This window comes from Rissa tridactyla, chromosome 4 (genome assembly GCF_028500815.1).
Source record: "Rissa tridactyla isolate bRisTri1 chromosome 4, bRisTri1.patW.cur.20221130, whole genome shotgun sequence".
Classification (NCBI taxonomy): Eukaryota; Metazoa; Chordata; class Aves; order Charadriiformes; family Laridae; genus Rissa; species Rissa tridactyla.
In genome coordinates this window covers 14449370-14576654 of record NC_071469.1, presented here as the reverse complement: position 1 = coordinate 14576654, position 127285 = coordinate 14449370, and the positions used below count along the sequence as shown (strand labels likewise).

Sequence of the window (127285 nt, the reverse complement as noted above, 5' to 3'; positions counted from 1 at the left end):
CTTCAATGTACTCCAAGTGGGAGAACAATTCTGCAGCCACAACGTAGGCAGTGTTGATAACTATACTGCACAAGATGATCTGGTGTGCACTGACTTTATGCAGCAGAAATTTAGCATTGTCTCTATTCAGTGGTATTCAGCATCTCTCTCCAAATGTTCCTTGCCTGTAACTAGACTTGACCAGAGCTTGCGGCGAAGTCATGGATCTTTCTGCATTTGTTCTTGTGATCCCTCCTTAAGCATCATCATCGTGCTTCTGATACAAGATCATTCTATTTTCTAGTAATGTTGCAGAAGTTATAAAATTGTAATCCTGAAAAGAATTCAGTTGATTTACATTCATTTCATACACTCACACTACAATCTATTAATTTCACAGAGTATTTTTTTGACCTCCCATGGGCCCGATCCAATATCAATAGAAGGAAGGTCTTTCCTTCTGGACTCTGGCCTTTTTGGACGTGTCCAAATATAAATTCAGATGTCTATGAGCCAATAACACTGAAAACGGGCATAAGATGAGGGAAATCTATATTGAAAAGCTGTAATGCTAAAACAGCTTGGGATTCATAGTGGGTTCTTAGTTAAACATGAACTTTAACTGTGCAGCCAAAAGATCTTGTACTGATAAAATATTGAGTGAGTATACAGAAGCTATATATGTATTTGGAGCTGGCACAAGCATTCCTTGAATACTGTGTCCTGTTCTGTGGTCTATAACTGAAGAAGCATTTAAAAAAATGGTTAGTGTTCCTATAAAGCTGTAAAAATGACTAAGAATATGTTTATGCTATACGTTGTGGATTGCTGCAAGGTACTTCTGATTTATGAGCTGACCAAATAGTATGCCATCATATCAGGGCAGTACCATGTCCAAGCTAATATGCTTCCATTTCAGAATGATTTATTATTTCAGACTTGGTGACACTCTGGCACTGTTAGAAAGTTTTCGGATAAGTTGGAAGCTCAAGCATGTCTCCAGAATATACACCACAGAAACGTACTGTAGAACATACTGGCTAGTGACACGTTGGAGACAATTCATTTGCTTGGTTTAACAAACGCATGATTAAATGACTTGATTACAGTCTACAGCTACCTAAACAGAGAACAAAAGGTTGATAAAAGATCTCTTCAGTAAGTAGACAAGAATATAAATAGAAGTCAAGGTGACATATCTTTAAACTAGGAACCAGGTGAATACTTTGAACAGCTTTAGGTGAAGAATCAAGGATATAACTAGCAGTGAGGACAGGCAGTCCTGGATTGTTACAGAAATTTTAAAATCACTTATCAGACCTTTCTCCTGTGCTCTGGTTCTAATTTGCACTGTCTTCAGCATGAGAAGTAAATGACATAAGGTTACAGTAGTCCCTCCTGGCTCAATCATCAGCTTATAAAATTTACTGTTCTCTCTGAACTCCAAACTTCTGCCAGCTATTCAAGTGTTAAAGCAGCCTGAGCTCACATAATAAGCACATTTTTTCTTGATTTAGTATGTTGTTCTGCTACACAATTAGATTCTGAATCTAATGCTGATAGTGAAAATAAACTATTAATCTGCATTTTTTTTTTAGCTTGAATTGAGCCTAATGGTTTCTACAAGCACTAGTGAGTAGATGAGGTAGATTATGTTGTCGTTAAAATAGCACATTCACCTAAAAAGTAGAAAATTCAGAGAGAACACAATAAAAGACAGTCAAATCACTTTGCAAAAGGAGTGAAAATAGTATTATGTAAATTTTGCAACAATGCATTGAATGGGAAAATATAAGGATCAAGGATAAACGGGGGAAAAAAAATCACAATGGTGAAGATGCCAGATCAGAATTTATCTTTGGGTGAGATTGATGGAATGATGAAAACACAAGATAACACAGCCAAGTACAGTGGACTATTCAGTAAGAGTCTGAAAGGTAAACTCAGTATAAATTGGTCTGTGAAGGTACAGACATGCACTTTCCTAGCAGCTACATGTCTGAGGTGGTTTTTTGGCATTTGGGCCTCATAATTCAAACCCTTTGTCTAATCAAGATCAAATTAAGCTTCTGTTCTGGAAATATTATGCCTTATTCTGTTCCTTTCATACAATACAATTTGAGGATCAGCAGATTCTTCCATTTCTAGATTATCCCTTTAGATATTTTTGAAGGCTGTCAGCTATCTTGATGTCAATGTGATTAGAATTAGGCAGAACCCATACTCAGAGCTGTCATTTCTTAGGAAGACTGCCAGACTGCAGGAGACATTACGTTTGTTACGTTCTTCTGAATAAGTAACATTCCAAATAGATTAAATCCATTAAAATAATGGAGCATATCAAGAATGTGCGATCTAATCCAATAGTTTACTATTACCGCAGCAGATGGCTGCTTGCCTAAAATTTTGCATATGATACATACCAGCCTATAGTAATATACCAGAAAACAGAATAAACTTACTATTTATTCCCTTGCTGGTTTCATGTGCTGACTTCCTTTTCTACGCTCATACTAAAAAAATCTTAAAATAAATATTTTTAATTTGTATAAGCGATGATTTATCAGAAGCATGAAAAAAATATTACATCTAAACAAAAGACCTTCTTACATTACAGTTAATTTTTTAGTTTTTTAATTTAGACATTAGTCCCACCATTAACATCTAGACAACAAGGTCCATGCTGTGTGCCCCAGGGACACTCTTATACCCTCACTAAAACGAGGGAATAAAGGATGGCTCAACTGTTGTTCAGGTCCTTCAGTAATACAGGTAATCCAGCTAGGGTTTTATACCAAGGAGGAATGAAAATTAGGTAATAGAATCGATATGGATAAAACCTCTTAAAGAATTCGAGTTGAGATTCTCAGGTAATTAAGTTTTCTTTTTCCACACGTGTCTCTGTTTAAGGAGTCCAACTGCCCTTTTAGTTCTCTTCAACTTGCACAATAAGCTCAGTTAAAATAATAATGTTGGTGAACATGCCTAACTTTTCCAGGAAAAACATAGGTACTCATGCCCCTTCCGTGCCTATATATGTTAGGAAGTTAATTCAATTGCTCTTTTTGGAAGCATAAAAGTTGCTCTTTAAAGCCCCTTCAAGGCATCTTCAGATCTTGTTCCACTGTATTTTATATCACATAAAGACATACTGTTTCTCTTTCAAAGAATATACAGTCTAAACTGTCATAGTATAGAGGGAAATGCAACATACCTTAATATCGCGTTTACTTCATCACAAGTTGTAGATAGTCTATAGAATATTCAAGTTCTTCGTGTCATAAGAAATGTTATGATTATATATTTGAAAAGAAATTATAGGAATAATTCATTGTTGATTGCAATGAAACTCAGTGCCAAGGGCTAAAATTTATCTAAAACCCCCACTTGCTTAAACTAATCCTCTTTGTAAGCATCCAACACCTCCCAATGTCTTAAGTACACACTTTCTTAAGATCTAGAGAGGACCATATAGCTTGACAAATATTTAAAAAAAACCAAGCTTTAGCAAACTAACTTTGGACAATCATATTTTTTAAAAACATTTTGGCTACTGCATTTCCATTTATTAGTAAGCTGACAACTAGACAGAATCTTAATTCTTGTCTGTTTTTTGTTATGTTGTTTTTTGTTGTCTGTTGCTTGTCTGTTTTTTCAAAAGGATTCCAGATCTCTCCCTCAACACTAAGTCCGGTGGGAGATGTATTACCAGTTAAATAATCAGTAACTGAAAAGCTTTTAATATTCACTGAAGTAGAGATTCAGTTGACACATCCAGTTCCTGTTGTTTGAATGTTATTATTTGACTATTTTCTATCATTGTGCACCTTTTCTTATTGGTATTTAAAGTGATCCGTATCAGATCTCATCTCTAGTACTAGTATGTAAAAATAGGTCCAGAAAGGATCTCAGTAAGTTATACAGTTCACTCATCTGACCCAATAATATGTTTTTCTGAAACCTGTTTTTTGGACTTTTTTTTTATTTTTAAAGACTTCCCTAATAGTCCAAGGCAATCTATTTCAGTGAGTCACAGCCCTCTCAGTCCGTAGACAATTAGCCTTGTTGAGCCCGAATCTTCCGTCTTGCAATCTAAAGCTGTTACTTGTCCTAAACACAATTAACACCGAAAACATTATTCTGATTACTTTGCTCTTTGAAGGAGCCTTACTAAGCATTTAAAATCTTAGAATATCTCACTTAAGTCTCTTTTTCTCTAGTGTCAGAAACATCTCGAATTAATTTAATCTTTCTTCTTCTCTTTAGGCCATGTCTTCCACATTTCTGGTCAGTCTACTGTTCTGTACTGGAATTCTGCAATCTATCTAATGGACAGATACTTTTCCTGGGGTGTGACATCTGAAATTAGAAACAGTATTTTGGTAATGCTGTATTTATGATGAATAGAACAAAATGATTACAAACCCATTCTCAAAGATAAATAGGAGGGCCTCTTCATTCACTTCTCTGACTGAGAGAAAGCTTAGTTATATATGAGTCAGATAAATTGGCAGTACCACAGAGATTAATAAATTCTAGTAGGATGAATGTCATGAGAAAGAGGGGTATATTAAGTTTATTTGAATGACCGCATATAGGAGCAAGTTTTCACATCTCACTGGCACAGGTGACAAAGTCTGCAGTCTGCTCCCCATGTGCAATTAGTAACGTCAAGTTTACCCTTTGGATTTTTGGTATAATACTTGCATTTTAAGCTAAGCATTAGTCTTTGGTTTATATGCGAGTAAAATGACAAGTCTTTGATTTCATTCAAGGTGCTAAGGGTTCTGCTGATCTGGAGAGATGAGTCAGAAGTGACTCATCACCTGTTTTTTGGCAAGATATTTAGAACACGGACAAATCACAAGGTGAACGGTAGGAATCATTTGAAACACTACAATCTTTCACCATTATTTAAAAGCTCTATTGGTTTGATGTTACATATTTCTATTTTTCTGAAACCTCACAGATAAACCAAAAGGCAGAAGGTTTCTCCTCTGTATAACACTTTTACTCTCTTTACTTAGATTTCACAGATTGTAACATTCTGCCAGGTAATACAGCCTGCATAGTAGAATTTATCATAGACACCAGTTGCTATCACCTGTGATCTCTTGACTTACAGAAATCAGAAGATGACTCATGGTGTACAGATTCCAAAAGAAACCTTCCAGTCAAATATTTCTGATTGTGTTGTGCCCTTTTTGAAGGGTGCCTGTAGTGTCACATAAAACCAAGTAAGTGTCAATCACTTAAATACATTAAACATCCATTATTCAGTATCCTGACTGTATCGCAACAATAGCATTTAAAGTCAGCCAATTTCTGGACAGATGTTTCAATCTCAGTACCAAAGGAAAACAGTTTCTTCTTTACTAGAACCACTTTCTATCGCTTAACCTATAATTAACAAAACAAGCAATTGCTAGTTACTCTATTTGGGTTCTTTTGTTGTATTGCAGAGAAGAGAAGTGAGACTAACCAGAAGTATAATTTCAAGTCTAAACCAGAAATGGCTTAGGTACAGGAGAGTAAAAAGAGGACAACAAAACCATTGAGACGGATTGCTCAGTTCAGAGTTATGTACCTATTGGCTTGATTCATAAGGATGTGGGGGATGTACACTATGCCAGGAGAGTCACTGCCAACTAGAAACTCAAGTGCACTGGAATGTTTATCCTAGAGCAGCTTAGTCCATAAGCTTTCTTTCCTGGTTCCTCTGAAATATAAGACATTATTCTTCCTCCTTTAGCAGAGGACAAAAGTACTAATTGCTTATGTCCCTATTAAATTAAGATCAGTAAACAGTTGTGTTGTTTGGCCAGCTTCATCTCAGAGAACCTGCAGTATGATTCTTATGGCTTACTTCAGAAGATATGGAAAGGAAAATTCTTCATTCCAAAAATGAAAGCAATTCATTATCGCATTTGCCTTAACACAGACATGAAGAAGCAAGTTGTCCAGAAACACAATTCTGAAGAAAGCTGGAGGAAAAAGAAAAAAAAAAAACTGTCTTGGTCATACTTTTTGTACCTCATTTAATCAACTTCCTATATTTATTTTCTCTCATCTAATCTTTATTGGCCACAGAAAAATCAATTTTCTTAAACTTGCATCAAACTTAAGTTATGGTAATTGTATTGTTATTAGCAGTACAACTTATTTTTAATTTCTATTTTAATTTAATTTCTAACTATCCAAATATTCTGATTTACCAAAGATACCTTGTTTCCATATTCTTTTGAAGACAATGAACTGGCTTGAAACAATAAACAGTGTCTCTCTCCTGAATAAGAGCATATCTTTTGTGTGTGTGTGTGTGCCATTCCTACTTCTCCTTTCTAATTCTCATCACCTAAGCCAATGCCATCCTTTTACTCCAGAATGTGTCTCACAGATTGGGATTCCTGATCTCACACTCACCAGCGTATGAGACACTTCCAATTCTGCACCTCTCACACCTTCTCAAGTGTTTTTTGGACAAAAGGGAAAGTAGTGCCCTGCAAATGTTAGTGCCACACACTAGATTAGATTACCTCAAATTCTGTGTATACTTTTAGTGGAACCAGAAGCCCAGCCTCAACTATGCCTGCCCAGGAGGAAGGACCAGAGCTAAAAGTGGGCTCTTGCCAACTCCTTGTGCTGATTCACCTGCCACTGGTTCTGGTTAAAACTGAATGCAAGAACTACAGAGAAGAAATGGTTCTATGCACAGAACAAATGAGGTCGTGTGCAAACATTGTTAATTTGGACTTACCTTAAGTAATGTTACACTAGTCCTTTCATTTTGCATCTTAGACTTGCTGTCTAACTTTGTCATGGAGGAAGAACTCACGGGAAGAGGATCCAAGTGGTTCCTTTTGACTAGTTTAGCACCACCGTAACATCCAGAGGTCTCCAGAGGCATGAAGGGAATTGGGTCCTTACAGGAAACTTTGTAGTCTCATTCTGTATGCACTGTATGCATAGGAGCAAGTAATCCAACATACATTGTAAAAGAAGGCAACGACGAGACGTGAGACTCTTGACAGGAAAGGGGTTAAAAACTTTACTTAAATCTGAGAATATTATCCATAAAAGGTACGCCTACTGTAGCAGCATAAACCCCAGTATAGCCTAATTTGGCCTCATTCTTCACAAAAAAAAGTGGTGAGTGTTGCTTTAGAACGTATTTTAAATGCCTTCTTTTGTGTGCTTTCTGTGCTCCTATCATCCCTTGGTAGCTGTGAACTGAACTGTGACCACAGATTTCAATTGGTTGTAATTTCTCAGTGGGTTGTTACCAGAATAAGAGTGATATGCCTTATATGGAGATATATTATTGTTGACAACAGCTCAATCGACATTCAGATGACCCTCAATCACCATGTTTGAAAGATCAAGACACCTTTGATTACAGTTACATCCAATTCTGCAAACATGCCCTGAACCAACCTTTGATGACATTTGTATATTCTTTTACTCTTACTCTTGGAGTAACAATGTCACATATTATGTATACATAAATAACAGACATTTTAAGGTGGATTTTGAATACATTCATAATTAATCATATCTTGGAAGCAAGCTATTGTAACTTGAAAATATCTTATTGGAAATACATATTAGCATCATAGGTTATTAAACACTAAGGTCTGTTACTTGTTTCAGAATTAAAAAAATGCTTCAGTATTTCTCAAAGAGTTTAAGGGAAACCTGAGATAAAAAAAGTTGCTAGCAATGTTGTCACCAGATATAAATGCTGCCGATGTTTTAGTAAACGATAAAATGTTATTTTTACCTTCTTATTCTCTCTTTACATTATTTTTAATAATAATTTTTTAAAGGAAATTAAATGGAAAACTGTAATATAAAATAATACCACAGTAACTTTAGACAAACTCATCTGCATCCTTTTTTAAGTCAAAGAAAAAATCAAACCAAACAGTATTAAAGTCATATTTTTACGTACAAACACATAGGCTAAACAGGAAATGCTGAGAATACAGCATACTGAAACAAGCATAATTTCTGTAGTCTTCAAATTATCTGTTAGGAAAATATATGAACAACAAATGTAAAATACAAGTGAATGATCAGTAAGTGCCAGCTTCAATAGTGCAACATTTTATTAATGACAGAAATATCTGGTTTTAACACTGCTCATGTTACAAAAAATGCAGTGATAGTAATAATGGCAGCAAAGGGGAATTTGGCACTGAATATATAAAATAGCAAAAGCATTTCTCAGTGGTCTTCTAAATGGGTCAACAAAAAGCTTATTAGTGGAAAATAAAAAAATAATTCCTTTCAGTTATTTAAACTGGCCAATCAAAGAGCAAAATAAAAATTTGTTTGTGTAAAATAGCACAATATGATTTACACAAGGTTATCTTAGGAATGTTAACTTTTTTCAAAGTCAACTGATGTAAATGTAAACACAAATATGCTAAGATACATTTAGCAACATGCACATGTGTGCATTTGTTTTTATTCAATTCAACTGCACAGCATATAAATGTTTAGTACTAAAAGGTGCACTTTTAAATTTAGCTTTATTTTTGGCCTGCTTACATACCTGTGGCCGAATTTATGCTTGCTTTTTTTTTTTTTTTCAATTAGACCTACAATGGTGGTGTTCCTAAAAATACACTGGTGTGGAATCTCTAAGTCCCTTATTTAAAAACTCAACAATCTAAAAATGTAATATAGTACGGTGATATTTATCTTACTATTAGGGTTTACACAAAGTTTTCATATTTTGCTTTCCATATGTATATTTCAGGATGTACATCAAACTTGAAGTCAATATAAGCTCTGTCTGCGATAGGAGAAAACATACGGGCACGTAAAAATACACTAGCCATTTTGAAACAGTAGCTCATGTCTTTTTCTTTTTTTTTTTTAACTCTTTAATGCTCCTGAAGTTTTACATACAAAGAATAAATGAAACGCAATTTTATTTCCTTAAAATTTAATACCGGAAATTGGTGTAAGATAAAAACCTATGTTATGGTTGACTTGTTTTTAAACAGGAACCTGAGTAAGGGCAGGAAATATAGCATTATGACTAAAAGAATAAGATTCCTCAATAATTTAAGTAGCTGAACAGGTTTTTAATGTTCTACCATAAAACAGCAAGGTGAAAGATGAAAATGGCCTTGTACTCAATGAATTATCATGAACACCCACTGCAAACCTGAATATTTTCTGCAAAAATAAAACATCAGATTATGCACAATAATAAAAAGCATCAGAAATAGATGCACCTGGATTTTTTTTCTTTTTTTAAACCACAAATATCAGAATTCAGCATTGTGTCACAGTCCTTGAACAGTTGCTCCGAGATGACTACATTAAGCACACTACTGCACTAAGTAGACACCCCACAACAGGCTTGCACTGCAACAGTAACATAGTTTTCATATAGGCACAGGCTTTTTCTTATTCATGTTCAAAAATAACATGAAATAAAGAACTAAAGACAATATTAGGATTCATCCCACATTTCCTTGTTAGCAAAAGTTCTTGCCACTTTGGTAACTGAAGTCACTGAATGTTTTTTAAAAATTGCAGGTACCTCAAGGAAAAGAAGAGTTCCATTTCAGCAAGGCAGCATTATATCAGGATATTTTATACCAACTAAGGCATAAAGAACTTTGCATCAGGGTATACAATACTCAATCTTTGAATAAAGTTTCATATTCTGTGTGGCGAAAGTGCATAGGAGTGGGATTCCACTAGAGTAGAAAGAATCCTCTCACAGTATTAAGGCCTTTCAATTTTATGTGAATTGTGTCAGGCGAAAGTCAGCACAGTGAAAAAAAGTAGGCTATCATCATACTGGACACCACTGAAGTTTTCTTAGCATGTCTTGTCTTCTCCTACTTGTCGCTCATCTTCTTCATCAGCTTCCTCAATAACCTGAATTTCATCTGCTTGAGGTAAAGATGAGATCTCAGTCAGCAGTTTAGCTCCTTCAGCTTTATTTTTTTCTTCCTCTTCAATCATTTTCTTCCATATTTTGTGATTTTCACTGAGATGGTGTATTAGCTGGCAAAATATTCGTCTACCTTTTTTTCTTCGAGCTTCTGTAAAATTATAAGCATATTTGATTGTTCGAGATTCAAAGTAATTATATTTTACACATACAAAACCAATGGCACATTGCAAGAGAGATGCAAATTTGAGCAAAAACCATGGATGCTTAATCAGAATATTTAAATAGCAACATGGCAAAGGATAACAATGAGTTTCCATTCAAATTCTCCTGGTAAGAACAAAAATTTTATTAAAAGAGTAAAATTTATGAAGCAGCATAATTGCACAATCTGTAATATTTGTACTACACAATTTCAACCATCATTGCTATGTCTGAATCCATGACAACCATATGTGCCAACCGAAATACAGAAACTTACTTAAAATGAGATCATCTTCCATTTCTTCATCATCACTCTCTAACTGTGCTCCATCATCATCTTCAATACTATCTGCGTCCTCCTCCTCTTCATCAACCCACTGCCCTGGAAGCAACCCAGCTGCATTATAGGAATTACAAAGGGGTCCAACTATGTGAGTGATGAAAGATTCTTGCAGTTTTGCAAGCTGTGGAGAAGAACGATCCATGAAGGGGCTTATAGGTAATCCAAGACTTGCTTCTTCATCACCCTGAAAAACAAATGGAAAAAATTATCAAAATTTCTCACAAAATTAACTTTGAATTTTTATTCTAAAGATTACTTTCAAGGAAGCAAGTAAACATCACATGGATTGTATCTTTTTACTAGAGGCAATAATAGTATAGACTAAGTGAATTAAAATGTAATTAGGCCAATTTAAAATAAAGACACATTATGGCTCAGACTTGCATAGCCCATAATCCTTCCTTCAGCTTTGCTGCAAGATACCCTCGTGCATGGATGGAGACCTAGTTCTACTGGAGCTCCTGTTACAGGACGGCTTCACAGCAGGCAAAGATTTGACTTCAATTGCTGAGCTGATGAACAGAGAAAATGGGGAAGTAATCAGCCAGAGTAAGGCATTCTGGTTAACAGCTTCCCCCAAAAGTCATAGAATGAACTGAACTGTAACATCCAAAATAAAGTGGTTTGGTTTGGGGCTTTTTCCCACTTTATAAATTGAAGAAGAAAAAAAAATGTAACAGTTGCTCATACACAACTGAGTTATAATCATTTATCTCAGCACATTTGTGGACCTGATTGCTTTATGAAAAAAGCTTTTCCGAAAGGAGAAACTTAGAATACTAAGGTCTTATGGTAAGGTTCTTCTTCAGATTATTATTGTTATTGCTTAAATCTTCCAAGTGATTTTTTTGTTTACGTTTATCTTCCTAGTTTGAAAAATATTTTTCAGTCCTTGCCTCATAAATAGCTACCTACTCAGAAAACTGCCTACAGAAAAAAAAATAGAGTAGAAATGTAGAATATATTTTGGGGTACTTACAGAAGTAGTAAATGTTAAAATAGCCAACAAATTTTCAGACTTTTTTCTAGTTAACAACGTTCCACTGTAAAAATCTTATTTACATTTTAATACTGTTAGTTACTAATGTATATTTTATATATTTAAATTTGAAAGTTTTGAAATATCTTCTGTCTTTGCACTAAGAGTTAGCTGAATATACATTTCCAGTCTTGTGGATTCTATCCATATTCTTTGGCCTACAAACATTCCAGTGAACTTAAGTTCCCAAAGCAGAAGAAGTTATTTTGGTTTATCAGCATCATCCTAAGAAAAAAAAAGCCAAAAGAAAATAAACGGGTATCTGAAAAATGGACAACACTGGCAGGGAGCTTGTTTTCAAGCTTCTAACACAATTGATAGGAAGTAAAAGATTATGTTAGTATGCTACCTATAAAAATAAATTTTCGGTATTCAGAAAGAGAAGATGGAAATACCTTACCTGAAGATTTAACACAAGGAATAATGTTTAATGCAGTTATACATTTGATACTGCAAAGAATTTATCATCTACCTGTCATGAAAAAAAATAGTAAATTACATTTTCCATACCCACCTGTTCATAAAATTCATTGACAATGCCTTCTGTCCATTTCAGATGTAGCTCTCTCACTTTTGCTGGGCCATTAATATCCGCCAGTTTGATGCATATTTGACAGGCCAGTAGGCGATCATTTTCATTGCTCCATTCTATGCCATGACTGTTGATATCATTGACCTGGGTTGAGCATGTACATTTTTAAAAATTAAGTTAAAACTATTCATCAATGTTATTTTTTTTCAGGCTTTCAACAACAGACACTTGCATTTAAAAAAAAAAAAAAAAGTGTCATTTACTATCTTTCAGAAAATGAAAAAGTGAGATATGCTTTAGGTCTCCTCTGGGCCTCCATGTCACATCTGCTAGGCAATCTACAAAACAATCTAGAATTGGTTTGTAAAAAGGAAATACTGTACTTGCATTTTTTTCAGTAACTTAATTTAAATAATATAAAACTTCAAATGCAAATTATTAATACTAAAAACAACTGAGTAGCAACATTAACATCAGCGTATCACGACCAGCTCAGTGCAGACACCAAAATGTAACAAACCTTGGCATTAAATTCTGCAAGGAAATCAAAATGCTTCTTGAGATCTGTGGCAAGGATTGCTTCAATCACTAAGAAACGAAAACGCTTGAATTCTACATGATCAAGATTTGATAAAAAGTTGTATTCTGGTTGTGATAAGAAAAGATTCCAGGCAGAAGCAGCATGGTGATTTTCTAAGACTGATCTGTCATTGTAGAGAACAGCCTACAAAAACAAAAAAAAAAAAGACAGAAAAAAAAAAAGAAAGAGAATCATAAATGACAGAGTAAAGATTTAAATTCATAATTAAATATTCTGAAGCTTACAGGATAGTCCGAAACAAGTCTTTAAAACAAAACAAAACAACTATTGGAAATAATGTTTTGCCTTCTAGTTTTGAGGGTTAAAGTGGAACAAAAAAGGCAGATGAGAAAAAAAAATAGCAGTTTTTTTCTGTCCTTAATGATGTCTTAGTGACATTTACATTCACACTGTAGCCGGACATACACAAATCGCTTAAAACGCAGACTTTCCACTTCTGGCAGTATGTGTGGATTATGCACACTGACATAAAAAAACCCAACAACAAAAAATCAAAACAACAAACAGACAAACCCCCAGATCTGCATATATGCTTTTAATTCCACTTAATTCCAGTATTGTTTAAAAAAAAGCCCCACAAACCAAAAACTAAAGACCAAAAAACAATTCATGAAAAGAACTCCAAAGCATATAAAAACTGTGGTTAATGCAAAATGGTGTGGAGTATCACTAGTTTTCACCGTGCTGTGTTTAATGCTGATGAATACATTTTAACTGCAAATGAGTTAATTAAAATAATAAAATAATAGTAGATTTTACTCACAACTCCTGTGTTTATACAAACATCCTAGAAAATAATTAATTGAATATAGATTAAATAGGACCTGAAAAAAATTCCTTGGGAAGCTGCAAAAATCATCTTTATGTTTTGAAGAAAGAAAGAGATTATTAACAAAACGGATGTATTTATTTTTGAAAATTGGAGATGAATGTCTGCATTGCTTGTTTTTATTCTCCCTTGTATACTGTTTTCAGCAGAAATGCATAACTGCCTACATCCTAAACTTTTTTTGCATTAAGGAATTGTGGAAAACTGTCTGGAAAGTTCATTTTTAATATCTCCGCCTCCTGACAAGTTGCATTGGTTTGTGATATAGGGATATAGAAGAGAAAAAATGTAATTATTCTGATTTCAGACACAGACAAATAATTTTCCAGTTAACAAATTTCTTACCTGAGGTGCATTTGTAGCCACTAGAAAAGCATTTGTACGACCAGGATGATCATAATCATGCATGGCAGCTGCTACGTATAATGCCATCAATTCCAAAGCAGGAATGTTTGATGCCAGACAACCATAACTGTCATCAGCAATAGAACAACTTTTTGAAGAAATGTAGCTGACTTGAACAGGGGCGATACCACTGGCTTCATCTAAGAAAATAAAATATTTTTTAGAGCATTATTTCATTCCTATTTTTAATACATTTTAAATGACTTAGCCATATACTATTATGAACATAACCTTAATACAGTTGTCCTTGTAATTGTGGAGCTGAATAATTGGCAAAGAAAGAGTTATACTTTTTAAAAAAAGACATGCTATTGTTTATAGATAAACCAGCAATTCTGAAGAAAAGTTGAAATGCCAGTAAGTTGTAAATTTGTCGTGACCTCATGGGTTGACCAAAAGGGTAGATGCAGTCTTACAAATACATAAAAAGCTTCAGCTGTTTCTTCACATTACTCAAGGAGGGCAAAATCCTATAGGACATTGCAGAGTCTGCAAGAAGTTCCCCAAAACTGGAAAGTGGAACATTCCTGTTCTAAACCCAATTCTTCACCTATGACTACATACAGATATATCTCAGGATCCCGGTTTTCAGACAAGATTTCCCTTTGCAATGCTGAGGGATAACTATCATTCACACAAACAACGGAGATTTCAGAAGAGCTTTGAACAGCCATGATCAGGAAAAACAAATATTTTTAATTCACCACACTCAGAGATCACTCTTGCCACAAAATTTTAGAAAAAGAAATGTAAATTTTACACTTTTGGCAATATGTGTGGGGCTCATATCCACGCTTACTGCCCATCAAAATCAGAGAGGAAAGAAGAAAAGATTTGTCTTGGTCCTTGAAACTGTATGGGGACTTAGAAGACATAAAAGAGAGAAAGTCACTCTCTTTGCAGCTACAGTTCACTCGTGCTGTAGAAGGCTGGTTCAGAGGAACGTTCCAGCAAGCACAGAAGGCAATCTAGTGGAACAAGGGACACTGGCCACCTAGTATATGTCTTAATTGCAGTAAAGTTGTCATTTAGATTAGAAAGCGACCGTAACCATCTAAGCTTCTAATTATTAAAATGCACTTGTAGGTATGTGTTCCATGGAAGGGAATGAAGAAAAGGAAGAAAAACTAGCAAAAATGTACATCTCAGAGTCCAAACTACAGATCTTGGAAAATCCACATGGATGCCAGTGGTTACACCGTACTGTTAAGGTCTTTGTCACTTCTTTGCCTTCCCCTTATTGTCGTGCTGTGAAAGACTTCCTGCTGTTAGGCACACCTGGAATTTCATTCCCTTCTTAAAATGACAGCACTAAAAGAGCATTCTACAATTTCTCTGCAACCTCAACAAGGCCAAGAACGGATCAGTCAGCAACTCCCTTAATATTTCTATAATTTGCCCATTTCTTGAACTTGCAGACCTATAGGAAAAGCTCGGGGGAAAGTGGAAACTACTGCAAAAGGAATTAAACCCACTAAGTTAGAAATATTTGCATGATAAGGAGATTCACAGTTTTATTCTCCTCTTTCCCCTGGACCAAGTCACTACCTATTAAAAAGAGAAAAAAAAAAAAGGCAATAGTACTTATTTCATCACTGCATAATAAAAAAGGTCTCTTTTGCCTTAATAGAATCACCAAGCATTAAAAATCCTCATAACATTTATACTGGAAGAGTTCCAAAGCAGAAAGACCATAATTTCTTATTTTAATTTTACTTTTTTGTTAAGGGAAACAAAAGGATTTTTATCATTTCTCTTTCCTCCAGTCAAGTCTCCAGTCTCAACCCTTTTAACACTTAGAGAAAGAAAATGCAATAGGATGCAATCCGTGGAGATGGGCAAACTTGGAAAAAAAGAGAAAGATGACAGCAGAGGGTCTAATTATTAAGGAAGAAATAACATATATTGTATGATGTTCAATACAGTTCCCAAATTACTTCTTAAAATTACAGCCCTTTAAAAGCCACGTGACTTGCATCTTGGTTTTTTTTTTTACTTCACATATAAAACAGTTCCTAGAGAGTGCTTGATTTTATTTTTGTTAAATACATTCATTTAAGTATAAAAGTGTATATTTAGAATAATTATACTTTGCTTACAGTAGGTATTTTAGTAAAAAACTATAAACGTAAATTTAAAAGTTAATTCCACAAAAGCAAGCTTCATTAAATCTAATGTCATACAAAATTTGAATTTGAAATCTTTATTTCTCTTTCAGGGATGCTCTTATGCAGTTATTGGTAGGGTAGTCAGTTCAATGCCTGAATGTCTGCATGTGATATCTAATACAGAATTCCGCAATACTCATTTTTACACTAAAACCATTGAAGACTTCAATTAAGTTAAATACTTTGACTTTGGTATTTTTTTCTTTGATCTATTTAATTTCCCAATAAAGTTAAGAAATATCACTCTAATGGATTTCAAATGCTAAAAATACGCTGACTATAGCAGTATCCAGAGGTTTCATTGAGTACAGAATATTTATTAAGTGAACCTGTATTCTTGGCTAACAGACTAACCACTACTCATCTAGTCATTTTTCTAAAAATCTACTGCATGATATTTCTGAAACATGTGTACTAACATTGTGATATTTCTACTGCCTTATATTAAATGATAAAAAAAAATTGAATAATAATAATTAGATTATTTCTTCTAGAGTAATTTGCTTTAACTATTGTAGTTTCATAAAAAACATTCTTACAGCAAAAGAAAAAAATAACCCATGTGAATACACACCCATATCACTTTCCATTATATGCTCATTATGCATTTGCTGAAATCCAGGAATGGGCCGTGTTGTCAGATACCATACTGCATGAAGAACATCTGTGGCATGTATACGATTGTGATCTGAAAATTATCAAAATATAATCAAAAATATTATCTGAAATACAATCAAAAGGTACAAAAAGAAAAAAAAGAAATGTAATATGGCAATTTTACTCTAAGGGAGATTTTGATTAAATATAAAGGAAAAATTTATTTAAAATTGTTAGTAGAGGCTATATCACCAAACGTTTTCAAGAAACAAGTTAGACAAATATCAAACATCCTCTAAGCATACTTCATCCTGCCCGAGAGTCAGGAAGGGATTAAGTAGCCTTCTAAATCAGTGACGGTGAGCAACTAGCATTGCTTCCAATGCGATACCTACAAGCACCTGGGTTGGTGCACACATTCATGACACAGAGAGTGGGTGGGTGTGGGGAGGGGTGGGGAGCTGGTTTTTTGTTTTGTTTTCCAATAAATTTGGCTGCCCTAAACAGCAAGATGAATAATTACTGTCAAAATTCTATATTTTCTTATTATTCTGCTATGGGCCTAAACCAAATTTCTATTAAATCAACAAATATTCTCCCATTGACTTCCAAATGTTTGAGTCAAATATCATTAAAATTCTTCAAGATTATATTCAACCTACATGTTAACAAATTCAGTTTTGGAGTCCACTAATTCTTTGCTGCAATTCATTAATTAATACGCTTATCAGAATTTAGGACTGATTTAAAAATATACTAAGTTCAGACATTGTATACCTCTGTATTAGACATTAAACTACTATAAACACTAAAGGAGGTACACTAATATAAAAGAAAACATATCTAATTGGATAGTACTTACAGGGAATATCTCGGTAGCCATTTTCTAGTGCACGGAAGTAATTCATGAATTCTTGAGTTGGGATTTTGAAAATTTCAAACAAACCAGTGTCTTGAAACAAGGTATAAATTACCTAAATGCATATTAAAATAAATTTTAGTCTGAAAAATATACCTAAGCATATTCTGCTTTTTCAACTTTAAAAATATCCCTATTTTTATATTTTTACTTGCTCATAGAGATGGAAATTACTAATTCCATTAAAGAGTATCTGAAAACTATTGTCATAGACACGTTTAATGACTTTAACACAAAAATGTGGATTTTTATCATCCTGTCAAATACACAATAATAAAAGATTTTATTTCTTTACTGATAAATTCTGTTCACAACTGATTATTTTTAATAATATTCTCTGAATTTTTCATAATGTTAAAGAACTCATGCTTTATTCCATTAGTGACCTAAAAGGAAGAAATCGGTATTCTTATTATTACTTGAGCAACCTGGTCTAGTGGGAGGTGTCCCTGCCCATGGCATAGGGGGTTGGAACTAGATGATCTTTAAGGTACCTTCCAACCCAAACCACTCTATGATTCAAAAATTCAAATTACTTAACTATAGTAGCAGAGACATGAATATAACGAAACCCAAAACCTAACATTGTATCCTTTTCTGAGACTTTGGCAAAGAAATAATATTTCTTTTATTCATTATGACTTATCTTGCGTTCTGCATTCAAAAATGCAGTCAGAACATCCATGCATGTGTATACTGTGCAAATACATTATAGTTTACAAGTAGAACTTAGTGTCTACAAAGACCTAATCCCCCTCAAGACTGCAAATATTACGAAAGCTTCTCAAAACAAGTCACCGCTACTCATTTTTGTCACTTCTTCCCAGACACTTGAGAGAAAGAGTAAGTTCTGAAGCGTGGGAACATGAGAGCAAAATGAGGGGACGTCCCTCCTTCCACCTGTCCCAACCATTCCCCTTACACATACCCAATTTGAGAACCTTACAGCTGGTGATGGTAAAATACAGTTTTTAATTGGCTCTTAAGTAAGATATGCGCTGTAAGCATATATCTTACTTAGGCAAGATAAGTAAAATATCTGACTTATATTTTATGCATCAGCTTACAGCACAATGGACAAAAGGACTGGAGCGGGAGGAGAAGGACAAGTGGTACATGCAGATACAATATCAGCAAGAACCGATACAGAAATTCTGGTAGAGTTAAGTAGAAACCTGCACACTTAAGTACTTACAGGTTTGAACTAACCCCTAGATTGCACACAAACGAAACACAAGCCAATGTGGATCACAGAATACTAGCATACTACAGAAAGAACACCACTCAGAAGTCGATTGTGGCATCCTAGTCTGTACATTAACAGTTGTCACTAACTGAGGTGACAAAAGACCTGAAAACATTTGATCAAACAAGACTAACTGAAGATTTAAAACAATACCCAGAATATTGTGTATTGTGAAAGAAAAGACAGTGCCTAACAACAAAAATTAAATTATCCCCATTGTTTTTTCCTGCCTTCAGTAGAGGTGCAGGCCTATGCTTCCAACTCCACCTGAGTGCTTCTGGTATGTCTCCTTCCCTCCAGCTGATTGTTCCTAACACTACTCTTGAACAAGAGTAACATGCGTTCTGCTCCAGGGTAGGAAACTAAGATATTGGCAATACAAATATTTTGTGGTCAGATCAGAAGCAAATCCATCTCATACTATAGCTCCACAATTGCTAAATCCAGTATAAAGAAAAAGACAGAAGCTTCCAGATGACATTGATGAATGGGAGAGGCTGGGAAAGAGCAAACAGGATCATTCTTTTGCACCTGCCAGTAGATTGGCTTCCGCACAACATGAGACTGCATGAAAGAGCTTAGTAATAAGTCAGAAAGAGATAAAAGGGATACTACATGCAGAAAGCAGCATGGAAAAAAAATCCCATTGTTTGTAGGATCAAGAGGCAAAAGACTGCCTAAAAGATCACTTCTCTTCCCCAACAGGTGTAGCTCTGGCAGAAATATTTTACTGAAATAAAGAAAAAAGATATGGTTGACAAACAAGGTAGTAATTCTGAAAGCAGGAGACAATTTTTCATAGGAAATGGCATATTACTGCAAAACCTAATCAGTGTGAAGCGAACCTATTTTTACATTGAGAATAAAATTCAGAAAATTTGGAGCAAGATGTCTATAGATAAATCACTTCTTATGATTTACAATGAAATGGAGTACATGAGAAATTATATTTCTACTTTTCAAGTTAGCATTCATATATATATATGTGTGTTGACTGCAAAACTTCTTCATGGTTTAAATAAAATATATAAGCAAAACAGCTTTACACACCCTCCCTCATATAATCAAAGACAACAAACCTGGCTAAGGATCCTTCCAGATTGGTCTCCCATTTCTTGTACGAGGTCAAAAATTTGAAAATTCCAATTGCTCATCTTCTCAATTAGGGAATGATGGTCTAATAACATTGTTTCTAATGTAGGACTCTGCTCCACCTGTGCGAGAGTAAAATACTCTATCATCTCTAAAATAACAATGAAAACTATTTGTCAGTTGTATTGGCAAAAAAAGCCAAGAAAATGATAAATTATTACTGAACTTATTGAATGGTGCTGTGAGTACGGCTATGAGTAGATCATAAATCAATAGTACAAATAGCACAGTTAAGGGCTTAACATGTCACATTTTGGGACAGCAGATTCCAGGGCTTTCTGAGATAATGTTAAATTTTCATTCTTATTTCTTTTTAAACAAGATGAGTTAATAAAACAAAGCAAAAATATGCATAGGCTAACAAAAACATTTACTGACCTTTAACAGTTCACTAACTGAACAAGCTTTAAAAAAATTGATGTATAAACCCAAAATGTTAGTAAAGCTTAAACCGTTTGTCTCCCTGCACTTCCAATATACTGCACTGTACGAACGTTCATTTGTAAGTCTCACTGAAACTGCCATATCTTTCATAAACTTCCAAGAGAAAATACTAGTCAATCAGTGTTTGAGCATACTATCAACATTACATCTACAGAAATTAATTTTGATCAACAAAAAATTAATGCAATCACCATCTTTCTTGTCATTTGCTAGTGAAATTTACACAAGCTGGAAATATACAAATTGTCAAATGAAAATTTGAATTCCGGTGATGCACCATTTCCCTTCAGAAATTACAGTTCTTAGCAATGCAAAGACCTCTTTATAGCCTGTTAGAAATGATGAAAAAAATACTGTACTGACAAAAGTTATTGCAAGGGTTTTTTTGCAATTACATGCTTACAAGCAGATTATTTTGTGTTTGATCGATCATTTCCTTCCTTTCATCTTTTTTCTTCTCTGTATGGTGGTCTTTTGAAATACTAGCACTTCCAATTTCACCTTAAAGAAAATACATAGATAAATATATCAATAATTTGTAAATTACTACTGTCTAATAATTCTTGAACTGATCATACAGATTCTTCACAGAAATATAAGTAATAACTTGTTTCTAAACCATTTTTATTTAAGAATTTAACAACAACAAAGTTGTAAAGGACAAAATTTATTAGACAAAGCCTATTTGAAGATTGAGAAAAGATAGAAGCATAACTTTTCACTTGTAAAAATTGGTTCAGTGATTAGTTTAGCTGAGATGGCAGAGAACTTGTTTGATATATGGAGTAGAGAACTATAAAGCTATGAGTAGAAGTCTATTATAAAAGCCTTACTCTGAAGCAGGCAATATTTTAGATTATCTTGATTATCCTGAGTCACAAACTAAAATAAAATATATGCATATGAGTTACTTAAAGTATAGGAAAAATTTCATGTAGAAATATAAAAATTTTAATTTAATTGTCTTTTAAAAAAAAAAAGAAAGTTGGTATCAAATATTTGTCTATTTTGAAATCCCACCTGATTTTCTGTCTTTACATTCTGCAAATTCTGGTTCTGGTGTTGGAACAGGCTTCAGTATCTGACGTCCACAGCTTATAGAATACATGAAAAATATTTACAACATTTAGTAATTTTCTTCTTTTCCTACTGCTGTGTTGTACTGAAAAATATCTGCAAATTACTTTTCTTAAAAATGCATGCTTTTGAAGGTTCCTCCACCAAATGACCTTAGCATTTTTCTCCTAAATTTGGCACATACAGATTTAGCCTGTACTTACAAAATAATCAAACATTGCCTCCCCTGGACTCACCTCCATGAATTAATAAGTAGAGCTAATTATTTAGAAAGAATTCAGAAATACAGAATTCAATTCCCAGGTAGGAAGACCTCCTTTTCTAAAAATCTGTAAAATATTGTTACTCTGCAATAACTGCTGGTTTCAAGGACGAGCCATTTCAAATCAATGGCATACATACAGCATTCTGTAGCCTCCCCTGGATAAATAGTTACAGATTATTATGCGATCATATGCCTTTTTTTCAATACCAGTAGATGTATAGGTTTGGTTATATTTTTTCATTTTAATTGTATTCTTTTTGACGCATATGAAGTTACTAAAAATTTAACAGATTTTACGGTACCTGCTACACACATAACCTAGAGGTGCTTTAACTTGCTGCTGAAAATCTGGAGAGCTAAGAGTGTATCCTGGAGGCTTATATATATTAATGCTTGGTTTTGTAAGAAAATCAGCAGTATCAGGAAATTCTACAGGTGACCAGCTGCTGAAAGCCCCGCTGGAGACAGATCCATGACTAGGTGAACCCGCAGGACTCAGGCCAGGAGAAGCACCTTCCAAAACAAACATGACACGGGGTTCAGATTACAATAAAAACATTACTGTTTAGGAAGACTGAAATTAAACAAGAAGAATCTTTATCAATTGTAAAGAGAGCGCAAGTTTTCAAAACACAGTGTGTAGTTCACACTGTTAAAGACATATAAAGTAGCTAGATCTATTCCAAGTTTTGAGATCGACAACTATGCAGCAGTTTAGGCTACACATCTGAAGGGACAAGCTATGTAACGTGTTATAACATCTGGCTTTCAAAGGTTTGGTTTGGTTTTAGCTTTGGCAAAATTTAATCAGTACCTGAAACTTTCCATATTCCTTTCTGACTCAGGATTGCTTTTTTAAATTTTCCAGAAAAAAAAATAATCAAAACCAATTCAGTATTGATAACCGACCTAGACAAAAATCTTTCACCTCATTGTTTTGCAGTAAAGAAAAAATATGCTTCAGACATTTTTTAAAACAAAGTATAAAAACAAAATGCTGTAATATTTTTGAAGCGAGGGATTAAAGTGGGCAGATACTGTCCTTTTTTGATAGTGATGTACTTTTTTTTTATTGGCGTGATAATCTAAATCTGCCTAATAAGTCATCGGGAAAAAAAATGTCTAAAGTTTGCTTATGGGTAATTAGAGATAAAAAACAAACAAACAAACAACAAACACCTCCATCTTTCTTAGGTCCATGAAATTCCCTGTTCCCGTTCAAACAGTAAGCTAGGGTTTACTTCAGGATCCTGTCTGTGAAATCTGGGAAAGCAAGCTGGTAAGTCTGGACTTTGGCTACCCTGCGCCTAACATGAATTTATAAAAAAATTTTGCATCAAGCCAAAACATCATTTCTTTCGCTTGTCAAAAGACAGCTTATCTACAAGTGCCCAAGGTAAGTTACAGCCATAGTAAACATATTTTGGCCAAAAAGAAGAAAGTGCCCATGAGCAAAATAACTAGGTATTCTGTGGACTTTCCAACACTGAATCACTTATTCTGCTGCAAGCTATGAAGCAAAAGCTCCATCATAAGTCTTATGACTATACAGTTCCTGATAACAAATTAATAAAAGAATATACAGTAATGCCCTTAAATAAGGAATGCATAGATTATACACTTCCAACAGTGTCATAAGCTACACTGACTTGCCTCGCACACCCTAAGAGTAATACGTAATTACATTTTGTTACAGTAAAGATAAGATTTTTCAAAGTCTACATTGCTAGGTGCAGAGACAGAAGTTTTAGAAAGCAAATGTAACTTCAATGCTGCAAAGAAAGATCCGGAAAGTTGAGAAGCAACTTGTAAACTCACATCTGGAACTAAAACAGTTTGATACTCTATTGTTGGTTACTTAATTTCATCCTTTTTACATGTACTCATCCAGCAGGTTTTCATGCATATCATTACACCCTGTATTTTCCGCAAGATTCAAAGTAGAGAAGTGCAGAAGGCAGCCCAGCTTTTTATGAAGACAGAACCATTGAGAATGTGCAACAATGTGTTTACAGGAGGATCTGTCCTGAGTTTGGTCGTCTCTTGGTGTTTGGAAGAGTGCAAGGGAAAGAACCAAACCATCGGTAAGTAATACAGAGAAAACTGGGGAGGTTTGGGGTTTAAAAAAACCTGCCAAAACAAACAAAACTAAAAAGTGCATTCATCCCACTCAATCCAACCTGCATATTAAAACTTTTATAAAACAAAATTATTGCACAGGTTGTTACTTTAAATCATGCTAAAATGGACAGGCATAAATGTCAAACAAAGTAGTTTTCAAGTTTTCACTTAATATGGGCAAATAGACGATTTATAATCTCTGAAATACTGATATACACACTACTTCAGCACTGCTAGTTTATTATACTCACAGTGTTAGAATAAAATCTACTCCAACTCCTTCCAAAATTTGTTTAAATATTTATCTCAGATGGCTCTAAGGTATTTAGGACTCAATAGGTATGAACCATACTGAGCATCACAACATTTTGCAGCTACATAGCATTAGGTGAAGAGTTGAGATTTCTACAAAGTTGACGTCAACTGTAATTTTGAGTTTTCTTAGAAGCAGATTAAAAATAAAATATTTTTAAATATATGCAACACACTGATGTTACTTTATTACTACATTTGCATGAAAAAAACCCAAGTCTAATATGTGATGTACTAACTACTACCTTGACACCCTACCACTAAGCTATACAAATTGCACGATCTTACCTGCTCGTCTGGAACCTATATGATGAGTCAATGTCATAGAAGATGATCTTTGTTTTGGTATTGTCAGCAAGCTTGCACCAAAAGACCCATTTGAATGAGATCCTTGGCTGAAAATAAAACAGTAAGAATTTTTTTCTTTCCTACCTTGTCTTCCATTTTTATTTAATAAAATGCTTATAAAATGGCCAGACTGCTCAGTTACCGGTCCACTACCGTTCAAGAAAAAGAGAGTACTAGAAAGAAGTTGAATTCAAGATCAGCTAGAAAATATATTTCAGTTATATGAAATAAAAACTGCTGGGTACTGGGTGAAAGCAACAGAAAACTTTATGCAGTCCTAAAATGACACAATGAGTATATTCAGACCACGTGCCATAGGTTTTACTTTCTAACATGGTATTTACTTTTCTCGAACGTTTTAACAAAGCAGGCTATTTCCTAACAGATCTGAGAACGTTTAAAAGATTGGTTACTTTGGAAATACCATGAAAATCTTATACAGGCATGGCTTGCTTTTCAAATCAATTTAGCATATTTAATTAATCATTTTATTTATTATAATTTTAAAACTAAAGCTGTTTTTGACATAAAGTCATACTGTACTTCAGTAGCTAAATTGTTAAACTCGATTGTTGAATTATGCCATCTGCTGTTCTAGGCATGAAATTGCACTCCAAAATTCCAATATATATTTCATTTAGCAAAAAAAATGTGATATGCAATTAAATATACCTGTATAGATGTACTTTAAAGTGAAAATAGTCTATATAAAACTAATCATTTCATTTCACTATGGGAAAACAGTATTAACCAAAACAGATTTAATCTTGTTTAATCAGATTTCAAACAAAGTCACATGCAGAAATAATACTTTATCTATCTCCCATCATTTGTTTAATTATATAAATATAAAAAATGAGTTAAAACATAAACACAGATTTATTCTTATGAAGTCTGATGCTGACATTTTAGTCAACTTCAAAAAATGTTTGGGTTGATAACTGCTACAGATTGAACTTTTCACTATTTGGACGCTTTAGCTACCATAGCTTATGTGTATTTTTTTTAAAGCATGTAAAAATGCTCCAACAGTATTTAGTGTAGGAAGACTATATATTAAGCAAGGTCACTTCGTCTTGAACTAGTGTTTGAATGAGCAACCAAATCAAGAATTTCCATGCAAATAAAATAACAGCTCTCAAGAGTTGCTTTTGAGCCACTATGTGGACGGAAATGAAAAAAAAATTTGGAACATGAGATCAAATTTTGTAGCAATATTAATTTATTTTACCACTATGCAATATCTTAACTTTCTCAAATCAGCTAGAATTCAGTTGAAAGCAGTCATTGTATGTAAAAAAAAAATTTAGATTTTTTTATAAGCTTTCCTCCTGGTGAACAGTTTGCCATTTTACTCTCCCTTTTTACTATTAGCCTTAGACTACCCCGCCTTGCTTCTCTTCTAACATTCACTGGGTCCTTTATGGGGCTGAATCATCTCCCCAAGGTAGGAAAACCCATCTTTTTATTGTTATTTTTCTAACAATTTAAGGGGCTGACTCAAGAGCCACAGGCAATAGCACAAAGTGCTTTAGGAATGCAGGACCGCCTCTTTTGGCAGCAGGACCATCTGTGCCAGTTCAGCTATTTCATCTAACCTTATCTGTAAGGTAAGCAGTCATGAGGGATTTTGAGATGATATTAGAAGGTGAAGGTAAACCGATAAGAACGACGACTGGAAGATCCAAGGAGACCAGGACAGTGCAAGTGTTGGTAAGAACTCTGAAAGGCAGGACACAAACCACGAAAGAGTGCACACATATTCTAAGGCTGTATGTGGGTGGACGGGAGCGGGGTAGGGGAACATGACTAACTAGAAGTGCTAGTCATCAGGGTCAAGAGATAATTTAAAAGTGATGGAGTACGAGCAAGGGTTTTTTCTATATTGCTACTTTTAATCGGTAGGTAGCTTGAGGTAGGTAGCTTGAGTAGGTTCTTTGGTTGGTAGGAGCTGCAAGGAAATCCTCTGTAAACGTACACTGCATCTACACCAGAAGTGCTGAGCCTCAAACTGAAGTCCCATCAGTTGTAAGTTTAAAACAATTTCTCTGGTTATTTACAGTGGATGTAACCGGGGAGATTCTCTCAAACACTGATAACCAAGTCAGCATGAAAATACAGTCTTTAAGCTACTACTACTGCTACTACTAGCATCTTCAATTATATTTTATACACAAACAACAATTAAGTTTTACTAGGTAAAAACCTGAAGAGCTTATTTTGTTCAAGGGGAAAAAGACACTGACAAGGGCCAAATTATTTAAATGGTTCACTTTAAATATAATATTGATAAATAAATTCTTGGACATGTATATATGAACTTTCATCCACTACTAGTAATTATCAGTTATCAGCATAACTCATATTTTCTTTACAAAAATGCATCCATTATACTTTTTTTATGATCTATGTAAAACTATTAAAGTCTTAAGAGATACCGAGTACTAAAAAAATAGTAAAACCACACACATTTTTATGGATTTAAGCTGTAACAAAATTTCAACCATCTGTGTACTTTTCTTACATGATACTGAGCAAAGCCATACATATTTACACATTTAAATAAAACTAAATGTGTAAAGTTTCACTCATATACACATTAAATAAAAAGGAAAAAAAATGTACATTTATTTTAATCCTAATTCAAAACGTAATCTTAATTCTGGAAGTAAGAGATTTACTTGCACCATATTGACTAACAAGTAGAGAAGAGATGACTTTCTTAATCCACCTTACTGCTTGCTTCATGACCATAGGAATAATAAATGTTGCAATACCTACAACAGTGTCTACCAAATGGAAGAAAGTTATACCATCTTTTTAATTAGAAAACAAACTTTTGTGTACGTGGAAGTTAGAAAGTGATACATATTTTAAGTAAAAAGGAGAAGGAGGAAGTCAGTAAAGGTTTAGAGGTTAAACAACTTTGTTTTGCAATCATCATGTATGTTGGACTTTTTTTTTTTTCATTTCCTACTAAAACTGATATGCGGGCCTACTTATTATAACAGAGCATGCCATTCAACCTCAGAATGACCTGATTTCTATTTGAAATCAGAGTTACAAAGCATATAATTAACTTGAAACATTTTTCAGTTTATGCTGACTTAATTCACAAGATTTTACATTAAATACTTCCACTGCCAAGTTCTAACTTTACAGACACGAACATTTTAGAAAGGCTACATTTATTATTGCCCTTAAAATGTGGTTAAGTGCTTACCTGGATGTGCTATATTCCTGATGAGATCTCTTGCTGTTACTCCGCTCCCATCTAGATGATGTTGATTCTATAGGTGGAATGCCAGAAACTCCTGAAGTTCGTCTCAGCTGTGATGTTGGCAGGCTATTCCTGCTATTTAATCCCTATTGAGTAATTTAACCATGGTTAAAATCTATATAATTAAAAACAGATATTAAAATTTTATTTATTGTTTGTGAAGACTATTTATTGTTAATTTTTTATAGTGAAACAGTAAGTATGGTATCTTACATTCACTCTTATTGCTCAAGAAAATAAAAAACATGCAATCAAATTCTTTTTCTTACTAGGAATAATTATTTTTCATACCTCTGTTTTTTTTCCCCAAAATTAAAATATGTAAAGATAATTGCACTCTGAAATCCATGTGGTCCAACAATTACTCTTCAGAGCTTTTAAAAACTGAGATCTTCTAGAGATAGTCAGTTGCTGTAAGATTACAGATTCTTTTTCTACTCCTCCCTATCATACGACTACACAGTCAGCTCTCTGCTCTCAGGATAGCCTGAGATTTCGGTAACTCCGATGCTAAATATTGACAGTGTGAGTATTGTGGAACTCGTGGAAAGGGGTGATGCACGGAGTCGGAGTCTGTCTGGTCCGTCAAGGCTCCCTCTCTGCAACCACACCTGCCCCACAGCACCCGGGAGGCTTCCCAGGCACCTCACCCCTTCCAGCCTGGAAGCCGTTAGCCCAAATGCCGGGAATCGACACTGTAGTTGAACACAAAGGCCTCTGCAAAGCAGGGCAAAGGCACTCAAACAGTCCTGTATGGAAATAACTCAGAACTTATTAGCTCTGCCTTACTGAAATACCCCCAGAAAAGTACATCCATGTCTAAATAGCAACTAGGAGAACCTAACTAATAGAAAGGAGAGGATCACTGAACTGAAACTGCAAAGCCAGCTCTGGCATATCTGCATCCATTGCACAGTTAACCTATATATTGTATTTTAAACAAATTAATAAAAAAATATATGTGTGTCTCTCACTGCATTCAGTCCACAATCCACTTACTACCTCATCCCTAGATTTGGCCATTCAGTGGGGGGAGGAGGGGTGAGATTCTTCTGCATAATATAGATGTGTGTAATCAGACCTTGCAAAGTAAAAAAGATGCCAAGAAAAAATGTTTAAAACAAAAAATCCAAAGCAATATTTGCAGTATTGAGTAAGGTCTGCAGGGTCATGTGTAAGGACAGGTGACCCTTGGATACTACCACTTCAAAAGTGGCAGATATAACGACTTTAAAATTTTAAGCTTCGTCAGGTGGTCAAAGATCATACTTAACTCACAAAGCTATTACATATTTTAAAAAAATGAAATTGTTGACACAAAAGAGTACAGTCTTTTACCCTGAAAAGTCAGACTGCATTGAGCCCTTGATATGGGATGTACCTTGACTCTGTTTGTTTTGCTGCAAAGCTGTAGTCACAGCCAGAAAGGTGGAATTGGATGGGAATAAGACCACCATATCGCCCACAGAATAAGACCACCATATCGCCCACAGAATAAGACCACCACATCGCCCACAGAATAAGACCACCACATCGCCCACAGAAACACACAGCAGCCCTTAACCAGTCCTACCAGAAAGAGAACTGGAGGAGTATATTCTGTGTGCTATCATACAACGGTAGATTCAGGCTCGAAGGGACTTGTATGTCAGCGGACCACATCAATCTAACCTGCATGCTGTCTACGTGGGGAACACAGCTGAAAATCCCCAATATTGGAGGAGGAAGGTTCACTCTCTGAAACAAGAGCATGTTAGCACAATATGGAAAGATGGCCCCAGCACCTGCACTTACTTTTTCTTCTTCCTGGCTACTCTAAGAATAAGGGAACACCAGGGATATGACAAATCTCCAGAACTTTCTCCTACGACATAAAGAAGCAGAGAATAAACAAAACAAGGGTAGCAAAGGACTAAGGAACTCCAGATCACTCTATGCTAGCAAAGTTACTGGTAAAAAGTTGCTCTGGAAACAAAATTTAGACTGTCAGAAATCAAAGCTATTATGAGCAGATCCTCCTGGAAACTCCGCTAAGGCACACAGAAAGTAAGGAGGTGATTGGTGACGGCCTTACACTAAGAGTAAATTGTGCCTGACAAATTTGGTGGCCTTCTACAACAGGGTTACAGCATTGATGGATAAGGGAAGAGCAACTGACATCATCTACCTGGACTTGTACAAAGCATTTGACACTGTCCCACATGACATCCTGGTCTCTAAATTGGAGAGACATGGATTTGACGAATGGACCACTCTGTGGGCAAAGAATTGGCTGGATGGCTGCACTCAGAGTTGTGGTCAATAGCTCAATGTCCAAGTGGCAACCAGTGATGGCGCTGTTTAACATCTTTATCAGCAACATGGACAGTGGGATTGAGCGCACCCTCAACAAGTTGCCAATGACACCAAGCTGTATGGAGCAGCTGACACACTGGAGGGAAGGGATACCATCCAGAGGGACCTGGACAGGCTTGAGAGGTAGGCTTATGTGAACCTCATGAAGTTCAACATGGCCAAGTGCAAGGTCCTGCACGTGGGCCACAGCAATCCCAAGCGCAAATACAGGCTGGGTGGAGAATGGATTGAGCACAGCCCTGGGCTGCATCAAAAGAAGCGTGGCCAGCAGTCAAGCCCCTCTACTCTGCTCTCATGGGATCCCACGTGGAGTACTACATCCAGCTCTGTGGCCCCCAACACAAGAAGGACATGGACCTGTTGCATTGAGTCCAGAGGAGGATGCTGAGAGGGCTGGAGCATCTCTCCTATGAAGACAGGCTGAGAGAGTTGGGGTTGTTCAGCCCGGAGAAAAGGCGGCTCTGGGGAGACCTTATAACAGCCTTCCAGCCAAAGGAAGACCCCTTGTTTGGGGAGGGACTCCGTATATGTTTTTATAGGTGTACTGATAGGACAAGGGGTAACAGTTTTGAACTGAAAGAGGGTAGATTTGGATTGGGTATCAGGAAGAAATTCTTTACTAGGAGGGTGGTGAGGCACTGGCACAGGTTGCCCTGAGAAGTTGTGGATGCCCCATCCCCCTGGAAGTGTTCAAGGCCAGGCTGGATGGGGCTTTGAGCAACCTGGTCTAGTGGGAGGTGTCCCTGCCCATAGCAGGAGGGTTGGAACTAGATGATCTTTAAGGTCCTTTCCAACCCAAACCATTCTGTGATTCTATGAAAAAACTTTCAGTTACCAGCAATAACAAGGCCAGGAGACAAGGGATGTGGATACTCAAGTGCTTGCCTAGACAACTTTTTCTTGTCTAAAGTGTGAGAATTGTTAAAATCATGATCGTTGATAACACGAGAAATCCACCAAGCTGGCAAGCAGTCTACTGTCATACACTAGGAAATCTGGGCACAGTTCTGTCATGATCGAAGTGAAAAGTCTTTCTATTGCAGAGTGGCCCCAAGATGTTTTTTGTCTAACTAAGATTAATTTTTCTTTTTCAGGAATTTAAAGAGACTGATCAGTGAATAGCACCAAATGGGCAGTTTACACTTTCCAAGTTGTTGACTACCCAAAAACTCAAGAGTGAAGAGTTAGTATGAGATAACCAGTTATTGCTAGCCAGACATGTGAAGTTCAGTTTCAGTTTCTTTCTTGTACGTAATCCTCAGCAAAGAAACAACTTGTTTGAAATATGGAGGAGACCTTTTCTATTCCAAGGCAGGGAAAGAGAGAATGGGAACCTTTCAATATAGTCTGAAAGGTCCCATTTTGAAGAAATACTATCTTATGATTTTCTGTGGTGTGTCATAATCTGCAGCTTGTGCTGACTCACCTGGCTTTTGACAGAAAGAGAAATCTTTTTCTTTCTTGCAGTAACATACATAGGGGTAGATCTTTTGGCTTACCTCTAAACATATACCAAAGTAAAGCATTCATTGAATAATAGTGACAAGCACTATTTCATCCACCAGGTAAATTAATATGCAGAAAAAAACCCCAAACTTAAAGGAAGTCACTTTTAGGAAAGAGGAAAAGAGAATAGCTGTGAAAAAAACATAACCTTTCAATCTCACATAATCTTTATAACCAGTCTTGAGCAGTGAACAATTTCATTTCAAACAATTCCGACTAGCTATATAAAAATTTTAAAAATCGTATGTTATATTTTCATATTCACATAAATTATATGGGTATACCAAGCCTTAGCAGTTTTCAAAAAAATCCACAAAGAAAAACATATGCTGAATGATTATGATCTCTACCTAACTGATTTCTGCAGATATCCATGTGAAATTCCAAAGAATTTCATACTGCAATGATCCTGCAGTATCCTGATGGTTCCCAACAGACATTTCACAGCCTGAATCTGGCTCAAGGCAGTTTATCTGGCTCCAAAATACTAAGCCAACAAGTTGATCAATTTGGGCCAAGCTGTCCACTGCCTGGATATGGAAGCAACTACAGGGCAAGGACATCCCACACCAGCCTCCACAATAAACAGCTTCAAGGTGTCAATACCAGGCTACCTTAGAATTAATAACTCTGGTGCACTATGGATGAATTTCTATATTTGAATGTTTTTCCACAACATTCCTTAACATGTCACAGAGTAACTACATTCTTGCTTTCACTTATTTACCCTAGATAATGGAGAAGTGACAGTAGATTTACACACTGGTCCCATAACATGATGTGCTGCACAGAAAGACAAGATATTTTTCCTTTTACGTGGTTGATTTGCTTCTGTTTGATGGCTAGTTTGATGTTCACAAGAGTAAATTTCTTCAGGAAAAGAGGTCATTGAAAAAGCCACACTAACGGCAATTGTCATGCTAAGAACGTGGGAGAATCAAGAACAGCCCTCGTTGTGCCATATGATGAGAATAATACATCTTCATTTTATATTTGCTTTCAGTTTTCCTAATCCTGTGTTTATTTCAAGGAATCATGTGTTCAGAGTGCAGGCCAGTGCTTTTACCTGTCTATCAACCTCTTGAATTTGCATTTTGGTGCCTATCTACATATCACTCAATGTGTTTTCACAGCTGCTCTCTTTTGACCTTAAACATAGTTCAGAGGAACTCAAGTAAAGAAGCTACTATCCATACAGTAAGTATCATTCTTTCCAGATGAATTTTCCTTGACAGTTTTTCTTTTTAAATTGCAACACAAACATAAATGAAAATTATTGATTTGACCTTGAGCAACTTTCGATCTCCTTTTTCAGCAGGATCCTCTATTTCAGGACAGGGGAAGAAACCAGGAAATGGAGTGAACGGACTAGCCTTTGGCCTGCATGTGCCTGGGAAAGCACCAATCAAACTATTAATGCTTCGAAGGGAAGAAATCACTTGTGGTGGAAGGGATGGGTCAGTCAGGAGGTCTGTTAGCATGCTCCGAGCCTCATTTAGTACTGAAAGATCAACTCCATTTCCACTGCCAGCATTCTAGAACAGATGGAAATGATGCAAACTATTAACATGTCAAAACATTTCACAGCATTCTAAGTTTTAAATAAGCACTTTATCCATTGCAAATTAAATAAATAAATAAATAAATTATTGCAATGTATTTTTCTTTTAAAGAAAATATATGCACATAGACATATTCAGACACGAAGTTTTGCAGGGTTTTTTCACACAATAAAAAAAAAATATTTCAGAATTCAACATTAGCTTTCAGCAGACATTGCTGGGGAATCACATCCTAACCTTATGCTAATAAGTATTTTCAAAAAGCCACTCCCACCTTAGTTGGTGGGAGCTAGAGCTAGAATTTACTAGGACAACTTAGGTAAATAAAACATCAACAGGAAAATGGAAATCTGACAGTTTACAGCAAACTCCTTATTCAATCACATTTCACAAAAGAATAATTAGATTCATAATACACTGACCTGATAATAGGGTTTGTACCATTGCTTCAAATCCCAATCCCAAAGTATCATCTGTAAAGAAAAAAAAAAGGAAAAAAAGAAGAGTAATAAGTGATATGTTAATGCTGAAAAACAACAATTGAATAAATCTTGATTATGTGACATAATATAAAATGCTTCTCCATCCATGTATACGTAACTTAGGCCATTTTCTCAGTTAACGTTACCCCAGTAAACGTGATAAAGAAGATTTTGAAAAAATTGCATGCAACAGAATTATCTTGATGACAGAATAATTATATGGCCCTATTTCAATATTTCTGAATTGTTTATAAATCATTTAACGTACACTAAGTTAGGTAGTGAAAGTGCTTTCCTGCTATACATCTCAACTTACTTATAAAAGATCTATCCTGAAACTTCCAATATATTTTATAATCTTTTCTTTCCAGAACTGTTCAAACAGTAGCAATTTTGTAAATATAGTGCAAAAAGCACTACATTAAGATCATTTATTTTTTAAAAAGGCAAAAAGCTCCCCAATATCTCAGGTTAAAAATTGATAATTTTAAAAGCATCTTCTTGCAGAAGGCTTTGTTAGTTTTTCCTTGAATATGGTTACAAATCTACATGTTCTGAATAACTTCACAAAACCCACCAAACCCACAAAAGAACGTCAGCAACAAAATCTGAAGATACTATCAGCTTCAAGTACGTCAACAGCACTCATTTAATTTTTCTTCTATACTGACAAAAAAAAAACCGACGACACACAAGAAATGAAATTCAGATGTCTGTTTTGTTTCAAAAGTATTCAGTCCTTGCGGCTTCTTGACACGTTCTAATTATTCTCTGATAAATGAATTCATTTGCACAACATGCATGCACAAATTAAACAAATATAAAGATAAACCATTTTTTCCTTCTTTTCTGTAGCTACAGAGCACAAATAAAGTGCCAATACCCAAATACTACCTGGTAGTTCATATTCTGCAGTCCTGTAAGTTTTTCTAGTTATTTTTATAGGTGAGAACTATGTTTGGTTTCGTTCCTCTAAGACTAACAGCTCTTTCACGGTGAAAACACTATGTTCCAGGCTGGCACTTGTCCAGCAGAAGGTGCAGAAAGTGTCCATAAAGAAACACAGGCTGATGTGTCAGCAGTACCCAGGCAAGGGAAGCACTTAAAGGCTCTTTTTCTCTTCTGATATCTTCATAGAGATACCTTTAAACCATGTTTAAAGTTAATAGTTATGACATCCATTTGCTATGAAAAGTGAAGAGGTCTACTATTAAGCATGTGCTTAAACTGGAAGTAAGTTATGCTATATCAGAAAGTCACATTGTGTAAAGCAAGCGAGTGGATCTAAATCAAGAACTAAGAATTTAAGAATTTGAGGGTTTTGGTTTTTTAAGTAATTAATCTAGCTACCATCTCCTCATTAATTTTTTTTTTTTTTTTTTTTCAAAAAAACCCAAAACCCTAAGCATAGGAGATGACTCTTAGCCTGTCAGTGACAGGCATTAAGATAATGACCAACATTATCTGGCCATAACCATTCTGTGTGATACATTTGGTTTTTTGTTTTTAGCATGATCATTGTAAAGACGAAGGGGGTTTTCTTCCAAACTAGAATGAGTTGTCCATCTGGGCAGGTTGGGTGTTCTTGTTTTTCTTTATTCTTAGGTTTCTCTTTCCACATCAACTTTTCTTTTTTTTTTTTTTTTTTTTTTTTTACTGTATATATCAAACATAGGTAAATCTTTTGGCTTCATTCTGTCCTCCTAAACTCAGACATAGAGACTACATTAATCTGCTTCATTGACTTTTGACTCAACCAGCTACAAAGATCAGATATCCACATGAGTTTTGTTAGTTGTATTAGCAACCTTTGATACTAATGGTCCACAAAGTTGCGTCAGCTTGCTTGCAATCTTGCAACCTCCATTGGCAGGCACAAAAGAGGTTTCCCTCCCCCCAGCTCTTCTAATATTTTATTTTTCTTTTAAATATGAGGTATGTAAGCTAACTTTATTTATTTGTCATAAATGAGATCTTAATGAAATACCTGTGTTCTTGCCAACTTCAGAACATTTCTGTACCAAACCTTTAACTGCAACTACTTTTACTGATGCAACCTCCTTTAACCCATTGGGAGCTTTTGAGTACATCTATGTACACACACGTGCACTCACATAAGCTATACTGTTATAATTTTGGGGGTCAATCTATACGACTAAAAAAGTTCAAAACCTTGCTTTTGGCTTTAGCCCTGCTATAGTAAAAAAATAGGCTCAAAGTTGCAGAGGCAGAAAATATTCAATGGAAAGTGTTACCGCTATGTCTTGTGTCCCATACTCACCTAGTATACACAAGGTAAAACAATACGCACAGCTCATGCAAAATCTACTCCCAATGCAAATAACGGTTTGATATTTTAAATGGCAGGGCACCATGTCATACACAATTGTATTTAATCACAGCTCGGATTCATGATAGAAAACTTTCTATTGTCATTTAAACCAGAAGATTTAAGCTTCTCCACTGATACCGATTTTACAGCAAAGAAACTAAACCAGTTTTGAAATAAACAGAACTCCAGTTTACCTGTATGCTGCCAACAGATCATTTTTTTTTTTTAATTCACTATACATCACCATTAATTAGAAGTCATACTTCCTGAGAGAAGACAGGTGTAGTATATTAACACAGCTAGCAGGCTATCACAGCCTATTTTGTAAAATTTTCAGGGCTCACTCCATGTGCCACACGTTGAGGTAATTAAAATGAGATGGTGAAAAATTTAGGCACAAAGTAGCACTCTCTTCTACTAAGCACAATGGAAAAAATGCAGGTCACTATACAATGAATGTTTTTCTATAGTAAATACAACTTGGTACATCTCTATACTAATCAAATATTTTTTTCTTTACAGGTTAAAAATGAAGGGGGGTCATTACCTTGTCTTAGATGCTTACAACACACCACAAGATGGCACTCAAATCCAGTAAGGCTCCCTCACAAAAACGAGTTCGGGAGAAAGGAACGGAATCCGGCAGCATATTCCTTAACAGAACTTCTGCAGAATTTGAATGGTCTGAGGGACAAGGGGGGGTGACAGCTTTAAAGGCTGACGGCTGATAAATTCTGCTTCTTTACAAAAACGCCTCTGCTTAAAGAAGAATTTACTCCTTACCATTCTATTCAGAAACTAACTGTAAGGAAACTGTACTTTGTTTCTCACTACTTACCAGACTTAGTTTAATTAGCCTAACTCCATGCCTTGCAAGTTAAATCTGGAATACTAAAAAAGCAGCATTTTTTGCATTAATTTTGTTGAGAGTTTGGCAGTCAAAGCTTTAATTAATTACTGTGGATCATAACAAAAGAAACAAAGTATTCCCAGAGTTGCATTCATCTAACAACAGGAATAAAAAGGATATAGTTTATTTTGACTTAAAGTGAACAGACCAACAGACCTTAAAATAGGTCTTAGGCAGAGCAATTTTTGATTTTGCAACCGTAAGACTTGTTGCAGAAAGATCTGTACTCTGTAATACTAAGATTTTGTAATCCATTGCACATAACGTTCTTCCTCACCTCCTCCAACAAGAAACACCTGATCTAGGAGGGATTTAAGTCATAAATGTTCCAAGCTACATCTTAAACCTCCACTTAGCAAGTCACACGCTATAGCTTTTGAGCATCCATTGCCAGTGACAACATCACAGCAATCACACATCTGGGAGGCCCTCTGAAAATAAAACTGCAGTGGGCTCTGATGTTGCAGATGAACTTCTGAAAGGTGAGAAATGTATACCCTCCCTTCATAAATATGTATACCAAATTACCAGTCAGCTTGGAGGAGAAGTTCTCATATCAGCCTGACTCTAACCCCAGAGTCTCCCAGTCCATCCACAGAGCAATGATCACACTTTCCTGGTTTTATATAACTGCCTGTCAAGCTGATCAGGGTTTTAAAGGACAGTTAATGAAAAACAAAACAAAACCCCACAAAGTACTACGCCTTGTTCTTTAACAGTCAAGGACTGTATTATATTTGACTATAATAATTGAATCTATTTAGCCTATGAAATAATTTTCAACACAGTTAAAAGAAGACAAGCCAGCTTACAAAAACCCTTTAGCTACAAGTGACCTTTTCCAATTTTGCCACCATCAACTAGTGATGGTTTTAGGTCAAACTGAAACATGCCATTCAAAACAGGCTAAAAGCATCAACAGAGGGAATTTACATCACTGGAAATACATTTATTTTAAGGCTAAAAAGTTGTTAAAGCTCAACAAATTATCCACAGTATTGCTATTCTGAAGAATGAACACTATATTCAGTTCTATGGATGTCTAGTCAAATTGAAGGAGATTTTAAACACATATAATTTACTGGAAATATGCAGGAAAATTGACAATAGGCATCAGGTATTACACTTTGTTTATATTTTCTCAAACAATGAAAATAGTATTTCCATATACTCCAGGGGAATTGCCATGCAATTTGAACACAAGAATTTTAGAATCAACTTATCTGACACTATTTGTAAGCCATCTATTCACGGGGGGGGGGGGGGGGGAAGGAAAAAAAAAAAAAAAAAAGAAAAAAAGAAAAGAGATGAAGGCCCTGATTGTTGAATATCAACCCAAGAATTACCAAACCTTAGGGATGGCACTTTTGCAAAGCACATGTTGTTAGCAACATCAGAAACATTTGTTTAAAAAAGTACACAAAGTAACAGTCTTCCCTAACACAGCTTATAGTTCAAACAGCAACAGGAACAAACAATATTAATTTTTACAAAGAAAAAGGGAAAAAAAGTGCTCCTCCGAGAAGCTTATAGTCTAAATAACCTGAAAATAGATGAGAAATGGGAGAAGACAGTCAGTGAAAACCAACAGAGCTTCAGGGGGGTTTTTTTGTTTGCTTTTAATGATTTTTCTATATAGAAAGTTATCTTTCCTATCACTGCGCAGCCAGTGTTTCCAGGGCCTGTAACAGATGTGTCTTTCAGAACCAAGTTGATGCCGCGGAGGGTGGAGTTCTTTTGGATCTTCTCTGCATGAATGCCACAGCTCCATTTGACTGAAGTCATGCTCGAGGAGTACTTTAAACTTCTAAAGGTTTAAGTGCAATAAAAGCCTATGAGTTTTGCTTTTCTCATGTTATAAACCACTAAAATTACTATAAAAGTACACTAAGCATTTTTAAACAGTTTCTTAAAAAAACTTTTAATGCTCAGCTCAAGCTGTATTTGGCTGGATAACAGTGTAATGCTATTTTCAGAATAATTTAACTTATAGAATACAAAATGATATCATCTCAGCTACTCAACAATTACTTGTGCTTGTGCAAAGTTATACTAAGGACAATATTTATACTTAGGCAGAGATCTGAAATACACTGTTACAAAAAAAAAATATGTTTCAGAGCTTAGAAATCTAAAAATCAATTTTAAAACTAGAATATAACTAATACATACACTGCATACCCTAAGCTGAAATGTGCAAACCGTCTAAGGCTAGGCACAATGTTAAGATCTGTAACACTGTTGTTTGATTTCCTAAACTAGGTAAGTGGGAAGTTTTAGTTTCAATGACGGTACTATTCAGGAGATTCAGGGTGTGCTTTAATGCTTGTTAAGAAAAGAAAACTTGTCCTACTTGACGCCACCCATTCACATTACATGCTCCAAAATTTTAATGGAGAAAAAATGAGTACAAAAATGAGTTTCTACTTCTTACTGAGTCTTTCATTGATCAAATATAAAAGATTCCTAGTTGCTAGTAGCATCTGTTTGACACCACTAGGCATTAGCTCCGTAAATAAGTATTTCCATAGCAACCAAGCATAGAATTAACTAAACAATGAAGCCAACACCATAGCAACTTGATTCAGAAATCAACTCTGTAAAAAATCACCTCATTCAAAAGCAAAATTCTACAACTAGATGAGAAACTAATTTATTGTAAAATATGAAAAAGCTTAAAGCTTACATTACATATCCATTTCTTTTCGTGACTGCTTTTCAAACAAGACTGATACTAGACCCATTGCTTTTATTTCTAAATTAGTCTTTTGTAACAGCTTACAATCAATTAGCTTTTTAAACTCATGTAATTTAATGATACAAAGCCAAACACAGCAGTATACAACCTACAAGTCTTGTTTTATTTATTTATTTATTAGGATTTTTTTCTCCCTGTGTGGAAAAGGTAGATTTTGAAAAACAGTATGTTATTAAGTTGTATTCAGTATGAGACTAAAGGTGATGCAACCAAAGAATGACTCTGTCAAAGCAGAGGCAGCATTATTTAGACAACACAGACAACATTCTGTTGTGAAATCTTTCAGGCCGAAACAACAGCCACTTGAGTAGATTATTATAATCAAGACAAAATACAGCACTTGGAAAAGCATTCAATATGATACTTAAGGCATTTAGAGTCATGACGATGCTTCTCCATCCACTAACCCTTCCCATGAAAGTAAATGGGACAGGAAAAAATTAGGATGTTTTTGGAATCCTAATATTTATCGGTTCCTGACTCTATACAATTTATTTATCCAAGGTTGTAAAACGGCTAATAGGTTGTGAAGTCTGCAGATAGCCACGATCTTTAAACAGAAATTGGGTGTGCTTTCATGGTTCTCAGGTTTGGATACATGTACTGAAGGAAAGAGTCATATCCCCTGTCCTAGACTCTGTCGTTGACTCCACTGAACTCTTTCATAAAAGACATTATCTTCACTTTTTTAATAAATCTAAAATCTTCCTTCAATGGAAAGATACTTGCTTCTCCTTAATTGCTTTAGTAAATACTATTGTATTCATTGAATAGTGCCTGCAACCTACTTGGCTGAACACATAAGAACAACACTGAAACATACAGGTGTCTGGCCATAACATTTTCACCAGACTCCACAATACTATGATCTTCCCTGCAAATACAAATCTTCGACAAAAGCTGCACCTAACTAAACTTTAACAAGTCACTTTAGAGCCTTCACGTCTCTAGTTACTGTATTCAGTAACTTTGTCCTCAGCACAGATACAAAACGAGAGCAAAAATGCTCCACTGTTATGCTGAAGTTTCAAATAAGCCTTCAGCAGGTTTATTCTTAAAGTTTATATTACACCCTACAAGTGGAAAAATATTTTTTTGTTTGCTTGGGTTTTTGTTTCTTTTTATGTGTTTGTTTTTAAAAAGATATGCTACTTCTGCTTTTGTAACAAGGAGTATCAGAAGGTCAGCTTCTACTTTGTCTGCTGTAGAAAGTTTTCAGTTTTCTTATTGCCTGTTATGTTTGCTCCAATCTTCCTTTTAATATGTTTTAAGATCTTCAAATGTTTCAAAAAAGGTTTTAAAAGGTGTTTTGTCTATCAAGTGAAAGTAGGGTGTTTTTTTTCTTCTTATGTAGGTAATGAAAGAAACTGGCTAAAACCACACTTAGGTCATTTCCTGTTCCTTCTAGGTTTTGTTAGACTTGCACGTCAGAGTAAAGGCCAACCAGTAATTTATGGCAACTGGGGGAGGGAGGGCAGAGGGAAAAAGCCTGCTATGTGCAGATCCTTTAATTGCCCATTATAAGCATTTTCCTTTTGAGCATGTGGTTCTAATCACCATCAAAGAAAAGAAATAGCGCTAGGTGGATTACTGCTCTGATCCGGTACAGTTGCTTCGGTGTTCTGGCATTCTGTACTTCTTTTACTGTCATCCAAAACCTAACCCCCTTTTTTAACGTTATGTTTATTTTACAAAAAGCAAAATCTAGAAATTGCTCCCAAAACATCCTTTTCACATTTACCTATTGGCATTATCTTACAATTATACATAGTAAAGGCCTTTACTGCTGTGTTGACACACTGTTAATGTATCCTGTTGGAACAGACGAGGAGAGTAACCTTAAATTTTATCTTTCTGCAATAGAAGGATGTGCACAAATTTATGCTGAAGCATTTTACTGTATGCTGATATATTCTTAATGCGGTAACTAAAAACACTTCCTAGAGATTTCCCCCTCTATTGACTTAAATTTTTTTATCAAGTGGGTTTTTTTCCACCTATTACACTAGAGTTATAGGAATGAATCTCTGATATTTTTATTTTCAGCAAACAAAGAGAAACTATTTCATATGACCACAAGTTGGGGTTTTTTTCAGCACTGAGCTAAAGAAAAGGAGATACCGAATTTTTCACAAAGATTTTTATCACAACTTTCTCTTTAAAATCTCATAAAAACACGTTTCTCCTCTCTCCCCAAGTTGCTCTCTAAAACAAGCAGCATAAAATTAAGCTGTACAACTCTCTCAGCCAAAAATTAACGTGAATGTGAGAACGGTTCCCATCAAATGAATTAGACCAAATGATCACCTAGTCCAGTATCTTGCCACTGACAACAGCAGCTACCTCAAGATAAGAATATTCTTAAGTACGCAGTGCTAATTCTCAGAATATTCTTTCAGCCTCAGCAACACAGCTCAAGGAGCCTGACGTTGTATGCCTTTGTATATTACAAAGGTCAATAGATTTTTCACCTTTGCATTTCTCTTGATCATCTTTTCAGAATCCACAGTAAGGTGGATAGATAACTGGCTGAAAGACAGAGCTCAGAGGGTAGTGATTAGGGGCACAGGGTCTAGTTGGAGGTCAGTGACGAGTGGTGTTCCCCAGGGGTCAGTACTGGGTCCAGTCCTCTTCAACATATTCATCAGTGACCTGGATGAGGGGATAGAGTGCACCCTCAGCGAGTTTGCTGATGACACAAAGCTGGGGGGGGTGGCTGACACACCAGAAGGCTGTGTGGCCTTACAGGGAGACCTGGACAGGTTGGAGATCTGGGCAGAGAGGAACCTTATGAAATCCAATAAGGGCAAGTGTAGGGTGATGCACCTGGGGAGGAATAACCCCATGCACCCCAGTACAGGTTGGGGGCTGACCTGCTGGAGAGCACCTCTGTGGAAAGAGACCTGGGAGTCCTGGTGGACAACAGGATGACCATGAGCCAGCAATGTGCCCTTGTGGCCAAAAAGGCCAACGGCATCCTGGGGTGCATCAAGAAGAGTGTGGCCAGCAGGTCAAGGGAGGTCATCCTCCCCCTCTACTCTGCCTGGGTGAGGCCGCACCTGGAGTACTGTGTCCAGTTCTGGGCTCCCTGGTTCAAGAAGGACAGGGAACTGCTGGAGAGGGTGCAGCAGAGAGCTACCAAGATGATTAGGGGATTGGAACACCTCTCTTATGAAGAAAGGCTGAGGGATTTGGGTCTCTTCAGTCTGGAAAAAAGACAGCTGGGGGGGATCTTACCAACACTTATAAATACTTAAAGGGTGGGTGTCAGGAGGATGGGGCCAGGCTCTTTTCAGGCTCCAGAGGTCCCTTCCAACCCTATGATGCTATGATTCTAATCCATGTAAATTGCTGACAGGCCCATTATCATACACAAAGGCATTTCACAAGTTAAATACAGATTATGCAAATTTCCCTTTCATTCTGAATCTGTCAACGCCAAACTCGTACAGTGAGGAAGGAAACTATCAGCAACACTTTAATGCAGTCTACCCACTGAACTACTTGTTTTCGCAAAAGCTTATAGTTGTTCTCCAGCTAACTTCAGGCACAAGACAATTTTTTTCAGACTATAAGGCTGTGTTTTCAAATCCCCCAGGCTAGTTCATTCAGAAACACAGCACCTCTAGAGCAGCAAAACCTCTAATTCACTAAGCACCACCGCTTTTTTACTTGATTGCATTAATTGTTGTCTTAAGGATTTTTATTTACAAAATTGCCACAAGGTACAAGCTTTACACAAATCAGTGCTGTCTTCTTTCAATAACTTGATGATGATGAAAAAGAAACATTACAGGGACTGAAGTTAGAAAAGTAAGCTGAAAGAAAATGGTCAAGAAGCCAAAGAAGATATTATGTCATAAAGGAAAGCAAATATTGCTGCAGTCCTGTGGTTGGAAGTTATACATGGGGATTGAACTGACTAAATTCACAGTTGCTTGAGCTAAAGAATTAACAGCCATAATTTTAAAACAGATGAGAGAATATAATTATGAGTCTGATTACAAGAGCAATTGTGTTAGCAAAAGTTAAATCAGTATTTAAAAAAATATCTCTTAATGGACAAGTTTCTGGTTGAAGTGCCAGGAAATACAAGATGAGATCTCTTGGGGGAAAAAATACTGAAACTCTGAAGAACGTAATACAGATTGCTGTCAGAAACAGAGAAGAACAAGGGAATGCAAATTGCTGCATTCTACAGAAAGTGCCAATTTACTTTTCTCTAATGTGTTCATGTTAAGTAGTACTTTAGTTGGCAGCATCGTAAGCAGATGAGAAAAATCTCAAACCGCAGCAGATTTGAAAAAACATAGAAAATTTTTTTCCATGTAGTAATGTTGTGATGCTGTTCTATATAAAAAAGGAAGAACAATGATGCCTCCCCACTTGTTGTAACATTAGATGATGCCTAGATTAAATAAAACTACTCGGGGACATCTCCTTCGTCCCCCAAATGGCAAGTCTCACATAGGTAACTATTTATGTCAGGCTTATCTTTTACGTTCAAAGTGAACAAAGTAATCACCACTAGCAGTACGGGAAGGGCCACATACACTGTTCCACCTTGCCTCATGATAAACTCATCCGCCTAGGAAGAGAGTATGCAGTCAAACACCTCTAGTAGTTGTTACCAGTTACTAATCTTGTCGTGAAAAAATTCTCTATGAAAAGATTGAGGGATGAACAAGCTCAGATTTCAGTTAAGAGGAAAAAAGAATCCCCAACACCCTAAAACTCCAGAAGTCATTGTGAAATGCTATGGCTTTTTATAACATTTAATAGCACATCCTCCTGAAATTGATTCACTTTATGTAGACTTAAGCCAAATTTCACACTCTGCTAATACAGTAACTGCCAGGAAAGACAAATCATCTTTGTCCCACAATCAACATTGCCATAAATACAGGTTCTTTTCTTCATTGGCCTTTTCATAAACTATGTTCCATTTGCTGTTCAAACTGTCACAGGACTCTCCCACATTTGAAGATACAACTGTATAATCTAACATATACAAAGGTAATGGAAAATCATATCCAAAAGCCTGCTTTCACTCCAGTGTTTTCACTTACTCTCTAAGCCACTTCACTATCCTGTTCATTAGAGCACAAGTTACAGTAACGTACAACATTCTTCTGGCAAAGTTTTCTGAATACAGGCATATGAAATTCTAGCACAAAAAAGAATTGTGAAAAATAGCAAAGTTGACTTGTTCCTTATTCTAAGTAACCTACTGACTTTTGTTTCTATAATAGATTTTCCTACGATTTTTATGAGTGAAATTAATATGCCAAAAAAAAAAAAATAATCAAACGTTGTGATATATCAGGTTGCGTTGACCTTAAAAATACCCAGACTTAACACAATTATTTTTTTCTTTCATTTTGATAGCATGTCTCAGGTGGAGAAACTAATATGAAAGAAGGAGGTCAAGATGGGTCAAGTGTCTGCCAGCGAATGTAAGGTCTCCAGCTTTTTCTATACAAGCAGAAAAGTATTGGGATGTTCTTTTAAACCGCCATACATTTTTAGCAAAATCATCACAATAGTGAAACTTACATAAATGCCTACGGAGAACAACATTGGCAGTGAGAATATCATTGGCCATTTGGGACAAGTATTATTTACAATGAAGTTGCAGTGTAGCATAGCATGCCCAATAAATGCATCAAATATTATCAGTGCATGCAAAGTAACTTTTCCTTGGGGAACCCACTAATTTTTTCATTTCTCATCCTTTTTCTAATGGCCTCTAATGTGTTTGCTAAGAAGTCTCTATCAGACTGTGTTTTCAAAATAGCTATTAATGAGATGAATGTCATTTTTTTGTTCGGTTTTTTTTGGGGGGGGTGTTGCGTTTGTTTGTTTTGTTGTTTTTTTTTTTTTTAAATGAAAGCTTTACATATACCATATGCTTTAAAACCAAAGGGCTTTTCCATTACAGAAAGTATAGATCTCATTCTAAAATTAATACTTATAGCAATATCTTATACAGCATTTAATTAAATTCTTTACACTGAAATATAGCAATTAGAATTTTTTCTCTATTTGAGTATTTTTAATGTATCAGTTAACTTATGGCATTCAAAATGTATACATTAATCAAATACCCTTGTAAAGCAGATATAAACTAAACTAGAAGATAGACTGGCCAAAATAAATAATCAAATATTTAATCATGCCTGATCCAACACATAAAAGATAAGACTTTATTATAGTAACCTTCAAAGGAGTAAAATCTGTACAATGTGGTATAAGCAATCACAAGTTTTGTCTTATACCATAGCACTAGAAACCAGCAGTTATAACATCAGCTTTTGAAGGGATCCAGAAGAATGTGGGAAAACTGTCAGAGGAAATGGACAAAAACTTGGGGGGGGACCCCACAAAATGAATTTATAGATGCACCATTTAAATGAAACATTGACAAAAATCAGTAGGATTTTCGTACATGGATACTACGCCCAACAAAACTCCTGGACTCCTTTGAAACAGACTGCACATACCAATAAGACTGAACCAGTTAGCCAGTGTACTTCGATTCAAGACAAAACAAAACAAACAAACAAACACCCCCACCCACCCCACCCCCCAAATTTAACACAGTGTCCTCTTGATGCTCCTGAAGAATCACATTTACAAGGGAATATAGGGATGGCTTTCTGTGGATTAGCAATTTGATAAAACATAGAGAGTAAAGAATAAGAGTAGAAAGTTCACAAGAAGAAAAGAATTGCCAATAGAGACTTCCTCAAAGATTCAAGCTGGGATCTATCTTAATCAACCCACTCAAAATGAATTGAAAAGGCAATAGAAGTCTGCAGTGTCAACATGCACTGATGACACAGAATTCCTGATGACAGTCAGAAATAGAGCCGATGATTGTGAAAAAGCATCAAAAAATCTTAATATAGAAAGTAAATAGGGAATAAGGTATTACTGAAATTCAGTACTAATGAGTAAACGCTGAGAACAAAAATAAATTTTGAACTATTTGTATAGAAAGCTGGGCTCATATTACATCAATAGTAACAAGGAAAGAGATCTTGATTTGCATCAACCCAATTCTCAAATATGTTCAATGAAATATTAGAAAAGGAAGAACAAACAATACAGAAAAAAAACCAGCATCACTGCATAAATCCATGCTACACCCACAGTCTGAGTACTGCATGTAGATACAGAAGTACAGAAGAAATAAATAAGGACAGGATAGTAAGAGAAATCAAAGATATGGAACAGCTTCTACTGTGAGGAACTACACAGACTGGGATCCCTCAAGTGTGAGGAAAACTGAGGGTTATAACAATGCTCTATAGTTACCAATGTTATGGAGAAGGTAAATATGAAATGGTTAGTCAGTACTGTTCACAAGCACGTGAATGAGGGCCATCTAATTAGATCATCTGGCAGCAGGCTTAAAACAAGCCAAAGAAGGTATTTCTCATACACTACATAATTGAATTACTGCAGGCATTGCTGCAGGTTTTTACAGAAGCTAAATGTAACCAAAGATGTTAAAAAAAGTTCAGAGACTGATCAATCCCTGGCTACTCACCACAGCCCAGACATATCCTCTAGCTAAGGATGGCCTAAACTGCAATCTGACAAAACATGGCAGAGAACCCCAGAGGGGAAAAAACCCAATTCTGAACAAACACTACTGCTGACTATTATTAAAGATAAAAAGCCTGGTCTGGGTGGACCCATTTGATATCATCTCCAATTAACATAAAATGAGTAATTATAAAAATGGACCCATCTTAGCAATTTTTATAGTTGCAGCAAACTCTACTATCCTTTTGTATCCTTGGGAAGTTTCCTTCTGAGGCCTGGTTATGGAGTTGCTCCTCTCATCCATCTCTGTCTTTGAACTACAGGTGTCCAGCTCCTTTCTGTAAATCTCATTTTTCCTCCACTCTTGTAGTCTGGAGGCTTTTCCTCTTCCCCCCACTCAATATGCTCCCAAGGGCAGCAGCAGTCTCCTACTCCCTCCAGAGAGTTCCACATGACCCAGTCATTCCCTTTAAGAGAAATACAGCTAAGAAGAAAAATACTATCCACCAGATTTGTTTATATTCCAGCAAATATGACTTAATCCATTTGTTCCTTTTGGTGGACAATTGACATTTGTGATCTAGCCCTCCTCCACTAATAGCTAAGTATGTACCTTCTTCAAAACTTAAACACAAGACAGATCAACGAGCTTGGAAAACCTCTATTACATTTCCTTTTCAGACTTTTTATATACTTATATATGTATGTATATGTATATACAAGTTTATACACACAAACATGCACACAAACTCTACAGAAATGGGTATATAAAGTACGTAATCACATTATGAATGTTTCTTAAAACATATTACACTAACAGTATTATCACCTCTGTCATACTACAGCATCAGCAAACTAAGTAACACAACAAAATAAATGACGAAACACACTAAAATATCGTCTTGCATAGTGCTCAGAAAATCCATTGAAAAAGTAAGCTGCAAAATTTTTGCTTTTTCTTTTAGTGCATCTCAACTTTATTTCTCTTTACACTTTCAAATTGTGAATATCAGGCTGGTAACTAAAAATAATCAGGAGGGTTCAACAGTGACAAATCAGGAGAAGAGCAACACTTCCAGCAGCACAGATCTCCAAGTAACAGAAAGCAACACAAAATATTAAAATAAACACAAAACTGAACCAACCTGCAGACAGCAAGGCCATGAACCTGAGAACTTGCTTACAATTATACTTAAGTAAAAAAACACATGGATGAATCTATTATCAGCACATCCCAATACAACCTACTTCTTGAAGATTGGAGTGAATTGCAAGTTTAATCTGAAGATGACAGGCCCTGTCACAACCATAACTGTACCTGCTTTAAAAGGCAAAAGGTATACACCTCTAAACAGAACATTATATCACCAAACAGCTTAAAAGAAACCAAATTCAGAAAAGATGTGTAAGAATTCTTGAGGAGATTAGCACTTTCCTTAAAACTGGCTAGTGACCTACGGAAGCTGTATTTGAAATTTTAAATTAAAAGGTGTTTGTTACTAATTAGAGTCCTAAATAAAATTAAGTTCAGTTCTTTCCCCATTATTTATCCTCCAGTAATTTTACTATTACCGCTTGGAGAGAAACTAGATGAACAGCAGCCTGAGGGAGAGGAAAAGAGAAATACGGAAGGACTAATACTCAGGTGAGATTCTAAATTACCATTCATTAACTTGAGTTTTTCTTTCAATAGGATTAGTTAGTATTTCAAATACATTTTACAGACTGCTCAGATTGTCAGACAAAGGTCCATGATCTTTTATTCTTTTCAGCCATGCTAGATTTCTTCATGTCTATCACTACAGCATTTTCTTTGCCCAACTGCAAATAGCATAACGTAACGTTAAAATTTAATTCTCATACTCAGGAGGGAATGTTTTGAAGTAAGGATAACCAAAATAATCAAGTAGTAGCGGTAAGTAGATAGAGAATGTTTGTCTCTTCACTCCAACTATATTATAGCAAATAATCTGTATTTAAGACAGAAATAAACAAATTTTATATAGAAAAAAAGTTCTATATGCTAGTGGAATTGGAAAGAAAATCACTGACATGTAAGTTTATCTGTTATGGATGCTATTGAAAATACACTTTACAGATCAAATGTTTCAAATGAAAGCTTAAAGTCAGGGAGATATAAACTCGGAAATGCAAAAACAGATTGACAGAACCTTGTCTGAAATATATGGAAAGAAGGAATGATTTCTTCTATTTCTTCTTTTTTGCCTTTCCTTTTTTTTTTTTATTCTCCTTTTTTCAATCTGTCAGTTCATACTGCCTAACTTTTTTGCATTTGTTTCTGCCAAGGATGGGCAGCTGGCCTATAAGGGCAATTAGATCAGCAAGACACAGGCTAATTGACATACATATTACCAGGGATTCTGACCCAGAGATCAGTAAGTAGGAAGTAGATGACAGGAAAAACGAACAAACCAAAAATCTCTCTCAAATTTTGAGGAAGATAGACTTAAAAAAAGCAACCAAGCAACCAAAAAACAATGCCAACTCGCCTGAAAATTGCCAGCAGCCTTTGCTGTTTTTTTCCTGCTTTCACATTTTTACAAGAAAAAAAACCACAAAAACAACGCATGCAACAGTTTGCCTTTATTTCAATCCCCCCTCTCTTTCAGAACATTATGATTTTAATCCTTCCGGGTCTACCTGTGCATTGGTGCTTTCTTGGTCAGTGAAGACAGTTATGCAGGTCAGAAATAGACAGACAGTTATCAGTCAGAAACAGTAACACTCATTAAAGACCTATTACTAACTCCGGGTTAATATAAACAGGCAGGATACACTTCTTTGGAGCTCTGTGATGGCAGTTGCCTGTGTTTCCTGTACTTCAATTTTGCCACTGATTGCTGTAAGTATCTTTTAACACTGAAGAAGTAAGAGCCCCCAAGAAAAGCTTTAACAGCAGAAGATAAAACAGAGCACACTCAAAATTATGAAATATTAGGCACAAAGGGACTATTTTATTCTTTACTTACATAGGACAGAACAGATTGTAGTAATTTCTGCACCCATCCCATAACTACCGAATGGTTTACTCTGGAGCCTATTCTTTATGAGTATGTCTGGTTCTTTCCAAAGAAGCTAATTTTAGTTGAAAGAGAGTATGTGTGAATTAATGTTTTAAATACTTGCTCTAGATTATGTCATATGCAACCTAACTAGGAGTGCTCTAAATCACCTCATCTCTATGGACTATGTGGGAGCACAGAAAACCCATCCTCCCAAAATTAACGTCATTTTTAAAAATAACTCTGATTTGAACACTTACAGCAAAAGATAGTTCATATCTATCTTCAGATTCCAACTTCCTTCTCTCATTGAAAAGAATATGCACAAACCTACAGTATCTTTTACACATACAAAGAGGAATTCTATAACAAGTTTAGCAGAGCAGGAAGACCACCATTGTATTTCATCTCAGTAGTAAAATGAACAAATCTGGCATTTCAAGAAAATGAAAAATACTGGGGGCAGGGGGAATCAACAGACACCTGTCATATAACCACAAAAGCGACACTATTTCAATGTTTTAACAACTAAAAAGCAATTTATAAGTAACTGCATGATAAAGACGGACAGACTTTGGTTCTGTGGCCAGTTTATAAGTAGACCTGTTCCCAAGTACTTCTTCACAGTTAGGCAAGAAGGCAATGAAACACAGAGATTTAACAGTAGTCCACGTATGAAGGCAGCTTAGACCAATATTGTAGATGAGCAGCTCTGACACAGCTCAGCTGAAGAGGATTGTTTCCCTGGGGAAGAAGGAAAAACTATTTTCTCCAAGCTAAATTTGGTTAGAGACCAATTCTTTTTCAGAACCAATTTTTCCCTCCTTTATAACATACCCTAAACTGGGCCTGAATTAGATTTAGAAACCTTCCCCACTTGCCACCAGAGCACGAAAGCTTAGAACTTCACTAGAGGAAATTATTCATGATCCCTCTAATAATCCTTTATTTCCTGGAGTATGAGTCTTAATAAAACATCACATTTCTCAAATGCATGCCTTATTGCAAAGATGTACACAGAGACATGAATTTCAGAAGCAGTCTCTGTAGTAAAAATGGTTCTTAAAACCCACTGGAGAATTGCAGGCATGATCAACAGTAAAGAATAATCTTCAAGGCACAAAATAGAAAAGACCAAAAGTAATTGCTTTAACAAAATACAGCAGTACAGGAACAAAAGAACAGGCAGCAAAAGCAGTAAACTGCTCTGGTTTAAAACCGCTATGTAGTTTCAAGAAAGGACAATTCTAGGATGAGATTTTTGGTTTATGCTGATGTGAAGACACAGAGAAAGGCAAGGTTTGTGCGTGTGTGTCCATGGATCCTGCTCATGCAAGAAATTTTCCAGCTTCCAAAGCAGTAGCATGCATACACCTACGGAATGAACATATGGATGGAGAAGCACAATCGAATTCTTAACTACAAAGAAACTGCACAAGTCTCATACTACTCCTTAGAAGTAGTTTTCTAGAAGTCCAGCTATTAAACTTCTATATGGGAACTGTGAGCATGAAGTCCAGAAGAAAAATGTTACACACAAATATGTCTAAAACACTTGAGTAGCCCATTGAAGTTTTCCTACCATACACTATTCCATGTCCTCTCTAGCTACTGCCCCTAAAAATGCTCTTACTCTCATTATATAAGGGTATTAAGTCTCTTTCCTCTTTCTGATCTGAATTCCTTTTTCAGAACCTTCTTTCATATAGAAAACAACACCAATGGTTCTTAATATAATTTAACATTTTCATGATGACTACATTGTGGTCATCATGCCTGTAATGCCCTAAAAAACCTTTAAAAAATAGAGATGACTGCGAAACGTGCTATGTAGACACTTACAACAAAGTTTAGCAGGGTGTGCAAAAATCACTTTGAAACATCATCTCATCAGGTTCTCTCTCACAGAATGGTTTGAAAAAAGTAGCAATGCCCTAATTTATGGGTGCTTCTCTTACAAGCCATCTGCCTCAAGCAAAACAGCTGCCAGTGATGCAAGCTGGGAAAGTAGCCAATCTGGCTCGCATGCAACTATATACCCAAGAGAGCAATTAATAAGTCACAAAACAGTACCCAATTATGCAAGCATTTTTGAATCTTGGGGCTCAGAACAGGGCTGAGAGAGTATGAGACAGCCTGAAGGAACTCTCAGCATTCAACTACAGTGTATGGATGCTGCAGCACCACCTGATCTTTCCTTCTTACCAGCTTTTACACAAGATAAAGTGGGAAATTAAATTTCACCTAAAAGCTAGCAAGCTTTTTTTTTTTTTTTTTTTTTTTTTTTTTTTTTACAAACATGAAACCAAATGACAATATTTAAATTGCAGGAAGATATCTTAAATAATTGCTTAAGTCCCAAGGCTCATGCAATGCTACCTTTCATTCGAAAAGCACAGGGTACTTATTCAATAAAAGAGAGTTGATAATTATTTACACAAGTGACATTATTTTACCCTACTTATGTAGGGGAATTAAACCAAAGATTCTTTCTATTGTCTTGTTTCAGATATTACCATCTGAGGTTCATATATTTTTTTTTATTTTAAAAAAAATGCATAATGTAAGAATGTAATAAAGAAATCCTCTCCAGCCATGAACTGAAAAGCAGCCAGGGTTATTTTTTTGGCAGATAGCTGAGCACATCTGAGTAAGTTTTGACAGTTGTATCAGACCAAATTAATTTTTTCAATGCTCTTTTGTTCACAGCAAGTTTTCACTAATTGTCAAAATATATGAAAATTAACATCTGCACGTTTCAATCTCTGGGGAGCCTTCTATTCACCAGGAAAAAGTCAGGCTATGCTAGAGCTAAAAACATGAGCCCGCGCTTTGTGTTTTGACAGATTAACTGAAGAATTGTGTATTAGGAGACTATCTCTAGGTTTATAAGGCAATACACACTAGTCCACATGCATAATAGAAAAAGCAGAACAGAGGCATTATTAAACATGTAAATATGCCTTATTTGGTGGTGGTTTTCTCTTTGGTTTCCTAACATACCAGGAATAGTTGTTTGCCAAAATATTATTACAGTATCACTGCTTGGCAACTGTCACTACAGAAGAAGATATTCTAAAATGAATACAACTATACTTCTGTTACAAGCCCTAACCCAACATTACTTCCCTAAGTAAGTGCACAAAAGTTACGTTTTGGTTTCAAAACTAGAAAAACCGAGGAGACCCCTAAATCAGTCATCTCTCCACCTTCTTACTTTGTCCCTCCCCTGCAAAATAGATAAAATTATTCATAAAGCCTTGTAATTCGTCCACACTTGTAGCAAAAATAAAAACCTTTATTATAACTACGTTTAATACAGTACTATATTAGAAATCATACGACCAAAATTAGTTTGGTAAATTCTAATTCCAGAAATGTGAACAACTTCAAAGAGGCACATAACAGTCATACACTTACTCAAACAAGATACTTCGTTGAGTTTAGAATAGAAAAGAAGCAGCTGGAGTAAGACAGAGCCATAAACAGCTCCACATCTTTAGAAACATCAGGATAACAAGGCAAAAGGGAAACTCCTGCTTGACTACCTGGTACCTGCAATGTAGTTAAAGATTTACAGAAAGGAACTCTGCTCCTCATAATTTTAGCAAATCTTTTGGAAAGGGCTCACTATTAAAGTGAGAAAGTTAAAAACCAAAAATTCAGTATGAATGTTACAAAATTCATTCAATGACATATTGTACGGTAAAAAAGCAAAAGGGAAGAGTCAAAAAAATACACTAAAAATTTAAATTGAAACTGAAATTTCCATGCGCTTAAAATGTGTGTGAGGTCTTTCTCCCACAGGTAACCTCTATCAGGTAGTAGAGCTCACACAGAAGCTTACAACGAAATCCTTAATACCTACAAACCCAAAACTTAGAGGAACTGCATCATCAGTAAAATAACTACTCCTCTACTATTTTTTTTTAGATGACGCAACAGGTTCAAAAGCTAGCAGGCAAGAGGGGACAGACGTACGGCAAATACAGATAGCACAAACACTCTTCTGCACCTTTCTGCCTGCAAGGCAGAATCATATAAGCTTCGCTTCTGCTGGAAACTGAGCTAAAATATGTATTATATATTATACCTCCAATACTATTTACTGAATAAACATACTTCTTCCTCTACTTGAATTGTTCTTTCTGCTCTACTAATTTCTAAAAAATGAAAGCGCATGAAACTAGAATGTCAACATTGTCAATGACACGATAAAGTGTCAGGCAATTCCCCCAGGAACATGTGAGAGATATAAAGGAGCTGCAGTCTCTCTCCTGCCACTGCACCATCTTTCTATTCCCATATCACACAGAAATGCTGAGGCCACACAGTTACCCCTCGGATTCAGATAAGGACAATAGCTATCTCTGACTTTGGCCAGCTTTATTACTTGTACCATCCTAAATTTAGCTTTGTAAGCCTTAATATGTTTTGATACAAGGTGCACTGTCAATACTTTCAAGTGCATTTGCCACCTTTGAGTAATGAAACAAAAACAATCAAAAGCTTTTAAAAATACTTAGATAGATAATAACCCTACAAAATTTTATGACACAAGATATACCTACCTAATAACTCACTTCAGAAAAACCTCCTATAGGCATGCTATTACTTCATTATTTATACAGATAGTACAAACACTTGCCAGGAACAGCAAGTGAACCTGACAGAACAGAAATGCATATATTGAGGCCTGCCATTTACTTAAACCGGAGTAATACGATCACGAAGTATAAGCTGAGGAGTGACCATTTTAGACCATCTAACAAACAAGGAGTCATTTGTCAGACACTAATATTTTAGTCAGCCATATCAGGGCACAGCTATGAAACTTTCCATTCTACTTCACAGTACTTCTGATCTTATGGGCCATTTAAACCCACAAATGATCATTTTGTTTAATGACTAAAGAAAATAAAATGCATTTTTATACGATATGAATGTGGTTTGTATACTCTGTAAAAAGAGTAAGGTAGCAGTTTTTGTAATGAAATCCATTCGAGCAAGGATCAAGTTTAACTCAAAAAGTGAAAAGCAAGTTACACGATTCACATGTAACAATACAACTTAAGTGTATAAAATGACTAAGGAATTATTTTTTATCTGTAATATTAGTAAGCACTTTTTTTTTTAAACACCCCACCCCTCCATTGAGTACTTCTGTGTTTAAAGAAGTTAAAAAAAACAAAGACATTTGCAGGAAAATCAAAGTGCTACAAACTGAGGGAGGTCAAAAGTATTAAATGAGAAATGAACTTTATTCTACAGTGACACACTTTAAGCCTTTCCATCACATTTCAACACAAACCAGCTGAATAAATTTTATCAGTTAGTTTTTCAATGTAATAACCAATGTATTTTAAAAAAATCTACAAGTTTAGCCATATCTTTTGTACATTTTGTGTTGCACAATCTTCCTAAAATAGAGCAACAACAATAACAAATTATTGATTCTTAAAATTAAGATTGAAAATACTTAGTATTTTGGCTAGTTTTTCTCATTATGTTATGTTTGATCTTCATAAGAAATAATGAACACAATAAAATCTTTAGTCTATTATACAAAAATACACAACAGGAATAGCTTTCCTATTATTATTTTTCCCAGACAAAAAGCTACATTCAGTTCAGGCTGTCATTTGCTACCTGGACGTGGTCCTGGGCAACTGGCTCTAAGTGACCCTGCCTGAGGAGCGGAGATGAGCAGATGACCTCCAGAGGTCCTGTCAGACCTCAACCATTGTGTGGTTCTACGAACTGCACAATTAAAATTTGTGCACAACAAGTCTGCAGTCCCAGATGAGATCTAGCAGATTTTTAAACTTCTGAGTAAGTTCCAATATTTTGTCCTTCATCATATCATTTTGTGGAAACGCTATAATAATTTGCTTTATGTCCAACACCTGAACACGTTGAACAACTTCAGAATTATGACAGAAATTGATTTCTTAGTTATGATCTTTTGGCGGGATAGTGACACACCACTTAAGAGGTCACACCACTGAGATACACATGTATCTACACATATACACATATGTGTTGCTTGAATAGGAAGTTTTTGCCTTGTTTGCTTTTCTATACCAGGTATTACGTTTTGAAATAAAAAAGGAAGTATATAAATACTTGCTATTAAAACACAAAACAAATGCAACCAATAGATATTTCCAGTGGTATGAAAATAGATATAAAAGGCCTTCAGGCTCATTTCTCCATCAATTTCTTAATTGTAATAAAAAATTCCAATACCTCCTTCCATCATTCCTCTTCCACTATTTGTTGCACTGATCCAAAATAGTTTAATAAAAAAAATAGTAAATTACTTAATGGCTTATAGTTATTAGATCCACATGGTTCACACTATGGCTTTCTCATCATTGAATGAACCTTTTTGGAAGCAGGCTAATAATGCCCTTCCCAAAGTAGTTCCTGAAAAGCTTTCCTACTTCAATACAGTCAGAGCTTCTGATATTACTAAGGATAGTGCCACAGTGTAATATCCATGCTGGTCATAACCTCATACGCGACTATGGAACACTAACACCAAGCAGCGTAATCATTTGGAACTTCTAAAGGTCTAAGGATGCAACCTATTTTCAAGCTACCATTCTGACAAATTATTTGAGCTACCAGAAATTAAATATCTCAAGTAGCTTAATGCTCTCTCTGGACTCATCAGTACTGTGCTAAGGCTACTGCACTGGGCAGATGATGCCCACAGGAAGCTAATGCTTCTCCTGCCTTTAATCCAGCTCAGATAACAGCAGATTATGAACCATTCCTCATAAACTGCAGCAGAAAAGCCTAAACACGTTTAAAACCTTTTACCACAACTCTCATTTCAGATGTATCACCATGGCCATTAGGTAATTTAAAAGTAATTTAAGTTTCACAAATTTATATAGCACCACAGTTTTATGCTGAACAGTAACGTGAAAAGCCTTGAATTTGGAAACTGGTAAATCCCATACCCAAACCATAATTCAAACCTGTGGGAATCTGTCAGGAAGCATGAGGACGCAATGCTTGGTTTATTCATCAGCAGATAGCTAAAAGCTGATGATCTCACTCCTCAAACACATATTCAGTGATTCCTCTTTATGGCATTATTCTAGACTGATTATGTATAATGACTGTCAAATATAAAATATTTGTTCAGTGAAATTACAACATTGGTCAGTAATTATAGGAAAAGTTTACGTACTCCATCATTTTGACATCTTGGATATAGAAGAAAAATAACTGCTGTATACATAAAAAAAAAGAGACTATTTTGACTAGAAAATACTTTCTAGAAAGCACCAACCACCATGTCCCTCGGCTGTAGTGTTCTTCGTGGCCATAATATAAACTTTTTGTCCTCTTGAGTTGCTAAATTTTTTTTAAGGCAACCTGTGCCGTCTTCCTGAAGAGCTTCCATTCCCAAGATAGTTTCCTTAAAATCCAGTAATAAAGTAAGAAACTGCAAAAAAGAATCACATAAGCACCACCCTTTTTGGAACTTGCAGACAGGCTTCCTTTTTTTTTTCTCCACTCAGAGGCAATTTGTGAGTTGCATTTTATAATATTATGATAACAGAAACTACTTAAGTGGACAGATTGACAGATAAGAGAAAACAAAAATATTTTTTCTTTGAGAAGACACCAGTCTGCACTTGGACAATACTGAAAGCCACTGCCAAGTAGAAACAAGTTTAGAGGTCAAAAACAAGTGCCAGTAGTCCTATCTTGAACAATAATCACTGTTTCCAAAGAATGCTTCTGCTGATGCATTAATATTTTTTCTGTGATGAGGGAAAAATGCAGACTGAAACTCATAGGATTGCCAGATGTCCTGTATAATTAAGATGTTATGTTCTAGTGGTCAAATCCAATGCCTTTTGAAAAGCATATAGGGTGTAGCTTTTCCTGTATTTCTGGGGTAACAGTTGTTTTTCCAAACATGCAGAAATCAAGGCTTCGGGGCATCCAGAAAAAATGGTTATTATGCAGATAAACTGTACTTTCCATGCACAGTTAATCTGTGTATGCACAGTTTAGTTCTCTGTCATTGTCCCAGATTTTAGCATCTAAACTCTGGCAACCCTAAAACACTGCCAAATTTCTACAGACAAAGGAAGAGCTTGTTTCAGCTCCAGATGTGATTGTGACTAAGGAGCTACTTCTGACCTCCCTCCTCTCTCCCACTGACCTTGGCAAAATACTTGTAAAATAGGACTATTTATATTAATGAGTTGCCCTCTCATAGCTGGTTCATTACTGCATCATCAGTCTGTATAGAAAACGATTACTGGTGGTAAAAGATGCAAATTTGACTTTTTTATACTATTAACATGCAAATGCTTGAATCAAATTGCTGCAGGATGGTGGGAAAGGAAAAGAAGTTAAAGTGCTGAGAAATCAGCATACTATATAGTGAGCAGATAAAATCTGCCATTTTGAACAATATGTTTACACCAATATAGGCAGTGAAAGGCTGAGAAGACAGTTTTTTCACTCACAGTTTAGAAAAACTTGAATGCCGCTGGAGTAAATGACAGAAATTGCTGCCACAGCACTGGAGCCAGCTCTCCAACTAGATATTCATTGGACTTCAGAAATTTTAACCTAAATCTTCAGAATATATGTAAAATGGTGAATTATTCCAAAGAAAAAAGCAGCTCAAGAGACTTTTATCATCAGTTTAAAACTATCAGTCAGCATATGAAACTATTAGGTCAAATCAAGACAGAAATGATGTCAAATGAACCTGTACTCAAAACAAAGATAAATGCTGGGATGCTTAATATTAATGTTGTAATAAAATAAATCAACCCATTTAACATTCTTACATGTGCTGCGCAAGCCGTGGCCCAAATGTCTTTGTAGTATTCTAAATAAAGTGCAAAGTATACTCTTGGAAGTTATGAATAAAGTATTAAAAGCACTAAAATTATTATAACCTTTTGAAGCAACCCAATAAATCCCAAACTCTTAATATATACGTCTCTCAACTCCAGGAAATGTGAATTACCTGGTTTCTCAACTGGTAGAAATAGATTGATAATGTATGACTCAAGATACGAGAACTCCTGAATACGAGTTTCATGCAGAGTTGAATCTACCCCAGTTAAGTGTGACATTTTTCTAACCATTAGGTGCCCTCAGACCCATCCATTAGGCAATTAGTGTGGTGCAAGCTGCTACTTTTCAGCTGCTCCATCTGAAGCCTTTTACTGTTTTTAAAAAACCAAAATACTTCAAGTTATCACCCCTCAGAGAAAATACAATGGGAATATATTACTACACTGGAAATAAAAGCAAATCCATTGGCAGTTACTACAGGACAGCTGATGTATCATCAACTAGCCAAGCCATAGTAACATACCCGCCCACATGTGTAAATGATTACGGGATAAAAGGTTAACTTAGACCATTTTAAGTAAAGAAACAATTCAATATTTCTTTCTATTCCACGCATTTAGTGTGACCTCATATGTTCTTTCTCATAAACCTTCCAAACGGAATAGAATACAAATCCATTTTCTAATGGGTTTTCTATAATGTTATTAAAATAATAACAACTTCTCCATCTTCTCCAAGACAGATGAAAGCATTATGATAAATATTTTAAAGACAGACCAAGACCGAAAGTTGAAATAGACTGGTTATCAGCATAACACCACTGTATCAGACAAAGATTCTTTGTCATTCAGCTATTACAACCATAAAATGATCCTTTCTCCCTGAATACTGTCAACCCTGAAACAAAATAAGACATTGCTCTTAAAAAGTCTTATCAACTATAGAATTTATTGAATATCTCTAATTATCTACACTGATTATTTTCTCTGAACATATTCAGCCTGTACCTGAAGAAAAGATAAATGATTGCTGGAAAAGGAAAGACTATCATAATCTTCTACAACAGAAGAAAGTTGAGGGCTATTAGTATTGTAACATTTCAAGCAAAACTGCAAAGCATAAATGCAGGTTTCTTAAAAGCATCACAGTGCTTAACTGTACATAAAATTCCAATATTTGAATTGAAATATACAAAAATCTGCTATACAGTAATGTATAGTATAATATACATACATGTATTTGTAATAGAGTTGTATGATATATAAGCACCACTCACAGAGTTCTAGGCATTAAAAAATATTGTGGTTAACGTTTTAGAATCACAGTACCACTGCCAACGTGCTGATGTATCACAAACAGAAGTTTCAATTCATGACTGACAGAACTTGTTCTATTGCAGCAGAACAATTAATTAGCCGTCACATTCTTTTTTGGTGATGGATGTAAGTAGTTCGTCATCCCTTACTCATGTGAATGGAGAGCATTTTTCAATATATTAAGAAGACAGTTTTAAGGGATTTACAGATTGGTAAACGAGATGATAGAAATTTTGTCTGTCAACAAGGAACATAGCAAGTGTGAGTTGCCACATTTGGAAGGCAACGGATCAGGTCCACAGAAAGAGCACAGTACTCTGCCACTTTATTATTCAGTGTATTGCCCCATACTTGCTGAATGCGGCTCAAAACCACTCAACAATTTATTTTATTTTATTTTTTTTTTACTTCCTCTGGCTTTGGTATAGTGCTTACCATGGTAACACCTGAATAGTCAAACACATTCTTAGAAAATAAATTAGAAAATGCTTGTAAAATATGGATGTACTTTACTGATTAGTAACTCAGATTAAACAAAAAAAATCTTGCTAAATTTGGATGTCTAACAATATTCAGTTTCTTTCACCTCTTACATAGATTTTATGCATTTGAAGTACAGTTGATAGTCTTTGGTTACAGCAAAGAATGGTTACCATTACTGCAAATCAGCTCCATAGTCCCAGGGGAAGGGGGAAGAATAAACCAAAAAACACACATACAATTAGTAACCACTTGGGAAAAGTTAGATTTTAGTGACTTACCAAGGATCTCACACACACAAAGAAATTTCAATGAAAAAGTCAGAATAAATCTCAGTCCTCCAATGTAATGTTCAACTGCCTCAAGCCTAAGCCCATCTCTCTATCTTCTGACCTGTGACTGACTCATTCTTTACACTTATTTGGGGGCATGGAGAACTGGGAACTACAGTGAGAAAACAAAACAAAAAAATCTCTCATTATTCACTGTGATGCACCACAAATTTCAGGATTTGGGGAGCTCGGGGAGAGAGGAGAGATGTATGGAATTATATAATTAGAACTTGCAAAATCATAGGCTCTTCTATTTCCAGAATTATTTAAATTTTTTAATTCCTTCAGAAATACTGCCCATTTTAGCTTTTTTATTGCTACTGTCTAATTGTTCTTAACAAGGCAAACCAAAACTTCCAAATTCCGTCATATGTCATCACGCTGATGGAGTGGCAAGCTACCAAAGATCTGTCCCATTGGAGCAAGCAATGGTAGAAGTCAGGTTAGTATCTTTTAGTTAGTCAGGTTAGTATCTGAGAGCCTTTCTCAGGTGTTTGCTTGCAGCAGAAGGAAATGGTGTCATTCAGGCTCCTGATTGCAATGTTCCTCAGCTGGCACAAAGTTCTGTTTGTTCTTTCAAATCCAAGATTTACAGCTTTGTCCCTTCCAGCATTAATCCAGATGCATCCCTTATCTCCTTATTCCAGCTTCATTCTTCAGGTATCTCCAGTTATGTTTACTTGTCAAGCTTCTCATCATAACCTCCTTGTCTAGCATGTCAATCTCATTGCTCCAGACATAAAATTATCCCATTATCATTCAAGTTCAAACTACCATTTGAACCTCCTCTCCTTCAGCCCCAACTTCTTCCCTTCTGCTTACCAAAATATTTTAACTTATTTTCTTCCCCACACCTACTGTTCTTATCCCTACTGCAATTAAATCAGGCAAGACAAGGCAAGGAAGAGACAAAGCACAGAAGAAACCATCCTCCTGTTCAGTTCTGGGGCATAGCCCAAGCTCAGAGATGAAACTATAGGCCAAGGCCACTTCAGATAGGATCATAGAATCTCCATGGTTGGAAAGGACCTTTGAGATCATTGAGTCCAACCATACACACAAACACACAAAAAACCCCAAACAAACAAAAAACCAAACAAAAATACCCCCAACAACCTACAATCTCTGCCCTTCAGAGCATGCCCTGAAGTGTCACATCTAGACGTTTCTTAAATACTTCTAGGGATGGTGACTCAACCATCTCCCTGGGCAGGCGGTTCCAGTGCCTGACCACTCTTTCAGTAAAGTAATTCTTCCTAATGTCTAATCTAAACCACCCCTGCCACAACTTCAGACCATTTCCTCTGGTCCTGTCATTATTCACCTGGGAGAAGAGGCCAACACCCACCTCTCTCCAACCTCCTTTCAGGTAGTTGTAGAGGGCAATGAGGTCTCCCTTCAGCCTCCTCTTCTCCAAGCTAAACATGCCCAGCTCCCTCAGCCTCTCCTCATATGACCTGGTCTCCAGACCCCTCACCAGCCTCATAGCTCTCCTCTGGAAACGCTCCAGCACTTCAATGTCCCTCTTGTACAGAGGGGCCCAGAACTGAACACAGTACTCGAGGTGAGGCCTCACCAGTGCCCAGTAAAGAGGCACGATCACTTCCCTACTCCTGCTGGCCACACTATTCTGGATACAAGCCAGAATGCTGTTGGCCTTCTTGGCCACCTGGGCACACTGCTGGCTCCTGTTAAGGTGGCCGTCCACCAGCACCCCCAGGTCCTTCTCTGCCGGGCAGCTTTCCAGCCACTCTTCCCCAAGCCTGTAGCATCGCTTGGGGTTGTTGTGACCGAAATGCAGGACACGGCACTTGGCCTTATTAAACCTCATACAGTTGGCCTTGGCCCATCGATCCCGCCTGTCCAGGTCCCTCTGTAGAGCCTTCCTACCCTCAAGCAGATCAACACTCCCACCTAGTTTGGTGTCATCTGCAAACTTACTGAGGGTGCACTCAATCCCCTCATCCAGATCATCGATAAAGATATTAAACAAAACTGGCCCCAAAACTGAGCCCTGAGGGACACCACTGGTGACCGGCCGCCAAGAGGATTTCACCCCATTAATCACAACTCTCTGGGCACGGCCATCCACCCAGTTTTTAACCCAGCAAAGAGTACACTTGTCTATGCCATGATTCACCAGCTTCTCCAGGAGAATGCTGTGGGGGACGGTGTCAAAAGCCTTACCAAAGTCCAGATAGACAACGTCCACAGCCTTCCTCACATCCAGAAGGCGGGTCACATGGTCATAGAAAGAGATCAGGTTGGTTAAGCAGGACCTCTCTTTCTTAAACCCATGCTGGCTGGCCCTGATTCCATGGCTGCCCTGCACTTGCCGTGAGAGCTCACTCAAGATGATCCTCTCCATGATCTTTCCTGGTACCGAGGTCAGGCTGACAGGCCTGTAGTTCCCTGGATCCTCCTTACGACCCTTCTTGTAGATGGGTGTCACATTAGCCACCCTCCAGTCATTTGGTAACTCCCCTGTTGACCAAGACTGTTGATAAATGATGGAGAGACGCTTGGTGAGCTCTCCCACCAGCTCCCTGAGTACTCTTGGGTGAATCCCATCCGGCCCCATAGACTTATGTGTGTCTCGGTGCAGAAGCAGATCATTGACTACTTCCTCCTGGATTATGGGTGGGTTGTTCTGCTCTCCATCCTTATCTTCCGGCTCAGGAGGCTGAACACCCTGGAGATAGCTGGTGTGACTATTGAAGACGGAGGCAAAGAAGGCATTAAGTATCTCAGCCTTCTCCTTGTCCTTGGTTGCAACTTTCCCCCCCGCATTCAGTAAGGGATGGAGATTCTCCCTGGCTCTCTTTTTGTTGATGTATTTATAAAAACTTTTTTTGTTGTCCTTTATGTTAGTGGCCAAGTTGAGCTCCAGCTGGGCTTTTGCCTTCCTAATTTTCTCTCTGTATAACCTAACGAGATCTCTGTACTGCTCCTGAGTTGCCTGTCCCTTCTTCCAAAGGTGGTAAACCCTCCTTTTATTCCTAAGTCCCATCAGAAGTTCCTTATTCATCCAGATTGGCCATTTTCCCTGCCCTTTAGACTTGCGACATTTGGGGACAGCCTGCTCCTGGGCCTTTGAGATTTCCTTCTTGAAGAGCGTCCAGCCTTCCTGGACCCCTTTGCCCTTCAGGACTATCTCCCAAGGGACTCTCTCAACCAGTGTCCTGAACAGGCCAAAGTCCGCCCTCCAGAAGTCCAAGGTGGCGGTTTTGCTAACCCCCATCCTTACATCACTACGAATTGAAAACTTGACCATTTCATGATCACTAAACCCAAGATGACCTCTGACCACCACATCTCCCACTAGTCCTTCTCTGTTTGTGAACAGTAGGTCTAGCGAGGCACCTCCCCTGGTAGGCTCCCCTACCAGTTGTGTCAGGAAGTTATCCTCCATGCACTCGAGGAACCTCCTAGCCTGCCTGCCCTCTGCTGTGTTATGTTTCTAGCAGATACCTGGCAGGTTGAAGTCCCCAACCAGAACAAGGGCTGGCGATTGCGAGACTTCAGCCAGCCGCTTATAGAATACTTCATCTGTCTCCTCATCCTGGTCAGGTGGTCTATAGCATACTCCCAGCACAAGATCTCCCTTATTTGCCTTCCCCTTCATCGTTACCCATAAACACTCGACTTTATCATCACTGGAATCTAGCTCTATACAATCAAAACATTCCCTAATGTACAGAGCCACACCCCCGCCTCTCCTTCCTTGCCTGTCCCTTCTGAAGAGCTTATAGCCATTCATCGCAGCATTCCAGTCATGACAGTCATCCCATCACATTTCTGCGATGGCAACTATATCATAGCTGTCCTGCTGCACAATGGCTTCCAGATCATCCCGTTTGTTGCCCATGCTACGTGCATTCGTGTAGATGCACTTGAGCTGGGCTACCAACTTCACCCCCATCCTTGGCCCTTTATCCCTAGCCTCATTACTAGTGGGCCTGGTTTTATCCCCTTCCCTCTTCATTTCTAGTTTAAAGCCCTGTCCATGAGTCTTGCTAACTCTTGGCCTAGTACCCTTTTCCCCTTTTGGGATAGGGTTTTCCCATTCTTAGCAAGGAGGCCCGGTGTCCTGCAGATCAAACTATGATCACAGAACCCAAAGCCCTGCTTGTAGCACCAGTTTTGGAGCCAGGTGTTGATCTGTCCGATTTTCTTGTTTACCCATTTGTCAGTCCCCAAAACTGGAAGGGCAGAGGAGAACACAATTTGTGCTCCTGAACCCTTGACAAGCCATCCCAAGGCCCTGAAATCTTTCTTCATTGCCCTCAGACTTCTACTCGCCAGCTCATCACTGTCTGCCTGTAAGATCAAAAGAGATCGTACACATTATGGTGGAATCTTCAGATACTGTGCTATAAAGATAAAATAAGTTTTGTTGAGCAGATGCAAAATACAATAAAAAAGAAAAAATATAGCTCATCTGAGAGCAGATTTTCCCCAAAGATACCAATACACACATCCTTGCCATAAAGGCCATTTCTCTTCAATTTCCAGTCTTGTCCTACAACAGAGGAGGACAACATTGGTCTTAAACCAATGAAAGAAAAAGGAAAGAAAGAATAACATAAGTTTAGTCTATGGGCCAATTTAGTAGTTTTCATTTTGGAAAAGGGCGGCAAAGATAAGTTACGTTATAATTTAGAAATCAATTTACTAATCAGTTTTGGCTGGACAGGCTTAACAGAAGTTTGACTTCACTTCAGAACCCTAAATCTAACCTAACAAATGTTCTCCTCCTATGTGCAAAGCTAAAAAAATAAACTATACAAATTTCTACTCAAATATGTCTATATTCAGTCCAGGTTTTACATTTTCATGACCTATAGCACTATATAAAAATGAGCTTTACATACTTGTAATTTGAGTTCCTCAAGAGGGACTCCATGCATTCATGCTAACAAAATAGATCAAATAAAAGCAACCCCTGTATCAATACTTGCCGTCACATACACCAGCTGCCCCTGCCCTTGGCATTCCAATCAAATCAGATTCTTCCAGTTCCTCAAACTCCTAATAACTGGTAATTCAGGTGACAAAGTGGAAGCTGCACAAACAGTATAAACTGATATAATTATAAACAGTATAAAAGATCTCAGAATCAATTTCTGAGAACTCTAACTGGAAGAAAGTAACTGTAATTTTTCCCTAAAAGTTCTTCACGGTTCGGGTTATGTAAAGATTGTAAACCAATACAAAAGAAAAAACATGATTAAATATTGAAAGGAGGAGCACTTGTCAAAATTAAACATGTAGATCTAGAACTCGGATCTACAGAATAATATTTCGTAAAAGTATTAACAGAATTCTGTAGCAAATTTGCAGTAACAGGTAACTGTGTAGCCTACTTTTGAATTCAAGATTGCTCTGAGATAAAAGTTAGTTATTAATCATTAGGGATACAAACCAAAAGATTCTTTATAATTATGTTAAAATAAGGTAAGTTTATATTGGGAATTTGACTACTGTTATTTTCATTCATGTAAGTTGAAAAAAACATAATTAGGGTTATTAACATTAAAATCTCTGATTAAATAATTAAAAAAAAAAACCCAAAAAACTAAAAACCAAACAACAAAAAACCCCAACGGATTATGACTTTAAAACTTAATTTACCTGTGCTTTCTCCCTCCTCTTCTGTATGCAATTGCAACCAAGAATACCCACTTAAATTAAAAAAGTAACAAACATTGTCCTACTGGTTTAAATAAGAATATAAACCCTATGAAACATTGCCTGTAAACTTAGAGCATAGGAATTTTCTTTTCTTGCTGTGGCCCCATCTTATATTGAAACTCCTATTTCAGAGAACTTACCAATCCTACAGGCATTCTGGGAGCCTTCAAGCTTCTAATGTATTTGTATAAATATTATTAATAACTTTTTATATTTTCTACATGTTGCTCTTCAGATTTTTTTTATCTGCCTTGGACTATTATATTTAACCTGTCAGTTCTAGATACAAGCTCAACTTTTTTCAAGAATGCTTACTTTGTCCTATGAGCCTTTTTTACCATCCTGTTTAATCATGGCATCTTTCTTTTTCTATCTTGTTTTGATGAACGGCATGCATTTGTCTCAAGTTTCCAGTATGACGTCTTCAAATGGTCTCTAGGCCACCTGCAGAGATTCTACTTTATTTACCTTCTCTTTTTATTTTAGCAATTTTTCTGAGCATTAAGTGTATCAGATCTTTTGGTTTCCATTGCTCCAACATGAATTCTGAATGATCACTGACATTGCAATCATCATTACAGAGATGCTCCCTGATTGCTATTTTGAAGCAGACCCTAAATATTCCTCAGGAAGAAGTTAACAGTCACTTTTCCTTTTCTGGTTTCTGATTGGATGCTTCAATAAAGAACCACTGATGGTATCTAAAGATTTAATATGAGCACCCCACTTTCATGCAAAATCTAAACAATTACATAAAGATACATTTCATTAATATAGTCTTAAAGTTCTTAATGTGCCACAAAATGCAAGATCTATGAAGGGAGAAAAAGTCTTGTTGAAACATTTAAAAAAATTCTTTGCTCTTTATCTGATTCCTTAGCCGACAGCAGAGGAACAGACAAATGCCTGCAAGAGTTTCCATAACTATTCATATGCATGCTGAGTTGAAGACATATTCACATTATCTGCACAAAACATTTATTGTTTTAACTCACATAAGACATCTCCTTCAATATTTGGTAATAACTCTTGACAGCATTGACATTGCACAGTACAGCTTCATGAAGAGCTTTAGCTTCCAAGATTATTTTTTTTTTTAACTGTCATGATACATAACTCATTCTTTATCTAGTAGCTAAAATTAATATTGATGTTAACTCCAACTCACTCAATATTCAACAATTCACAATTAGCTGGACTCTTTAGCCTTGTGAGATTTTTCACTAATCTCAATTAAACATATAGATGACAACTTGTAAAAAACAATACTGTTCTTTATTTTCCCAGACTGGTTTGTAAGATAGTTTTTGCAAAATTTTCTACTGTGTTATTTCTACCCATAATACCACTGTTAATTTCTAACGTTCTTGATAATCCTGGTGTAAGGGGCTACCCATTTTTAAAGTCCTAGAACATAAACCCAGCATACTACCTATGCAATGGGGAATTCTTGTAGACCTTAGAAGCACATTTTTCTGTTGCAGAATGTTTAGTAGTGATTTCTTAGTGGTCCAGTCCATCAAACAGCTACTTCAACCCTTACAATAGTTAATGAAGCTATTAACAAGCTTCAAAATCAAAGCCTCAAGAGACTGCAGGAGCTCAATCTAACGGAGGAGGAGAGTGACATCTAGCAGGGCCTTACCAGAGAGTAACCTGTTTAAGCACTGAAATCTCAGCTTGCTGTGGGATACAGCACCTTTCCTACTCCAGGGTTGCTCTGCTGCATGGTTCTTCACTCACAAAATACCCCCAAGATTCACTAATTAATTGGGTAAACATACATCAAATCTTTCTTCAGGAGCAGGTCTACAGAGGGGTTTCAGAATTATTTCTTTAGCTCAAGTCTTAGCAGTTAAACTAAAGATCAGTGGGTTCAAAATCTAGCTGTAATCCATTTATGGAAGACAAGAAAATTTGATATGATTCACAAATTGAAAATTTTAAAATATATTTTGTTCTTACAGAGTAAAACAGTTTAAAAAGTCTAATGTGAATCACATATGTAGTTTATTCTTTCTATATTACATACATTGCTGATGTATGTAATGCTGATCTACTGCAGGACAAGAATCATATGGTATCATGTCTTTCCCCAGATTAAAAGGTGGAAATTTCTGATAATTCCCCCGTACAGAACACAGTTCTTTAAAGGAAGATATAAACCAATGCTTTTAAGCAAAATGTACTTGTGAGCTGTTGAGGGGTCTGGAGGCCAGGTCATATGAGGAGAGGCTGAGGGAGTTGGGCATGTTTAGCTTGGAGAAGAGGAGGCTGAGGGGAGACCTCATTGTCCTCTACAACTACCTGAAAGGAGGCTGGAGAGAGGTGGGTGTTGGCCTCTTCTCCCAGGTGAATAATGACAGGACCAGAGGAAATGGTCTGAAGTTGTGGCAGGGGAGGTTTAGATTAGATATGAGGAAGAATTACTTTACTGAAAGAGTGGTCAGGCACTGGAACCGCCTGCCCAGGGAGGTGGTTGAGTCACCATCCCTAGAGATGTTTAAGAAATGTCTAGATGTGGCACTTCAGGGCATGCTCTAGTGGCAGAGATTGTAGCTTGTTTGGTTGGACTCGATGATCTTAAAGGTCCTTTCCAACCATGAAGATTCTGTGATTCTGTGATACTTCAAAGCTCATTCTATCATTAATTACTTCAGCAGCATCCAAAACCAACAAAGGTTTCACACCAGTGTGGGGACAAGAGAACTAAATTAAAAATACCAACAAGAGGTTTTAATTTTTGAAGAGTTCAATCACTGGCATTAAAGGCAACTAATGCTGCAGTCAGAGAGCACTGCAACATATATTTAAAGCATGTGAACCCTTTCCTACAAAACTCACAAGATTTAACCCAAATGCAAACTTAAACATCAGTGCAACTTAAGATTTATATCACATTAGCAGAATTTTTCAGGTTTCAATGCTATTTAAAGTCATAATATGATTTCAACACACAGTTGATATAACTGCTGTGCTATACAATGAGAACATGTTACAGGCATCTAAAATGCATGTTTCAGAACACTAAACATCTAGTCTGCTCCAAGCACCTTTTGAAACATAGATTTAATACATACTGATAAGTTTACGTTAACACAGTAAGCTAACAGACTGTTTGAGGTACTGATTATAGTAATGAGGATCTCTCTTTTTTTGCAAGTTTAAATCCCAACAAAAGAAAGATAGGACATATAAAGTTGCATGGGCTATTTCTACAATGACAGAAGAGTTATGAGTAGTAGTCAAAGGTACCGAGATGTTTCTCGTTCATTCATACAAGCTACCAAGGAGCATGTTAGAAGACTCCTAGAGAACTACAAGCTAAAAAACTTCAGTAGTACTAGCTCAGTAGCCACAGTGGCTGGAGTTCAACATTGACTCAGTACTTAAATATTTGCTCAGCTCCTTTCCCAGGATTCACAGCCCGAGAAGAATTACATGCTACTGTAAACATGCCCTCAGCAGTACCTGAGCTAGTTAGCTATGTCTACACAAAATTTCACACCACCAGGTACATAGTCTTCTAGGATAATTCCATTTGAAAGGACCTCAAGAGGTCATAGAGTCATAATATGTCAATAGTAGATGTTTTCTATGAAAGAACAGATATTATCCTGTATCCCAATATTACCTTTATACCAAAAGGAGTTGTTGCCAATTTCCCTTGTTGTGATAATTTCCATCTCAAGCCTCATTTCTGCTAGGGTTAGAACTCCAAATATTAACAAGTGGTTAAGTTTTTACATCAGGGATGGAACTCCCCTTCCAACTGCTGTAACCCAAAGTGGGTTGAGCCATCCCAAGAAGTTTTAGGACCACTTCTGTACAGCACATAAGAGAACCAATTATTTGGCCAAAAAGAATGGACAGTTTCTGAAATAAGACAATGAGGCAAAGCTACCAAAAGCAGAAAGAGAACAACTTATATTTCACAAAATATGCTATGAATTCACTCTAGGAACAACACATTAAAGTGGTTGCCTCCAAAAAAGAACAACACAAAAGGAAATCACAAAATAATGCCTATATGGCCAAATTGCCCCCAGAGACTACATTAGGCATTACCATATTTGAGTTGAAACTAATTCTTTCAGATATGCCTAGTTTATCTACAAACCTTTCCTTTTTTTGGCAGCCATATGTGAGCTATCCCTCACAGAAGTGTTTACTGTGGGCTACAGAGACAAAAAGCAGCTTCGCCACTTTCACAGAAATATATTTGATTTGTAACTTTATAAATGCACCTTATCAGCCAACTTTCCTAATTGCTGTATAACACATGCTAACCAAAATCAAGCTATATATGTTGAAGTGTCCTAGCTTTTCAGGATATTTCCAAAGACACTAGCTTTATACTTGTTTAACTTTATATCTGGAATAAAAGCAAAAGTCAAATGAAAACTAATAAGAAGAAATTTACAGGATCAAAGTTAGATCAAATTTACATTTTCATTATCTTTGTATAAACAATGAGCAAAACAACAAAATCTTACTGTTAGCCAATTATCAGTGAAAGATTATTCCATTTCCAGCATCTCATACTAACATCACACCTCTTCCCAATTTATTCCATTTCCTTATTAAAACTTAATTTTCCTATGTAAATGAGCAAAAATGTTCTGAAACTTCCGTTCAGTCCACATTGTGTTTCAGAATTTTAAAATTGTGGTTGCCAATTTAAGATGTTTTGAAAACCTATGAAAAAAACCTAGATGATAAAATAGTTGCCAATCTAAGATGTTTTGAAAACCTATGAAGAAAACCTAGATGATAAAATAACGCAGCTTTAATATATTATAATACTGCACTGAAAACAACTTTTTTAATAGTAACATTGGACTGCTAAAAATAATCTAGCAAATAACTTATCAAAAAGTTATAAAGAACCAGCATGGATATTTCTTGCAAGTCTAGAGAGAAATGTTTTTCAGTTTGTCTGTTATAAATTTAAAGAGAGTTGGTTTTGGATCAGAGCCAAATTACAGTTTCACAAACTAATAGAACATACAGGATGGTAACTAAGAAACCTGAGACAAGAATGGTTGCTACAGGTTGTACTGCAATTAGGAAATCTAATAAAAGCTTGTTGCTTTGTCTCAATTTAAGATAATTATGGTTAACCCACAGGTGTTCTTGAAAATTTCATTTTAATATTTTATACCCTTAATTAAAGGAGAGATTATAGTAACTGTTCAAACTGTTTAACAGATTTTTTTATTAATTTAAATTAATTTAAAAATTTCATTTCTAAAAAAAAATCATTATAGAAATTAAATGTATTTTGTATAGTATCTCAGAGCAACAGCTTTTAAAATTTAGACTAGGACTGTTATAAGATCATAAGTCATAAACAATGAGCTACTTTTTAGGAAGTTATTTAATTATTGTTATTTTCACTGTTAACACATGACCTAACGAGGAAAGAGAAACCTTTTCTCTATCTATAAAACTGTATCTGGGATCTCTGCTGTGGCTGCCTTTTGAAGTCAGTGACACTAAAGGATAATTTTTTGAATAATCCATTTATTTACAAAAAAACCACAAAGTTTGCTCTCTGTGAACAAGAGCAGAACCTGTAAAACAAATACTTGAAAATACCCAAATGACATGTCCAAGATGCAGCCATTTCTCTGTAAAGCATGCAAACACAGTTATAGTAATTCCAACTGATCTCACACAACACAGAATCAACAAATTTCCCCTGTAAAAAAAAAAAAGAATGTAATAGCATGGTATCATTTCTCAGTGAACAGATTTTTCTGCTGTTCATTTATCTCCGGGTGTTTTGCACAAGAACATGTGCTATTGTTGGACAGAACTTTGAGTGGCATAATCCTACAACAAAAAATCCTAATGGCAGACTGTTATCAACCTCCAGGAAACAGCAAAACTATATATTACTGCAATATATTCAGTCTAAGAATATACAAAGTCATGAACTTTGACATCTCAAGCTGGTCTCTAAAATCACCTTAAAATAATTTTTAAACGAGTTAGTTATTGTCACTCCTAGATGTCATGTATACTGCTACACTGAACTCATGATTGTAAATTCTGCCCAAGGAATTGGTCTGTAGAAAGTTAAATTCAATAGACTAGTTTTTTACACCGCAAGAACCAGAAGCCATTAGAAAGAGCTAGGACAAGCCAGGTCCAAAACAGAAAGAGGCAGTTCTTGACTAACAGGTAGTAAATAACCTGCCTTATCAAAGGAAGTTGTGGATGTAAGAAGTTTAAATAACTTCAAGGGGAAACTGGTCAAAGGAGGAAGTACTCATAAATTGAAGAGGAGACTAAACAGGCACTTGTAACTAAATAGCTAAACCACATTAAGAAGTCCCCTGAGCTGAAAACAGGTGGAAGATGGGAGAGTGTAGGAAGGTGGTATGAGGAAAAAAAAAAAAGTCTCATATATTATCATATTTTTATCCTTCTATTGTCTTCTGATTATGGCTACTTTCTTTCCACCACCCCGTTATCTTTAATGCATTTAATTGCACATTAGCCCTTGTAATTGACAGGAAGATGATAAGCAGCAACTTACAATTACTGTTTTTATTGATTTTTCCCTTGGTGTGCTGCTTCTGGAGACACTGCAATAACAGGCAGATGCATAGGATAGATAGAGAAAATTCTAACCATCTTTTGGCCCCAAGAAACTGTTTAATATAACATTTTCAAGTCAATGACGTAAAATATATTTAACTGATAAGAACAGATGTTAAACTTGACAAAGATCAGAGATTAGAGACACAATGTTAAGCTAAATGAACTCTCTATCTGAGCCATTTTTATGCTTTTATACTAATGAAACTCAGAAGTAACTTTTACTCGCAAGTAAACATTTGCTTAAGAACAGTTTACTGAATTAAATGTCATTTCCTAACTCTACCTTTGCTATATTGAAAGCTGGAGAAAAGATTCTTATAATAAGACAATATGGTTAAAGGGAATGACAATTAAATAAAGATCTAGAAGAGCAGCAGTAAGGGCAAATGAGTAATAGCACCTGCAGCTATTTAAATTTTATTAACCTGAATTAAAACACGCTATGTTCTTCTGAACAGTGAAATTTTACAAGAATACTTACAGATGATACCAAACTGGGGGAACTGGACAGTACATGCAGGGGCAGGGCTGCCATCCGGAGGGACCTAGACAAGCTGAAGGAATGAGTGAACAGGAGTCTATGAAATTCAATAACGACATACACAAAGCCCCGCACCTGGGAAGGAAGAGTCCCCTGCAACGATACGGCTGAGAGCTGCTCTTCTGAGAAGGATGAAAGGCCAAACGTAAGACCACAGTGTGCAGCACTGGCGGCAAAGGCAGCCAACAGTATTCTGGTCTATATTCACAGGAGCACAGCCATTCGGCCAGATTGCCCCCTCTGCTCAGCTCTTGTGAAACCATACCTAGAACAGCACACCCAGTTTGGGGCTCCTCAATACAAGACAGACATCGATAAAATGGAGCAAGTTCAGCAGAGGACCACCAAGATGACTACAGGACTGGAGAACCTACCCTGTGAGGAATGGCCGGGGAGCTGGGCTTGTCCAGTCTGGAGAAGCGATGGCTTTTGGGGGGACCCAGCAGCAGCCTGCTAGTGTCTAATAGGAGGCTATCAAGACAACAAAGCTGGGCTGTACCCTGTGGTGCATACTGGGAAGGTGAGAGGCAAAGTTGAAATGAGAAGTTCAGACTAGACATAGGAAAAATTTTCTCACTATCAGGACGCACAAGCAGTGGGAAACAGAGTGCCCAGAGAGGCTGTGCAGCCTCCATCCTTGAAGGTTTTCAAGGTCAGACTGGATAGTACCATGTAACAGTACAGGAAACGTAAAAAGATTGATGTGGACTTCAAGACCAGTAAGACCGTCACAAGAGCCACACCAAAGTGGACCTTATTTAGCTTGACCTTTTCAACTTTATGCTTGCTAATGTCATCCTATGTCCCACACACATTTTCTTTATTTTTAATTTAATTTAAATTTATTTGGAGGAATTGTTCTCAGCTTTTATATCGTTCTGAAAGTCACTGCTTCTGTTCTTCAACCTGAAGAAAAGATTCTATGCTTGTCATTTTTTTTTCCTGCCTTATTAAACAACCCTGTACTAGTACTTCCTATAAACGTTGTAGCTTCACTCTTTGGCCTACCATGACTGCAATCCCAGTACTATTTCCTTTACTTTTGTAAAAAAATTTTCACACAAAGAGTTTTTGCTCCAGGTAATTTTTATTCAGTGTGGGTGTGCTGCAAGTATAATCAAGGACAAAATAAAATCACAAAGGCCATTAAGCCAGCTACACTCCAACTCTGACACAAAGGCATGCAGTAAAATATTCCAAAATAAAATCTCTAAGTAAATATGTTTCGCTTGAACTGGAAATTGTATGCCTGCTTTCATTTCTAATGGTCCTATTTCTAACATTAAGGTCAGGTATGTGAAAGCTTTATGCTATGACACATAGTCCTTTTAAATTCTCATTCTAACTATGCTATAGAAAAGACGAAAAAAGGCTACCCCTTTAAAGCAATAGCAAAGAGAATATATACTCCTCCTTATCACCTCCTGCAAACTAGATACTGTAGCATATGCAACAGAAGATATAACTGGTAATCAAAATAAAATACAGAAAAAATAAAGTATGACATTGCAAATAGTATGTATGCTTATTTAAAGCAGCGATCTCTTTGGCCTAATCTAGTTACATACTTTCGTCTTTTCTAAGAGTCTGCCCACAGCAGATAAACACACAAACCTTCTTGTGCTGCACCAACTGACGTCAGCAGTCGCTTAGGAACAGCGTTTGGTGCAAAAGTGGTAGTACCGAAACTATGTTTACAATTGAAAAAGAATGACAGTATGCAGGGCTCACCATAGCTTCAGAAAAGAGTTACAAATTTATAAATAAAAACAAAAGATCTTTTCTAAAACTTCACAGGATTTTCAAAGAATGTTTATTTTCTTAAATATCTTGCAGTGAATACCTAGAGTAATAGATTTATTTTTCTATATTTTAAATGGCACAATTACCACTCTGACCACACCCCCAACCCCCCCCCCCAAAAAAAAAAAAAAGTCATCAGTTTTGGAATGCAAGCTTTGAGCTTCTTTCACTTCTGTTTAATCTGTAAACAAAAATTCCAATCCAGTAACAACTTCATTGGGTAACTGTTTACAGGGACAAAGCCCTGTTGTTCCCACAGCAGGAAAACAAAAGGTCTCACAAAACAACCTGCACCAGTAGAAATAATCATCCCATCACTATTTTCTAAATAGTCAAATGTTTAGAAAGCCTAGCATATAAGGAATTTAGAAGTGCTTGTCTTTAAATAACTCAATAGAAAAATTATTCTGAATCACAGAATCACAGAATCTTCATGGTTGGAAAGGACCCTTAAGATCACCGAGTCCAACCAAACAACCTACAATCTCTGCCCTTCACAGCATGCCCTGAAGTGCCAAATCTAGACGTTTCTTAAATACCTCTAGGGATGGTGACTCAACCACCTCCCTGGGCAGGCTGTTCCAGTGCCTGACCACTCTTTCAGTAAAGCAATTCTTCCTAATATCTAATCTAAACCTCCCCTGCCACAACTTCAGACCATTTCCTCTGGTCCTGTCATTATTCACCTGGGAGAAGAGGCTAACACCCACCTCTCTCCAACCTCCTTTCAGGTAGTTGTAGAGGGCAATGAGGTCTCCCCTCAGCCTCCTCTTCTCCAAGCTAAACATGCCCAGCTCCCTCAGCCTCTCCTCATATGACCTGGTCTCCAGACCCCTCACCAGCCTCATAGCTCTCCTCTGGAAACGCTCCAGCACTTCAATGTCCCTCTTGTACAGAGGGGCCCAGAACTGAACACAGTACTCGAGGTGAGGCCTCACCAGTGCCCAGTAAAGAGGCACGATCACTTCCCTACTCCTGCTGGCCACACTATTCTGGATACAAGCCAGAATGCTGTTGGCCTTCTTGGCCACCTGGGCACACTGCTGGCTCCTGTTAAGGTGGCCGTCCACCAGCACCCCCAGGTCCTTCTCTGCCGGGCAGCTTTCCAGCCACTCTTCCCCAAGCCTGTAGCATCGCTTGGGGTTGTTGTGACCGAAATGCAGGACACGGCACTTGGCCTTATTAAACCTCATACAGTTGGCCTTGGCCCATCGATCCAGCCTGTCCAGGACCCTCTGTAGAGCCTTCCTACCCTCAAGCAGATCAACCCTCCCACCTAGTTTCGTGTCGTCTGCAGACTTACTGAGGGTGCACTCAATCCCCTCATCCAGATCATCGATAAAGATATTAAACAAAACTGGCCCCAAAACTGAGCCCTGAGGGACACCACTGGTGACCGGCCGCCAAGAGGATTTCACCCCATTAATCACAACTCTCTGGGCATGGCCATCCACCTAGTTTTTAACCCAGCAAAGAGTACTCTTGTCTATGCCATGATTCGCCAGCTTCTCCAGGAGAATGCTGTGGAGGACGGTGTCAAAGGCCTTACCAAAGTCCAGACAGACATTGTCCACAGCCTTCCTCACATCCAGAAGGCAGGTCACATGGTCATAGAAAGAGATCAGGTTGGTTAAGCAGGACCTCCCCTTCCTAAACCCATGCTGGCTGGCCCATCCCTTGGCTGCCCTGTAAGACCCCCAAGAACAAACAACATAAAACTATACAGCTGCAAAGCTGCTGGAGACAGCTTCCCAAATAAACTTAAATTTTACAGTTACAGAATTTTAATTTAGATAGAATGCATGTGAAAACCTTATGTACAAGTTTATTTATTGGCCTAGAGTAAATTACAAATAAAGCCCAAATTTTGAGTAGCCTAATAATTTCCATTCTGTAACAACATACTATAACGTTTCTAACCACTTGTACACTTTTGGAAATCTATTAAAGAAGAAGAAAAAAAAATCGTGTAGTCTGCACAAGTTCAAAAATCGTTATTTAAAGTTAAGTGCTAGATTTATTTATTACACCTCTAGTAGGCATTCTCCAGCTTCAGGCTATGGAAATTAAGCAGTTTTCTCATCAGACCTGGGCCTAATAGTAATGCACTGCAACGTTAGACGTTGTAACAGAAAGTCTGTACCTTGTGTGCTCACATTCCTCCTGCTGGCTCTGAGAAAACATGAAGGAAGAAGCTAAAACTAGAATGGCAAAAAAAGGACACTGCAGAGAAGAAAACTGAGTAATATGAGTCAATGTTACAAAAACCAGAATGCTTATTTTCATATTCTTTTAACATATTTCCAATATGAAACCTCATGTTCAACAGTCACTCTCAACCCCTGAACTATAATTAGTTACTCAGACATGAGAAGGTGTGTATGCATTTATCACAGTTTTTTGCTGTACACATCTCCAATCAAGAAATTGTATGGAAAAAGAACACAATCTGCCTCTTCCTTTAAACTAACATAAGAATTACTATAAATTTGGGAGGGCGAACTGGAACATATGCTATATCAAATAGAAGCGATCAAAATCAGGAACATTCCCCGTTCACCGCATCAAAAGAAACCCACCATCCATATGCAAAGTGGAAAAACTATATAAAAGAGAGTCAACAGGGATAATCCGTTTTTCTAAAATATTAACTTCCTGACATGCAAACAGTTTTACACAATTCATCCCCAAATTCTTTAAAACCAAGACAAGGAAAAGGAGCAAGTAACATCAATTTGATCTGAAGCAGATAATACGTGGTTTCATTCATCTCGGTATTTTTTCAGTCTGCTACCAGGAGTGGGAGAAACCTGTTTAGTGATTTCAATACACCCCTAAAGAATATTGTCTCTGGACAATGTCCAGAAGTAACTTGGGCCAAGAATAGCTATTTGATCCCAAACTGAAACATTCTGACACCAGCCAAAGGTCTATGTAGTTTATCTGGAAGCCAAGGAGAGAGATCTGAAGAAAAAATTGGCTCTACTAAACTCAGCAAAGCCTTCCTTGTTGACTCTGTTAAGTTCAGAAATTGCTTCAGCTTGCTTTCTGATTTATATTCCTGTACGTGGACTGTAAGTCAACTTTTCCAGTATTCTGAATTTACTTCCCATCACACCTCCCACCATGACAGCTAAGAACTGACTTGCCAGTTTTATAATACCCTTGGGAAATAAAGCATCATTTTTCTGCTGCTGTATCTGGAAACAACCAAGGTGCTGAAGGGAACAACTAGCTGTTCAGAGTGCTATACTTTGAGAATTTTTGAGGGGCTAGAACACAGTTTAACCATGCTTCCAACAGACAGCACCAGCAGGAGACTCTGTTGTCCAAAGCTCACTGCTGGTAAGCCTCCCATACAGAGACAATCAGAAGCCACCTGGATAATCTTTAAATATAACTTGTAATAGGAAGCAAAGACCCAGAAGCAAATGTACAGCTGTTACCAAAAATGCAGCCAATGCACTAAGCACACACTTGGAGAATTCTAGTTGAATTATGCTCCTACAAAGCCAGCTTTATATCCTATAAAGAGGCAAGACTTACTGGGAGATCAATTTTGTTGTTGTTCTAATAACTGATCTTGGAAAAGGCCAAGTTTTAAATAAGCGTCTTTTTTCCTTCTTCACCCTCTCCTTCATGAATGTTAGCTAGTTAATTTAGGAAAAATATCCCCTCACTGCTGAAAGAGACAACACATACATATACACAATACAGTAACAATACACATACAAACCACCTTATGTGCAAACAAAACCTGAACTTGGAGATACAATGAGAAACATACTTCACTCACACATAAGTTACTTTTCTTAGGTGGGAAAAAAAACAAACTCGCAGCATCACAAAAGACTGTGAGGAAAATGAATCAATGTTAATAAAACTTTAGACTTTCTGTTCATTCTGAGAAAAGAAATTCTATGAAAACTCATCTTTTCCCTGAAAAGCCAGCTTGTTTGCTACATTCTTTTATCTGCTGTCCATTTTACTATTCACGGCTCCACAAGAATAGACTGTGACCTATTCTTCTACTTCTGAATAGGTACAACACAAAATAAAAATACCAGTGAGACAACTTGCTTTCACATCCCAGCAACAGCAGTGAAGCATGGCCTCATGCTAAGTCAAAACTTGTTCAAGTGCCTCTTTCAAAGAATGGCCATGGCAGTAGTCTGTTACGAACAAAAAAAGTTATAGTCTACTGCAAGAAAGAGCATAAATAAATCAGCCAATAAATGAGACAGCTTGTCATTTATCTTGGAGCTGTCATCGCTAGACAGCTTGTTTCTGTAACTGGTAAAGGCTGAAGAACAGTAAATTAAGCCCTATAACATGACAAGAAATACACTGTCATGTTTCACTACACAGAAGACCATCTTCCCAAAACCTGAATGAAACATCTCAACAAGGAATATCAGAACAGTAAACACACTTTTTCAGAAAAGGGGGTAAGTAGCTCTATGAGGAGCACAAATGATGAAATCCTTGGAGCTTTTGTCTTATGACTAGATTACTGGGCAGCTTGGAGTTGCAAGCTCTAAATGCCCCATTTTCCTGTAGAGTACTTGTTCCATCTGTCTTTTATGGCTTCCTCATTCTTTTTCATAACAGGCTCCCTTCTCTTGCTGGCTACTGATTTGCATGAAATTTACAGGAAATTTATTATTCAAAATTATTATTGTCTGTCAAATTTAACTGAAATAAGCCAATGAATTCAAAGATACTAAGGATGAATGATTGCATGACGAAAAGGTACTTGAATTAAACTGTCTATGATGTGTGCACACATACACATGTACACGCACATACATAAATTTGTGCACATTTACAAAATGTAAAAGTCATAATTTAATACTGGATTATATTGCCAATACATTGACCTATAGAAGTACACCTAAAATGAAGGTCAAAATTGGCACTCTGGAGATGACCTGGAAAACTGACATTTGTGGTAAGGGAATAAAAATCCCCCAGCAAGTCCAGATATTTGACAGCACAGGACAGTGTCTTTTATCAGTATTTAACACGAAGACAAAATAGGAGATAGGAAATTATTTCTTAAACACTTTTTGTCTTGTAACGTAATCTTTAGGGATACATTTACACAGCTAAAAGATGCATTAGCTTCTTGTAAGGACTATGAAGTAGTGCAAGTTTGGGACTAAAGCTTTAACAATGAAAGATGTCTAGAGGACACAATTTGGAGCTCAAAAATTATTTGGTTAAGACTAGAAAAAGCTACTTATAAAAGAAAAGCTGATTCATTTGTAGAATGAAACAGTTCAATTGATTTAGTCTTCAATGACAAAAATATTCATATTAGTGCTTTAAAAAAAAAACCACTATGTGGAAACTTGTTATTACAAACACCATAAGACTGACTCACACTATTATGTTTAAACAATGTTAACTCTCACTATCACACTTAAACAGTTTTAATTAATTGCCTCGGGATACAGAAAATGAGCTACTACTTTGCAAACTAGAAAATGCAGTTTGTCAGTATGTATAAATGGTTACTAAAATGACTACAGCTGCTTAAACAAAAGCATACCGTACAGTTCATATAGGTTATGAAACTAGTCAGAATACTAAGCAACATGTTTTAAATGTCAAAATGCAATGGCTTTATAAGTGTTCCAAAAAAAGAGAATAAAGCTCTATTTTATATAATGAAATCTAATAAATACAAAAGCATTACAGCTTTTTTAGCATTCTAACACAGCAACAAAATCTATAATCTTATTGTTTATCAAGCTATATTAAATACCAATACAATCAAACACTTAAGAGATTCTGAAATCAATTCTGTTTGATGCATGTTCCTGACCAACAGATAAAAGGGTAATCTTTAATTTTCCTCAACCCATACATGACTGTAACCAAGCTAATTAATTAATTAAATCAGCACACAGTACATTTGCATTGAGAACAAAGCCTTTAATATATAAGAAAGATAAGGTTTTGACTGGAGACCCACAGATAGCGCGGCATAGAAAATAAGGCAGGGAAATCGGATTAGAATTGCCTAGTCTGGCCTTGGGTTATATCCATGTCAGCATTGACCATTTACAGAAAATATTGGCCAAATTTCACAGAACATTGAACTTCTGACAGTTCATCAGCCACAACAAGGAGTTTTGGCAAAATATTTAAGCCTTGTGGGCTACTTTTCCAAATGTTCCATTAATAAAAAAGATTAATGGCAGAATGGAATTCAACACAAAATATCCACCCATGTTAACTCAATTTCCTGAGCAGGTTTCACAGTAAGCTGCAGATTGTCTCAGCTGTACTGTTAGCAGCATTAGAAATAGAAGTTTTAAAGCCACCACAAACAGCAGTCACTAACCCTTTTCTTGAGATGTTGTACGGTCATTATACCTTTTTGCAGTCCTTAGAGTGGATGACTGCTAAGGGCCACTCTTACACTCTCCAGAAGTGCTTGCCAAACTGTCTCAGTCATGAGTAATCCCCCTCAACTATTTCTTACAATATATTTCTAATAATGTTTTCAGTTGAAAAGTCTTTGTACAGTTTTAGCTCTTCAGTATGTTTCTGACAACTAGCCATACTTATTAAAGATCTTACAGACCATATTCTGGGAATTCCAGCAACAGAGGACCCTGCACATCCTTCATACTTCACACAGCATTGTCTGGAACAGATTATCTTGTGCAATCACTAGCAAATAGATAAAACCCTAAGAATTGCTAAATCCTTAGTTTGACATAATAAAAAAAGTGTTCTAACTCCATCTTCTGGCTACGAATAATTGGTATGGAAGATCAAAAAAATTACCAGGCGAATTCAGCTTGACATCAGGCTTTACTTACAAACTTTATGCTTCTATAGTCTTGTTTCTTCCATATGTGATTATAGTTTTCAGTTTATTATTCCTTTCGCTTCCCTCTCACTTCTCCTGGGTTTGAGTTCTATCAAATATCTGTCTATCTAAATTGTAAAACTGATAGAACTTTGAAGCTGGCGGGAACAAACACATGGGACCTATTTGTCCCATGGAGTTCAGGATGGGCTTGAACTACTAGTAAGAAACGGTCATTTTGATCACATTTTCCTCTTACTTGCTGTCACATATGTGAACTTTTAGCAACACAAAAATTGAACGCCAAGGAAAGTTACTGCAAAGAGCTGGATTGAAGCTTCCTTACTTTAACAACTTTTTTTATTGGAAATTTCAGGTACCCACAAAAGGGGAGCAGAAAAATCATCAAAATACCTAAAAGCATCAAAGAGGGACAGATGAATTCCTGACTCAGCATGAGAGGACTTCCACTTCTACATTCTAAGGTAATAGCTTTTCTCCACTACCATATTACATATTCAGCCCTGTAGATGGAAGCATGATGGATTGATTAGAGTCCAAGACTCATAAGTGACTCACAAAAGTGTTGTTACAGTTTTATAATGTTTTCATTTTATTTCACTCTGAAAATAATGAAGAATTTTCACATAAACACAACAGTATTAAAGTACGGTTTTAAAAAAGTGCCAAATACTCAGGTATTAGGAAGAATCTGATTCATGTATGTCCTTTCCCAGTTCATTCTGTTCTCGCATATGAATGCGGTATGATTCTGTCTGTTACCATAGAATCTTAAATTGTTTTTCAAAAGAACCCTCTGCCCCATTAACTGTACAAGACTAACAGATATTTAAATTGCACCTTTCCCTTCAAGGTCTTTGTGAAAACTTTGTGTATAATGTTCTATGTTGCAAGTGTGATACCACACCTGAGTGCAATTGCTTAAGTACCTGTTTGCCATATTTAGCTATCCAATGTTGAAGCATTCTGTTCCTTTTACTTCAAGTAGACAAATGCAGAATATACAGTTCACTCAAGACATAGAAAAAATATAAAGGCTTTTGAGCATGAGGGGATGCTATTTGCTATTGGGAAGTTCTAACACATCCATTCTTTACACTGCAGTCCCATTAGTTCTCTTAAATCAGCACAACATGGCATTGCCACAATAAAGGAGCAGTCTGGCCCTCCCTCAACTGCTCATTCCCATCCCTGTGTCACTCCCTCTCTTGTGCAGCAATAGCATTCATGCAGACACGTGGCAAGGAACTACAAAAAGAACTGATTAGTTTTAACATGGATTAGTTCCCCAATTTAGTTCACTATGTAGTCTCATGAACGCTTGTGTCAGCACAAGGGGGATGGTGCCAAGGCAAGAACAAGCAGACAGTGCTGGGAAGGACCACTCCTTTCAGTGGAAGCACCACAAAGCACTCAGGGAATCGGAACATTTGCATAGAGGTGTTCAGATTAGAATGGATATGTCCAAAGGTGAAAAAAAAAAAAAAAAAAATCCTTTTTTGAAACGACATACAAATTAATCTAAATTGGACATAGTTCTTAGCATCAGAAAAATCTCATGCTCTGACTCCAGAACTCAAAATTTTAATCAAGACTTGCACTGCAATTATACCTCCCAGCCAACAAAAACTGCTGTTGCACCATGCATTTTAATTAGTATTTGGTATTATCAGCAAAAAGAGAGGCAACACGCCCCCACCCCCACCCCCAAACCAAAACCCACCACAATGTGAAGGAACAACGAGGAAGGCTGGGGAAAAAAAAAAGAAACGATATCAGAGACAAATACAAAAGTTCAGCATTCCAAAATTTAAAAAAAAAAAAAAAAAGAAAGAAAGAAAAAAAAGGGAGGTATATAAAAGATATCGTTACATCACTTGATCACTCGACCTTAGAAGACACTGAAGTCTCGGCCTCCAGTGTGCATCTTAGCAAAAATATTTCCTCTAAATAGCTATGGTACACAGAGGACAAGATTTTATGTCAGAAATGTTTATAAAACTACTATCCCAGAAAAAAACTGTAGTGGGATACAGAGACTGAGAAAAGTCACCTGCAACTGTCATCTAAAGCAATGAAAAGGAGAAACAAGCTTTCCATTCCACAAGATTTTAGGGAACTGTTACATTCTGTTGATTAATTAAAGGACTCAAATTCTATGTAGATACCAAATACATCGAGGGAAAGCCTGATATTGAAGAAACTGGAAACAAGTTACTTACTCGGACACAGACAATAAATAAATGGTGAAAATCACAAAATAGCAAAGGAAAATCACAAAATAGTAAAGGACATGCCAGGAAAATTGAGAGATGGCTAAGGCATGCCTCTCTGTAATTCCCCCTAGCTTTTATCCTCTGAAAAGCCAAAACAAACAAAGAAGCCCAATGACAGGTTTACTGCAGGCTGAAGTAGTGATGTCCTAGGGTGGAGCTGTAGAGAAACTTCCTACTCAGAGGAAAGAGAGAGATTTTAATATCAGGAGAAAGGGGCTGGTGAACAAAAGTAAGTCTAAATCATTTCTTCTATTGATCTTAATGATTACATGGAAACAAAAAAACATTTCTGGCAAAGATGCTTTGAAAACAAAAAGACCTGGAGGAAAGTTATTCAAATTAGATAATGAGAAGAAGAAGAATATTTTTAAAAATCCTGCCCATCTTAGGCAATTCTAACGATCATTTAGAAACATAACCATGCGATGAGAAAACAAAACAAAGAAAAAACCCTTTGTGTCACTCAGAAATACATAACATATTCCTGATGCACAAAACTATCCATGCGAGGTGATCTGACTACTGTACATTTTAGCTACATAGATAAAAGAAACGATGGACTGTCAATCACTTTCTTGATATTTTCAGTGGAATTTTCTACAAAATACTTCATAGTATAAACATTGTAAAAAACATTTTACTGATTTATTTTCCTCTGTAAAAATCACAATCAGGAGATGGAAGAGACCTTAATCCCTTTTCTCTTTCATAGCACCCACCTATTTGACTGGTTCTAGAAGTTACAGAACATACAGTATTAGACAAGTTGACTTACAAAGTCAACTTTATATCTGATTATGGCAGATATAAAATAAATGTTTCCCTAGAAATCATACGAAACTTCAAAGACTTTGCTGAAAAAAAAAATGCAGTCCCTTACTGTAATGCATGAAATATTAAACAGACAAGTAGTGTCCTACTAAGTTGCAGTTCCATCTGTTATTACAGACTTATCTTTTGAAACATGCATGTATACCAAACAGTCTGGCTGAGAATATGACATTCAGGAAACAACAACTGAATGTTGTCAGCTCATACAAGCACTTTGAAAATAGTTAACAAGTGCTGGAAAGAAGATTAAACTCAGATAATTAAACGTTATTAAAAGTTAGGCAGGAAAATAAGTATGTGATCACGTAACTCCTATCTCCTTCGTTGAAGGAAGACTGACAAGGCTTACAGAGCTAAAATACTAAATGAGGATAAAACAAAACATTCAATATGTTTGATATATTGCATAACTTGCAGGCATTGCCCTAAATAAATGGTAAAGTTACTGAACATACGCTCATGGAACCCAACGGTGATCTGATGACACCATAACCTCCATTTTACTGTCCAGAATTGAAGGGATAAAGAATATTAAGGACAAAATTCACAATTCAAATTTGAGCTTTCCAAATCTTGCTTTGTTAACATCTACATTATCTGTTCATTAATCATACAGACTTAAATCCCAAAACTCATTCACTTCAATAGTAAAACTTCATAAATTGCAATTGAGCTAATATGAATACATACCAAATAAAGCACATACAAAGCAGTGGCCACATGCAACATGTGTTAGTGAGGTTGGACAAGTCAGTCAAACACTTCTGAACTAGCAGCAAAACCAGTTGTTCTTCCTTTAGAATGGCATCCCAGTGCTTTAGCCACTTCCACCCCCACACAAAATGTTTTCTGTTGCTTTTTTTTGTTTCTTTTTAATATTTTTTGGTAATAAAATAAAATTGAAGAGAATCGCATACGAAGATCCCAGGCCAGGTAGACAGTGATCCCTGTTTGGAATGCAACTCCAGTGACCAGCTAACCATAGATTGCACTGGCCTACAGTGTGAAAAACGCCCAGAAAATATGGGCTGGTAGACTATTAAAGCCAAGCTAATCTATCATAAATGTGCAGAAACAGAGATACTCAATCTTTCTAAGCCTTATATTCAAGGGTTCGGGGGGGGGGAAGAGCTGGGTTTGGAGTTTGTTTTTTTTCATGGTTGGGTGGAGTTTTTGTTTGGGTGGTTTTTGGGGGGGTTAGGGAGGTTTGGTTAGTTGGGTTTCTTTCCCCCCCAAGAGCTTTGTTTATGGACTTCATATACTAACACAGCTCTGATGATCTGTCAAAGTTATTCTTTTCAAAAGGAAGAAAAGGTGAGGTGTTATATGGAAGAATTCTTCCAAAATAATTTGAAAAGTCCTAGTATTCAAACACTTAAAATATTTTAACTTTTTAAGCTTCACACAAACACAGGAACAGAAGTGTATTCTGTATTAACCTCAACATTTTAACAAGTTAAGCCTTTAACTATGTACTACAATACTTGTTTGTTAAAATCTAAGTTCATTTGTGTGTTTGCCTATGTAACAAAAAAAAAAAAAGTAAAAACACAGTGACAACCACTCTTGGTTTAACCTGGCAGTCACTACATGATTTTTCCCTAAAAAAATAACTAGCCATAGCTAGTTATATAAAGCAATACCCATACCAACAACATACACCAATATGAAATCAGTTACTGTGAATTTGTTTACAGTTTTTAACTGAAATGCAAAAGACATGATGATTTTCTGAGATAAAATACACACTGCTTTCAACACGAACTGGTTTGCTTTAGTGGCTAGGTCACCACTGGAAATTACTGAATTTTAATCAACACAGGAAAAAAGTATTTGGAAAAAAAATTCCTTGCTTTAGAGGTTAAACCTCAGGTAACATTAATTTTGAAAACTACATTTTAATATGTAGCACACAAGAACACTTCAGTATAATTGCTAGAAAAGGTGGTGAAAGCTGAAACACTGGTTAAACTCGCATCGTACTTAATTTTGGTAACTAGGGAAGATCATTTTCATACAGATCACAAAAATTTGACTGTACATCTTTCAGAATCAAGCACAACTACAATGTTCTTTGGAGATGTAGGCTGGAGAGTTTAAATAATTTTTGAATTTATCCGAAGTAGCACTTTGTAAATTTTCATGAGCGCCATAGCCTCAGTCACAACCGAACAGTTTGAGATGAAGCCAGTCTTTTCCTTTGTAACCGTCGAGTTCAGCTTGCAACACTATCAAAAAATAAAAGAACTGTAAGCTAATTGCTGGCAAGTATGACGCAAGCGGTTTCCTAGGTAACAGCCCAAGTTGCTCAAGTGCCTGATCCAGCATTTCCTCATCTGTTTGCACTCACACCAGCAGTCTGACAATGTAGTCACTGCATCCTGTTTCACTCAGCAGCCAGCGAAACACACTCAGCTTAACCCTTCACTAACATCTCTGAAGTTAACCTATCCTACCTAGAAATTAACTTTTACAGCAAGGTTTTGTGCATGCATTTTTAGTTTTCTCACACCTTTTCAATAGCTGTCTACACTGCATTTTCTTTTTAATTGAGAAGGAAAACATGAGAAAGAAAACTTCATCTAAAATAAAACAAATAAGTAAAACATCTTTTAATTTGCATTTGCATTACTGAAAGTTTCTGCCACAAATTAAGTTTAAAAAAGTTAGTCACCTGCATATTTTACATAAAACATTGCATTATCTGTATCTCTGATTTTAACTGTATGTTCTAGAATTTTCCTGATTTTATACTGTATCTAATTTACGTTGGGTATAAACATCATGACGATCTATCAAACTACTCACTTCAAATAGATGTGTATTCATATATAAGTAGGAAGCATGTTTTAAAAATGTGTCACAAAACAGTTACTGGATACACCAAGGAAAACAAAAATCACATTTTGATCTAAAAAAATGTAGAGAGCACGGATCTCACCAGTGAGCTATCTTTCAAGGGAGCCGCAGATTCTAGAGCAAATTTAAAAAAAACAAACAAACCAACCCATTAATAAAAAAGAAAAGGTGAGTATTGGCCTCTCTTGACAATGTCTTGTGCACACACACACACACACACACACAAAGGTAATTTTAGCGCTTATTTTCAAATTTGAATTTGGTCATTTCAGGACACGAATAAACATGAAACAAACTATTCCAACACAGAGCTTTTAATGTGCTGATATCAGTGCTTATATGGTGGTTTTCTGTACTATGGAATAGTTATGGGACACAAAGAAAGCAAAAAGGCTAGATAAAATAATATTTTTGGTTAAAAATTCAGGGCAATTCTTCACCAAGGAAAAACACACATGAAATTTACTGCTGAAAAAAAGTCTCCCATGTTCACTGACTGATCTACCCAGTGCAATTTTAAGTGGGAAATCCCCTAAAGCATTCTGAAATAGCCAGATGACAGACAGACAGAACAACCTGTCACAGCAGCTTCCTGACCACTAAAGAGAACTAGGTATCGAAAATGCGAAGGTGCAAGGAGGAGGCAACGTTAGGGACTTTTCACTATTTCTTTCACAAAAGCTTCCTCACGCAGGAGGGTAGGTTCATATCAAGTTAGAACTGCCCTAAAAGAAGTTCTAAAACAGTCCTGATTTTCCAGTAACTAGAAGTCTCATTCTTTCAAATACATCATGGATTCTGCAGTTTCTTGGGAGGCCTTATTGCTAAAATCTAGTATCATAACTTATCCATATCCCAAAACACAAAATGTGAAGTGTTAGGCCAAAAAGCCCAGGGGTACAGACAAACAAGTGGTCTGAAATAAAACTCTGAAGAACAGTATGCAGGTACACACTGGCAACTGCATTTATCTAGAAAATAAGAAACAAAAAAGGGCTACTGTGTTTACATGATATGATCAATGTTCCAGCTTAGTCAACAATTAACTACTTGTTAGCATCTCAGAGATGTGTTTCTCTAAATGCCGATGTTTCCATCAGCAAGCTTCTACTCTATTAGTATGGTTTCTTCTGCATCACTTCTTAGCTTCTTCCCATACACCTGCATTGTGCTCTGTTCTGATGTTGCCGTACCCACATAGTCGGTAGGAAGGCAGAAAACAACAAAAAAAAAAAGAAATGCTTTCTTCAACAATAGAAAATTTTCTGCAACTGAATGGAAAGCCAGCTCAGAAAAAATTAAAGGAAGTAGTCTGGTTTGCGATTATGGAAATTCCTGAAAGAGATCAAGAAGTTTTGGGGATGAAGAGGCAATGACAGGCAGAAAACCTGTGATGACACAAGGCATGTTGAGGAGCCTGAATATCCCCGTAGGGAAGGGAAGCAAACCAGCACCAACTCGTGAAACTATTGTTGCAGCATTATGCTGGGATACAAAAGATTCCCACACTGACCCTATTAAACAATGGACCGGGGAGCCTTGAGAAAAATCATGAGCCACATGACAGCTTTAGGTTATGGCATTCAAGGTTCAGACAGCTTCTCCAAAATTAAAACATACAGTGGTTGCTGAAGACATCTTTGATAAAATGAGTTTTCAGATGCCTGGATTAGAACCAAACGGAGGAACACCCACATACAAGTTCAGTCAGAGGACACTAAAAAATACCTGTATCTAAACATGAACATAAGCATCAAAGTACTTAACCATTTTGGTTATGTAATTGATATATAACAAAAAGCATCCTGCATCAAAGGTTAGCCTCCATAATGCTTGAAAGTCTAGCTAAATACTAACGATTTAGTACTTTTGTAATACTCAGAATTGTTATCTGCCTAATAACAATCCACCAACTATGGAATCCACCATCATGATATACAGTTTTTCTCCAGCTCTGTGTCCTGCTATACTCTGAGACACAAGAAGAAAAATACAGCTCTGTCAACCAGGCTAGATAACCTCCCAAATGACGCTCATGACAAGACAGATGTAGGGAACTCACTGTTCTTTTTTACTCTGGCTTTTCTTGGCTTACCCCTTTTCCTGAAATCTGCAGGGGTACCACTGCAGAACCTCTCAGAAAGTGAAGCAGAGCTGATGGGAAGAAAAAGACAGACCTGGGACACAGCTGGGAATCTAACAGACATGCTGAGCCAAAGTATTACTCAGAAATTGGAAATAAAGTTCAAAATTTCCTTAAAAAAAAAAAGTTCTGCAAGAGTCCAGTGAAATTTGCTTGCCCTGTGAAGGCAACTAAAGCTCAAGACATCAGGACAGAGAATATTCTTGTGCTTCTACTGACCCTGTCACAATTGAAGCTGTAATCAGAATGAAATACCTCAATTAAATTCTTATATGAACGTCAGTGTTATAAAGATCAGGCAAATCTTTCTTATAGCTCTCATACACTGAAGGTACATTGACAAATACAAATCTAATTCTTTCCCTCCATTTTGAATGGAGGAGAAGTGAAGGGAGGAAGATGTTCAATATTTATTTTTTGAGGGACAGTTCATTCCCTATGATTACTCAGCCAACTACTCTTTCTACAACTACAGCACTTGAGCCAGCACTACTCCTGTTTCTCCCTCCTCACTTGCTTACAATAGGAAAGAGTTAGGCAAAACATAAACAAGATGGCTAAAGGCTTAGTCTTCTCAAAAAAAAAAAAAAAAAAAAAAAAAAAAAAGAAGAAAACAAACCAACCTAGAAAACCTTTGTCCCCTCTTTCCAGGAAGTAAACAGAGGATTGTTTTCAGCTTTGAAACTACTGAAGACATACCGATTCTCTTTGGGCAGCAAAGAATAAGTTCGTAACTATAAAAGCCTACATATTAAGAGCTAAGATCTTATAAATAAATTTACAGTTATGCTTACTGAGAATGAAACAGGTGAGTAAGCACGTTGCATCTAACTTGCAGAACTAAAAAAAAATACGAAAAAACAAAGAACTTTACAGTATTGTACAGTATCAAGGTAAAGGATGAGATATGTATGAGTATGTCAAAAATAAAATAAATGTACACACTTTTTCAAATGCAGTCTACTTATGTATCATTTTTAAATAATGAACATTTACATGGTACTGAAATAAAGGATTCTAGAAATATTTTTATGCTGTAAATGCAAAGAAATATTTAATTCTTCTATTTTATAAATTATATGTTACCAAATGTTCTATACGTTTCTTTAAACAATAATTTGATTACTAGGTTTCTAAAAAAGAAAAATGTTTTCAGTCAGAACACTTTTATGTCTTTGCTGAAAGATACTTGTAATTTTGGACCAAATTACATTACTGATCTTGTAACATGTAGTGAGAGAAAGAACACATTGGGAGGAAGAGGTGTTCAAATTATTGTAAAATTAAGAACAGATAAGGACAGGGAAAGAGAAAGAAAAATGACATTTCAAAAAATACAAGACATGCAAGTAAGCAATTTACTATTGAAGATTAATCTCCTGGGAAATTATTTTTCTTGTACTTTCAAGGCCCAAATAATTAAAAATAAAAATGCACCATGCTCAGCAACTTCGCCGCTGACAACAAGCTGTGTGGTGCTGTTGACATGCTAGAGGGGAGTGGTATCATCCAGAGGGACCTGAACAGGCTTGAGAGGTGGGCCTGTGCAAATTTCATGAGGTTCAACAGGGCCAAGTGCAAGGTCCTCCACATGGGTCAGGACAATCCCAAGCACAGATACAGGCAGGGTGGAGAATGGATTGAGAGCAGCCCTGAGGAGAAGGACTTGGGGGTATTGATTGACGAGAGAAGCTGAACATGACCCGGCAATGCAAGCTCACAGCCCAGAAAGCCAACTGCATCCTGGGCTGCATCAAAAGAAGCGTGGCCAGCAGGTCAAGGGAGGTGGTTCTCCCCCTCTGCTCTGCTCTGGTGAGACTCCACCTGGAGTACTGTGTCCAGCTTTGGAGTCCTCAGCACAAGAAGGACATGGACCTGTTGGAGCAAGTCCAGAGGAGGGCCATGAAGATGATTAGAGGGCTGGAGCACCTATACTATGAAGACAGGCTGAGAGAGTTGGGGTTGTTCAGCCTGGAGAAGGGAAGGCTCCAGGAAGACCTTATAGAAGCCTTCCAGCACCTAAGAGGGGCCTGCAAGAAAGCTGGAGAGGGACTTTTTACAAGGGCATGTAGCGGTAGGACAAGGGGTAATGGCTTTAAACTGAAAGAGGATAGATTTACATTAGATATCAGGAAGAAATTCTTTACTGTGAGGCTCGTGAGACACTGGCACAGGTTGCCCAGAGAAGCTGTGAATGCCCCCTCCCTGGAATTGATCAAGGCCAGGTTGCTTTGAGCAGCCTGGTCTAGTGGGAGGTGTCCCTGCCCATGGCAGGGGTGTTGGAACTAGAGGATCTTTAAGGTCTCTTCCAACCCAAACCATTCTATGAATCCTTTCCATCAGACAGGTGAAAGGAACGTAGCTTTAAGAATGTATTCATTTGAGATTGTTCACACTTGCTACTAGAGAGATAAAGTTATAAATTGCTTGCACTTGCTACTTGAGAGATAAAGTTATATATTACATTAAACCCTGTGAATTTTTAAACTAGTAAGGAGTATAATCTCAATCCTTAAACACCGTAAAACACATATTCTTTTCCACTTGAAAGCTTAAGTGCTCTGCTGACTCTACTGACTATAGGGAGCTTCCTACCAGAATAAGTCTTAAGGCAAGTATAGAAGACTTACAAATCTTTAGCAATGAGATTTTAACAGCAACTAGTCTCATACAAGAAAAATGACAAAAGACTAACTGTATACCTTTATAGGTCCATTTTTAAAGCTGTATTGACTTTTGCAGTAAATCCTGAAATGGCATCTCTATTATATGAAACACAGTTTGAATCTTTTCTGAAGTTGTAAGATACTTTCCTGAACAAGATATCAACTTCATATTTACAGATATAGCATCAGTTTCTAAATTAATTTGTCCTGAAATTTTATCCTTAATGATCTTAATAATTGGTTATGCAAATTTCATACATAACCACAGAATTTTACTCAGTTTTAACAAGATTGTTTGAAGCTTAGAGTCTTTTAACTAGTTTTGATTTTTACTCTTCACAAAAAATTGTTACCCTTTGCACATAGACTGAAGTACTACTTTCTTCTTCAGAACATTTTGCAGATGTCTCTGATATGACAGCCATTGTCTCGGAAGATTTGAAAACAGGCCACCCTTTAGAGCAATAGGCAGCATCTGCCTCTGCTCATCTGCTCCCATTTTCTTATTTTCATCTTGACATCATAGAAAAATCACTTGCAAACCTATTATTTTCAACCTTCTTTAAAATTCTTTGGCATCTAACAAACAGGCTTCCAGTTATGAAAAATAAATTCATTAAAAGCAATGATAAAAAAGACTGATCATTAACACAAGAGCTCTTCCAGACTCTTCTTTCTTAATCAAACTTGCTCAACCAGAAACCCCAAATAGAAAGAAAAATTAGATTTTCAGTATTACCATGGCATGGAAACATTCTGCTATGGTGAATAAAAAGTAGCAAGAAACTTTAATACACATTCTAATTAATGCCTTTCTTTAACTACTTAAAAATAAGCTAACAGATACTTGTAATCAAAATACTTTCAACTGTGCTCTGCCGTAACAGCACAAAGCTGTTATTTACATCATTTTAACTTCAGATAGACATATTACATTTCTTTAATTGCTGGAAAGATCCAGTGTAACATTCCTCAGCATTTTGCTATAAAAAGTCCCAAAACTAGAAGATGGCTACTTGAACGTCTATGTGCATAATCAATTGAGATTCTCTCATTGCAAGTTCCATTTGAAATTTGCTTTGTAAGCATGCTTCGGTGATCCCCAAATGGATATTATGCTGCCCCAAAAATGCGGTTAGATGAAACAAGGACAGAAAGTGGGTAGTTATAGGGTGGACTATACTATACGAGCATAAACAAGCTCGTTTATGTTTTCTAGTTAAGATATGAAATATACTGCTCTATCCTATACTAACATGTTAGGAAGAACAAAGCCCCTGTCATCATTATTGTATTTACCCCAGTCTATAAGCAGCAATACACAGTAGGTACATCCATGTTTCAGTGCACATTTGCATGGAAAATCTCAATGGAAGCAGTATAACCTAGATCAACATTCATCTTTCCCTGAACAAAATAAAGCCTGCTCCTTGCAGAGACAGCTAGTCAAGAGTAAAACTGCTAGTATGCTTTTACTTCTCCCAGTCTGAGCCAATTCCTTCAGGGCAGTGCCAGAGCAGATGGCATTTCATAGGATCAAAACTTTTTCAGTCTGCTAATCACACCTCCAGGTTTCAACACCAATTTCCCACCCCTACTACCCACACACTATAATCGCTTGTATCTACAAAAACACAGTTTAAATTAACTGAAATTTAATTTCATACTATATAATGAGAATAATTCTAGGGGAGCGAGAATGTGTAAGATACTGTGGAATTGCAAGAAGGGGTATCAAAGAGCCTGTGAGTGTATTTACACATTACACTGTCTAGGCTGCAAACCAAATGAAATGAAGGCTAGTGTGGACATTAATCAAGACAATAATCACTTAAGACTTCTCTCAAATACAGTGCTTTATTTTTAAAGTTACCATCATTAAGCTACACTCATGACATTGAATTTTATTAACTACTAATGATGTCCTTTAAATACAGGGATTAATCCCTGCCTCAGAGAAAGCTCACAAAAAATCTGTTCATATCTATCCCTTCCAAAGTTACAAGCCCAGCTAAGAGTCCATCCACTTCTGTAAAGCATACACACTGTAAGGTTCCTTGACCGCTATACATCTCTCACACAGAAGATAAAAAGATATCTGAGGATTAGTGTTTATCGGTCATCAAATGTCGAAAAACAGTAGATGTATCAGCAATTTGTGTGTGTTCTGGAGAGCCAAAAGTACTAGAAAAACTCACTGATACCTGTTCTTAAAAAACCCTGTACTTCTTATCCTGTATTAGTAACTTAGAGTACCCAGAAGTTTAGAATTCCTGTAAGAGAATCTACTAAACAGAAGGAAGAGAACTATATTCCTGAAGTGGTAAACAAGTATCAAACAACAGTATTTAGGAAAAACAAACAAATAAAAAAAAACCAACAAAGAACACCCACAAAACTGGAAAATAAGTTATTATTGTATCTGTAATATTAAACTGACTCTATGAAAAATAAAAAGACCCTAAATATAAATACAGGTCTTTAATTTTAGGTCACTTTGGAACAAAAATCATGCTAAAGATGCAGACAGTGAGCCTAGTATAAGAATGCCTTTTTTAGTCTTTAGTTTCGCTCCTGTCCTGTTAAAAGGGTTTAATCTAATCAAAAAGAAAATGTAACACGACCAATAATGAAGGCTGAGACACTCTAATACCATGATGCCTCTGCAGGGAGTCATAGCTAAGCTGTTATTTCAATAAAACTGATAAAACTTCCCTTGGCAAACCTTAAGTTTCAGACACTTTCAGAAGAGTTTATTCTATACTATGAATTTTGCTGATAATAGATACAAACTGACAGTACTGACAATAGATATAAACAGGCAGGTGTGACACAGGCCTGCTGTATCACCAGGTAGCAGTGGTACAGTTCTTCTGGGGTTGGGGAGCAGCACTGGCTGTACTGAAAGTACTTACCCCAAATTAAACCCCATGTATATTCCTCAATTACTATTACCAGCATGGATATAGCTAAACCAATGTACTTACATTGCTAATTCATACCAAAAAGCCTGGAACGTTCCTCATAAAAGAGGGAAGATCTCTCAAAACCAAATCCAAAGCACCCAAATACTGTGCAATTTTCTATGTTAAAATTGCTTTAAAATAGTAAATTATTTAGGAAAAAGATAATTTTAACATGCCATAAACCAAACTTTTATTTATCTAATGAACAACAAATGGAACACTTGCTGCAAATATGCCTTTAACTTAGTGAAGGTATTTGGGTTCGCATAAAGGAACATTAAGGCTGGTATCTCAGTAGTGGGTAACAAAACTTGTCAGGATTACCATTCAAGCAGCCATTTAGTTGGAAATATGTCAGCTTTTTCCACACAAAGCTTTCCTCACACAAAGTGAGGTTAGCACTGGTAGTCATGAATGTTCTGCATAGCAGCACTGGTTTTCATAAATATTGAACTCTCAAAAACAGAGGGATATAAAAGAAATTACTTGGATATCCATGCCCTGTTCTGTCTCTCTCCCAGTAAATTTGCACTTGTTTCACAGGAACATACTACATATAAAAGCTATGAAAAAGTGGGGACGGCCCAACGTATCAAAACTTATTCCTGGTCATCAGCTGCCTGTATTTATATGAATTGTGTCCTTTCCCAAAGCTGTATGATCCATTTTCAAATGTAAAACTGCTCCAGAAATTATAATTCTATTTCAGCAGTCATTTGTTGCTATGCCATCTCTAGTTCCTAGAACGCTTCATTTTGTCACATTCACCTATAAGGCCATTCACTTAACCGGTCTTCCTTAAGGACAGATCTCTCTGATCTGTTTCTGTCACACTTCTCCTTCCCAAATACCATCATCATCTGTCAATTAACTTATTAACCTGGGAACTCTAATTTATCAGCATCTGTGGTTCCTGTCTGTTTGGAAGGCTCTAGTACTCTTTTACTTCCACTAAGGATCCTTAAAGTTATTGATCCTTTTTATGCTTCACTAACATTCACTTATGTATTAGACAGTCTGCCCTGACCAACCCAAGCCCTCAATTTCACCCTAAATTTTCATTCCTGCTATTGAGTTGCAGAAGTCCCATTATTTTTTTCTCCATTAGATTTATTCTGTTGAGTCATTCCATCTTGCTAAGCATTGTTTTCAGTCACTGAAAAAGTCATGTTGAAAATCAACATTTCCTTGCACTCCCCTTTACTCTCGTCTTAAACTGTCCTTTCAGCACTCTCCCCACATAGTTTCATCCTGAAAAAATGGGTGAGATTCCAACAAAAAATTTTATGGCTGTAGCCTCCTGTGGTCTGCCCTCCCTTCTCATTTGGCAGGCAGAAGTTTCTTACCTGTTTTCTTCCACAAGTTTTTGCACCAATGATAGAATAGACTACAGCTCCCAGTTTCCCTGCCTGTAATCCTTATCTCTGCACAAAAGTACAAGATTTACTCTTTTCCATCTTCAGCAACTAGTTTCTGAACACCAGACCTGATGGTTTGTTCAGTGATTCGTTTAAATGATGGTAAGGCTGCACGAAGTTTTCATTTTTAGGCATCAGAAAACCAAAACAGGGGGAAAAAAGCTTTTTTAAAAATATAATTCACTCATGACAAGAGACATTCTTATATAGATTCCTAGAGTTCATGTCACACTGCAGACTTGCCTTGCATCGGGGCTTATTCCCTAGCGTCTCTTCACTTCCCTTTTCCCTTTTTCATAAAACTTGCTGGAATTTGATATCTTTGAAACTTCTAAGGCCAAAGCATTCAATCAGTTCAGATGGTCAAGTTCAACTATTAGGATGGTACTGTCAGGTATATCTATGCACACACATACATTGTGTCAAGAGATGAGTCTTTTCCTGAGAAAGATATACCTGACTGCCTGTAATCCTCTTCCCTTTCATATTTAACCTCACAGAATCCACTGTTCACAAACCACAGTATGGAAGCTGTCCTCTTTGCCTTTCTACAGACCCTCCTGGGAACCTTTTTTCCCTCATTTCAACAAGCTGAAAATTAGTACTTTATTCAATTTATCCTGTTAGTTTTCTTTGACATAGTCAATCATGCAGTTCTTGCAACCTTCTCTCACAGCTTCCTCCACGTCTTTCCTGCTGGTGCTCTGGTCACTCCTGTAGTAGGCCGTCCTCACCTTCCTCCAAATTTCTCCAGCATTTTCACAACAGTTGTCTTTGACCTCCTTCCTTTCTTCTTTTATGTTTTCTTTCTGGGAAACCACACCTGCAGAAACAGTCAACCCCCTTTGCTACTCTGACAACTTACAGACATTTCCCTGCTTTTAGCATACTTTTTCTGTCCAGAAGATGAACTGACACTAAGTTTCAGGTATTTAAAAAACAGATTAAAGTAAACTTAGCTAACAGAGTTCTTAACTGCACTAAGTCTCCCTAATAGCATTCTTTGTCATTCTCTGTGAACTGCTGTATGGTCCTGGCGGTCACTTTGCCAGAGGATACCATCTTAAACTCTGACCTCTCTACAGTCTCTATGGGCAGACCAAGCTCAAATCATCCTTTCCTGTTGGTATGATACTTCAAGAATATAACTTCAGGTTTGGGTTTGGGTTTTTTTTAAGAAATGGAAAAAAAAAAAAAGAAGAAAAAAAAGATGTAACTCTTACCAAGAGTCTTCTCATTTCAAATTTAATCTAGCACAAAATATTTCATCAAGGTCAGAGAGAATCAGACAGAAACAGTTTTCCAAGACTGTTACTTTCACCATGTAATCCTTCTCTTTGTATATTCCCCACACTCAGTTGCATCCCATTGAAATTGATTACATTCACAGCTCAACACATCCACATTTCTACCTTGATCTCCCCCATAAGACAAACAATAAAAACCCGAAAGATACAAAGATTCTGTTAACAACAGAAACAGATCTTGACATGCAGGTACACTTGTGTTAACAGTTATAGTAACTGCTGGGGAAAACTTAAAATTTCAAAGATCCAGTTTGTCAAATACACAGCAAGAAGAGTTACCTTTCATGTTATTGGCTGCAGTCAATAGGTAAAGGATCACATGTTTCTAGGCTGCAAACAGTATCAGAATTTAACAATTTTAACACACTATAAAATACAAATTAACTGACAGCTTCTGTGCTAGAAAGTTTATACCCTGAGTACTTAAGGACAAAGTATAATTTCTTTCACAAATAGGTAACAGATACAAATTGTCTAAGCAAATAAGGAATTGCATTAATTTCAAGTTACATAAATATTTTAAACTCTTGAAATCAAGTTCTGATCTTCCTAAGGTATTAGATAGCTTGGAAGAGAAACTGGGGAGAGGTGGTGGTCAATCCAACAACCTAACCACAGGACAATTCTTCCTGTAAGTAACAGAGTGCAAAACGAAAGCAGTCTTTATCCATGAAATATCGCAGCCTTCCTATGTGCTTGAACCTAGTCAGGTAACTAGGAAAAGTATCAGCTCTGTTTGCAGACACATACCCTGTATATTTATCACATATTCTTTCTGGATTCTGAGAAGTTCCTATATATGAGTTCCTACATATAGTTATTTGCTCTCACATACATGTTTGCCATCATGATAAAGAAAAAAAAATAGTTTACTACAGTATTTTTCAGGACATAAGAGTGTTTACAAGATCTGCAATACTGACAAGCACCTTTTAGGTTGCCAATTCTGATTTGGCTTTCATGGAAAAAAAAAAATAAAATTAAGTGCTAAGTATGCAACAGTCAATGAAGGTAAACCCTTTGATACCAGTAGCATCTGACTAATACATGCAATCAAAACATCATCTACACAAAATTTGTAATACCAAGCAGTCATATTGCTAATACGCAATTCTTCTCTAGGTCCAAGATAGCAAGAATATAAAGTAAGAAGTAAGAAGACAAAAAGCCTGTTTACTGCTAAAATCATATGAATCTCTGTGAGCAGAAGTGTTAATATAGTAGAGTTCAGCAAAGACATAGCACTTGCATGATTTTTAACCTTAGTTTTAGCCATATTGCTTACATCTATGTGTATTTATAGATTTTGATAATATAATATCAAGTATATATATTTTAGTATATATAGCATTTAACATTTAAGTATAGTCATATAAAAATTTAAAGATACAATCTATTCAAGACTCTTTCTTCCCATCTCAAACTACATTGGTGGCCATATGCACTACAGAAAAGCCACACACAGCATGAATTTGTAGATTTTGTTGGCTAAGCACAGATACTCATATAAAAGGTAAGAATCAACCTTCCAGCATTATAGTTGTCACACCTGTTCAAGTAAAGACAGCAATAATCTAAATATTTGTCATAAGGAATGAACAAATTAGAAAGCATTTACGAGATCATGCTCGCAGGGCCTCTTTCCACTTCTAGGCCAGAAAACAGTGATAGCTCCATCTAATTCCAGTGTGCACACACTACTGGTTGCATATACCTGGTCCCACACACACACTCTCAATGCACAGAAACCCCTTAGAATTGTTGGCTTGAGCTTATTAATGAAAAAATAGTCAACTCAATATAATTATTTTCTCATGTATTTAAGTAGACAGAGAGTTGGACATAATTTCAAATCAGCAAGTAACTGAAAACTTAAGGTCAATACTAGTATTCCCTATTTTCCTCAAAGAGTAACTAAAATCTACATCTGCCTTTGTTGTTGTTATGTGCCCCTCCTTGCAGAGGTTCATACAAACCTCTACATACAAGAGGTTCATAACAATCATACAAAAAAAGTATTCCTGTCAAGGTGGACCTGCAACACACTCCTGGTACTCCACTGATCTTCCTATCAATGCTTATTAAACTCAGTATCTTAAAATATTAATATTGAAAAAGAATTATTGTAATATTTAATAAAGATCTACGAAACCTCCAATCAGCCCTTAAAGAAAATTCACATAATAAATGGTATCTAAAAAGCATGAAGTGCATACATTCCTTCTGTTTCAAGGAAGCAATATAAAACCCTTGCAGCGTTTATTCAAATAAAGTCGCACACTATAAACTTACTTCTCCTGCCCAAACAATTGATGTTTTATCAGGTCTGCAACGTCTGATCTTTGTCCAAGTCAGACACGAGATCAGAGGATTTAACCTGTGTTATCCTTATAAAATCACATATAAAATACTGCACAGAACATATATCTATGAATCCCATTTAAGCTGTGCTTAATAAAGCATAAATACTTATTGTAAAGCATAATAGACTATTAGGAAAATAAAGAACTTCAGATCTCTCTGTTGTTTCTGTTCACTTCTAGTGATAAGAAAGATATCAAATTCTGGAAGTCTACCAAACAGTTACATTTTATTATGAACACGTATGATTTAAGTACTGCCAATAAATCCTACGTATTTAGTTATGCTTGACATTTATGATGTTACTTAAAGAATAATAAATGCCTTAACTTGAAATATGCGCATGCTTTTAGGAAGTGAGCCGAATATCAAAGGAAGCATTTAGTAACTTGCATAAGAACAAATATCTTCTATCATCTAGAAAGGTTAATGAAAGATGTTATCACATTTTCCAAGTTTTTTGTACTGCAGACAAATGTGACAGAAAAAGAGAGCATTTAATATCCAGAAGTGAACAGAGAAAGTAAATTATTATACAATATTCCCTACCTATCTTAACTGCTAGTACAATATTTTAATGTTTCTTTCATAGTATGCATTAGATAATTTGAAACATATTAAATGAGGTATTTCTGAAGCCTGTTACAGCATATTTGCATTTTAACCTTTTATGCAAAGACAATTACCGCTGTATTATCCTATTGTGCAAATGCAGGGGAAGAAATGCTCGAAAAACTACTCCACCGTTTCAGATTCACCTCGTATTTCCTCAGACCTGTTTCACAGTCAATCACAAGAAGTACATTACGGAATACGTGTCAAAGCAAAGTTAGAAAATTTCATTTACTACCCACGAATTTCAGCCACAACAGTAAGTGATGGGGGATTCTGCAGCAACAATCACTTCCCAGAAACTGTCCACTTGCACGTTTATTAAATCCGCACACCCCCCTTATTCTCCCTTCTATAACGGGCTGATAATCCGCTGGCAGCAGCCTCGGGCCAGTTCCACCGGCAACACAACTCGATATTCCTGCAGTTCACGTGCAAGCTCCCAAATATAAACAAACTCCCCTCCCACACAGGGGTTCGCGCTACAAAAAACAAGACTCATTGAAAAGTTTTCCGGGAGGTAGAAACCAACAGAGTCCCATTCAAGAAAACTGAGCATTTCGGGCATCCCTCCAGACTCTACTGAACAGCTCTCTCTTCAGTAAAAAAAAGTTTCTTAAATCCCACGAACCCAAACCCAATGTTAACTTATGTGGAGTGAGGAGGAGAGGGTGAGAGGGAGAGAGAGAAACGAGACACTAATCTGACAGGCAGAAGGACAGCTGCCACTCAAATAACGCCAACATTTGATAAATAACATCCCTCAAAAAATGATTTTGTCGATAGAAAGCGGGAAGAACCTGAAGTGCCGAGCAGCTAGAAAGCTGTGGTTTCTTTTTCTCGTAAAGTCTGCCATAAGCGGAGGAGGTGGTGGGCTTTGGGAAAGAAACAATCAAAATAACAAGGCAACTGATAGCTGACGATGTTTGGTTTGGGGTTTTGTTTTAATCAATAAGAACTACTTTTTAATATTTAAGATCGTATGAAAAGCAAGAGAGCCTTCCGTCCTATAGCAAATATGGTATTATGATTTAGCTTCTATACAGACGTAAAGGATTACATCGATTCTGCAGAACCGAGTTGAGAAACCCGCCAAGGGACTAACATTTTCCTCCATTCCTCTAACAGGATTTTGACAGTTAGCAGACATCCAGCACAGACATATACAGCAGTTAGGAAAAGCGAGTGGTGCTCATTCCTGAGAAAGTTTCTCCCTCCAGTTTCGGAGAAACCTACCTGCTCTCTGGAAATGCAAGGCAACGAGGGTCTCCTAAACATTTTGCAGCTGCCATAGTAGCTGGCCGAAGTCTCCCCTAAGGATACGCAGCTAGATCTCCTCCTGGGTCTGATCACAGGCACTTTTTCCTCCACGCTGGGGAGCCGTGGGTGGTGATGATGCTGGTGGTGCTCTCCTCGGCTCTGAGCCGAGAAGATGCCGCGCTCCCCGCCACAGAGTGCCAGGAGGCAGCCTGCCACCCCGACCGAGCCGGCCAGCAGCGGTCTGAGGTCTGGGGGGAGCGAGTGAAGGCTGCTGAGAGACACCAGCCACACCAGGCTGGCGAAGACCAAGACGAGGAGGCTCCGCCGCAACTTCAGGGAGCTCTGCAGCAGGGTCAGCGCTGCCACCAAGCCCAGCACTGTCAGGAGCCTGCCTAGGACCATGTGCGGCTCGGTGGGGTCCTGGGGCTCCTCTTCGTGCCCCTCGGCGGGCAGCAGCCACTGCAGCGCCACGAAGTCCCCCGAGTAGCAGCACACGGGAAGCGCCAGCAGCCACCAGCGCGTCGTGCCGCCGCCGCGCTCCCCGCGCCTGTCGCCGGCCAGGTAGCAGGTGAGGAAGAAGAAGGCACAGGCGATGCTGAAGAGGGGGCTGAGGCAGCGGAAGAGGCACAGCAAGGCGTGCAGCGGCTGGGGGCTTCGCCAGCTGCTCCCGTCCTGCTGGTCCCCGGCGCTGCCCCGGCCGTGAAAGGCCAGGAGCGAGAGGACAACGGCGGCCAGGGCGCCCAGGCTGAGCAGAGCCCGGGAGGAGGAGGAGGAGGCGGCGGCGGTAGGGAACAGCAGCAGAGAGAGGAAGCTCTTCGGGGGGTCCTGCCTCAAGGGGGTCGCGCAGCTCTTCACGTAGCCGTTCCGCAGGCTCTCCGGGCTGCCGCCGCTGCCGCCGGGGAGCGCCAGGGGGGCAGTCGCCCCACTGCCGTCCGGCTGCTGGCAGTGCTGCGGGGCTCTGCTGGGTCCGTGGCGGGAGGCGGCCGCGGCGGCTTCTCTCTCTTCCCCCATGGTGGTCGGGGACGCGGGCGGGGGGAGGACGGGGGAGAGGTGCGGGTCGCGCTAGCTCCGGCCCGGCCGCGCCTCCCTCATCTCCTCAGGGGAAAGGCGCCGGGCCGAGCCGCCGCTTCTCCTCCGCGGGCAGCGGCGTCCACAGCATGGTGGGTAAAAGACGGGGGAAAAAAAAGAGAGAAAAGGTAAAAGTCTCGCCCGCTCGTTCGCTTTCCCCGAACGGATCCAGCGGCGGGGACTCGCAGTCGCCTCCCAGCGCTCACCGGCGGCAGCGACCGCCAGCGAAGCCCTGGCGGGGGTGGGGGTGAGACGAGGAACAGCCCCCGCCTGCCGGCCCGCCCGCCCGCCTCCCCTCACGCCGCTGCACACGGCGCGCGCGGAAGCCCCGCGCGGCGGCACGCGCCCCGGCAGCGGTTGCGCGCGAACTGCCACGCGCTAACGGCCGCACGGTAGCGGGGGCGGGGAGGGAGGCGCGCGCCGCCGGCTCCTTCCCGCCGCCCCGCGCCCCAACGGCCGCCGGCCCTGAGGAGACCGGTGGGGCCCCGTCCGCACGGTCGCCCCCGGAGCGGCTCCTGCCGCAGACAGCGGAGGAATCCCGCGGCACCCGGGCCCCAGGGAACGCGCTTTCCGTGTGTATTAAACAGATCGTTCTAAAAGATGTGTATATATGTATATATTTATGTATGTCCCGCGCGACAGTCAGCCGTCGCCGTGAGGGAGCGTGTGGGGAGCGGGCCGGGCCCCTGCGAGCCACCGCGCCGCAGCCGCGGGAGGGTCAGCTGGTGAAGCGATCTAGGGACAGAAGGGCTGAGCTGGCTTATCTTTCTTTTTTCCCTTGTCTGTTTGTTTTGAGACAGCACGGAAAAGTTGCTGTTACGGTCTTTAAAGCACACAAAGAGTATCGCAGTATTTCCCCTTTTTTCTTTTTCCTTTTCCTTTTTTTTAAACATATGAGAAGTAAGTGTGGATTAGAGTAATTTTGTACCTTTTTTTTTTCAGTCTTTGTTAACTAAATTACAGATTAGACCGCGTTGCTCGACCAGATTTGATTGTTTGCACAGCTAATCCCTTTGGAATGGATCAAAATAATCATTTTGGACCAGACCATTGAAAGTGTTTAGACTGCTGTAAGTGAAAATAGGTAGCTAATGGGATTTTGAGTAATGCCTTTGCTCATTCATCCTGTTTGTATCTGGAAGAGTAACTAGTTAGCACTTTTGAAATTATGATTATAACTACGTGCATCTTTACCTCGTTACTTGAAATAAACGTCCTTTGAGCCGTGTTTCCACATAATATTGTACAGCTTTACTTAAATTGGTTTAGAAATCGGATCAGGTAAGTCGGTGACTGCACTTTTTGCTTGCTTTTTGAAACAAGGAATTCTTGAAATGACTTGGTGGCATTGCATGCGATTTGCTACATTTGAATAGCATTTGAGTAGCAGTTGGTTTGGGGAAGCTGTGGTGTAGCAGGAAGTGCTGCTGCAGGATACGGGCCTCAAAGCTGACAGTATACAGAAATCGTCCAGCATGATTACTGACAGAAAACGCAATATGCAGTGACAAACAAAGTAACTTCTGTACATAAGGAGATGGAAATAAGTAATGATTTGCTTTTCAAAGGGCAGATCAAATTGATGGAACTTTAGTACCGTTGTACACCTTCCTCACACACTTCCTCAAAAAAGAAAAAGAAATTCTGGCCTGATTTGGTACACTTAGTACCAATGTGATGGTACAGAACCCTCATTAAAAAGTTTTCAAAAGAGAAAATGTGAAGTTCCTTTCGGGATTATATTCTTACATTTGCTTTTATTCATGTGTTATTACATCAGTTGGACCACAATCAAGTGTATACGTAAATGTTTTGAAGACTGAGATGTATCATGCTGTTATGCATATCCTTTATTTTTCGATTCCATTGAACTTGGCTATAAATAAATAAATTTCAGAAATAATTAGTGTAGTCTTCATTAACATATCATATTTGAGTATGTATGTCTGTAGCAGTGGACACTAGAAAGTGCCTAAGGAAGAGTACAGAGATAGGACATCATATGATCCCTTAGTACCCTGAATGTGTCTTTAGCACTTTCTGAATCAGAAGTGGTGTCTTATTTTTAACAGTTCTCAGTAGACTTTTATTTCACAAATTTGCTCAATCTTTTTTTTTAAGTCCACACAGGCTTTTGGCATCTGCAGTGTACTAGAGGAAGAGGTCCTTGCTCAATGCAACTTCACTATGCGTTGTGTGAAATGTTTTGGGTTGTTTTTTTTTAAGTTTTCTACCTGTCTTAGGTGCTTTCCTTCTTGTTTTGATAGAAACAACAAGCAGTTGCTCTCTAGTCACTTTCCGTCTTTAACTCATGATTTTATACCTTTCCTCAGTCTTGTCTTTTCCAAGCTGAAGAGTTTTAGCCTATTTGATTTTTTCACGTTTACCCTCTTTTTTTAATCTTTTTTGAGCACTGCTATATGCTTTTGGAGATGAGGAGACCAGAAGCTACACAGAGTATTCAAGAGCAGTCAAAATAATGGTTTTCATGTCATTATCCAGTTTTTTCCTTATAAGTTCTGTCATTTATTTGTTTTGCTTTGTTAAAGAGGCAGAAAGCAGACAAACTGAGCATTGTTGAATGTTGTGTTGAACATTGAACAAACATTGAAAATTGTTTTCATAGCATTAACTATAGACATCCCAGGATATATTTTCTGAATGTTAACATCTACATCCACTAGACAGTTTTATAGGTAAGGATAGGATTTTTTTCTGTGTTTATGTTATGGTTATCTACATTAAATTTCACCTGCCTGTGCACTCAGGATTCTGAGGCTGGATGCAGATTCCCTCAGCCAGTTCTATTTTTATGACCCTCAGTAACTTAGTATCAACAGCATACTTCACCACCTTACTGTTTATTTGTTTTCAGATCATTTATCATTAAATAATTAGCTTTTACTTCAGTGGTTTGTCTGTGCAAAAACACCCTGAGGAAACGTGTACACAATTCATTCCAAAATATAATCGGAATATAGTTGTTCTCTAGTAGCATCCCTGTTTCCTAACAGGACTCTTCCTAGCGTATTCCTTAGTAAAAGAGTATGGCCATGAATAGGCCTCTGTCCTGAAAAGTTTACAATCTAATGATAAACAATTTCAGTTTAAGGAAAACTTGGTTTGAGTAGGATAGCATCTATCACAAATTAGAAGAGCGTCAACTAAATTTCTCCTTGTGACAGAATAGTTTTGAGAATAAAGAAATACCTTTACATTTACTACTGGTAGGTCCATATTCCTTAAACTTACACAGAAGAATAGAAAGTGTTTTATTTCAATTGGAATGAAGAAATTAATTTCAGGGTAATGTAATATTTTTTGTCATGTTCCAATTTCACTAACAAAAGAAAAAAAGTAGTTTAGTAATTTTGGTTGATTCTTAACCTACCATATGATATAATACCTGCATCTATTTAACAGTGGCTGTTGATACTGTGGTCTCTACATACAAATAAATGTCTTCAGTTGCTGTTTGGTAAGTTTCTAAATGAAAATTGGGCTATAATATTTCACAATACTATATTATTGTTCTCATTGTCTGTTCTCCATTCCAAAACAGAGTAACTAGAAAGAACAGAGAGTATAACCATGACTGTCTTCACTCAAGGCTGTAATCTTGGCATCTTTGGCCACTTCTCTCCTTTGACCCACACATCCAGAACATGTCTAAATCTTACCACATCCACTTGAATATTTCTAAGTTTTAATCATTCCCTTCTGTTTGCACTGCTCAATTTTTTTTTGTCAATGCCCTGGCTATTGTGTGCCCTGTAATCTTGATATGCACAGGGATCGGCTCTGTTCAAAATTGCTGTGGTTTTCACCTTTGTTGTCTTATCTTCTTCAGGTACATCAAATACAAACATTTGTTTCTTCATTCCTAATTTAGTCCTGTGATTCCCATCAGCTTCTCACCATGTGGACAACTTTTGCATCTGTTTAATAACTTTAGACACGGTTGCCCAGCTCTCCACTTCAGAAAACCATTTTGTGCTTTCTCTTGTACCAGCACGGAAAGGTTAATCAAATTCTAGGAAGTCCTTTTTAAAGCTTCTCTTCAAGCCTTCAATACTGTATTAATGAAAGTAATAATAATTAGATCTAATTATTATTGTATGTAATTGTGCCCTGACTGCAGTCCTTGCCCTTTTTACGTGGGAAAAGAGATTAACAATATGGTGCCTCGCTTGGAAATTCTCAGAGGGTAATATTGCAGGAAATTATGAGACACATCAGTGCTTTCTTTTTGTGTATTTCTGTGACACAATTGTCTCAGATATGGTTGATAGCTTTCTTGAGGACTGAACTTTATCTTCGCCAAAATGCATCTGTTGTATTTGAGATTCATTTTTAATAATGGATTTAGACGTAATCAAGTTCTTTAAACAAAGTATGCTTTGAAATTGGAACCAAAAGAAATTTAAACCAGTTACATGATTTAAATAGCTTGGCTTTCTAATCATAATCTGGGATCATTTCCTTAGAAATTCTTGTGTATAACTGAAGAATGGGTAAATTGATGCCTTGTTCAGGGAACAATATTCTACTACCTGACTTCTGGTACAGTGTAGAGTGTGTGTGTGGAAAAAAAAAAAAGTGGGAACGGAGGACATATCTTGTGTTGGAGCACTGAGTTAGTAAGTTATTGCACTTACTGCTTTTCTTTCATTCATATCCATGAGGATATTGGTCTTCGAATACCTTGTTTTTCACTATTTCTTATTTGAATACTGCCGTTTGAGAAATTAGTTTGTAAATTAATATAAAGACAGTTAAGATGGTGCAGGCAGTAACTGTGTATATCTCAACTTTGTTACCAATTTTACATTAGATGCTTGAATAAATAAATAAATGGCATTACTACAGCCATAATCAGTTAGCAAAAAAACCCTACAAAAACAAATTTTACACTTCCAGAAAACCCATACAAGTGTAGTTCACTTAGGGAAATCAAGTCTTAATCAAACTTTAATGAATGTTTGGAGAAACACCAGCGTTACGTGTTATCTTTCTAAGTGGCAGACGCTGTGGCTGCTCTGTTTGGTAAGCTGTAGAAACATGCTGCAGCTAGCAACTAGTGCAGCCTGGGTGATCTCAGATTTATCTGTGTGTAATGTGCTATCCCTTAAAAGCAGGCTATGATATCAACTGCTAAGATGTTTGTACATCTTCAGCGCTAAAGGCCTAGAGAGATCTGTGGTGGTTCATAGGCAACCAGACATAATGGAAACAAGCAACTGAAGGATACTAAGATGGAGTTGCTAAGGGAAGAAAAAAATATGGGTAAAAGAAGCTTCGTATGGAAGTGTGTTCATTGTGCGTGATGTCATACTTGCAATAAGGTGTTGCTGATGTATTTATCATGTCTAAGGGTGGGAAAAAGAGAGATCCAGTTGCATTCCACATTAAGCAAAGCAGTCAGTTTCAAAGGTATGTCACAACATTTTGATCTTCATCATATCTGCAAAGATAAAGTTGCTGCAAATTAAATCTTTTAGTTAATTTGTCAAAAACAGGCACATGGCAAAGAAAAATGGAAAGAAGTAGTGTAAAAAAGTTGTTCCTTGTATGATAAGATATCTCTAGTGGATATAGCACTTGTCAGTTTATAAAGTGTGGGTGATAGCACTAGAAAGATGGAGCTGCTACGATATGCCATTGTTAGATGAGATTTCCCATTTCTGGTGAACGAAAATAACAGTATGATGACAGATTCCAAGCTGTAGCTCATCAGCAATAAACTTGAGGAACAGTGAGTAGCAGAAATACTGTATCAACCTAGTTAAACACTTACTCTTTAGAAACTGGAAGGAAAAAAGTATTTATCTGGTCTCTCACGTTTTTTCTGGTGCCCATATTTTTGTTTTTATGAAAAGAAGCAGCAGCATGCTGGCTTCTGGTACTGTATCCAGATGCTTCTACTACTATATTTTTAAAATCTAAGGAATCAGCCTCTGAATCTGAACAAAGTGACCCTGCAAATGGACCAATATTTGCACCTCCAGATAAGCATGTAGTGATGTGCACCTCTACAGCTGAAATGTATTGATCATACCCTAGCTCTCCCTTTAAAGGTAAAAATGTCAATAGGCAATGATATTTAATGTTTTGCAAGCAGAATCCATTGATGCTGATGCAATTTCAATAGTCAAGCCATGTATAATCTGCGTATTCCATCAAATAATGTTGTCATCATGTTATCATAGAAATCATGCCATTAAATAGTCTAACACTTCATATTAGCTTTATGGAAAGTTTTAATGGAATTGCGTAACTCTTTAAAACTTTTTTTTTTTTTAATGCAATATGAAAGAAGTGAGTGGTTTGAAAAGAGAAGTGGTTTGGAAATTACCCATTTAAATAAATGAGGATTTCGTTGTCTGAACTTTTTCACCAAGGTACCAGGAATTTGGATGCTTATTTCCTGATAAAAATTAAGATAATGGTCTATGAAGTTCAACAAATAGCTGTCAAAATTCTGGCCTTAAGATATTAGCGAGTTGTGTGATTGTGTATGATACTAATTTTTTTTACATGACCTTATTTGGAGAATAGCGGTATAAGTTTAATTTTTTTACAATAAAAATGCAGGAATTTGTCAAATGTGAAATTTTTGCCAGATTTCACTTTTTCAAAGCTGATTATTCTAGTACAGTTTGTCATCCTATGGTACAAGCAAAACTGAAGATAAATAATAAAGCAGAAAACAGGTTGACTTGCTTCATCTGTAGCATCTCTATAAAAAGTTTACTTTATGCTGAGTCATGTTTTATTATAAAATCTACACCTTCAGTGAAATAGCATTAAACTTAAGAATACATACTAATATTTCTATGGCAATTCAGTCCTTAACTTGCTAATTGAAATTTCTGTCTTGAATTGAAATAGAGGCATTTTATGAACTCTGCTCATTAATAGTGCTAAAGATTAAATCTAACTTGCGTGCTGGTTTGGTTTTTCACAGAAGTCTGACTTAACACATGAGCATCAGATGCATAAATATATTCTGAAAAAGATCAAAATCAGTCCAAGTCAGGTCATTTATTGCGGGGGCGGGGGGGGGGCGGGAAGTGAACTGAATCATTCAGTCAGCTTCTCTCATTTCCATATCTTTCAGATACCCAATTTATTGACCCTAAATCATTAAGACAGGTCCTTGTTAATTAAAATTCATTTAAATTCTTTTAAATTGCTAAAATTACATTAGGTTGTCAGCAGGCATAAAACAACCCAGTAAACAAATTATGCTGAGTTATACCTCTTCAGGCCTTAATCTGGCCTGTGTTTCAGGCCAGATTAATCTCAGTTGAGATTAAATATAATCTCAACTATTTTGTTTGGTTGCATTATTTCATTCAGTTATGTGTATGAAACCCTTATAGGCCTCAATGTATTCAGAAGTTCCTCATACTTAATGCTTTCTTATGGTAAGTATTGTAAAAGCTTGGACCTAGAAGAAAAGTATTACGAAAGCTTGGACCTAGAAGAAATAGTATTAACATATTCATTATTTGTGTTGTTCGTAATTAAATAAAACCAAAACCTTTGGAAGTATCAGGCTGCAGATGTCTGAATAATAGTGCTTTGACAGAAAATATGTGGAAATATATAAAACATCATTCCTCTTAAATTCAAAACCAGTTATTACTATGTGGAATATTAAGCATTCAAAGATTATCATAAACTATTATATTTCATTATCTTGACTTTTAAAATGTTTGGAGATTAATCTTATTTTAGCATCCAAAGTAATGATGCTAAATTAAGTAATAAGACAGTCTATGGACGCAAATCTCCAGAACAAAACATGTAAATGAAACTTTTTCCCCTCACCCCAAAAAAGAAGGAGAAGCATAACAGAATCCTGTAATTGTGTTTTTGTAACTATTTCTTCTGGAGATTCAACATGAGATTAAACATATAGCAAAATTATGCAATTAAACTAATTAGCTTATTATTGTGGAAGTATTTTGTCTTTCTAACCACAGAAGGAATTCATCTGAATAAAAAAGCAGACAGGAATAAATTGTGGTAGGAGACAGAAATCGTCTGGTTTTAAAATGATAAATTTGTATGGTTTATGGCTGTCCTCTAAAACCTAAGCATAGCACCAGCATTTCTTAGGTTAATTTTATTTTTATTAATTGTTAAGACCAAGTTGTTCATCACATATAACTTGAGCTTTATATGTTGTCCAGGAAGCCATGACATACTGTGAAAAGCGTTCCAATTTCAAACAACTTGTCTCAATAATCTTTCCTATTTAAGTCTACTTATTTAGCTAAAAGTTACTTTACTTCCTCATGTAAAGCAACAGGGCTGTTTAGCATTAATCATCAACACTGTGTACAATTGCAGTAATTTATCAGCCTACTCTTAGCATTTTAGCTGAAGCTCCCAATCCCTTTCACCATTCGCAGTTTATTGAAATCAGCACCCATTGCCTCCTTTGGGTTTAAGATAGCTCAGAGCTTGAATTTACCACATCAGAAACTGCGCACCAACTAAAGACTTGAAATAAAGGTTTCTTGCTTTTGTTTCCTCTGTATGGTATAATGATACATCATGATTATTTACAAACATGGAGGGATTGTATTTAGTTGTCAAAGGCAAACAAATGTAGGTAAAGCAGACAGCAGTTTCACGAGATCAAGTAACAGATAATTGGCTTGATCATTTAACTCGGCTATGTTTGTGCTCAAAACTAGTGCTTATTTCCTTTAGGTATGATGTTACAGAACGAGGAGGAAGAACATTTGGATGTGAAAACGCATTTAAGTATTTCCAAGATGTTTGTTTTTGTCAGGTGATATTCTTTATGAGTAAGAATAAGTAGGAGCTTTTAGAAAATACTGCTAACATGTCTGAATTGACTATGTAAGCAAAAATGAGGGTATGCCATGGAAATTTTACAAATTCTGACTCTAGATAATGCAGGTGTATTAACTTCGGTTGATTAAATTTTATGTCCTTATTTGTAGCTAAAACGTGTCCAGCATGCTGGAGTACAAAGTAATGATGTAGAAACAGTCAGCCATGTGCACCTGTTGGGTCTTTCTTGCAATGAAAGAATAGTAATTGACCTGCATAAACAAAAGCAACACATTTAAGAAGGGTTCTTTCATTGCTTTGGAGTTTCTGTGTTTGAATTAACAACGACCTGAGAGGGAAGGACCTTGAAAGACAGCGAACTGGACATAGCAATAGGTTTCACCAGAGCTGATTAATGAAACTCAGAAGTTTACATTATGATATCTTTGCACTTATGCTTGGTTAGTAATAACTAGGTAGCAATGACTGATGCTTAATATAACAAACTCAAACATGGTATCAGTGAAGAACTACATTTAAGTTTACATCATTAACCAATTTCTTATTTACCATGTACTCGCAATATCATTTATACCATTCCATAATGATTCCTGTTGTGATTGTTTAAATTATGTAAGAGTTTATGGAAGCATGGGAAAAAATCTTGAGGGCTTTTTGAGACCTGCAAATCTCTCTGGTTCAACCTTGATGGAATTTTAATTACATTTGGAAAAAATGTCATATCAATTGCAAGTTACATGGAATGCATGTATCTCATTTTATTATAACTATTAGCATAATGCTGACCATTAACTGAGTTAGAGAGGTTTTTATTTACTTCGCAGCCAAATGATTTTTTTCAAGAGCAATAGATATCACATAAATTTCACTGATAGAGTCTTCACTAGCACAGATCTACAATAAACTGCAGTAGTTTTCTTGATTACTTGTATTGCTATATTCAAAATGTCTTCTTTACTAGAATTAGAATGTTTATTAAATGTGAATATTATGCCAATATACTGCTAGAGAAAAAAGCATAGTGAACAAACAATACAATTAGTAAATGAAGTGAACGCGTACCTGTATTACCCTTTATTATTGTTTACTTACTTGCTGGTTTGTAAAATTTGCTGATTTGTAATCTGTTTCTCTGTGACTGCTGCTAATCACAAAGACTCTAAAACTCACAATAATTACTGTTTAGTACCAATATGTGTTCGATAATGGTTTGAAAGTTCATGATTCCTGGCCACTTTGTTTTTTAGTGCTTAATTATTGTAAGGCTTATTGCAATGTAGTAGTTTCCTAAGTGTAGGTCTCCTAGATGCATGTAGCCTTTGGAATTTAAAACACTACAGACTGCTTTCATTATCAGATATATAAAAATTACAAAAAAGCTGTGTACTGGGGGAGGGGGGTTAGCCAAATACCAGAGAAGCTGAGTGACATACTTTAACTGAAATTGCTTACATCATGTATTCAAATTGCTGCTGTTAATTCTGAGGCACTTTTATATTAAAAAGTGAACATCAGATGTCAGGTAGTATCGTTAAGGGTTGGATTTAAACACGGTTTTATGTTCTTCAGTTTTGGCATTGATTACTTATTGTACAGTTACTTAAATAGCCCTATTCATTAAAATATTACATACTTGGCATGTTTGCTTTCTTTAATGCTGAAAGTGAGGAATCTATCCTTTACACATAAATTTAGTTTTGCTTTTATTTATTAACATATTCCCTTCCCATGATTGATGCATTTTTCATGCAAGTCTGAAAGAGGTGGAGGGAAGAAAAAGAGGAGCATTCCAGTTTTAAGTAATTGTTTAGTTAAAATTTCAATGCTTTCTGATATATTAGGGGAAAAAAAAACCAAACATTTTCCAGGCTCAATTTATATACTTCGTAGTTTAGGAATTGTTAAAATGTGCATGGGGCAGTTGTTATATTCTTAAGTGACATCCCAGGATGTATCATATTTAGTTACCTCCCCAGCCAGGTCTCCTACACAAATAGGTCCATACCAAATATAATGGTGCAATTAACCTCTTTCTCAATAGAGGAACATTGAATTGCTGTAAAATATATTAATCTGGCCTGTAAGTTAAAATAACTAAGGAATTTTCAGGTTTTGAGTTGAGAGGCCCAATTCTGTACACTGCCCAGCAAAATAAAAGGGCCTTAGAAAGCACAGGCGTCAGTGCCTATGCCTTTTCTACTGAGGCTTTTAATGCCTTTTATACTGAGGCTTTAGGCAATAATGATCTATGACCAGGATCACGCTTCTGAGAGGTCTAGCTAAAAGCCTTTGTATTTATAGCAGATATAGGAATATATGACTTGGGACATAAATGAGTATATAATAGTTTATTTTACTATATGTAAGGTAACAAGATTCCACTTGCCAGAGCAGTATGCACAAGTACATTTGTTTTCTGTTTGTGTTAATCTGAAACATATATAAACTATTTTTATAAATGGACATGATGGACATCTTATAAGATGTTTGTGAAGTCAGGCCGTACTTTCCCAGTTACTTGGAAAGTTAGTCTTAAATGACAAAATGACTTGCAGAAATTTAGCTTACATTAACTTACGTGAACCTGAACCAATAGAATCAGGTTAAGCACTGAACATAGTTCTCAAATGCAAATGTAAATTTTTTAGAGAAGGAATGCAAACAGTAAGTTCCAAGAGTCGAAAGCCATTTCTTCTGCTAAGAAATCTGTCATCTCTTTCTCCTCATTCACCACCTTTTTTCCCCTCCTTTGGCCTTTTTCCCACATAGACAGGCTATGGGACTCTCAAAGAGCTAGCTTTCTTAAGAAGCTTCCTTGATGATTAATAGTAAGCTAAACATACTTTGTTTGAATTATGCAAGGATTCAATATTCTCTTTATCACCTGATCTGTGTTTACACTGATGCTGACAGTGTATCTGTACCTAGCACCATAGGTCAGATAATCTTACTGATAGCAGTAGGAGCGTGCATGAGTATCAGCCCCCTGCATAACGTTCATGCACAATCCTCTTTCTTCTCAGTTGCTCTTAAATGTCTACTAAAATGATTCCTCATATCATACAGTACCTGTGGTGTGTGGAAAGCTGACTCTCAACTTGGAAACTTTTTACAGCTAAGAGAGTTTTAGCTACTGCTGATAGTTTTACCCTACTTTGTTTAGGTTCTGCTTTGGGGTTTGGAGAGGTGCATTGATCTTCGCAATTGTTTCTTAATCTCAGATAATCATTCCCATTGCTTTTATAGCCCATATTTCTGGGCAATTTCTTCTTTTTGCCCACAGAGATCATTAGCACTAGCTTCAGGAGTATCTGTTAATTAGGTTTGTGGGTTCTTCAGAACCAAATAGCATCAAAATATGTTATTAACCCATCAATACAACCAGAGAACAGCTTTTGAACATCCTGTTTCAGTCAGGATGGGAAAGAGCTGTACTCCAGACAAAGACAAAACCCCATACCTGGGACTCCCTGGTTCCTGAGCACAACCGTAGTAGTAGGTCAGCTCCATGAGCATTGTGGCAGTAGGAGAAGCTTGTCAGACCTGCAGCATCACACGACATGTTTTTGAGAAAGCCTTAACACAGGCTATTGCCATATTATCACATTCTTAAGGAAAAGATCTCCCTGTGTTCTAGATCAGTACCTTTCCTCAAGTGCTTCACGAGTACTTTCCAAGGCTACTTTTCTAAGAATTTCTGAGTTGCTTGTGCTCCATAAAAGACTGGACTCTTCAGCCTTCCTTCAGTTCCACATTTGGAACTACCTTGTGTACTTCCGAAACTATATCCACAAGATCTTTGACCATCTGGTGACTTTTATCAGATTACTGACCAAAGATTTTTGCCAGAAGTTTGACACTCCAATTATTGAGGGTCATATGTCATCTAGAACAATCCCTCAAGCCTCACTTGATGCAGCAGGGACAGCCGCCTGTGCTTTCACCTCCTCCTTAATTCTTAGGCAATTTTCTTGGCTTCTGTGTTTCCAGGGAGACTAAAACAATTATAAAGAAAGAGATCCTTCAGCATCCATTCCAGAGGAGCATTCCGGAGGACCACAGAGGGGTGTAAGAGGGAACATCATACCAGAAGCAAGCGGAATTGGTAGCAAATAGCTTATTCTTCTACTGGTTGTTTAGTCAAGTTTTGCCCTTTTTTTGAAGTATAGACTTTTTGTGGCTGAGTCTGAGCAATGTTATTATTAGAATGTTCTTCTAATTACCCATTCTTCCAGGTCTTTGTAACAGATGCTTGCTTTCTTGGCTAGAAGTTGTTCTTGACTGACTTGAAATCAGAAGAAGGTATGCTGTCCTCCCCAGAAGTATAGTATATCAGGTATCAGACATTTCTGCTAGCAAATTGCCTGGGTTCTTGAATGAGCTGGAAAACAGATTAGGTCATTTCAGGCATCCTTATCACAAGCAGGAAGTCCATGACAATGTTCTGGAGACGTTACTACAAGAATATGGTTAACCAAGACCTATTCTTCCCATAGATGTGAATAGGAAATGCCATCTTTTTACTCCAGAGTATCTTCCAGACCCTTTTGTAATCAACTGTTAAAGGAGACAGATGCATTCATGTCAACCATGCATGTGTTTTCTAATCTTCAGAGATGTTTTGAAAAGTAAAATAGGATAATGATCATTCTGGTAGCTAAGGATGAACATAAGGCAGATCTGATATAATTCCAGCTTTTCTCTTGAACTTCTCTGTTCAACTTCATTATTGAAGTCTTGAAGTCCTTTTTTTCTTTTTAATGCACAGAGAATTTTTATTTTCACTTCAGAGAAATACCCTAATTAATAGAAGAACAAATAAGAGGCAATTTTATTTGTCCAAGTAGATGTAATTTGCCATGTGATACACAGAAAAGATGATTTTCCTTTACTTGGCCTCATTGTCTGGAATTCTGCTCTGCTTCCTGGGTGGTGCTGGGTTCCTCTGTCAGCTCAATCTATTTGACAGCTGTTTCAGCACTGCACTTCCAGGCTGGTGGCTTCTTTGGTTTTGTTGATACTATAGTAATTGTATCCAGAAGGGTTTGTTAATATTTTTTTCTCTTTTATGTACTAGTTTTCAAGTAGGATCTGAATATCATAGTTGCTTCCTCTGATTTTGAATGGTTTTTTGAGTGGTCAGAAATGGTACTTGAGCTTTAAAGTGCTTGTGAATGTTCATCACAGGTCCTTCACAACTTAGGCTAATCTTGGAAAGAGGTATGCATTAAGAAAGAAAAAGTATGGAAGAACAACACATGCAAAACTAGATATATATTAAAACTGTTATCAACTATTTAAAGAAAAGACCTTACAACGGTGATATGCATACATGTAGCCGTGCAACTTAAGAAATGGCATTTCCTGAGCTGAGAAACATTCTATGAAATTCACATTCACTTAACTTTGTAGAAGTGATCACATAATGAGTTCATCCCTGGCTAGAAACCAGAGAAAGTTGGTCAATTTGATACCAATGCTCAAAAGACTCTTAAAGGAGAGGTAAGCTACTCCTAAGCAATGAAGTACTGCTATCATTTTACTTGTACACTACAGTTGTACAACGCTGTATTATTGAAACCTTTTGTAAAAATACAAATGTGCATAATAAAGTTGTTATTCTGTCAATTCCTGTTATGTGTTTTAATGTCTTTCCTTCTTTGTGGCTAATCAGGTTTGGGCTAAAGCCCAAAAGACCATTCACAAATATGTTGCTGCAGGCTGATACCCAGTATCTAGATTAATCCTTTAAATTCACAGGGCAAATGCTATTATGTGAAATTTGGAGATAGACACACATACCCACCAGTTTTCAATAAAAGCAGAAATAAACTATATTTTATATACTTTCTTAATGTGATTTAAATTTGACAGTACTGACTACAAGTTCAAGATCTAAGTAAAACTGTGGCTATGCTGAAGTCAGTGAAAAAAAATCATTGATAATTATGTCAACGTTGTAACTCAGAAACTGGATTTTAAAAATCAGGTTGAATATATTCTGAAGAAATGTTTAATGAGTCTGATTTGCATTAGAAATATATATTGATATCACTTCAGTAGAAAGCTACATTATGAAAGGGCAAGCCGTATACCTGAGTGAAGACTGGTAATTATTGATAAGGAAGCAGTATCAGGGCATACTTCAAATTACATTCTTTAAGTGTTTTTTGTATAAGATCCTTAAATAATTAAATTAATGTTTTGCTTTAATGGTAAGAAGACTATTTTGTCAGAAACTAAATAACCTGTGCTGAGTATTGTGTGAATAGTGAGAACACATAATTTGATAAAAGGAGCATTCTGTTTGAGAGTAGATTATTTTGCAACTTTCACCTATGTAATTTTGCACAATATTCAAAAGAAATACAAATCCATTCATGTTTGCTGCTTTCTATGAAACAAGGAGGTACCCAGGGCTTTCTGGTAATTTTATTGGCATAATGGCTTTCAAGTTGCATAACAAAAAATTGATAGCCTCTATCACTGGTCATTTTTTAAAATCTTAAGGTATGTATTCATTTTCCAACCTGGAAAATATTGTCCTGTTTTTATTAATTGTTGTAATACAGTTGAAAGGGTCTATACAAATGCAAAGGTAGTCTTCTATTTTTCTATTTCATGCTCTCTTTCTTTTTTTTTTTTTTTCAATTTCTCTATTCCAAGTATGAAATCTTCCATTTGGTAATACTTTTGGTCTGAAGAATTGTTATTGCTGTTCATTTAATGATGTGATAAACACAGCTTAAAAATATTGTGGTGCCACAGAATCTGTTGTGAATGAGACATCTGTAGTCACAAATTTATTTGATATATATACTTCTTAAAACCAGATGTGCAGTTGTGTTGACTATACAGTGATACGCTAATAACTACTGCAGAGATTTTTAGATACTGACTAGCTAGTTTCAAGGCAGGGTCCTATTCTATCGAGGGTGTCTGTTATTAATTTAGAGCCCTTCAGGCCCATCACTGAATCCTTCCATGGACCAGGCTTAGAAGCCAAGGGTTGCGCCAAATACTCTGGATTTAGAATTATCCTTACATCAATGGAATTTGTTCATGATTTAAGCATGTATGATGTACTGTCTGAGCTCAGTGATCTGTCAGAACGATTGCAGACAATGGACATGACACTGCCAGAAGCGCTCTCATATTTGTCGACAGGCTTAGATTTCTGCTTGCATTGTTGTTAGTTTAGGAATATATGCAATAAAGATGGCAGTGCCAAATAAAATTTGTACTATGAAAACAGGGATATGCATGACAGCAAAGCTGTTAAAATCCATGTAGCAAAATTAGGAGCTTGGCAAACAGTAAAAAAAAAAAAAAAGGCTGATGACAGCAGGACTTTTTAAGACTAAAGCTTACTCGTATTAATTCTGTATTGTAGTTTTTCCTAATCAAAAACTGAATCCATGCTAAGAATGGCCTGAGTCACTTTTTGAAAAGTGTCGTCCACAAATAACAGAATTGTTGCTTAAATAATAACTATTACAATAAGCTTAACACTCCCATAGAACTTGAAAATGCCTGTAAAGAGAAGCGTCACAGAAATCCTTAATGTCTTGCCAGGAATAGTGAGTCATTCCTAGGGTCTTCTCTCTCTCTTTTCTTTTCTTTTCTTTTCTTTTTTTTTTTTTTTAAAGTACTTAGTTTAATAGCCTCTGGCAAATTTATTTCTGTGTGTGAATGTATTTCCATTTTTCAAGAAGAAACTTTTGGCAATAATAGATGGGGCAAAACACATTGTGAACGTTTTATTGTGTGATCTACATATAAGTACTCATTGTAAAATATTTATGGAATATAAATGCATAACTAAGAAGGTAATAGTTTGTCTAGCCATTTATTTAATATGACAATAATGTCTGTCGTAAGGAAATGGAATCCATTAGTGGTCTCATGGATTACAAAGGCTTTATACCTGTATCACTCCATCGGTGATTTCCAACCTTTGCTGACAATTATACTTAATTCTTTCATAGGTAGAAATTTTGAAAATTTTCGTCACTAATATAATTGATACAGTATTCATTCATGAACTCATGTATCATTCATAGATGTCTGTCTCAAATGTTATATATCCACTGATGAGTGTTTGATGACACTTTGGTTTCGATTCAGTTATAGTCAAAAATAATTCTGACAATAGGAATCAACAGTAGCAATTAATATATTTGAAACAGTTTATGCAGCTATATGCACACTGAAATTCATCTTTCACCCTCAGAACCTTAAAATAATAACTGCCATTATTTTTTATTGAAATAAAAAACTTAACAGATTTTCATAAAACTCCAGTATTTCATAATACTCCCATAAATTCTGATAATAGTCCTTCAGTTATCATTTGATGACTCGGACAGTACTATCTACACTGTTTAAATCAGAACTTCTAAGTTAGCAAACAATGTACAGCTCAAAATAGATTTTTTCTTGTAGAATTAGTCTAATACAGAAGCCTTCCCTCACTCAGAATGAAGAAATACATTTCACGTCCAAGAAATAACTGGCAGCAAGATCCATGTGAATTTCTCTCTAAATATATTTTTGTTTTATTCAAACAAGAACTTACAAATAAAAACTATTTCCATGACCAGGATATGCTACAACCACTCTACTGTGTTGAAACCTGTGCCCCTTGTTTGTTCCAGGGTTGGACAAAAAAGAACCAGACCCTTCTCCGCAGTTCTCTTTCCACAGGGATTATTTTAGCCTGCTTTCAGCATTGTCTGGTCTTTCCCAGCCAGTTTTGATGATCAAACACGGTTAGTTGCTCTGAAGGCCTGTCCTGAAAAGGGCAAACAATGTCAGTTCACAAAAGTTACGGATTTTAAAAAATTACGAATAGACTTTAAAAATTTGTATAGTTAAAATTTTTCATGACAAAATATTCCAGTGTTTTAAATTGGTCAGTAGTTTAAAAAATGCCTTTGGCAACATGAATGCAAGGCTGTTGTAGAGAAAGAAATGTCTGCACCTCTACTGAGAACTTGCAAAAAAACAGGAAAGGAATTTGGCATCATTTATAAAGACAAGTTATTTTTTCCTATTTACAGTACTAAATACAAAATGACAGTTTTTTTTCTTTGTGAGCTTCTGAGATTATCTTTAAATGATTCTAAAGACAAGTATGTACGTTTATAGCAGCTGTCAAATTTCTGCCCTTGGTCTTAACATAGTTGATGACAATGTCATCAAATATGACCAGTGTTGTACACAAATGCTTACAATTAAGTAGACTTTTTGCCTTATAAAATATCTATTAATGAAGTATATTTATTACCTGCATTAAATCCAAATATGGGCTGTTCACATTGTCAAGAGAGTAAGACAGTTCTCAAAAAAACCTAGTCAAAATGTTCAGTCCTGAATGTTTTATGACAATATCCAATTTAATCTAATCTTAAGTAATCTTACTTTGATGAAACCAACCCCTGTACATGAAGCTTGTGTGTATGTGTATGTTAGTCTGGAATAAGGGTGTTTGGGCCATTATTTAAACCCAGTTTTATTTTGGAGATTAAGATCCAGGTTTGTGGCATTAAAATCAAGAGACACAAATCAATGACTTGAGAAGTTTAAGAGCCCCTTAATGTGAAGTGATTATGAACCATGGTGACTTGCCACTAAAATAGGTGTCAATGCGGTCCGACTAAATACAGCATGTCAAATTGAAGTGTCTTCTGAAACAAATGGGATTGCCATTTCTGCCCTACAGTATTTGTAGACTACAGTGGATGACATTTTTTTGGTGTTTTGTTTTGTTTTTTTTTCCTTTTAATAGGGGAAGGAAGAACACCACTGTTTTAAGGTCTCTTTTCTGTAGTTCAATCTCCCAGTTATAATTTTTAAGAGTCTTGTGCTCTGTTCCAGAAGAAGGTATCCACCTCCTCTCAGGTTGGCCTACATGACTGATCATCAAATGGACATTCACCATACAATACAAAAAAGGGAGCTAACTGTACAAATCGTATTCAGTCTCAGGATTTTGCTGTCCTTAGTTTCTTACAGTGCCCCACATTTCTTTTAAATAGGGATAGCATTGTTATAAAACCTTTGGGAGTTACTTGCCTAATGCAGCTCACTTTTTGTTACCACCTGTTCTCGCCTATGCCACCTACTCTAGGAGCTGTCGGACTTTTGCTTGGCTGCTGAACTGCATCCTTTCTCTTCAGCACAAATGGTACCTTCAAGTCTCCTAATATTGACCACTTCTTTCCCCCAAGAGTAACAGTCAAACTCCCAACAACTGCTAGATATTAAGTAATGGATTGTTATTTATTTTTTTTAATTTGAGGAAGATTGAGATTAATTGATAACACTTTTATTCTTATACATAAACAGCTACTTGGTGCAGGAAGCTATACTGCATGGGCCATGAAATACTGGCAAAAGAAATTAAAGTAGGGTTTTTGAATGTTACAGTAATATGCCTGTTCCTACTTGCTCAGCAGTAACAGCGCTGCTATTTGCCAGTAACCACTTGCCCATCTGGCAGGAGTGGCTCCATGATCTCCCTGGGACCTGTCCTTCCCCTTCTCTGTGGGGATGGAGACACTGCCTTCGTTCAGTCCGTCTCTTACTCTGGCACAACAGCCTTTTTTCTTTTGCAATCTGCTGTGCCTAAGTAGCATGAAATGTGCAGTCCCTAGGAGTGTTATCACCGACTCTAGTGGAGCCAATCTTTTACCAAAAAAACGCCATACAACTTTAGAGGAGTATAGTACACAGCAACGCAGTGGTTAATGTAGATTGACGGTGAGTGGTATCCCAAAGGGCGACTGGGTGGAATGTTTTTTCCTCTAGTGAATCAGCAGAAGAGGAGGCATAATGGCCTTGCCTTTTAGTTCCTGTATATTAATCTCCGCAGAGCAATGCCTGACATTGCTCAGATGTCAGATGCTGTTTATAACTGTGCTGGAAACGTTACATAGAACAAAATAGTATCATTAATTTCTCTTGAGACTGTATATGCATGGTTTAGGTTAGCTATTTTTTCACTGCTGCGCTTAGTACAAACATTGTATCAGCAGTATTGTAAGATGGCTTGAAAAGTTGTTTTGTCCATGAATTTGTTCAGTTGTTCTCCCAATACATGACCAAAAGACCATGTGTTCAGGTACAAAGGTTTTCACAGCACAGGTACAACACATCTCAGGAAGTACCGCCTTTGCTTGAATCTGCTGCTTTTAATGACACCCAGTGCCAGTGCTAGGGCATGGAGAGAAGCATCATCCCTGTTCAGCGTATCTGCCCGTTGTGATTTGGCGAGTGTTCATCACCTTTCCTTGTCTATCTGTTATTTAGACTGAAGACTTCTACTCTTTACTGTCATTCTTTCATATAAAGCTATTCCATAATTTGAATCCTTCTTTCCACGTTTCCCAGTGCCTTCAGTACTGCCACATTGTTCTAAGGTGGGAAACAGGAATCACAGCCAGTATTTGAGGCTGAATGGTGTCAGATGCAGTATGGATTTATACAGTGGCATAGTAATGCTTTATGTTTTGTTCTCTGTCCTAGTAATTCCTAACATTTCATTTGGCTGTCATTGAGCATTGAACATATTTTCCTAGAGCTATCTATTGGGTATTCATTTCTCTGAAGTGAACCTGATTATCAGGTTGCCAACATGAAATTAAAAGTGAGAAAATAATATTTGCTCCACATCCACAGATGTTTTATAAGTAGATTATTTAAATGTGGGGATAGCTTTAGTTTTACTTTTCAGTCCTGTAGTCTTTTATATTGTGATTTTGTGATGTAGTATGTTGATTGCTGTTTGTCATTCACTTTTTTCTCTACAATTAAATTTGTATTTCTTTAATCCTCTTTTTCTATTAATTCAAACCTCCTACGTGCCTATGCAAGCGTATCGTAATACTGGTGTTAGGACTGTCACCAAAGAAAATATTTGATGCACTTTCTTATAGCTTTTAGTATTATAAAATTAATGCCTGTGATACGGAAAATTGGGATAGTATTGTAGATATTTAATAATGGATCAGATACAGCAGTGGCAAAATCAGTGTAAAGTTGTGTCCCATGTTGTCTCATCAATGAGTCTCATACCACTGCTTGGAGCAAACAGCAGTTTTTTGATCATTGTCGTCACTCACCACTGTTTTTTCTGCTGTGTCTATCAATCAACTGCGTCTGTGTTGTCATGTGGATTTTTATCTTCTATGAAGTGGTCTAAAACTGTCAGATCATTTTGTGCAAGCCACTGTGCCACCATTAAGTATAGCAAGGGTGACATTTTCTCAGGTGCAGAGGTCAACATAATGCTTATGCATCACTTAAAATTTACTGAAACTCTCATTTAAGGCTTTCATTCAAATTTTCTAACATCTTTGGATGACTGACAAACCACTACACCGATTTCAGTAACTGCCATATTTGTGCAAAATACATGTAAAATGCCTCCTTTCTGATTTGATGCCTTTGTTATCTGAAAAAGAGCTATTTGATTTTTGCCTTATTCATTCCTTTCTCTCATTTTTTATTTAAATATTATACTATTGGTTCAAATACATCAGTGGGGAATAGGTCGGGTGCGGGTGCTTCTTCACACCAACACACTGAGATGTCATCGGAAGTACATGACAAACCCATTGGCTTTAGCCCTGCCTACAGAGGGCTGATAGTGAGCCTGCAGGGCAAGCAGGAGCGTGAATGACTTCCACTGTGAGCACTTCCCCTTTCTAAAGATTATTCTTGCCTCTGACATCCTCTTGTGCTGCTGCCTCGGGAATACAGTAACAGTTGCGCTGCCTGGAGCACTGGAGAGCAGCTGGAACTCCATTCCATGCCACCCCTGCTCCTGTCACATGACCTGAATCAGTTTGCTTTAGAATAAATTTTTAATAGCTGGACATCTGGTTAGTTTGGTTTTGAATATATTTTTCTACCCATGTAATAAAGGAAAAAAGATTGCTGAAAACACTTAAGTTGTTATTTAATAAACCTATACAATAGTTCATATAGCTTCCAAAAGTTCTTCATTTGTACAGCTTTTACCATTTTTCTATGTGAAATTTTACAAATCCTTTTTATCACTAAAATTGTGGTTCCTAACATTACTTGCTGTATGTATACAGAACAATGGAGAGTCTTGGCATAGTTTAGCGTTCTATCAAAACTAACACTCTTTTGACAAAAGAGAGGAAATAACCGTCTATTGTTCTGTTCCTGTAGGTGGAGTAAACGGATCTTTAGGGAGTCCCTTATTGCTGTGGGAAGTTATTACAGAATGGCATTACAGCAGAGGCTACGGGAATATTTACTGAAAGTTCAGTGAAACTTGAAAGCTGTTCAGCTCACTTAATAAAATGTTCATATATCCTGTTGCAGTGCACACCAAACAATGTTGAAGAGAGGAAGTTATTTCAGATCAAATGAATTTTTATTAATCAGAGAGCTTAAAAATAACAAAACAAGTCAGATAATTTAAGTCAGTCTGTTTAGATTTTTAGATTTTTTTTTTCTTAGACAACACTGTAGCCCTCTCCAGGGAAAACGAGAAAATTCTCCAGTGGTGAGAGAAACATGTCATTGGTCCTGCAATAATCAAAAGGTGTTAGAATACTAGTTTGACTTTTAATGACTGTGACTTCAGCAGCTGCATACTTGTTTGAAAAATTAAAGCATATCAATACAGTATTAACTGATTCTCTTTTGACTTAATGCCCGAGTCATGGAATCCTTTAGAGTTCTCATAGTAATTTTTAACTCACTTTTCAGTTACAACTATATAAAATTATTTTACATTGTCCAAAATAAGAGCTTCATTTTTGTTGAGCACATGTAGTTTTTTGAGAGCAAAAAGACCCATTCAGAAATTTAATCACAGCTGTAATTAAGACATATTAATATTTTTCTAATATAATTCATAATAGTGCTTCTCATTTAGCTTTATATAATTTCAGAGACTTCCTGTACCCTTT

At 36.8% G+C, this 127285-nt stretch overlaps 1 protein-coding gene and 1 long non-coding RNA gene across 2 annotated transcripts; one reads left to right on the top strand and one right to left on the bottom strand.

The window, feature by feature from the left end:
• Positions 1–8547: 8547 nt before the first annotated feature.
• On the bottom strand, positions 8548–104803 carry PDE3B (phosphodiesterase 3B). Its single transcript, XM_054201003.1, has 16 exons — positions 103407–104803; positions 33626–33676; positions 32928–33176; positions 27724–27866; positions 24441–24547; positions 22022–22232; positions 21398–21471; positions 20781–20878; positions 19861–19995; positions 17479–17590; positions 16594–16707; positions 13792–13991; positions 12537–12740; positions 11999–12160; positions 10380–10629; positions 8548–10049 (listed from the first exon to the last, which is right to left on the bottom strand). Exons 1-16 carry the CDS (start codon positions 104439–104441, stop codon positions 9823–9825), a joined length of 3372 nt encoding a protein of 1123 aa, XP_054056978.1. The 5' UTR covers positions 104442–104803; the 3' UTR covers positions 8548–9822.
• A 6779-nt stretch (positions 104804–111582) lies between these two features.
• LOC128909398 (uncharacterized) lies at positions 111583–118961 on the top strand. The gene is made up of 2 exons (XR_008466362.1): positions 111583–113307; positions 117324–118961. It is a non-coding gene; the product is annotated as an uncharacterized LOC128909398 (long non-coding RNA).
• Positions 118962–127285: the final 8324 nt, after the last annotated feature.

Bases quoted from the DNA above. Each gene is read 5' to 3' on its own strand.
- PDE3B (XM_054201003.1), bottom strand. From the start codon at position 104,441: ATGGGGGAAGAGAGAGAAGCCGCCGCGGCCGCCTCCCGCCACGGACCC. The intron at 33,177-33,625 runs GTCAGTGTATTA...CATCTGTTCTAG, and splicing joins GGTACAAACCCTATTATCAG to AATGCTGGCAGTGGAAATGG. The intron at 22,233-24,440 runs GTAAGATCGTGC...TTGTTTTGGAAG, and splicing joins TATAGGTTCCAGACGAGCAG to GTGCTTCTCCTGGCCTGAGT.